The following is a 124,201-nucleotide window of genomic DNA, read 5'->3' on the forward strand; positions in this document are numbered from 1 at the left end:
ATATCCCAGGAGGGCACATAGTGCTATTAAGAGACTCTAAGTGATCCCACCGTTATGAATAAAGTTGGGATCAAAGGTTGGGTTGAAAGAGTGTATCAACGTGCCTTACAAAAATTATATTTCATATTACATTTTGTTAGGGCTCATTCTACGATGGAATGTGGCCCCCTGCAATTACAGATTTAACGAGCCAGGCTAACACCCATCCATCCACCTTGGACAGCAGCCAGCTATATTTTGCATTTAGACGACATGTTAAACCACCTCTCCATTCATTCATTTGAACACTTGACAGTTGGATATTTTGCATTTAGATTACAAGACATTTTGCATAGAGACTACTGACACCACCCATAAACAATTGACAATTGCTTACATTAACACAGACAAGCTGAACACAGACGGACCGACTCTCCAACAAAACACAGATTCAGATACAAAGACACCTCTGTAATGTTCTGGTACCTTTGGTACCCTTATTCCACTTTCCAATTCCGTGTATGCGTCCCACCATTCTCTTCTGGTAGGTGCGCATACACCTTTAAGACCGATGCTGTCATCACTGAGCGCCGCAGAGCGGCTATTTCAACCGCCGGCGTTCTCACTCACATCGTTCGTTCAACCTGCCGTGAAGCTCATATGCTTACAAGCGTACCTCGCTGTCGGAACCTCGCTGCTGATCCCTGTATCCCGCTACCGGATCACTCGCTCATACCGAACCACTCTACTACTGCTTGCTATTAGTGATAAGTACCCCGCAGGGGAATCCTCCATAACCTTCCTACCAAGCTTACACTATTTAGCTCTGCATACTAAGGACTATTACTATCATCTGCACTATTTAGATTGCTAGCTCTTGAGCCTACTAACATCTATCCTTGCACTGGGTTAGTCTCTCTTGTATGTCATCTGCTATCCTACCACCTACTACCATACATGATTGCTAACCTATCTGCATCCCACCTGCTACCATCTATACTCTCATGAACATTCCTCTCAAGTGTTTGTCTCCTGTTGTCTCCATTCAAACCTGTCTCTCTAGCTCATCATCACTATACTGCAATATACATATATCACTCTAGGAACATCTTATTGAGTGTGTATATTTGTATGCTGAATCAGACAGACCACTGTGATGAGTCTTGGGAGTTGGGATTGGTATTTCAACGTATCTCTGCATGACTACTGAGTGGAGTTTTTCTGCAGCTGCAAATCCATCTTGTTCAAAAAACGCAGGAGCGTTACAACCTCATATTGACACAAATGCATAGGGAAACCAAAGCCATTCATGTACAGTTTCTGTGAGACATGTTCTATTGTCAAATTGACCAGTAAATTGTAAACCAGTTAAAGCAGTTTTTCCCGCTCAAAACTTGCCTTAAATACGAGCTAAACTTGCAATAAAATCAGTTGTGACTGCGCTAAGTTTGAGTGCTATGTGTCGTCATAACTCCCGGCCGGGCAAGGAGGAATTCACTATCTAGGGGGGTTAGCAACTGAAGGGCTGTATATCATCGTGATTGCCTCCTGACGAGATTTGAGCTAACAATACTCTAGGTTGTACATTACATACTCCTGACCCCTGCACTATATACTCTATGTTGTACATTACATACTCCTGACCCCTGCACTATATACTTTATGTTGTACATTACATACTCCTGACCCCGGCACTATATACTCTATATTGTACATTACATACTCCTGACCCCTGCACTATATACTCTATGTTGTACATTACATACTCCTGACCCCTGCACTATATACTTTATGTTGTACATTACATACTCCTGACCCCTGCACTATATACTTTATGTTGTACATAATTCCGATACTGTATAGTCCTAACTTTTGTATCCTATTTAATAAGTTGTACATTACATAGGCCTTACTTCTTTTGCACCCATTTCCTACCAGCTGGACATTTTATATTTGATGATTCGATTGAAGCACAGACATTAACACATGCTGATAATAATGTGATAACATCCTCTAACTTTGGAACCTTAAACAGAAAGTGATATTTGGGGAGTAGTCAATAACCCAATGATGGGGGTCTTCAGAATCAGTCCAGTCTTTATCCTCACTCTCTGACCTCTGGTGGGGCTCAGCCCCGCTGTTATTCATTACTAAATAAGGAACTGCGGGACTTCTTGTGTTGGGAAGATAGCAATGAGTGATAGAGGGGGAGGGGACACTCGTCCTACAATCCCCTCATCACTGTCACTCCTATAAAAGACAGTTCTCGTTGTTTCCTCACTCTCTGACTAAGGTCCATGAAACAAGAAATGAACTGGTAGGAGATCAGAGGAACCATATACTAGTTACCTTGAACTGGTGGAAATGGTGGAATTGTAAGATCCTCAGAGACAAAGCTGTCTGATGTGGGCGGAGTCCTGGTTTAAGGGAACCAATCTGCTGATGTCTAGTAATAATCTTTTTATTTCTATTTTAGAACATGGACGGGAGATGAGGAAAACCTCAGAGGATTGTCTCACTTTGTCTCCAGACTGTAAAGTAGAAGATGAGGACATCACACAGTATAGTCCAGGAGAAAACCTGGCTACCTCAAATGTCCATCCGGGACCACACAGTGTAGATGGACCATCATATTCCTCTTATCCTGAGGAACCTCAGACTGTGAGGGAAAGTGCCGGACCATCGTATTCCTCTTATCCTGAGGAGCCTCAGACTGTGAGGGACGGTGCCGGACCATTGCATTCCTCTTATCCTGAGGAACCTCAGACTGTGAGGGACAGTGCCGGACCATCATATTTCTCTTATCCTGAGGAACCTCAGACTGTGAGGGACGGTGCCGGACCATCGTATTCCTCTTATCCTGAGGAACCTCAGACTGTGAGAGACGGTGCCGGACCATCGTATTCCTCTTATCCTGAGGAACCTCAGACTGTGAGGGACAGTGCTGGACCATCGTATTCCTCTTATCCTGAGGAACCTCAGACTGTGAGGGACAGTGCCGGACCATCTTATTCCTCTTATCCTGAGGAACGTCAGACTGTGAGGGACGGTGCCGTCCTTCCAACAAAGAGTTTTTCCTGTACTGAGTGTGGGAAGTGTTTCCATTTTAAATGCAATCTTGATGTGCACAAAATATCTTGCACAGGTGAAAAGCCATATTCCTGTCCTGAGTGTGGGAAATGTTTTTCAGACAGGTCCAGTCTTTACCCACATCGGAGATTACACACAGGGGAAAAGCCATATTCCTGTAATGAGTGCGGGAAATGTTTTTCACGAAAGTCCCATTTAATCATACATCAGAGATCTCACACGGGGGAGAAGCCATATTCCTGTCCGGAGTGCGGAAAATGTTTTTCAGCCAAGTCCGTTCTTTACAGACATCAGAGATCGCACACGGGGCAGGAGCCACTTACCTGTTCTGAGTGTGGGAAAAGTTTTTCACAGATGTCCAGTCTTGCCAGACATCAGAAGTCTCACATGGATGAAAAGACTTATTCCTGTCCTGAGTGTGGGAAATGTTTTCCAAGAAAAATATATTTTGTTATTCATCAGAGATGTCACACGGGGGAGAAGCCATATAACTGTCCTGAGTGTGGGAAATGCTTTTCACAGAAGTCCCATCTTTACACACATCAGCAACTGCACACGGGGCTGAAGCCATTTTCCTGTTCAGAGTGTGGGAAATGTTTTGTACTAAAATCAAACCTTGTTACACATCAGAGGTCTCACACAGGGGAGAAGCCGTATTCCTGTCCTGAGTGTGGGAAATGTTTTTCACAGAAGTCCAATCTTTACAGACATCAGAGATATCACACAGGGAAGAAATCACTTTCCTGTCCTGAGTGAGGGAATTGTTCCTCACTGAAGTCCTGCCTTCCTGTACATCAGGGATCCCACACAACCCTCGAGGTGTATAAGTACCTTGAATGTGGGAAATATCTTCTATATGAATGTGGCTGGACATCACAGCTCTCATGTGGGGAAGAAGCACACCCTGATATACACCTCAGATATACTCCATGGCTGATCTTCATCATGTAAGAAACACTTCATAAGGAGATCAGAGTTCACCAAAGACATGGATGAAGTGTTGTACCGTGTTGGCCATTGATGGCAGTAGAAAAAAGAACCGCTTGTAACTCCGACTAGGTGCTTCCTTTCACCAAACCGTGCTTCCTGCCCTCCAAACCGTTCTGAGCAGACTGAGAACTAATACCAGCCCCTTTTACCCCAAACATCGTACACAGACAAGATGTGAGGTAAAATCCAAAGGAATGACTGTTTATTAAAGCTCAGACACATACTTCATACTGTACACAGGAGGACATCCCCTCCTGATCATATTACCCTAACAATACAAACTGTAAACAAGAATATAATTAACATAACTAAGGAACAGCCAACATGAACTACGCTACTCCCCCTCTAGCAACTGATAACTTACAGTGATATACTTAACATGAGCTAATTAACTGGTCACTTAAACCAGCCTAGGTGGAGGGGACAATACTAGCAGACAGACAGAGACAATGGAACAATGGGAGAGATCTACTTACCATAAGCATGTTATAGCAGGAGGCCCCAGTGGTTTGAGCTGATTACATAACATCTACAGTCATTGCTGGTTTGAGGCATAGAGGCCCCAAATATGGATATGGAACCTCCAGTTCCCGGAGTCTGTGTGTTTTGGGGAGACATAAACTTGAATCAGAAACAAGACCACTCCACGGATCCCCCAGGCATACACCTTCCAAAGAGTAGTGTTCCCTTAGATGCCAGGGCCCATAGTCACTGGGTAAGAGGCTCGCTCCCAGTCCTCTCCAAAAGCCTCTGTCCTGGTTAGGTCTGTCACAGAGTCATTACTTTCATTTACATTTTGTGGTGTGAGCTTTCAGAAACATTTAGAGGTCTATTTAAGAATACAAAAATAGTTAAATGAGTGTGACCAACATTCGCCCAGCTGTGACAGGTTTTGGCAATATTTTATCTCATATGATCACTGGCTCCATCTCGTGGCCATAATGCTTTATTGCACTATTTTTACTGATGGAGGTATTTCAGAAAAAATACCGTAATATGGCCACTAGATGGAGCTGGCGATCATAGGAAATCACTGTGTTAATTAAAATACAGCCAGAATTTTTAACAGCTGAATAAATGTTTGTCACATTCGTCCAATGAATTTTCTGTAAATAAGGGAAAAAAACAAGGGTTGTTAGTGAAAGCAGCACAGATTACACACACTACACATTGTTAGGCACACAGTTAACCCTTTTATTGCCCCTAGATGTTAACCCCTTCCCAGTCTGTGTCATTAGTACAGTGACAGTGTATATTATTATTGATGTATTGGTGTCACTAGTGATGTCAGTGTCAGTTAATGCCCCTCCCAGTGAACGTCAGCTAGTGCCAAATTGTCTGCCAACCTATTACAGTCCCACTCTAAGTTGCTGATCACCACCATTACCAGTATAACCTCAAATTCCACCATAGTTTGTAGACAATAACTTTCACTTAAACCAATTAATATACACTTCATGGGATTTTTTTTTACCAAAGTCATGTAGCAGAATACAGTTGGACCTAAACGTATGCAGACATTTGAATTTTTTTTTTTTAATTGGATATATTTTATAATAGAAATATTGTTTTTTTTTTTCAAATGTTTATTTTTTTTGTTTCTTATTATAAAAAATAAACCCAGTTGTGATCAAAGGCCACAAAAAAGCTTTATTTGTGTGGAAAAAAATGATATAAATGTAATTTGTGTACAGTGTTGCATGACCACGCAATTACCAGGTTTAGTAGCACAGTGCTGAATAGCAAAAAAATGCTCTGGCCATGAAGGGGGTAAAACCTTCCAGAGCTTAAGTGGTTAAACCAACCATTCATTTAAAACTAAAAATGTGCATTTGGCCATTTGATGGCGCTAAGTATAATAGAAATTAGTTGATGAAAAGCAAATTTAAACCCGCGCTACACAGCGTGTTGATTTATATATGTGTAAAATTAAAAGTGTGAGTATGTGCAGCTGCTGCAAACACTAAGAAAATCTTAGGAAAATGATTTAAAACAAATTTATGCAGCGCTAGCATCAATATTATTAGTTAGGTGAGAAGTATAAGAATAATATACAATAAACTCAAATCTTGTATGCATAAAGTGCTAAGTGCTAAAAACTAATTATATCCAAGTGAACAATAAATAATAAATATCAAGTGCATAAAAAGTCCTTATACTTTGATCCAAATAAGGTGCTATAAGTTATTAAAAATATCCAAGTGAGTGATAGACAATAAATATTAAGTGCATAAAAAAAGTCCTTGTATGTGATCCAGGTAAGGTGCCAAAGTGCCAAGAAATCAAGGTGCTGCAAAGTGATAAGGTGCCCCTCTTGGTTCCCCACTCACCAAATTGCCAATGTAAAAATACCTTTGTACGTTATTTTACAGTAGCCAAGGATCTTTAAAAAACTTCTCCAATGTGTCCTCCAATAATGTATGGGTCCGCCTCCGCTTCCACCATTAAATAAAAAGACGGCCGTACATGGTGAAGTAAGTATATACTGTTTTATTTTCCAAAGAAGTCAATTGAATACTTACAAACGAAAAATGGTATATGGCATGTAATCGATACACTCGTGTGGTGCCGCTCTCGGCGTGCGTTCCACACACAGGAAGTTCCTGACCGGAAGTGACGTTCTGCTGGTCCGCAACCGGAAGTACGTCCTTCTGGTTGCGGACCAGACGGAACGTCACTTCCGGTCAGGAACTTCCTGTGTGTGGAACGCACGCCAAGAGCGGCGCCACACGAGTGTATCGATTACATGCCATATACCATTTTTCGTTTGTAAGTATTCAATTGACTTCTTTGGAAAATAAAACAGTATATACTTACTTCACCATGTACGGCCGTCTTTTTATTTAATGGTGGAAGCGGAGGCGGACCCATACATTATTGGAGGACACATTGGAGAAGTTTTTTAAAGATCCTGGGCTACTGTGAAATAACGTACAAAGGTCTTTTTACATTGGCAATTTGGTGAGTTGGGAACCAAGAGGGGCACCTTATCACTTTGCAGCACCTTGATTTCTTGGCACTTTGGCACCTTACCTGGATCACATACAAGGACTTTTTTTATGCACTTAATATTTATTGTCTATCACTCACTTGGATATTTTTAATAACTTATAGCACCTTATTTGGATGAAAGTATAAGGACTTTTTATGCACTTGATATTTATTATTTATTGTTCACTTGGATATAATTAGTTTTTAGCACTTAGCACTTTATGCATACAAGATTTGAGTTTATTGTATATTATTCTTATACTTCTCACCTAACTAATAATATTGATGCTAGCGCTGCATAAATTTGTTTTAAATCATAATAGAAATTATAGTCATCACCCGGGCTCGTCGACCTCCTGCTTCAGGGGGTGTGGCCAGATGGGCACCTTTCTACACATATGGTGGACTTGTCCTAAAGTGCGCCTCTTTAGGATGAGGGTACGCCTTTATTTTTTCAGGTACGACATTCAATATTACCAAAGATGGAAGTATTACCCTACTGATGTGTAGATTGTGTGGAGAGGAAGGGTCTATCTGTAAATAAATGGCACCGTCCCCTGGGATAAATTATGAAATATTTAAGTAACCAGGTTGGTAGGCGACTAATAAAGATGGAGGGAGGGAAGGGAAAGGAATGAGACAAGCAGGGGATAAGTCTTCCAAACACTGGTATTAATAGACAGGCACATTCAAATCCCCACATCCAAAGACCAAAAATTGATGAAAAAGGATAATACATGTTTATTGATTATACCAAACAACAATATATATCAAATCATATAAATAATACAATATCTGTTTAAAGTATATCTTGTGAATCTACCCGTTTCGCTGAACAGAGCTTCCTCAGGATCCAAGAAAATATTCTTATCAGATAAATCCATATAAAATCACAATATCTAAAACAAACAATAATAACAAACTATTAGGCATTTTTTGAATCCCCCTTTGTTTCTCTCTCTTCTGGTATATATACAGTATCTCACAAAAGTAAGTACACCCCTCACATTTTTGTAAATATTTTATTCTATCTTTTCATGTGACAACACTGATGAAATTACACTTTGCTACAATCTAAAGTAGTGAGCGTACAGCTTGTATAACAGTGTAAATTTGCTGTCCCCTCAAAATAACTCAACACACAGCCATTAATGTCTAAACCGCTGGCAACAAAAGTGAGTACACTTTTGGGTCCAAAGTGTCAATATTTTGTGTGGCCACCATTATTTTCCAGCACTGCCTTAACCCTCTTGGGCATGGAGGTTAACAGAGCTTCACAGGTTGCCACTGGAGTCCTCTTCCACTCCTCCATGACGATATCACAGAACTGGTGGATGTTAGAGACCTTGCACTCCTCCACCTTCCATTTGAGGATACCCCACAGATGCTCAATAGGGTTTAGGTCTGCAGACATGCTGGGCCAGTCCATCACCTTTACCCTCAGCTTCTTTAGCAAGGCAGTGGTCATCTTGGAGGTGTGTTTGGGGTCGTTATGATTTTGGAATACTGCCCTGCGGCCCAGTCTCCGAAGGGAGGGGATCATGCTCTGCTTCAGTATGTCACAGTACATGTTGGCATTCATGGGTCCCTCAATGAACTGTAGCTTCCCAGTGCCGGCAGCACTCATGCAGCCCAAGACCAAGACACTCCCACCACCATGCTTGACTTTAGGCAAGACAGACTTGTCTTTGTACTCCTCACCTGGTTGCCACCACACACGCCTGACACCATCTGAACCAAATAAGTTTATCATGGTCTCATCAGACCACAAGACATGGTTCCAGTAATCCATGTCCTCAGTCTGCTTGTCTTCAGCAAACTGTTTGCTGTCTTTCTTATGCATCGTCTTTAGAAAAGGATTCCTTCTTGGACGACAGCCATGCAGACCAATTTGATGCAGGGTGCGGCGTATGGTCTGAGCACTGAAAGGCTGACCCCCCACCCCTTCAACCTCTGCAACAATTGCTGGCGGCATTCATGCGTCTATTTCCCAAAGACAACCTCTGGATATGACGCTGAGCATGAGCACTCAACTTCTTTGGTTGACTATGGCGAAGCCTGTTCTCAGTGGAACCTGTCCTGTTAAACCTCTGTATGGTCTTCGCCACCGTGCTGCAGCTCAGTTTCAGGGTCTTGGCAATCTTCTTATAGCCTAGGCCATCTTTATGTAGAGCAGCAATTCTTTTTTTCAGCTCCTCAGAGAGTTCTTTGCCATGAGGTGCCATGTTGAACTTCCAGTGACCAGTATGAGAGAGTGAGAGCGATAACACCAAATTTAACACACCTGCTCACCATTCACACCTGAGACCTTGTAACACTAACGAGTCACATGACACCGGGGACAGAAAATGGCTATTTGGGCCCAATTTGGACACTGTCACTTAGGGGTGTACTCACTTTTGTTGCCAGTGGTTTAGACATTAATGGCTGTGTGTTGAGTTATTTTGGGGGGGACAGCAAATTTACACTGTTATACAAGCTGTACACTCACTACATTACATTGTAGCAAAGTGTCATTTCTTCAGTGTTGTCACATGAAAAGATAGAATAAAATATTTACAAAAATGTGAGGGGTGTACTCACTTTTGTGAGATACTATATATATACAGATGCATCTCATATATACAGTGTGCTGCTGTTTCTCCTTCCCAGCTCTTAGGCAGCTAAGAACGTATACTTTTTTCCCCTTTTTTTTTATAAGTGATCCCATTCCTCTGTTTTTTAGCTGCCTAAAAACTTGGGGAGGAGAAACAGCAGCACACTGATCTTCCCAGTGAACAGCTGTGCAGGGGGAGTTGTGTTAGGATAAGTCTGATCATTGGAGGAGAGCAGGCTGAGTTCCCAGCACAGCTAGAGAATGTGGCACAGCAGGCACATATCAGGAATATAAAATGTTGGGTGCTCTTTAAAACACCTAAACATATATATTGTGAAAGCAGAGGTCATGGAGAACAAAAGGGTGGAAGTTACATTTTATTTGTCACATGGTAATAACCCAATAGTTCATCAATGGTAACTTTCAGTAAAAAATACAATAAAGGTAATTTTAGAGTACATACAGTAATTGCAATTTATTACCCTTTTTTTGGGTAAAATATAAAAGATGAGGTTGTGCTGAGTGAATAGATACCCGACATGTCCAGCCTTATAATTCTGTGTGCTGATGAAATGATGACAAACTTTTGGTATCCAGAAATGTCACATAGATGGCGCTTTAAAAGCCTTTCCAGGTCCTGTGTGTAGAGGGAACCCTGAATAATGGATGTAGAATGATTGCTCTCACTCTGGCATGCATGGCATGTGATAGCATTTTATTGTGACATGTTCTCTTTAATGAGACATCAGGAGTCTATCTGCCCTCTACTGAAGAAAATTGAGAGCAGATCATTCTCCATTCACAGCTTCTCCAGCCACAGCGGTCAGGAATGATAGCACTGAACCCGGAAGTCACCTAATACACATCACTTCCGGGTTCATTCTAGCTAGTCTGGTCTTTCTGCCTTCTACCCAGTGGCACCCACCATGCCAACAGCTAATCACAGCTGTAGTGAGCCAGAGAAAAGAGATTGAGCACACATAGGAGGGGCAGTGGGGGTGGCATGTAAAGGAACCAATGCCCTCCATTTTCCTCCTGCAGCCGCTGCATGCTGGTAGGAGAGAGTACCTGGCTTTCAGTGGCTACAGGAGAAAAATAGAAAGCATTGGTTCCTCTATATGCAGGCCCCTGCTGTTCCTCCTATCTAGTTAAACACAATGTGACAGGGGAGCAGGAGGCTGGGTCACTATTGCGACCCCTGTGGTTACACCTATGCTTGCTGACATTGCTAGTATATGCAGACTTTAGAGGACAAACCATGCGTGTGAATTACAGTTTAGCTGCTGCTAGAAGGTGGCACACTGCTTTTCTTATATTGCTGCTTTAAACCATTTGTGAGCAGTGAAATATGTAGGCGAGGCTTTGTGTGGGTGTGGTCTGCATGTGGGCGGGAACACAGCCAGTCCACCCCCTGCACCCAACTTTTCTGCTAGCATGGCTCTCCCATATTTAAGGACTGGACTAACCACAGGTTCCCCCTAAGTATGCAGATCATTCCTCCTGGCCTCCACCCACTGACTTCTAGAAGTTTCTCTAAACTTCCAGAACCAGGGGGAGGCACCAGAGATGCCTATGTGAATCAGCCACAAAAAACAAAGAAGGGGAAGGTGCAAACCCTAGTGCATAGTCAGTAAACATGGAATTTATTAATATGAAAAGCAACCAATAAAATGCATACTTGAATAGGTGCAGAAGTATGCAGCATGTACATGGAAGGATGCACGAGGCAGAAAATCCAAGTGTTTCTGCGACCTCACATTAGCATGCTAACATATTATCTTCTTAAGAGCTGTGCTAACCAGCACAACCAAATACCTTGTGTTTAAATGCAGCAAAGCACACCGAAATCCGCCCACAACAAGCAGGAAGGGAGGCGCTGAAAGAAAAAAAAAACCTGATATATTAAATGTATATGTAGACGGAAGCTGTGGCAATCAGCGGAGGGATGTTACCAGCTCCAGATGGTTGGGCCCTGCAAGAATCATCAGCACTGGGACCCCTCTGTGCTCTGTCTCCCCATTACCAGTGTGAGAACCGGAAAGCTGTCAGCTGGCCATGGACCGGAAAACCGGAAGTGAATCCGCACTCCTGGTTTCGGGTGTGCTGCTGTGTTCTCTCCTGTTTTCCCCAGGGGCGATGGAAAAGCAGTAACTGGGGACACAAGGGCCAAATACCAGGGGGCCCTTGTTATAAAAGCACCAGCACTTGGAAGCCCCAGTGTACCGGCCGGAAACAGGAAGTAGCATAACACGTCGCTTCCGGTCCAACATAGTAACCACATGAGTATCCCCACAGCAGTGTGGCACAGACGGGAAAAAAAAGGATTTGTGAAAATAATAAAAATTGAAAATAAATTGAAAAAAATAAAAAATATAAAAATGAAAATAAAAATAATAAAAGTAAATTAATTGAGATGACAGTTTAAGTATACATGGAAGGAGAATAAATAGATACAAAAAATGAATAAAAGTACAATAAAAATAGTGTGTGTATTTACAATGGATGTACACACATCTGTACATGAATGATCCCCCATGTGTGTCCAGCACCAACGTATGTCTGTATGCAGTAAACACCGGGCATTATGGGGGCTTATTCTCAAATTTATGACACAATCCATCTAAAAACATTTCTAATATATTTGGTACTGATACTCATGAGACAGTTTGATAGAACACTTAGAATGACTGTGACCGACCCCATATAGACACCATGACCACAATATAGAATACATGTGGAAAATAACTTGAAAAAATCATTTTAAAAACTGCATTAAAAGGTAAATAAATTGCTACGACACATTCTGGTCCTGGTGACGGTAAGGTCTACACACATTTCGGTGTGCTTTGCTGCATTTAAACACGAGGTATTTGGTTGTGCTGGTTAGCACAGCTCTGAAGAAGGGGGTGTGCCCCCTGAAACACGTTAGTGTGCTTATGTGAGGACGCAGAAAAACTTGGATTTTCTACCTCATGTATCCTTCCATGTACATGCTGTATATTTCTGCACCTTTGTGAGTATGCATTTTATTGGTTGCTTTTTATATTAATAAATTCCGCTGTTACTCAGGTAATGCACTAGGGGTCTGTGCCTTCTGCTTCTTTGTTTTTGTAGTTTCACCATCCAAGGAGGGCTGCATCTACCGGGCATTGGACCATGTATGTGATGTGACATTGGTTGGCTTTCCCTCTGGTGAAGACCCCTGAGTGTTGGGAGTCTTCTCTGTGAGTCATCCAGCCTGACCTGCAGTAAACCCTGACCAAGATTCCGGGCTCACACTTACCATGAGTCAATAAATTTGCCTGTACCTAAACTGATAGCACACTAGAGGGGGGCTACACAGAAAATAAATAGGAGGGAGAGGTCTTCTAAGTGCAGTATAAAGACATATTTATTGTTCATATTGGAACACAATTGGCATTGCACATGTATAAGTAAGCTCTGCGCTCTTCATAAAAAAGCAAGTCGCTGTAATAAATGTGTCCGTCTCCATAAGAACCATGCTGGAATGCACCGCCCACCGGGCAGAAGTGACGTCACAATTGGAGGATTACTGGGCGTGGCTACATGTTTCAGAGCATGCACACTCCTTACTTGATCCTAGACTTGAAAGAGAACGTCACGTACTTCGAAATTCGTAGCCGCACCCTTTGAGAAGGGCTGTTGAAATGCATTACAGATGTGGCTTTACTATGTGTGTGGGCCAGCAGAGATGAGTGGTGGTGATCAGGGGTGGCTGGCGCAGGGAGAACAGCCGTATACACACTGACAGCCGCTGCACAGGGAGAACAGCTTTATACACACTGACAGCCGCTGGACAGAGAGAACAGCCGTATACACACTGACAGCCGCTGGACAGGGAGAACAGCCGTATACACACTGACAGCCGCTGCACAGGGAGAACAGCTTTATACACACTGACAGCCGCTGGACAGAGAGAACAGCCTTATACACACTGACAGCCGCTGGAAAGGGAGAACAGCCGTATACACACCGACAGCCTCTGGACAGGGAGAACAGCCGTATACACACCGACAGCCGCTGGACTGGGAGAACAGCCTTATACACACCGACAGTCGCTGGACTGGGAGAACAGCCGTATACACACTGACAGCCGCTGGACAGGGAGAACAGCCGTATACACACCGACAGCCGCTGGACAGGGAGAACAGCCGTATACACACCGACAGCCACTGGACAGGGAGAACAGCCGTATACACACTGACAGCTGCTGGACAGGGAGAACAGCCGTATACACACTGACAGCTGCTGGACAGGGAGAACAGCCGTATACACCGACAGCCGCTGGACAGGGAGAACAGCCGTATACACACTGACAGCCGCTGGACAGGGAGAACAGCCGTATACACACTGACAGCTGCTGGACAGGGAGAACAGCCGTATACACCGACAGCCGCTGGACAGGGAGAACAGCCGTATACACACTGACAGCCGCTGGACAGGGAGAACAGCCGTATACACCGACAGCCGCTGGACAGGGAGAACAGCCGTATACACACTGACAGCCGCTGGACAGGGAGAACAGCCGTATACACACTGACAGCCTCTGGACAGGGAGAACAGCCGTATACACACTGACAGCCACTGGACAGGGAGAACAGCCGTATACACACCGACAGCCGCTGGACAGGGAGAACAGCCGTATACACACTGACAGCCGCTGGACAGAGAGAACAGCCGTATACACACTGACAGCCGCTGGACAGGGAGAACAGCCGTATACACACCGACAGCCGCTGGACAGGGAGAACAGCCGTATACACACTGACAGCCTCTGGACAGAGAGAACAGCCGTATACACACTGACAGCCGCTGGACAGGGAGAACAGCCGTATACACACCGACAGCCGCTGGACAGGGAGAACAGCCGTATACACACTGACAGCCCCTGGAACAGAGAGAACAGCCGTATACACACTGACAGCCACTGGACAGGGAGAACAGGCGTACACACACTGACAGCCGCTGGACAGGGAGAACAGCCGTATACACCGACAGCCGCTGGACAGGGAGAACAGCCGTATACACACTGACAGCCCCTGGAACAGAGAGAACAGCAGTATACACACTGACAGCCGCTGGACAGGGAGAACAGCCGTATACACACTGACAGCCACTGGACAGAGAGAACAGCCGTATACACACTGACAGCCACTGGACAGGGAGAACAGCCGTATACACACTGACAGCCGCTGGATAGGGAGAACAGCCGTATACACACTGACAGCCACTGGACAGGGGGAGGGGATCACCGTATTGCCGGTGTTATGCTGATTGGTTCTTATGTGAGTGTATTTTATAAATAAAAGTAATACGGTTTTTTCATTATCATACTATTGTGGCTTTAGTTCTCTTTTAGGAAGATCCGTGCCATATATATGATGAGACGGAGCAGTCACATACTTGGAGGGAAATCAGAAGCTGGAGATCCAGTGGAATTCTGAGGCTCGGAGGAGGTTATACTCGGAGGCTGTGCTCGGCTCATCCATCCATTCCGGATCTTATGCTGTTTTATCCCAAATCCACTAATTTCAGGCATATTTATCTGGTGAGTGTAAGTCCTTCAATGGGTGGTGGGCTGCACTCCAGTATTCCAGTCACAGTGGTGACCACAAATATATGAAGATGGATTGGTGTATACGGAGAGTTACCAGTGGCGGAGCTAGACTTTTGAAACAGGGGTGGCAAAGGGGTGGCAAGGTATTATTTTGGGGGGTCAATATACATGCGTGTGTGTATATGTATGTATATATATATATACATACACACAAACACACACATATGCATATACACACACTTTTATAAATAAATGTAAACAAACATTCTAAGGTCTCTTTCACACGGTCTGCCTCCGCAGGCGGATCCGTGTTGCTCAGCAGGGATCGATCCGCGATCCCCGCTGAGCCAGGCGGATGACAGCTCCGTCTCCGCTTGCAGAGAGGAGAGGGAGGTGTCTGAGCCCCCGCTGCCCTCTATGGGGGATCGGAGGAGAGTGGACCGCTTGTCCGCTCTCATCAGATCCGCTCCGCTCCGATTACTGAACGGATGGAAAAATAGGGTTTCAATCCGTCCAGATTTCAGCACAGGATCGGATGCGGATGGCAGCGGGTGTCAGCGGAGATGTCTTCGCTGACACCCGCTGCCCCATAGAGCTGCATGGAGGATCCGATCAGATCCGCCTAAAAAACTGACAGGCGGATCTGATCGGACCGCCCGTGTGAAAGAGCCCTAAGCGGTATTAAAACATTTTTAATTAAATAAACAATTATCAAAGTAAACATTATTCTTTTAAGGCCACACACCGATCACAGGGCTCTGCTCTAAAGGGGGATCTATGGCATATATCCCACTTTACAGCAGGCTAGGGCAGGTCGCCCATAGATCCTCCTTTACAGCAGGCCAGGGTGAGGTGAGGTCCCCTATATAGATCCCCACTAGCAGCAGGCCAGGGTCCTCCCCCAGACAGTCCCTCTCAGTCTCCGCACCGACAGGATTGGGTTTGGGAGCTGAGCAGCCAGGGGCAGAAAGCAGCAGACACAGCGGATGCGGCCATGGCAGAAGCACTGCACGAGGGCGATTAGGGTGTGCCTAGGCACACCCGGCACACCCCGTGCGCACGCCTATGAGTAGGGCTGCACAATATTGCCCCCCATCAATGTAGGGACCAGCATGCCCCCCCCCCCCCATCAATTGACGATGTAGTAACCAGCATCCCAACCCATCAATGTAGTGAATTTGCATCGCATTCGGACACAACTCACACAGGAACCTTTTTTGGGTCTGCAGCAGAATCAGATCTCATGGGTGTTCACACCTATGCGATCCGATTCATGTCCAAACTGACAGTTCGCACTGCGATATGCCAACTGATCTGGGGGGGTCATTAACTTTGTATTGACAGCCCCAGTGTTTCGCATATGGCAGTGTGAACTGTCTTAGAGTTGAATGTGATGTGGGAACCCGCAGTGGATTTGCAGGGTTCCCGCATCGCATATGTGTGGATCGAGACTAATTGATTATGTTTTTGTAGGGGGGTAATTGCACTTTGTACAAAATGACTTTATTACCTCAGCTATGTACATGCTAATGAAACATTTAGTGCTGGTTCACACTGGTGCGATGGAAGACATTGCATGTGATTCGGGGGGCGCACTGCTATGCAAATCACATGCAATGTCTTTGCGATGCGAATTCAGCCATATAGATTGTATGGCTGAATTCGCATCGCATATGGACCAAAGTCATGCAGGACCCTTTTTTTGGTCTGCACCAACATCAGATTGCATGGGTGTTCACACCTAATGCGATCCGATTCCTGTCAGAATTGACAGTTCACACTGCGATATGCAAACTAATCTGGGGGTATCGTTACCTTTGTATTGACACTCCCAGCGATTCGCATATGGCAGTGTGAACTGTCTGTGAGTCGGGTGCAATGCGGGAACCCACAGTGGATTTTCAGGAGGAGTTATGGTTTCCTTTCCAAGTGTCGGTTCACATTGCACATTGGTGCGATGCGGTAACCCTGCAAATCCACTGCGGGTTCCCGCATTGCACCCGACTCGCAGACAGTTCACACTGCCATATGCGAATCGCTGGGAGTGTCAATACAAAGGTAACGATACCCCCAGATTAATTCACATATTGCAGTACAAACTGTCAGTTCAGGCAGAAATGGAATCGCATAAGTGTGAACACCTTCGCGATCTGATTCTGGGGCAGACCAAAAAAGGGTCTTGCATGACTTTGGTCCAAATGCAATGCAAATTCAGCCATGCAATCTGTACAATCTGTATGGCTGAATTTGCATTGCAAAGACATCGCATGTGATTTGCACAGCAGTGTGGTGCGAATCACATGCAATGTCTTCCATTGCACCAGTGTAAATCTAAGTGTCTGTAAAAAAAAAAGTTGAAGTCCTGGAAGCATTAGACATGTATTTACATCTCTGTTTTCAATCAAGAAATCAACTTCGAACACCACAATTCCTGCCAGTGACAAAAATGTTTTACACTGTCTGACCTGCTGCTGCTCTGGCTCAGTGCACACAGGTCAGGGTGGTTGGGGGATGGGTGGGTGGGTGGCTGGCTAGCTCCTCCGAGACCTCGTCCACAGTCTTCACTCTGCACTCTCTCTGTCTGCAGCATCCGACGATCTCCTGGCTGTCCCCCACGGCAGGGATTCTTCAGGAGGAGAGGTGGCCGGAGCGCCTGTCACTATTATCATCCCCACAGCTCCATTAAAGCACTCTGATCCCGGCCAGCACCTGACTCCTCTCCTATAGCCGCATCCACCGCCGGCAAGGATCCATTCTTCACTGCATTATTGGAGCACAGATGTCCTCCATTCTGCAGTGCGAGCTGTGTGGGCACCTCCAGGGACAGACTGCTGAGCCTCTTATGGGGCCCCCCCTCTGACGCCGCACGAATGGTCAGTCCGCCCCTGCACAGTACAGTCACAGAGAACTTGCTGCAAGGCGCCCTCTCGTTCAGCTAATGTTATGGGCATAAGCGAGCGCAAGCGGGGTGGCAACAGGGGTGGCAAGGATGTCGTCTGGGGTGTCAATTGCCACCCCAGCTAGCCCTCTGGCTCCGCCACTGAGAGTTACACATTATGTGGGCTGGATTGTGCTAATAAGGACACATTCTATCAGATTATCTTATATATTTGATAGAATAATTAATGGTGCGCTATATCCAACATTAAAATGTGTATTCCAATCAATACAAAAACAATTCCAAATATAAACAAAATATATATACAGAAATGGTGAAGAAAAGTCCCACGACACAACTGTGTCAATAGTGAGACCACCAACAGTGATGGTAACAAGTGAATGTGTCTTCTATACAATACAAATCAATGTATAAATGTAAATAAACAGTGTATAAGTCCCAACACAATTGTATCAATGGTGAAACCACCAGCAATGGTGAGGTGCTGACAGGTGATGGTTAATTCACTTTGTGAATTGAAGTTCCCTCCACCTGCTGGAAAGCCTCCTTACCGGACGGAATAGGGTAAGTGCTTTTCTATAGTGAAAATAAACAATCCTGGTGCCCAAACTGAACAAAGTGCTCCCCACCGTGCATTCACAAGAGCCCGTCAGGCCTCTTACCAGATCAAATGGGTATATCAAGCACTGCTCACTGCTCTCTGGTTCAACCGATATTGGCAGCCACAATGGATGTAGAAGTCATATGCCACTCCACTGTTCACAGTCGGGTAGGTTTCTGTGTTCAGATAGTACTCATGGCCACTTGTTATGGGTGATTATGAGGATCATTTCGCTCCAGCATTAACATGTAAAAGAATAACTGCCCATGGTGCATTACCCTTGATTTTGCTTTATTGAATAAAAATTGCACTTACATGTATGCGGAATAGACTTCACATAAAATTAGAAAGCGTTGAGGGATTCCTAGATGCCTGGGTCCGGCTGCAGCTCGGATCCTAAGCGACGTGGTGACGGCACGCCTCCTGCCTGACGCGTTTCCGCCGATTGGCTATCTTCAGAGAAAGGAGGTTCTCGCGCGCCGTCACTTCCGTCCTTTTATTCTAAAGGGAGCCGCGTCACTTCCGGTGTCTGCAGAGGAGGCGCCGGAAGTCTCTTACGGGTTCCTCGGCTTTAAATTATTAAATATATCTTAATATCCATAACAATAATCAAATCTGGAGGTGGTTTAGTGATATTTGAAACGGAAAGGTTCCTCTTCAATACTTTTAGTACATCGCAAGTGACTGTATATCCCCTCATTCTCGATCTCTCTACTGCTAAAATTCAACTATTTAATATTGGATGTACTTTAAACTCTCAATAGGGAGTACAGTCTATCCACATTTATAATTGGGATAAAATCTTACATAAATATCTCTATTTAAATGTCAACCTTGACACCGGAAGTGAAGGGTCCGATATTCCTATAACTAGGGATATGTTGACATATAGATATATTTTTAAAATCTAAAGCTAAAATACAACATAATACCTTTTAAAATATATATAAATGAATAAAACACCTCTATATAAAAATATATTCTGTAAAATAATAAAATTTTTTACCATACCAGATCTCTACATGTGGTCTGGATGTATGTATGTATAAAAAGTAACATGCTGGAAGGTGTGGAATTTAATACTAGCTATGTATTAACTGTTGTTAATATGAGAGTTGATATCCCAGTCTATGTTATGACCTCTAGGTCTGTAACATTTTAGCTCATAAATCCAAAAGGTCTCACGTCTCGAAATTGACCTTTGTAGGTTACTACCTCTCCAATGTGGGACGTGTTTTTCAATGACCGTGATTTTGAGTTTTTTTGGATCTTTGTTATGGCAAGTAGCATAATGCTGAGAGACACTATGTCCTGGGAATCCATTGTTGATATTTGTTAAATGTTCTCCAACACGAATGCCTGCTGTCCTAATAGTCCTACCTACGTACTGTAGGTTACATTCGCATTGTAGTAGGTATATTACACCTTTGGTATCACATGTTATGAACTCTCTGATGGGATATTCTTTTCCTGTAGTGGTGGAAGTAAATTTGTTGGTTCTCAGTGTAATTGCCTCTGTGCATATCCGGCACCTTTTGCAGGGATAAAAGCCCTTCATGTTTGGGAATATCTCCATCTTAATGGGTCTTTCGACTGGGTTTCTGGCTATTAATTCCTTCAGGTTAGTCGCCTTCCTGAAGATTATTTTAGGTTGGGTCGGTAAGACTTGCCCTAAGATTTTGTCCTCTTGTAGGACACCCCAGTACTTCCTAAAAATATAATTGAGCCACTTATAATTGCTGGAGAACTTAGTGGTGAATGCGTATTCAAAGTGAGGAGAAGTTGAAGTATTTTTACATTTTGGTTCCACTAAGTTCTTTTGCTCCATGGGCATGACATTTTCAATCTCTTTGTCCAGCTCCGAGGTGTCATACCCTTTTTCCACGAACCTCTGCTTCAGGGTCCCTACTTGTTGTTGGAAATCTTCTTGTGTAGTACAGTTCCTGCGGATCCTTCTAAATTGACTTCTAGGTACTGAGCCAAGCCATTTGGGATGGTGACAGCTGTCGGTAGCTATGAAACCGTTTCTATCAGTTAGTTTAAAGAAAGACTTGGTTGCAAAGCCCGAGTTTTTACGATAGATCACCAAATCAAGAAAGTTAATGGAGGTATTGCTGTATTGGTAGGTGAATCTAATACCCCAGTTGTTACAATTGAGGTTATCCATGAAATTTTTCAACGATATTTCATCTCCTTGCCATATCAGCAGTGTATCATCAATATACCTCCTCCAAATGACCAGTTCTTTCACACGATTGGTGAAAATGTTCCGGTCCTCCCAGAGAGCCATGAACAGGTTGGCTAAGCTGGGGGCAAATTTTGCCCCCATAGCCACACCTGTTCGCTGGCGATAAAAATTCTGGTTATAGTAAAAATAATTGTGATTCATCCCAAAGGTTAGAAGGTCCAAAATAAATTGTTTTTGTTTGAGCGGAATATCATGGTTCGCATCCAGGAATACGCTGACTGCTTCGTACCCCATCTCATGTGGTATGATGGTGTACAACGAGGTGACGTCCGCTGTAACTAGTAGAACGTCACCTTGAATCTCAACCTCTGTGATATCCTTAATGCATTGTGATGTGTCCTTAAGGAAAGCAGGTGTTTCCTGTACAAGAGGTTGTAAGAAATAGTCAACGTATTTTCCTATCCTCGAGGTTATTGATTCGATTCCGCTAACTATAGGCCTCCCGGGTGGGTTATTCAGACATTTGTGAACTTTCGGGAGGTAGTATATAGTCGGGATTCTCGGTGAGACAGGGACTAGAAATTCTTTTTCTTTCTCATTTAAAATTCCCATATCAAAACCTTTATGGATTAGTTTTTCCAGCTTCTTTTTATATACGGAGGTGGGATCACTTCTTAGGACTTCGTATGTGGTCTGATCTCCCACCAATCTATCCATTTCCTGGATGTAGTCATCCTTGTTTAATAACACAATCCCTCCACCCTTGTCAACCTAGTGATTAGACCAGCTGACAAGGGTGGAGGGATCGTGTTATTAAACAAGGATGACTACATCCAGGAAATGGATAGATTGGTGGGAGATCAGACCACATACGAAGTCCTAAGAAGTGATCCCACCTCCGTATATAAAAAGAAGCTGGAAAAACTAATCCATAAAGGTTTTGATATGGGAATTTTAAATGAGAAAGAAAAAGAATTTCTAGTCCCTGTCTCACCGAGAATCCCGACTATATACTACCTCCCGAAAGTTCACAAATGTCTGAATAACCCACCCGGGAGGCCTATAGTTAGCGGAATCGAATCAATAACCTCGAGGATAGGAAAATACGTTGACTATTTCTTACAACCTCTTGTACAGATAACACCTACTTTCCTTAAGGACACATCACAATGCATTAAGGATATCACAGAGGTTGAGATTCAAGGTGACGTTCTACTAGTTACAGCGGACGTCACCTCGTTGTACACCATCATACCACATGAGATGGGATACGAAGCAGTCAGCGTATTCCTGGATGCGAACCATGATATTCCGCTCAAACAAAAACAATTTATTTTGGACCTTCTAACCTTTGGGATGAATCACAATTATTTTTACTATAACCAGAATTTTTATCGCCAGCGAACAGGTGTGGCTATGGGGGCAAAATTTGCCCCCAGCTTAGCCAACCTGTTCATGGCTCTCTGGGAGGACCGGAACATTTTCACCAATCGTGTGAAAGAACTGGTCATTTGGAGGAGGTATATTGATGATACACTGCTGATATGGCAAGGAGATGAAATATCGTTGAAAAATTTCATGGATAACCTCAATTGTAACAACTGGGGTATTAGATTCACCTACCAATACAGCAATACCTCCATTAACTTTCTTGATTTGGTGATCTATCGTAAAAACTCGGGCTTTGCAACCAAGTCTTTCTTTAAACTAACTGATAGAAACGGTTTCATAGCTACCGACAGCTGTCACCATCCCAAATGGCTTGGCTCAGTACCTAGAAGTCAATTTAGAAGGATCCGCAGGAACTGTACTACACAAGAAGATTTCCAACAACAAGTAGGGACCCTGAAGCAGAGGTTCGTGGAAAAAGGGTATGACACCTCGGAGCTGGACAAAGAGATTGAAAATGTCATGCCCATGGAGCAAAAGAACTTAGTGGAACCAAAATGTAAAAATACTTCAACTTCTCCTCACTTTGAATACGCATTCACCACTAAGTTCTCCAGCAATTATAAGTGGCTCAATTATATTTTTAGGAAGTACTGGGGTGTCCTACAAGAGGACAAAATCTTAGGGCAAGTCTTACCGACCCAACCTAAAATAATCTTCAGGAAGGCGACTAACCTGAAGGAATTAATAGCCAGAAACCCAGTCGAAAGACCCATTAAGATGGAGATATTCCCAAACATGAAGGGCTTTTATCCCTGCAAAAGGTGCCGGATATGCACAGAGGCAATTACACTGAGAACCAACAAATTTACTTCCACCACTACAGGAAAAGAATATCCCATCAGAGAGTTCATAACATGTGATACCAAAGGTGTAATATACCTACTACAATGCGAATGTAACCTACAGTACGTAGGTAGGACTATTAGGACAGCAGGCATTCGTGTTGGAGAACATTTAACAAATATCAACAATGGATTCCCAGGACATAGTGTCTCTCAGCATTATGCTACTTGCCATAACAAAGATCCAAAAAAACTCAAAATCACGGTCATTGAAAAACACGTCCCACATTGGAGAGGTAGTAACCTACAAAGGTCAATTTCGAGACGTGAGACCTTTTGGATTTATGAGCTAAAATGTTACAGACCTAGAGGTCATAACATAGACTGGGATATCAACTCTCATATTAACAACAGTTAATACATAGCTAGTATTAAATTCCACACCTTCCAGCATGTTACTTTTTATACATACATACATCCAGACCACATGTAGAGATCTGGTATGGTAAAAAATTTTATTATTTTACAGAATATATTTTTATATAGAGGTGTTTTATTCATTTATATATATTTTAAAAGGTATTATGTTGTATTTTAGCTTTAGATTTTAAAAATATATCTATATGTCAACATATCCCTAGTTATAGGAATATCGGACCCTTCACTTCCGGTGTCAAGGTTGACATTTAAATAGAGATATTTATGTAAGATTTTATCCCAATTATAAATGTGGATAGACTGTATTCCCTATTGAGAGTTTAAAGTACATCCAATATTAAATAGTTGAATTTTAGCAGTAGAGAGATCGAGAATGAGGGGATATACAGTCACTTGCGATGTACTAAAAGTATTGAAGAGGAACCTTTCCGTTTCAAATATCACTAAACCACCTCCAGATTTGATTATTGTTATGGATATTAAGATATATTTAATAATTTAAAGCCGAGGAACCCGTAAGAGACTTCCGGTGCCTCCTCTGCAGACACCGGAAGTGACGCGGCTCCCTTTAGAATAAAAGGACGGAAGTGACGGCGCGCGAGAACCTCCTTTCTCTGAAGATAGCCAATCGGCGGAAACGCGTCAGGCAGGAGGCGTGCCGTCACCACGTCGCTTAGGATCCGAGCTGCAGCCGGACCCAGGCATCTAGGAATCCCTCAACGCTTTCTAATTTTATGTGAAGTCTATTCCGCATACATGTAAGTGCAATTTTTATTCAATAAAGCAAAATCAAGGGTAATGCACCATGGGCAGTTATTCTTTTACATGTTAATGCTGGAGCGAAATGATCCTCATAATCACCCATAACAAGTGGCCATGAGTACTATCTGAACACAGAAACCTACCCGACTGTGAACAGTGGAGTGGCATATGACTTCTACATCCATTGTGGCTGCCAATATCGATTGAACCTGAGAGCAGTGAGCAGTGCTTGATATACCCATTTGATCTGGTAAGAGGCCTGACGGGCTCTTGTGAATGCACGGCGGGGAGCACTTTGTTCGATTTGGGCACCAGGATTGTTTATTTTCACTATAGAAAAGCACTTACCCTATTCCGTCCGGTAAGGAGGCTTTCTAGCAGGTGGAGGGAACTTCAATTCACAAAGTGAATTAACCATCACCTGTCAGCACCTCACCATTGCTGGTGGTTTCACCATTGATACAATTGTGTTGGGACTTATACACTGTTTATTTACATTTATACATTGATTTGTATTGTATAGAAGACACATTCACTTGTTACCATCACTGTTGGTGGTCTCACTATTGACACAGTTGTGTCGTGGGACTTTTCTTCACCATTTCTGTATATATATTTTGTTTATATTTGGAATTGTTTTTGTATTGATTGGAATACACATTTTAATGTTGGATATAGCGCACCATTAATTATTCTATCACATATTTTTTCATCTGGTAGCAGCATATCACAGACCAGCGCACTTTACTCTTCATATCTTATATATTTATTCATCGAAGAGTGTCTAAGAATTCTGTGGATTCACATCCTATTATTTATTTATATCACATTGTATTAGAAATTCTTACATGAAATGTTCTTTTGGGTAAACTTTATTAGTGCCGTATGACATCAACGAAATCCTCATATATATATATATATATATATATATATATATATATATATATATATATACACACACACACACATATATACACACGTACACTGTATATATATTTTAAACTTGAGGGGTATTACGACGGCAGATTTCACGTTAGGATCTTAAATCTGGTTTTGATTTTCATTATTTATAGTTCAGTGGGGGTTTATATGATTTATATGAATACCGCATTGTGGCCACTAGAAGGAGCCAAGGAAGTCACTTTACGTAAGGAAATATGGCCAACATTCATCATGGCTGGGCGAATGCTGGTCACATTCGTTCAATTATTATTTTTAAAAATAGACCTCTAAGTGTTTGTGAAATCTTACACTACAAAATGTACTCAGCCAATGATAGGTAATGACTCAATTTTTATTTTTCTCCTGCTATCAATGGCCAACACGGGACAACACTTCATACATGTCTTTGGTGATCTCTGATCTCCTTATGAAGTGTTTCTTACATGATGAAGATCAGCCATGGAGTATATCTGAGGTGTATATCAGGGTGTGCTTCTTCCCCACATTTCCACCAACATTCATATAGAAGACATTTCCCGCACTCAAGGCACTAATACACTTTGAATGTTGTGCGGTATCCCTGATGAACAGGAAGACAGCACTTGAGTGAGTAACAATTCCTTCACTCGGCACAGGAAAGTGGCTTCTCCCTCGTGTGCAATCTCTGATGTCTGTAATGACTGGACTTGTCTGAAAAACATTTCCTGCATTCAGAACAGGAATACGGCTTCTCCCCTGTGTGTAATCTTTGGTGTGTGTGTAGATGGGACTTCCGTGAAAAACATTTCCCACACTCAGGACAAGAATATGGCTTCTCACCCGTGTGAGATCTCTGATGTGTGTAAAGTTGGGACTTTTCTGAAAAACATTTCCCACACTCAGGACAGGAATATGGCTTCTCCCCTGTGTGAGATCTCTGATGTGTTTGAAGATTATACTTCTGTGAAAAACATTTCCCGCACTCAGGACAGGAATATGGTTTTTCCCCTGTGTGAGATCTTTTATGCACATTAAGACCGGATTTAAAACGGAAACACTTCCCGCACTCAGTACAGGAAAACCTCTTATCTGTTGGAAGGACGGCACTGTCCCTCACAGTCTGAGGTTCCTCAGGATAAGAGGAATACGAAGGTCCGGCACCGTCCCTCACAGTCTGAGGTTCCTCAGGATAAGAGGAATACGATGGTCCAGCAATGTCCCTCACAGTCTGAGGTTCCTCAGGATAAGAGGAATACGATGGTCTGGCAATGTCCCTCACAGTCTGAGGTTCCTCAGGATAAGAGGAATACGATGGTCCAGCAATGTCCCTCACAGTCTGAGGTTCCTCAGGATAAGAGGAATACGATGGTCCATCTACACTGTGTGGTGCCGGATGGACATTTGAGGAAGCCGGGTTTTCTCCTGGACTATACTTTGTGATGTCCTCATCTTCTACTTTACAGTCTGGAGACAAAGTGAGACAATCCTCTGAGGTTTTCCTCATCTCCCGTCCATCTACTAAAATAGAAATACAAAGATTATTACTAGACATCAGCAGATTGGTTCCCCTAAACCAGGGCTCCGCCCACATCAGACAGCTTTGTCTCTGAGGATCTTACAATTCCCCCCTCAAGGTAACTAGTAAATGGGTCCTCTGATCTCCTACCAGTTCATTTCTTTATTCATGGACCTTAGTCAGAGAGTGAGGAAACAACGAGAACTGTATCTTCCTTACACAAGAAGTCCCGCACTTCCTTATTTAGTCCATGATTTAGTCATGAATAACAGTAGAAAGCATAGAAAAAAACACAGAGGGCGCGCAGGCCTAGCGCATAAACCTCAATACATGTTTTTATTGAATAAAATAGAGGTGAATGTACTCACAAACCACTGCTTGCGTCATGAACTGAAGCAAGTAGTGGTTTGGGAGTACATTCACCTCTATTTTAATAAATTAAAACCTGTATTGAGGATAATGCGCTAGGCCTGCGCGCCCTCTGTGTTCTTCTATGCTTTCTGCTCATTTAGACTTCCCAAGTCTTTGGAAGGCATCCAGGTGTGCATTATCCACAGGTCAAGATAAGAGTCTGATTACATGTTGGGACTTGTCGCACAGCGCAGGAGAGTGAACATAAATAACAGCGGGGCTGAGCCCCACCAGAGGTCAGAGAGTGAGGATGGGGGGAGAACAACCAAGACGAAGACTGGAATGATCCTGAAGATCTCCATCATTGGGTTACTGACTCCTCCCTCATTATCACTTTCTGTTTAAGGTTCCAAAGATTGAGGATGTTATCACATTATTATTAACATGTAAAAGGCTGTCCTCCTATCAAATCTGTACATTAAAAATGTCCAGCTGGTAGGCAATGGGTGTAAAATAGTATTATGCAATGTACAACTTATTATATAGGATACACAAATTAGGACTGTACGGTTCAAAATGATGTATTGTACAACATAGAGTATATAGTGCAGTGGTCAGGAGTATATAATGTACAACATAGAGTATATAGTGCAGGGGTCAGGAGTATGTATTGTACAACATAGAGTATATAGTGCAGGGGTATATAATGTACAACATAGAGTATATAGTGCAGGGGTCAGGAGTATATAATGTACAACATAGAGTATATAGTGCAGGGGTCAGAAGTATGTAATGTACAACATAGAGTATATAGTGCAGGGGTCAGGATTATGTAACGTACAACATAGAGTATATAGTGCAGGGGTCAGGACTCATAATATTGTTATTCAGTAATCAGTTAAAGCTTTAATGTCTACATGAGACAAGTTGCAGAGGTCCCACACCGCTGCCTCCCATCTCCTGAGACTGCACTCAGTGATTTGAGTCTGAGACTATACAGACATATCCCTCCACCCGGCATTCCCAATAGACAACAGAACAAGTACCCTGGGAGAATTGTTCTGTCAGAGATCTTACTAGACATTTTTTAGCCAGCTGAACCCCAGAATCTCCATAAATCCAGTCTAGAGACATAAATTGTGTCTGCAGCAGAGAAGGAAGATTATCCGAGAGAAATACAGGAATACAGAACTGATCTCACCCAGTCCCTTCCCTACTCTGGACCAATCAGTGAGCAGTATGGGTGGAGGAATGTATTTAGTGTTAATGACCCACCTGTGCTGATCTCTGTAGGAGTGTCCTCCTCTATAAATGTCCCCGTTATTCCATCCTCCTCCATAGACTGCTGATCATCCCTCACATACGTCTCTTCTTCTTCTGCTTCAACCTCAAATTCTATATCTATCAGATCTTCACCCTAATCCGAGAAAGGGATACAAAATAACAACTGTAAGACATAAGAATTTTATCTTGGGACATCACATTTAAAAAAATAAACACATCACCTCTATGAGTCCATGTTCTAGATGCCACCAACCTTGCAATGGTGAGGGATGGTGTGATCTTCCTGTGTGGAATCCCGGGAATACAGAGGACGGGGACATCTCTCTGGTGGGTTTCTGTAGCTGGATGACTCCGCCATGGTGTCCTGGTACAGATCTTTGTGTTCCTTTAGAAACTCTGACTCCTCCATCACCCCATCCTCATCATCCTCCTCTTTTATCTCTTCTTTAACCCCAACTTTAGAATCTCTCAGGTTTCCACTCTGAATATATAATAAAAATGACATCAATGGTAACAAGGCAGATAATGTACAGATCCTAATGATACTATCAGTGATTGTTCCTCATCTACCTGATGATGGTGAGGGATGGTGTGACCTTCCTGTGTGGAATCCCGGGAATACAGAGGACGGGGACATCTCTCTGGTGGGTTCCCATTACTGGATCCATCTGTAGGAAACACACACACTGACTGAATACATTGTTTCTATGTGTTTATCAGATGATGGGGGATCTAGGTGGATCCTCCGTACTGCTCTCTCCTTTACAATAAAGTCTCCTCTTACCCGGTGATGTGAGGGGCGGCTGATTCTCCATCATGACGTCCTTGTAGAGATCCTTGTGTCCTTCTAAGTACTCCCACTCCTCCATGGAGAAATAGACAGTGACATCCTGACACCTTATAGGAACCTGACACACACAATGATACAGTCACCATCCAGACACATCCCTTGTCTGTTACTGGATAATGTCCCAGAATTCCCAGCACCGCTCACCTCTCTTGTCAGCAGCTCCATCATCTTCTTGGTGACTTCTAGAATCTTCTGCATGTTGTGTCTCTCAGGTTTTAGGGAGTCACATGGAGGCACTGTGATGGTCATATGATCACCTGACTTCAGAGGAGGAAATCTCTGTATTGATAAACCAATAGAAATATCATGTTAGAATCCCAGAATCCTCCTCCCCTCATTGGTCAGGTCTGTGTTTTATTAATAGAGACAAGAGTCATGTCATGTGACCTCCCAGAATCCTCCTCCCCTCATTGGTCAGGTCTGTATTTTATTAATAGAGATAAGAGTGATGTCATGTGACCTCCCAGAATCCTCCTCACCTCTCCAGTCAGCAGGTAGATGATCTCCAGGGTGAGGTTTAGTATCTTCTCAGTCATGTGACTCTGGTCCTCCTCCATCCTCATTGGTGCCGTCATTTGATCTATACAGGTTTCCTTGTAGACGGATAAATGAAGGTAAGAATTATTTGGATGGTATTGGTCACACAATAATAGGATGGGGATGTGAGGGGGGTAATAGAAGGGTTGCTGTGTATTTAAGGACTACTGGCCCTATGGGAACACATTTAGTTTGGACTGTGTAGTATTTATTACAATTTTTCCAGAACTCTCTTGGCCTGCTGGATCACAAATTCCCTTTTCTCTGTTGGGTTTGTTTGGTTTCTGAAATGGTTTTGATTAGTATTAGATCTGCAGACAAGGATAAATATGATCCTTCCTCTGACTTGTTTGCTCTGAGGCAGTGCTGTGAGGTCAATGTTGGGTCAGCATGATGTCCAGGAAAAAGAACTTGCTGACTTTTGGGCCGGAGTTGCCGGCTATTTAGGATAATTGCCAGAACTCCAGCTGCAAGGCCCCAATCTCCAGCAGCCTGCTGACTGACAGGAGTGATGTCACTGTCACTCTCTTCAGTAGGAGAAGAAATAGGATTGGATAGCAGGAGCATGGTGCCGGTGGAGTAGAGAGCTGTGGGGGAGGAGTCTGTTCTTTTCCCTCCAATGGCAGCCAGTGTGGGTAGGAGGAGGACAGTGGGGGGGGGGGGGGATTTCTGTTCTCTTTGTTGCCAAGTATATTGTGGTATTAAGGACATTGTACAGAGTGGCAGTGGGTTCCTGGGGCTCTGAATTCCAGCAACGAGCACTACCAGACCCTGTGTCATGGGAAGGTTTTGAGTTGCAAACCCATTAGGTGATGCTGTGCAAACAGACCTCCTCATAGAACAAGTGTCCTTGTTTGTGCTATTTTGTGTCCTGCAACATACTCCTTCACCGGTGAGATGGTAATGTGAAGGCTTCCTTTACTTCCTGAAAGGAGTTCTTTAAGGAGGTCAGAAAAGTAATTGGAGGTGGGGTGGAAGGACCAACAGAGACCAACAGCCCCTATGAGCCATAAAGCCATTGACTCTGAGCGTTTCAGTCTAACTACCCCCTCAGAGTCCCCTACCAGCCCTTCAGCCCCACTAACCTCTCAGAGTTGTTCAGCCCTTTTACTTCCCAAGAGGTCCCAAAAGTCCTTCTGCTACACTTCCTCCTCAGGGGTCCCAGAGCCCTTCAGATGCAGTAAACCCTCAGAGGTCCCAGGGTCCTTTAATCCCCACTACCTCCTCAGAGACCCCTCAGTTCCTCTCCTTTCCTCAGAGCCCTCAGTATTTTCCTTTCTCTGACACCAATGATGGAACATATTCTTCATGGCAGGCTGGGGAATGTTTTCTTCCTCCTGACCAGCAATGTAAGGGGCTCCATACTCCTGCCCCCTGCACTCCATCGTTGTGTTGGCTGCATATTGTAATGATTGCCCATTGGCTGCCTGTGTAGTGTAATAATTGCCCTTTGTAGGCCATGTATGGTCAGGATGGTCATTGTCTTCTCTATTTATTGTCAGTGCTGTTTGTTTAGAGGACCAAATTACTAGAATTTATCTCCAAATATGAAGAGAATGGTCCGGCCCTTCACAGAGTTCACTGTGCCTGTAAAGCAATGGAAGCCTCTATAGCAGTAAATGGGAAATCCCAGTCCCAGATACTCCGGTCAATGGCAGGTTGGATACCGCTTAGATGTACCCAGAGAGGGCGCTCTCCTAACCTGGTGATATCTGACATGTTTAGATTGTAAAATGCCAATCTTTGCCCTGGAGGGCTATTGGCAGGTAAAGAGGTCCTAAATAACTTTTCTACCCCAACCCAGATTCCTTAACCATTTATAACCCAGAATAACTTAAAGATCTTCTATATCATCATACATCACTAAATCCACACAAAACTTTATTTATAATCATAAATAACGGGTAAAATGTTATTAAAATACTATAAAAATGCATAAAACAGATGAATCAAAAGCAAAAAATCAAAATTCAGTCCAGCGGGAACAATTGTATTGAGCTGAAAAATTAATTTTTATTCCCATCTGGACGTCTTTTTGATAAAATTGCCTCCCTCTCACTCCGGGTTCACTATTTCATCCCCCCAAAATCCAGTCCCTTTCAGACTCCTCTTGTGAACCTCATCATAGTGTCTCTGGAGGGGGCGCTGATCATTCCCGTGTAAAATCTTACAGAAATCTTCCCTAACCCCAACCTTTAATTATCATTTCATTCCCCCCACATACAATGTCTGGAGCCGCCATTTACTGACACCAATAACTCCCCTCGTGGTACAGACCCTAAATTCCCTCATTGTAATATACGGGATTATTCTACATTTCCACACTATATATGTGTGTATCATCATCTGCTGGAGATAAAAGACGTCACAGTGACTATGGAGGAAGAGGACGGACATGACGGGGGGGGGGGGGTTACTGGGTGTAAATAGAAAATAAGATCTTATTACCTCCTCTGCTGCCACTTCCAATAATATCTCCTATCTACTTCCTCCCAAATGTCCTGTTTGTACCTAACATAACTTCCTTTCTGGTATGACATCACTTCCTGTCTGTATTCCATAGAGACTTCCTGTCTGGGTAGAAGTGAGATCACCACCTTGTGGAGCTCAGAGGAACTGCAGCCCTGAGAAATGTCTGGTAGTGTGAACACGGCCTTGTGCTGTGTGTGTATGTACTGTATATCCTTATAGATGGGTCATCTCCACTCCCACCAAGGGGGATAGAAATATATTACTGTCTAGTCCAACCTTTCTCAACCAGGGTTCCTCCAAAGGTTTCTAGGGGTTCCTTGATCAATAAACAATGTCTATCTCTCAGTAACAACTGACATTGATTATCTGTAAGGGGGCAGTCTTCTCACTGATGACAATGTAAGAATGTTCTTCTCCCACTGACCACACCGATAAGAGAGTCCTTCTCTCATTATTTACCAATGTAAAGGACCACCATACAGATCACTGATATAAGGGAATCCTTCTCTCTATGGTCTCCAATATAAGGGACCACTGATATTAGGGGATCCTTCCCCCATTGGTCACCAATGTAAGGGACCACTGCATTGACCACTGATATAAGGGGATACTTCTTCCATTGGCCACCAATATAAAGGACCACTGCATTGACCACTGATATAAGGGAATCCTTCTCCCATTGGTCACCAATGTAAGGGACCACTGCATTGACCACTGATATAAGGGGATCCTTCTCCCATTGGTCACCAATGTAAGGCCCCACTGCATTGACCACTGATATAAGGGGATACTTCTCCCATTGGTCACCAATGTAAGGGACCACTGCATTGACCACTAATATAAGGGGATCCTTCTTTCAAAGGTCACCAATGTAAGGGACAACTACACTGACCACTGATATAAGGGGATCCTTCTTTCAAAGGTCACCAATGTAAGGGACCACTACACTGACCACTGATATAAGGAAATCCTTTGTTCAAAGGTCACCAATGTAAGGGACTACTACACTGACCACTGATATAAGGGGATCCTTCTTTCAAAGGTCACCAATGTAAGGGACCACTTCACTGACCACTGATATAAGGGGATCCTTCTTTCAAAGGTCACCAATGTAAGAGACTACTACACTGACCACTGATATAAGGGGATCCTTCTTTCAAAGGGCACCAATGTAAGGGACTACTACACTGACCACTGATATAAGGGGATCCTTCTTTCAAAGGTCACCAATGTAAGGGACTACTACACTGACCACTGATATAAGGGGATCCTTCTTTCAAAGGTCACCAATGTAAGGGACCACTTCACTGACCACTGATATAAGGGGATCCTTCTTTCAAAGGTCACCAACGTAAGGGACAACTACACTGACCACTAATATAAGGGGATCCTTCTTTCAAAGGTCACCAATGTAAGGGACTACTACACTGACCACTGATATAAGGGGGTCCTTCTAGAAGAAGTCACTGTAACAATAAAACAGCAGGAGGTAGACAGCAGTGTGTGAGGCTTCTAAGGAGTCGGGAATCTCCCAGCAGCATTGGTACACAGAGCGCCCTCCTGTGTGATAGAGTGCAACCCGGGAGCTGCAAGGCAGAGCGGGACTCCGGTCTGATCTGGTTTGACGCTTGTTATTATAGTTTTATGTGGGTGTCGCTATATTTTTCTAAACTTGTTCAGTTTGATGGTGTCACACTATGTGGATGTTTTTTTTTCTGGTCAAATCCCTGCTGCAGGATGTGAAACATCGGAAGCATACGAGCTCCAAGGAGGATCTGACAGCGGCAGGACTGATCCAGTCGGAGGGATATCTCTATGTCTGTCTGCCACACTGGAGAAAGTTTGGTAGGAGACATGGGGCAGTGTATGTCCATGTGAATGGTGGTGGGCTACACTTATTTCCATGTAGCGGTACCCCCATAAGAGCCAGAAGTATTACAGGTCCCATAGGTCTTTTCCATGAATTCCCCTGCAGCCAGGCACACAGTCACTCCTTTGGCCCAATGATCAATCTCAGGAATGCTTTTCTGATGATTTGTTCTGATAGAACTTGAGCTTGTATAGGAGGAGGAGGAGGTAAGTGTGGGGTTCTCCAGTAACTCTTAGTAACAATCTGAGGACACGAAGGGTGGATTTAATAAATAGACTGCGCGTGTTTCAAGTGCAGCTGCATTCATTTCCCCAGAACATAGTAAATGTGGTAAAGCTCTGCTGATTTCCATCATCCAATCATGTGCAAGCAAAGAAAAATGCAGCTTTTTATATTTTCCTTGCACCTGATTGGGTATTCTATACAAAGTGAAACTTTACCATATTTACATTTACCGAGGAAAATGAATCCAACTACACACAGTCTATTTCCCTTTAGTAAATCACCCCCTATACTGCCTTCTTTAGAACTATGACATAGACATGTGCAGAATGAAAAAAAGTGTTTTGATTCGGTATTTACATAAATTTGTTTAGTTAAATTTGTTTAATTTGTTCTCTAAATTTGTTTCATTTATTCAAATTCGAATCGATTCAAATTCAAATCAAATTCCATTTGAATTGCATTCAAATCAATTTCTATTCAAAATTGGTTTTATTCTATTTGATTCTATTGTATTGTTTATGCTATTCTTTTTATTTTATGTTCAATTCTTTTCTATTATATTCTATACAAATTTATTATATTTAAAATTCTAATTTCTGAAAACAGTTATATTGTTATATTCTTTCTATTCTATTATTTTCTATTGTTTATTCTTTTCTATTTTACTATTTGATTTTCTATTCTATTCTTGTCTATTGTATTCAAATTTATTCTTTTTGAAATTTGGATTTCAGAAGATAGCTATATTCTTACTATTTTATTCTATTCTATTTTTTATTCCATTATTTTACTTTATTTTCTATTCTATTTTATTCTGTTCTTTTGTTTTCTATTCTGTTTTGTTCTTTTTTTATTCTATTATTTTATTTTCTATTCTATCCCTTTATTTATTATTCTATTTTTTGATTCTTTTATTTTCTATTCTGTTCTGTTTTACTCTATCATATTCTATTCTTTAATAATCTATTCTATTCTTTTGTGTTCCTTTATTTTATTTTCCATTTTATTCTCTTCAGAAATTCGAATTTGATTAGAAAATTATTCAAACTCAAAATCTGTTTGAATTCAAAACTTTTTTCAATTCAATTCAAAGAGTATTTGAAGTTCGTTTGAAATTTAGTTTCGTTACTTTGGATTTTGGATAGTGAAGAGGAAGGCACGATCACTGAAGGATCTTTATTAATAAGCGTGAAGGCTGCATTGTCAGCTGCATGGATCTGGTAAGGGCACAGTTCACCTGGGGTGTAGAGCAGGCACTTACCACTGATCATAGGAGGTAGTTACTGCCACTTATTACACACGGGGGCACACTTGTATAAAGTACTCAAAACCCATACTTGAGTAAAAGTACAAGTGCTCGATCAAAAAGTGACTTGAGTAGAAGTACTAAAGTATTCAACATTTTTTGTACTTAAGTATTGCAAGTAGTTTTTTTTTTTAAATTTTGCTACTCAAGTACTGAAAGTAAAAGCACAAGTACTGTGTTATGTAGTTATTAAAGAAAGAAGTCAAAAGTTTGAACATCATATTGTTTTTTATTATTTCAAATGATTAACCTAAAGGACAATCACAATTCCTTTGGCTGTAACTTTTTGTAAACAAAAACAGATAAAGTATGTCCCTCCCTTTCCCCTCCTTCTCTTCCCTGCATGTTTTTTTTTTCTCCACAGTTTATTGGTGCGCAAAATCATATATAAACCAATGTGATATACAACAATATATTCCAATAATGAAATAAAGGAAGAGTGGATGAAATCAAAGTCAATAAAAAGTCCATAAATGCCATAATACCATATATATGTGACAAAACAAGATGAATATATTTTCAAAGGTGAAGGAATCAAACAGGTGCTATTCCAAATAATAGGTACAGACTCCTCCCACCACCTTGTGGATTTCCCCCTTACCTGGCGGATGAAGGTAAGTGCAAAATAATATCCAAATAGACTCTTCCAGTGAAACAAAACTGCAAAACTCTGTGCTCTCAACTTCCAGTGAAAAAAGCAAAATCAGCCTCTTACCAGAAATACGGTGTATGTACGCTTGTGACTCTCCTTGGTTGGGGGAGGTTCTCTTTCCCCTTAACAGCAGATATGTAGACCATTTTATTTATACATACAGTAGCATTTATTTTAGTATGCGCTGATTTACACATGACATTATACACATTTTTATGAACTTCATGAAACCTGCCATCTACTGTTCTGGCAGTGGTAATTTTTATAATTGTAACGAGTAACTATGCAGCACAAAAAAAAAATATCGGAGTAGAAGTATTGAAATCATCGAAAAAATGTAGTAAAGTAAAAGTGGAAGTAGGAGAAAAAAATTCTACTCTAGGAAAGTACAGATACCGCCTTTCGATACTTAAGTACAGTAGTGAAGTAGTTCTACTTAGTTACTATACGACAGTTTACGCCAGGGATCCTCAAACTACGGCCCTCCAGCTGTTGCAGAACTACAAATCCCATGAGGCATTGTAAAACTCTGACATTAACAGACATGACTAGGCATGATGTGAATTGTAGTTCCCGAACAACTGGAGGGCCATAGTCTGAAGACCCCTGGTTTACGCAGCGCTTTACAACTTGAGGGTAGACAGTACAAATACAGTACACTTTAATACAAAAGGAATCAGAGGGCCCTGCTCATTAGAGCTTACAAAGTAAGAGGGAGGGTGAAGAGATAAAAGAGGTAATGACTGTGGGGGATGGGCTGATGGAGAAAATAAATGTACCGTTGTTAGGTGGATGCTAGATAGATTTCTCTGAAGAGATGTGTTTTCAGGGATCATCTAAAAGTAGACAAAGTAGGAGATAGTCGGACAGATGGGGGTAGCATTCCACAGGATGGGAGAGGCTCGGGAGAAGTCCTGGAGGCGAGCATGGGAAGTGGTTACAAGGGAGCTAGAAAGCAGGAGGTCCTGGAAGGAACAAAGAGAACGAGTTGGTTGGTATTTTGAGACCAGATTAGTGATGTAGCTGGGCGCCAAGTTATGGATGGCTTTGTAAGTTATGGTTAGTAACTTGAATTTAATTTGTTGGTTGAGTGGCAGCCAATGGAGGGATTGGCAAAGGGGGGTAGCAGACACAAGAGTGGTTTGCAAGGTGGATGAGCCTGGCAGCAGCATTCATGATGGACTGAAGGGGGGGATAGTCTTTTTAAAGGTAAGCCAATGAGAAGGGAGTTGCAGTAATTGAGACGAGAGATGACCAGGGAGTGGATTAGAAGCTTGGTGGTATCATTGGTTAGGAAGGGACATATCTTGGAGATGTTGCGGAGGTTGAGACGGCAAGCTTTGGATAGTGACTGGATGTGTGGCCGTGGTTATAAATCTTCCTCTTTGGTGAATTTGAGCAAAGTGCTTTCACTAAGAATGAAATAGACTGAGCTCTTCAGGACACCGAGCACAATGTCCCCTTTACACACACAGCTACTGTACTTCTATAACACCAGGGGGGTGGTAACAGCACACAGTCTCTAGGATCTCTCACCCACTCAATGTCCTCAGATTGGTTTCCTCCCTCCGATATCATCCAGACACTTTCTCCCAGTGATAGCAGATCAGATCCTCAGACAAAAAGCCCCTCAGTCAGCTCCAGCAATCTTCATCAACTAGGCCCTCCAGCTAACCCAGCCAAGACCTCAATAATCAACAGGCACATGGCAGAATTGCTTAGGGGGCAACCAGCCCCCCCCCCCCAGGCTGTGATCTCCTTCTCAGGGGTAAGACAAGACTGTTCCAGATCTCAGAGTATTTATACACACTCCCAGCTGCCATCTGGGGTTACCAGATACCATCCCCAGGGATTGACCAGTGCTGCTTAAATATTCAGCTGCTAATTTGACTTTTCCAGCCCACTACCTTCCAGAATATTTCCAGCCACACCGGGGAAAACAGTCAATCCTGCAGCCAGTGATACACAGAACAGACCTAACGAATCCCATACAGCTACACAGATTACAGTGAGCCAAGAACTACATTTCCCTAAACCAGCGCCTGTCTAGGAGAGTGCGACATATGTCACATGTATGCTAATGGAGTAATAGGGATTTCTTCTCACTTAAACCCAGGTGGATAAAGACATTTCAGCACTGACACTATTTCTGTTTGGACTTGTTGAACTCTGGACATTTATAGACATCTTTCTCACAGCACAACATATATTTATCATATCATTTTTTTTTTGGACTTTACTCATTTGATTCTTCACAGAATTGTATATATATATATATACACACACACATACATACATATATACACAGAACATCTGGAAAGTACTCACAACTCTTCACTTTTTCCACACTTTGTTATGTTACAGCCTTATTCCAAAATGGATTAAATTCATTATTTTCCTCGAAATTCTACAAACAATCCCCCATAATGAAAAAATGAAAGACGTTTGTTTGAAATCTTTGCTAATTTATTAAAAATAAAAAAATCCCATGTACATAAGTATCACAGCCTTTGACATGACACTCAGAATTGAGCTCAGGTGCATCTTGTTTCCACTGATCACTTTGAGATGTTCCTACAACTTGATTGGAGTCCACCTGTGGTAAATTCAGTTGATTAGACATGATTTTGAAAAGCACACACCTGTTTATATAAGGTCCCACAGTTAACAGTGCATGTCAGAGCACAAACTAAGCCATGAAGTCCAGGGAATTGCCTGTAGACCTCGAAGACAGGATTGTATGGAGGCACAGATCGGGGGAAGGGTACAGAAACATTTCTGAAGCATTGAAAGTCATAATGAGCACAGTGGCCTCCATCATCTGTAAATGGAAGAAGTGTGGAGCCACCAGGAATCTTTCTAGAGTGGGCCAGCTGGCCAAACTGAGCGATCGGTGGAGGGGGGCCTTAGTCAGGGAGGTGACCAAGAACCCGATGGTCACTCTGACAGAGCTCCAGCATTTCTCTGTGAAGAGAGGAGAACTTTCCAGAAGAACAACCATCTCTGCAGCACTCCACCAATCAGGCCTATGTGGGTGTGGCCAGACGGAAGCCACTCCTCAGTAAAAAGGCACATGACAGCCCACCTGGAGTTTGCCAAAAAGGCACCTGAAGGACTCAGACAATGAGAAACAAAATTCTCTGCTCTGATGAAACAAAGATCGAACTCTTTGGGCTGAATGGCAAGCGTCATGTCTGGAGGAAACCAGGCACCGATCATCATCTGGCCAATACCATCCCTACTGTGAAGCATGGTGGTGGCATCATCATGCTGTTGGGATGTTTTTCAGCGGCAGGAAGTGGGAGACTAGTCAGGATGGAGGGAAAGATGAATGCAGCAATGTACAGAGACATCCTTGATGAAAACCTTCTCCAGAGCGCTCTGGACCTCAGACTGGGGAGAAGGTTCGTCTTCCAACAGGACAATGACCCTAAGTACACAGCCAAGATAACAAAGGAGTAGCTACAGGACAACTCTGTGAATGTCCATGAGTGGCCCAGCCAGAGCCCAGACTTGAACCCGATTGAACATCTCTGGAGAGATCTGAAAATGGCTGAGCACCGACCCTCCCCCATCCAACCTGATGGAGCCTGAGAGGTCCTGCAAAGAAGAATGGGAGAAACTGCCCAAAAATAGGAGTGCCAAGCTTGTAGCATCATACTCAGAAATACTGGAGGCTGTAATTGGTGCCAAAGGAGCTTCACCAAAGTATTGAGCAAAGGGTGTGAATACTTATTGTACATGGGATTTTTCCATCTTTTATTTTTAATAAATTTGCAAAGATTTCAAACAAACTTCTTTCACTTTGTCATTATGGGGGATTGTTTGTAGAATTTTGAGGAAAATAATGAATTTAATCCATTTTGGAATAAGGCTGTAATATAACAAAATGTGGAAGAAGTGAAGCTCTGTGAGTACTTTCCGGATGCTCTGTATATCTTTCTTTTGTGAAATAATTCATTTTTGATGATTTTTTTTTGATTGACTCGCACTATGAGACACATTAATTTTATTTTTTCACTGTATATGTTTGGGATTAGCTTGAATGTATTAACCCCTTCAATATCAGGCACTTTAACCCCCTTTCTGCCGAGGCCAATTTTCAGCTTTCAGCGCTGTCACACTTTGAGTGACAATTACTCATACAATGTACTCACATGACATTTGTAACATTGCTTAGAAAGCGGTATTATCTTGCAGTACTGCATTATTGCCACTAGATGGAGCTAAAGATCATTGGAAATCAACGTATGAAATACAAAGAACATCAAAATTTATGGCTGCGTGGGTCCTTGTCACATTCTTTTAACAATTTTTCCAAAAATAGACCCTTAAATCTCTACACCACAAAATGTACGCAGCCAATCAAAGGTAATGACTCCATTTTTATTTTTCTACTGCTATCAATGGCCAACACAGTACAACACTTCATCCATATCTTGGTGATTTCTGATCTCATTTTGAAGTTCTTACATGATGAAGATCAGCCATGGAGTATATCTGAGGTGTATATCAGGGTGTGCTTCTTCCCCACATGTCCACCAACATTCATATAGAAGACATTTCCCACACTCAAGGCACTAATACACCTCCAGGGTTGTGTGGGATCCCTGATGTACAGGATGGCAGAACTTCAGTGAGGAACATTTCCCTCACTCAGGAATGGAAATTGGCTTCTTCCACCATGTGCAATCTCTGATGTCTGTAAAGACTGGACTTATCTGAAAAACATTTCCCGCACACAGAACAGGAAAGTGGCTTCTCTCCCGTGTGAGATCTCTGATGTGTGTAAAGATGAGACTTTCGTGAAAAACATTTTCCACACTCAAGACAGGAATACGGCTTCTCCCCTGTGTGAGATCTTTGATGTGTAACAAGGTTTGATTTTTGTACAAAACATTTCCCACACTCAGAACAGGAATACGACTTTTTATCCATGTGAGATCTCTGATGCCTGTAAAGGTTAGACTTATCTGAAAAACATTTCCCACACTCAGGGCAGGAATACAGCTTCTCACCAGTGTGAGATCTCTGATGTGTGACAAGTTGTGCTTTTACTACAAAACATTTTAGGCACTCAGGACAGGAATACGGCTTCTCACCTTTGTGAAGTCTTTGATGGGTGTGATAAAAGGACTTGTCTGAAAATGATTTTCCACATTCAAAACAGGAATACAGTTTTTCCCCCGTGTGAAGCTTTTGATGTCTGACAAGTTGTGATTTTTGTACAAAATGTTTCCCACACTCAGGACAGCAATACGGCTTCTCTCCTGTGTGAGATCTTTTATGAACATTAAGATTAAATTTAGAACAAAAACATTTCCCGCACTCAGGGCAGGAAAACCTCTTATCTGTTGGAAGGACGGCTACGTCCCTCACAGTCTGAGGTTCCTCAGGATAAGAGGAATACGATGGTCCATCTACACTGTGTGGTGCCGGATGGACATTTGAGGTAGCCGGGTTTTCTCCTGGACTATACTGTGTGATGTCCTCATCTTCTACTTTATAGTCTGGAGACAAAGTGAGACAATCCTCTGAGGGTTTCCTCATCTCCCGTCCATGTACTAAAATAGAAGTAAAAAGATTATTACTAGACATCAGCAGATTGGTTCCCCTAAACCACATCAGGCAATTTTGTCTCTGAGGATCTTACAATTCCCCCCTCAAGGTAACTAGTAAATGGGTCCTCTGATCTCCTACCAGTTCATTTCTTTATTCATGGACCTTAGTCAGAGAGTGAGGAAACAATGAGAACTGTCTTTTATAGGAGTGACAGTGATGAGGGGATTATACGACGAGTGTCCCCACCCCCTCTCTCACCCATTGCCATCTTCCCAACACAAGAAGTACTGCACTTCTTTATTTAGAGGTGGCTCTCTAATTAGGCAAATTAGGAGGTCGCCTAAGGCTTTGTGCTTACAGGGGCCTCACGGTCACCTAATTTGCCTCCCATGTGTGTTTCTGGGGAGGACTGGCTGTAGGGAATGCTGGAGCCATGCGGCCACATGTCTTAACAAGAGCTTCCTTCCCCCGGGCTCCCCTTTCACTCACTGTGTATGGCTGCTTAAACACACTGCCCCGCCCACCACACACTCTGCCAATCAGAGGTTAGATCACAACAGGGCTATCCAATGAGGGCGCTGCTGGCATCTCCGTCCTAACCCACCACGTGTTCCTGGCTTCCTGTACTGTGTGTGCAGCGAGTACTCAGAGGAGCATGAAGATGGCGGGAGGAGAGCGGAGATGACACGGGTGGTGTGCTTAGGACCGCACACAGGTGAGCTGTGCCATTGCTGCTCATTATCATAGTGGCTCTGTACAGCATTGTCTATGGGAGCTGTATAGTGTGTGCTGGGGGCAGACTCAGTCTGTATTAGGACACACCTGAACTGTGGATATGGGGTGGGCACTTCAACTTACTGCTCTCTCATCTATTATCTATGTGGGCATGAAGAGTTCTGTACAGCTTGGGCCCCCATCCCCCACACCATTTACTTGTCACAGTGATGACAAAAAAATGTGAAAGCTCCACCTCATGTTAGGAGTTTCTGCAGGGAAAAGGACTCTCTACTCACCCCCACATGAAGGAAAGGCGAGTATAAGCACAGTGGGAGAGTCATGTCCGCACAGTCTCTGACCATTTCTTGTATCATGTCCGCACAGTCTCTGACCATCTCTTGTATCATATCCGCACAGTCTCTGACCATCTCTTGTATAATGGCCACTCAGTCTCTGACCATCTCTTGTATCATGTCCACACAGTCTCTGACCATCTCTTGTATCATGTCCGCACAGTCTCTGACCATCTCTTGTATCATGGCCACTCAGTCTCTGACCATCTCTTGTAACATGTCTACACAGTCTCTGACCATCTGCTGTATCATGTCCTCAGTCTCTGGGGGGGGGGGGGAGCTTACAAAGTCAAGAGCGGGAGCGCTGCCAGGACAGGGGTCACGGGAGGAGTCAGATGTGTGTGGACTGTGGAGAGGAGAATATAAGATAAAACCAGAGCCACCAAGCTGAAGCCCAAAGAGGACCATCTGACTGACCCTGCAAGTGCACCTGAGAGGAGGTCAGTGACAGCGCTGCCAGACCAGTCTGAGGGGGGGTCAGTGACAGCGCTGCCAGACCAGTCTGTGGGGGGATCAGTGACACTGCTGCCAGGCCAATCTGAGGGGAGGGAGGGTAAGTTACAGCGCTGCCAGGCCAGTCTGAGGGGGGGGGGTCAGTGACAGCGCTGCCAGGCCAGTATGAGGGGGGGTCAGTGACAACACTGCCAGGCCAGTGTGAGGGGGGGTCAGTGAGAGCACTGATAGGCCAGTCTGAGGGGGGGGTCAGTGACAGCGCTGCCAGGCCAGTCTGGGGGGGGGGGGGTCACTGATGTATGGAGGGAGTGAATACAGTAAGGTAGGGGAGCACTGATATAAAGTTTTCTCCTTATATCAGTAAACCCCCCCCTTACCTTAGTGCATTAACTCTGTGGAAGGTGGTCTGTGGTCACCAGAGCGCCCCCCCCCCCCCCCCACATCATAGTTCCCGTTGGAACTCTGCGGACCCTGATGTAAAGAGGAATGCTGTGCACTCTGATAAATCTGGTCACCAGAGCCCCCCCCCCTTTACACCAGAGTTCCCCTTTACAAGGAAGTCTGCAGAACTCCCCTTTACATGAAAGGTCCCCTTCCACTGTAAGGAGGAGTCCTGCTGACTCTGATGTAAGGGGGAACTCTGTACTGGGTTATAGTAACCTGACCTTCATGTAAATGGAGAAATATCATTTTTTTCATTTGCTGCTAGTTGCAGCCGCACACATTTTATTTATATTTGTGTGTGTCTAATATACTGTATATATAAATATACATACATACCGGATGTTTAATGATCTTTGATTAAAGAAGAAGAATTGGTTAGAGAAAATTCTAGAAACTGTGAATTCATAGTTCAAAGGATTTAAGGCTCCTAATGTATGCAATTTATACAGTTCATTTTTATCACTTGAATTATTTTTCCCATTATGGGTGTGAGTGGGGTCTCATATCCAAGTTTTGCCTCACAAAGCCTAGAGCCATCTCTGCTTATTTAGTCCATGATTTAGTCATGAATAACAGCGGGGCTGAGCCCCACCAGAGGTCAGAGAGTGAGGATGGGGGGAGAACAACCAAGATGAAGACTGGACTGATCCTGAAGACCACCATCATTGGGTTACTGACTCCTCCCTCATTATCACTTTCTGTTTAAGGTTCCAAAGTTTAAGGAAGTTATCAATTTATTATCACCATGTAAAAGTCTGTCCTCCAATCAGGTCATCAGAAATAAAATGTCCAGTTGGTAGGAAATGGGTGCAAAAGCAGTAAGGACTATGTAATGTACAAGCTATTACATAGAATACAAATGTTAGGACTATATAGTATCAGAATGATGAAATGTACAACATAGAGTATATAGTGCAGGGGTCAGGAGTATGTAATGTACAACATTAGGCTCCTTAGGCTGCGCAGGGAGTTCTTTACAGTAAGGGCTACAAGATTGTGGACCAAAAATGGTAGTTACTGTGGGGAGTATGGCTATATTTAAAAGACTCTTGGACGTACATCTCAAGGATCAGAGCATTCAGGGGTATGTGAGATGATTGCGTCCACACACACCTACACAGGATGAACTAGATGGACTATTGTCTTTATTCAAACTCAACTACTATGTAACTATGAATATATAACGCAGGGGTCAGGAGTATGTAATGTACAACATAGAGTATATAGTGCAGGGGTCAGGAGTATGTAATGTTATTGGTATTCAGTAATCAGTGGAAGCTTAAATGTTTACTTACTTCACACAAGTTGCAGAGGTCCCACACCGCTGCCTCCCATCTCCTGAGACTGCACTCAGTGACTTGGGTATGAGGCTATACAGACATATCCCTCCACCCGGCACAGCCAGCAAATAATCCTGGGAGAATTGTTCTGTCAGAAATCTTACTAGACCCGGGTATGGGGCAGAGCACTCAAAGTACATACCCCAGGTGCCTAGATCTAGCAACACATATGGTGACAATCAACATTTTGCTGCCAGCTGAACCAAAGAATCTCCATAAATTCAGTCTAGAGACATAAATTGTGTCTGCAGCACAGAGAAGGAAGATTATCCGAGAGAAATACAGGAATACAGGACAGGGAACACAGCTCAGGAAAGTGACCAGGGTATTACAGGCTGATATCACCCAGTCACCGCCCTACTCTGGACCAATCAGTGAGCAGTATGGGTAGAGGAATGTATTTAGTGTTAATGACCCACCTGTGCTGATCTCTGTAGGAGTGTCCTCCTCTATAAATGTCCCCGTTATTCCATCCTCCTCCATAGACTGCTGATCATCCCTCACATACGTCTCTTCTTCTTCTGCTTTAACCTCAAATTCTATATCGATTGGATCTCCACTCTAAACCAAGAAAATGAGAGAAAATATCATCCGAAAACTATAGGGTCACATAAAAAATCCACACATCATCTCCATGAGTCCATGTTCTAGATGCTCCATCCCACCAACCTTGTAACAGTGAGGGATGGTGTGACCTTCCTGTGTGGAATCCCGGGAATACAGAGGACGGGGACATCTCTCTGGTGGGTTCCTGGTATTAGGTGGCTCCATCATATCCTTGTGTCCTTCTGAAAACTCCTCCATCACTCCATACTCCTCATCTTTATACTCTTCTTTAACATCAATATTATAAACCCTGAGGATTCCATTCTTAATAGATAATAAAACATTAATTGTAACAAATATACTGTATATAAATCAGAACTACCAATAATTGACAATCATCTACCTGATGATGGTGAGGGATGGTGTGACCTTCCTGTGTGGAATCCCCGGAATACAGAGGACGGGGACATCTCTCTGGTGGGTTCCCATTACTGGATCCATCTGTAGGAAACACACACACTGACTGAATACATTGTTTCTATGTGTTTATCAGATGATGGGGGATCTAGGTGGACCCTCCGTACTGCTCTCTCCTTTACAATAAAGTCTCCTCTTACCCGGTGATGTGAGGGGCGGCTGATTCTCCATCATGACGTCCTTGTAGAGATCCTTGTGTCCTTCTAAATACTTCCACTCCTCCATGGAGAAATAGACAGTGACATCCTGACACCTTATAGGAACCTGACACACACAATGATACAGTCACCATCCAGACACATCCCTTGTCTGTTACTGGATAATGTCCCAGAATTCCCAGCACCGCTTACCTCTCCTCCATGATTTCTCTGGTGACTTCTAGAATCTTCTTTGTATTTCTCTATTCTATCCGGGAGGGAGGTGGAGGCAATGTGATGGTCATATGATCTCCAGACTTCACAGAAGGAAAACTCTAGGATATGAACACAAATAGTAAATCCAAATGATTTTCCCAGAATCCATACTTGCCAACTGTTCCATTTTTGCCGGGACAGTCCCTGCAAATAGGAGCCCGTCCCGGGTAATTTACATTGTCCCGGCAATGTACTTATTTACACTTTGCAATTTATTTATATTTACATTTTTGGTCACACCTGAGCACATTTGACACTTTAGAATTGCAGGGAATTGTGATGAGAATTTTAAACTTTAGGCAGAAGTAGTGCAGCTGAAAGGGAGAATTATTCCAACTCTGCTACTTTGGCCTCAAGTTTAAAATTCCCTTTTCAATTTCCTGTTATTCTCTCTTTATTGAGTAGACCCTATAATCTGATGACAAGTAGGCGGAGATAAATTATGTGGAGTGGGCGGAGCTTCAGGGAAGTGGGTGTGGTAAATAATTGATAGCTGTGCTGCAAAGTGTCCCTGGAAATTATTTTCAAATGTTGGCAACTATGAGAATCCTCCTCACCTCATCTTTCAGGTCTCCATTTTATTATAGCTCCACTGAGGTTTAATTTACCCACAGGACCCCCACACAGTGCAGGTTAAAACTTGTTGTAGGCATTTTGACTCCACTACATACAACGCAGGACCAACAGCCCCAACCACATCCTAAGAGCTTTAGAAAAAAAAGTCAGATGGAGGGACATTAGGAGGAGGAGCTGTGAGGTCAGTGTGATGTCATAGGACATATAGACTCTGAATGGATTGACATTTGGTTGGGGATATTTGAGGGGTCCTCTATATGAGGCTCCTATGCAAACCAAATTATTTTCCTGGGTGCGTCCTACCTCTCCTAAACTGAAGAGTGAACTTTGACCTTTACCAAACAGAAATCTGTCAGGAATCTTTGAAAGTAAGCTCCCATGTACATATCGGACAATTTTCTCCAGAGCTCCTAATGGTGGGGATGGATTTTGCTGCATGCTGGTACCAAGTTTCCACCCCCCAGGGTCACTGTAGGTGTGGAGAAAAGCTGTGTAAGAGGATATGGAGGAGAGATGAGGAGGAGATCCAGGAATCAGGATAAAGGTCAGGACAAGAAACAGACGAGCGCATCCAAGAGATGAAGCCGGGGTCACTACACAGAAAATCAATCCAAGGAAACAACAGGCAGGATGGGGAATAGCAAGAAGGAGCTCAGAGACAAATGAGAATATTGCTCAGCCAATGGGAGATTATCTCAGCATGACTAGAGATGTGCCGGTTTTCGGTAATTCGATATATCGCGGTATTGCATACCCACGGTATTGTTATTGTGGCATTTTTAAAATACCGAGTTTATCTGCTCCTCAAGTCTGACTTTAGAATTGATACATTTCAGTGAGCCGGATGACTCATTCACTCACTCCATAGAAACAGCTCTGGTAATATGATCCTAGAGTGAGAGACTTAGCTCCTCCCTGTAACCAATCAGACGGCTCCCTCCCAGCACACACCCACATGCTTCTTCCAGGGCTCAGACACAGACAGAAACACAAGTTTCTGCAGATAGAATAAGATAGATAGATAGATAGAATTAGATAGATAGAATTACATAGATCTAGATAGATATTATATATATATTTTTTTTTATATTTATATATAGATAGATAGATACACACACACACACGCATACATACATACATGGGCATAGCAGGATATTATATATATATACACACGCATAGCAGCCCACATTACATTATTATATAGTCATCAAGCAGTGTCTGGCCTACCTGGTGATGACTGGTCCTGGCGCTCAGCTCCGATCCAATGGCCTGGTCATTAAGGAGGCAAATCCTTGCGGTCCAGAAGTGGTTAAACCTACAGGAGGAGCGGTGTTTTTATCTATAAATGACTTTACTATTCCTTTAGGACTGGTTCACATGTATGCGGGTTGGTGGTTCACATGTATGCGGGTTGGTGGTTCACATGTATGCGGGTTGGTGGTTCACATGTATGCGGGTTGGTGGTTCACATGTATGCGGGTTGGGGGCCCACATTTGCACAGGCATAGCAGCCCATTGATGTGAATGGGCTTGGGCTGCTATGTCTGCGTTTGCGGCTGAAAAAAGATGAATGCAGAATTTAAAAAAATGCAGTGGCCATGAAATCCATCCTTCTTTTGCACCATGCGACTTACCTGCAGTTGCTGCACACACAAACTGTGTTTTTAAATGCTGGGGCCACGTATATAAAAAAAATCGCAGAAAGCTTGCCAGAGCAGCAACTGCAGGTTAGTCACATGGTGCAAAAGCAGGATGGATTTCAAGGCCACTGAATTTAAAAAAAAATGCTGCATGCACCTTTTTTCTGTGGAAAATGAGGGCATAGCAGCCCGTTCAAATCAATGGGCTGCTATGCCTGTGCAAATGTGAGCCGCCAACCCGCATACATGTGAACCGCCAACCCGCATACATGTGAACCGCCAACCCGCATACATGTGAACCGACAACCCGCATACATGTGAACCAGGCCTAAAGCAATAGTAAACTATAAAACACCGGTCCTCCTTCAGGTTTAACCACTTCTTGACCACAAGGATTTGCCCTCTTAATGACCAGGCCATCGGATCGGAGCCGAGCGCCAGGACCAGTCATCACCAGGTAGGCCAGACACTGCTTGATGACCTATTTTAGGCCTGGTTCACACAGTCTGTACTGACTGACTATATAATAATGTGCATAAGTGAACCAAAGCCCCTAAATTCAGCAATGAAATTCAAGTGAGGTAGAAATGTAATAATTTAAATTTAATAATTGAATACCGTGATAATACCGTGGCAAAACCTTAATCAATTAATCGCAGCATGAAAATCTGATACCGTCACAAGCCTAAGCATGACTTACATAATGAAGGAGATGAGGGGGAGGGGAGGTGACCATAGATACATGGAAATTCAGCTGGTTCAGCAGGGATCTGTCACATTTCCATCCATGTGTGGTCACTGCCGGATAAAAGTCACTCCATCAGCAGCTGCAGCCAATAGCTTCATCACTGATCTGTGTATTCTGAGAGAGGAGGAGCGCCCCCCATTGTCAGAATACAATAGTGCAGCGGGGAGGATTACCCCATCCCCCTCCAATATGTGGATGGGGGAATCAGTTTCGCTTTTTCACTCAGTCTGCAGGATGAATGATAAAACTGAACCATGTATGGCCAGTTTTGGAAGGAAGATATATTATTCATCAACTGATCCCCCTGAAGGGGTTAATCTACATATTACCTCCTCTGCCACCAGGTCCAGCAATGTCTCCTCTCTACGTTCTACGGAATGTTCTGTCTTTACCTGACATCACTTCCTGTCTGTATTCCATAGAGACTTCCTGTCTGGGTAGAAGTGAGATCACCACCTTGTGGAGCTCAGAGGAACTGCAGACCTGAGAAACATCTGGTAGTGTGAACACGGCCTTGTGCTGTGTGTGTATGTACTGTATATCCTTATAGATGGGTCATCTCCACTCCCACCAAGGGGGATAGAAATATATTACTGCTCGGGGGGAGACAATTTGCCACCTTTAATTTTGCAGTAAAATTGATTTGCAGATTTAGTCATGTAGAACATCTGCTATATGGATACATATAGTTTCTCTGCCTTTTGGCTAAGATCGGGTTTAGTATCTGTTCTTGTCAGTGATCCAGTGGGGGCGCTGTACTGTCGTCTGACCTGACCAAGGTTGGGTGCCAGCTATGCAAACCTGCTGGAGGGACGGGGGTTTGGAAGGTTAGTACTGACTGGAACAGAAACCGGAACATTTCCCCCAGGGAAAGCTGGAAGAGCCCATTATCTCCTGATTTGAACATTCTACTTTGTGTGGCCAGGGGCTGGGAAGGCAGAAGGTCTGCGTGGTCACCCTAGGGGTGCTCTTAGTAACAGTTGGGTGTGGGACCCCATGGTGTGAACAGATACATGGTCACAGCCACCAAATTTGCTTTCTTTCTGCACTGCGCCTCATGGGCTGGGCCTTTTGGCTAACGCCTGGAGCAATTTTTGTTACCAGGCCTCAGGGCCTGGCTAGTGCACTGAAATGCGTGGACACTTTTTTTTATTCTCTTTTTATTTTCTCCCACTGTCTGTCACTCTTTCCCTTTTGTGTGTGTTTTTCTCATGAATGAAGGGCGCGAGTCCTCAAGCTTGCCCTGACGTCTAAGGGAAGGATGTGTGGCCCTCAGGTTCTTTCCTTCCCTGTCCCTGGGGGGTCTCTCCTCGGGAAAGCCCCTCAACCAAGTATTCAGGGTCAGCTTTGGCTGGCCTAGAAGAATGGGGTCTGCCAGGCCTTTTGCCTAGGCAGGCCATGTAAACCCTTTGTCCCTGTCAGGAGCCTCGCACCACGAGGGATCAGGGGAAAGGTCCTACCCTTTCGGCGGGTGGACCAAAAGCACACTCTTAACAGCACATTTTAGTGTGTGATCACATGCACCTTTTTTATACACTTACAGGTTTTTTTCCATCTAGGTTTTTTGCACCACCGCAGACTTAAACAAAAAAAATCTGTTATATGGATACAAAGAACCCCAGCCGAGAGTAAAGGGTGGAAATGGCTCCTGATCCCCAGATTTGGGCAATTATGTCACCAATATAAATGGAAAAAACCCGCGCTATGTGTAACAACTCAAATACCTACAAAAATAACTTATACTGGACTGCTGCTGTAACAAAGGTAAGTATTCCCTTTATCACCTAGAAGAGCATTATGTGTCACAGCGCTGTCCTATTGTGTGTGCACATAAATTATCATAAATACACTAAAATATGTGGATACATTCATATATAAAGTGCTAGGGGGCTCAAAATAATATTCTCTGCAGATCTACTGCTTCCACTTTACACCTACTTCATTCATCATATGGGATTTATCAATAAATTAGGTAAACTGATCCATGTGCAAATTCATATACCACATAAATTGATTTGTGCTCAAGATGTTGTTCATTGCAGATCCACTGCTTCCACTTTGCATCTACTTCATTGATCGTATAATATTTGTTGCTATATTAAATAAACTAAATACCTGTGCAAATTCATGTAATCATACAATATTTTGTGCTCAATATAGTGTTCTCTGCAAGTCCACTGTTTCCACTTTGCATCTACTTCAACGAAGTTCTGTTGCTCCAAAAAAGTTCACAAATTAATAAAAAGTTGATAAGGTGTGAAAGTTCTCCGTGCTCCAAACTGTGCCAGCTGTAGTGTAGCCACGCCTTCTTCCACCTCTTACACACGTGATGGTGAGGGCGCCCCCTTAGTAGGGCTTCCCCACTCCCCAGAGCAATATGACTCCCAGCTTTTCAGCTACCAGAGTCACAAACATCCTTCACACTCTCCTCACCTCCGATGGTAAAGGAACTGGATCCTCCTCGCTCACTCCTGCAAGTCTGCTGCACTTTCTGTCAGTCTCCCTCCTAGACTCGGCTTCCTCCTCCGACCGCTGTTCCAGCAGGAGCTCCGCCTCTTCATACACACTCAGGGAGGAGAGGAATGGAAAGGATATACAGTACATACACACACAGCACAAGGCCGTGTTCACACTACCAGACGGTTCTCAGGGCTGCAGTTCCTCTGAGCTCCACAAGGTGGTGATCTCACTTCTACCCAGACAGGAAGTCTCTATGGAATACAGACAGGAAGTGATGTCGGGTACAGACAGGAAGTTCCGGGTGAGAGGTGAGTCGGGAAGCTGTAGAGAGAAGAGACGTTGTTGGAAGTGGCCATAGAGGAGGTAATAAGATCTTATTATCTATTTACACCCAGTAACCCCCCCGTCATGTCCGTCGTCTTCCTCCATAGTCACTGTGACCTCTTTTACCTCCAGCAAATGGTGATACACACATATATAGTGTGGAAATTTAGATTAACCCCTTCAGGGTCAGAACATTTCCACACTTAGGGGCCGTAACATTCTCTTCATTTTGGAGATGAGTCACCTTTCCCACCGATGACCTTTTCACCCTATGAGTCTTACTGATTATAACACTTTTATTAGTGTGGGGGGAGTGGCGGTGTATGGCAAGATACACAATGGGTCCAACAAAAAAAGCGCAGTGAGATCTATCTAGTAATAGAAGGTCCATACTTTGTGGTGAGTGCACATTCATGTGGTGTCACCTGGAAATGGTCACGTGTTTATCTGTTACTAATGGCACCAGCACCTGTTCCCCTACCTCTTGTTTTTCAAGCAACTGTTATTTGAATGGGACTTTTTGATACATGGAATATTAGTTATATTTTATAATCTTGATTCTCATTGTTGGCAGAGTGGTCTATATACACATTTACCTGGTAGAATAGAAAAATATAAAGAAGATTCCAGAAGTCCCCAGAGAGATCACGGAGGAGAGGTGAGCGGTGCTGGGAATTCTGGGACATTATCCAGTAACAGACAAGGGATGTGTCTGGATGGTGACTGTATCATTGTGTGTGTCAGGTTCCTATAAGGTGTCAGGATGTCACTGTCTATTTCTCCATGGAGGAGTGGGAGTATTTAGAAGGACACAAGGATCTCTACAAGGACGTCATGATGGAGAATCAGCCGCCCCTCACATCACCGGGTAAGAGGAGACTTTATTGTAAAGGAGAGAGCAGTACGGAGGATCCACCTAGATCCCCCATCATCTGATAAACACATAGAAACAATGTATTCAGTCAGTGTGTGTGTTTCCTACAGATGGATCCAGTAATGGGAACCCACCAGAGAGATGTCCTCGTCCTCTGTATTCCCGGGATTCCACACAGGAAGATCACACCATCCCCCACCATCATCAGGTAGATGAGAAACAATCACTGACAGTTATGATTTATACACAGCATGTTTGTTATAATGAATGTTTTATTATATATTCATAGTGGAAACCTCTGGGATGATAATATTGTTGTTAAAGAGGAGTATAAAGAGGAGGATGAGGAGTATGGAGTGATGGAGGAGTTTTCAGAAGGACACAAGGATATGATGGAGCCACCTAATACCAGGAACCCACCAGAGAGATGTCCCCGTCCTCTGTATTCCCGGGATTCCACACAGGAAGATCACACCATCCCTCACTGTTACAAGGTGGGTGGGACAGTCTCTAGAACATGGACTTGTGGAGACAATGTGTGGATTTTTATTTGAGCTTATATTTTACTAATTAAAATGTATTTTTTTGCTTTAGGGTGAAGATCTGATAGATATAAAAGTTGAGGTTAAAGCAGAAGAAGAAGAGAGGTATGTAAGGGATGATCAGCAGTCTATGGAGGAGGATGGAATAACGGGGACATTTATAGAGGAGGACACTCCTACAGAGATCAGCACAGGTGGGTCATTAACACTAAATACATTCCTCCACCCATACTGCTCACTGATTGGTCCAGAGTAGGGCGGGGACTGGGTGATATCAGCCTGTAATCCCCTGGTCACTTTCCTGAGATGTGTTTTTTGTCCTGTGTTCCTGTATTTCTCTCAGATAATCTTCCTTCTCTGTGCTGCAGATACAATTTATGTATCTAGACTGGATTTATGGAGATTCTGGGATTCAGCTGGCAGAAAAATGTTAATTTTTTGCATAGGCATTATTAGACCTAGGCACCTGGGGCATGTATCTTAAGTCTTCTGCCCAATGCCTGGATCTAAGCTAAATCTCTCCCGGGGTTCCTTGCTCTGTTATCTGCTGGCTGTGCCTGGTGGAGGGATATGTCTGTATAGTCTCACACCCAAGTCACTGAGTGCAGTCCCAGGAGATGAGAGGCAGCGGTGTGGGACCTCTGCAACTTGTCTCATGTAAACATTTAAGCTTCCACTGATTACTGAATAGCAATATTATGAGTCCTGACCCTTACATTGTATAATTTATATTGTACATTACATACTCCTGACCCCTGCACTATATACTCTATGTTGTACATTACATACTCCTGACCCCTGGACTAAATACTCTGTTGTACATTACATACTCCTGACCCCTGCACTATATACTCTATGTTGTACATTACATAGTCCTGACTTCTGCTCTCTCCCCTCTACCCACTGCTATATATACACATAATATGGATTCTCTTTTGTTACACCCATTTTCTACCAGCTGGACATTTTGGATGATTTGATTGGAGCACAGACTTTTACCTGTTGATAATAATGTGATAACATCCTCCAACTTTGGAACCTTAAACAGAATGTGATGATGAGGGAGGAGTCAGTAACCCAATGATGGCGGTCTTCAGGATCAGTCCAGTCTTTATCTTGGTTGTTCCCCCATCCTCACTCTCTGACCTCTGGTGGGGCTCAGCCCCACTATTATTCATGACTAAATCATGGACTAAATAAGGAAGTGTGGGACTTCTTGTGTTGGGAAGATGGCAATGAATGATAGAGGAGGAGGGGACACTCGTCCTATAATCCCCTCATCACTGTCACTCCTATAAAAGACAGTTCTCGTTGTTTCCTCACTCTCTGACTAAGGTCCATGAATAAAGAAATGAACTGGTAGGAGATCAGAGGACCCATTTACTAGTCACAGGCATTGGTAGATAGTGAGTAGGTGTCCCGCACATGACACATCAAGGCGTGGACTGGCGTAGGTCCGGACTGAGACTGCCATTTACTATCACACAGCAGGTCTTGATTTGATGTGTGGTTCATGGGACACCTAGTCACCCTCTACCATTTACTAGTTACCTTGAGGGTGGAATTGTAAGATCCTCAGAGACAAAGCTATCTGATGTGGGCGGAGTCCTGGTTTAGGGGAACCAATCTGCTGATGTCTAGTAATAATCTTTTTATTTCTATTTTAGTAGATGGACGGGAGATGAGGAAAACCTCAGAGGATTGTCTCACTTTGTCTCCAGACTGTAAAGTAGAAGATGAGGACATCACACAGTATAGTCCAGGAGAAAACCCGGCTATCTCAAATGTGCATCCGGCACCACACAGTGTAGATGGACCATCGTATTCCTCTTATCCTGAGGAACCTCAGACTGTGAGGGATAGTGCCGGACCATCGTATTCCTCTTATCCTGAGGAACCTCAGACTGTGAGGGAAAATGCCGGACCATCGTATTCCTCTTATCCTGAGGAACCTCAGACTGTGAGGGACAGTGCTGTCCTTCCAACAGATAAGAGGCTTTCCTGTACTGAGTGCGGGAAGTGTTTCCGTTTTAAATGCCGTCTTAATGCACATAAAAGATCTCACATGGTAGAGAAGCCGTATTCCTGTCCTGAGTGCGGGAAATGTTTCTGTTCTAAATATGGTCTTAATGTGCATAAAAGATCTCACACGGGGGAGAAGCCATATTCCTGTCCTGAGTGCGGGAAATGTTTTTCACGGAAGTCTCATCTTCACACACATCAGAGATCTCACACAGGGGAAAAAACATTTTCCTGTCCTGAGTGTGGGAAATGTTTTTCTAGGAAGTCGTTTCTTTACACACATCAGAGATCTCACACGTGGGAGAAGCCATATTCCTGTCCTGAGTGCGGGAAATGTTTTTCACTAAAGTCTAATCTTCACACACATCAGAGATCTCACACTGGGGAGAAGCCATTTTCCTGTCCTGAGTGCGGGAAATCGTTTTCACGGAAGTCCCTTGTTTACAAACATCAGATGTCTCACACGGGAGAGAAGCCGTATTCCTGTCCTGAGTGTGATAAATGTTTTTCAGTGAAGTTCAATCTTTACACACATCAGAGATTGCACACGAGAGAGAAGCCATATTCCTGTCCTGAGTGTAGGAAATGTTTTTCAGTGAGGTCCCATCTTAACAGACATCAGAGAACTCACACGGGGGAGAAGCCACTTTCCTGTCCTGAGTGAGGGAATTGTTCCTCAATGAAGTCCTGTCTTCCTGTACATCAGGGATCCCATACAACCCTCGAGGTGTATTAGTGCCTTGAGTGTGGGAAATGTCTTCTATATGAATGTTGGTGGACATGTGTGGAAGAAGCACACCCTGATATACACCTCAGATATACTCCATGGCTGATCTTCATCATGTAAGAAACAGTTGATAAGGAGATCAGAGATGACCAGAGACATGGATGAAGTATTGTACCGTGTTGGCTTTTCATTGGCTGAGTAAATTTTGGGGTGTAGAGTGGTAAGTAGAGCTGTGAAATGAAGGAATCACCTTCAGAATGTCTTGCTTGTCTGTGTGACGGTTACTGATAATGATATAGCGGGTTACAGAGCTAGAAGCTGTGAGATCCCATATATCTTTATCAGTAAACTTTACACAGACAAGACAGAAATTCTGAAGTTGATGTCCTTCATTTCAAAGCTCTACTTACCAGTGGTGACCCCGAAGTGTGTCTCTCTGTCTTCAGTCCATCCTTCTCCCATCCCCCAACAGGAGGGAAGGAGAACTCAGAGATAAACTAGGTGAGAACTTCTTTCCTTTGCTCCTGTGTGGGTTTGGGTGGCTTGGCGGAGTGCGGCACGAGAGGTAACACCGCTTGTCTTTATATTTCTACATATCTTATCTGGGTGGAGGTTATTGGTTGGAAAATATTTATACTGTTTGATTTTCTGTAAATAATTTCTGTTTTCCCTTTGAAGGGAGATATTATGTGTGGTTTGATGAAGGGATTGGCTCAATAGTTACCACTTCACTTACATGTTTAGTTTTATAAAATAGATGAACAAATATGATAAGCATTCATTCATCCATGACAAATGTTGGTCTTATTTTATTTCATTCAGTTATTTCCTATGATCATTGGGTCCATCTAGTGGCCATAATGTGGTATTGATCTATTTTTTCTGATTGAGGTATTTTGGAACTAATATCTCATTATGGCCACTAGTTGGAGCTGACGATTATAGGAAATCACTGTGTTTATTAGAATACGGCCAGAATTTGTCAAGGCTGGACACATGCTTGTCACATTCATCCAAAATATTTTTTGCATAGACCCCTTAGTTACCCGAGATCATACCTATGCATTTATGAGTACAGTACACATTGAAGGACATAAACAAAATAAAACCACAGGATTAAACCAACTATTGATTTAAAACCAAAAATTCCTTATTTGGCCTTAAGATAGTGCTAAGTATCATAGCAATTAGCGCCATCTAGTGTCCAAATGCAACATTTTCCATTTTATATCAATTAAAAATATTCAACCAGTTCAGCAAATCCCCTAATAACATTCATTGTTTCCCCAATCACACAGAAGGAATGCACATGCATTGTCACTGAGAGAATTGCTATGTAAATGTTCTAATATTTACCCCTAAATGTCAGGAGACGTTTATATAAAGATGGGAAGTATGGAGCAGATAAATGAATAGACCTCCTAGCAATGTTATTACCAGGCTGCAGCTAGGGGGAGCTCTAATGTGACCCCAGCAGAGTGATCCCATCTAGCTCTCATTAACCCTTTCACTGCCAGAGCTGTTTCTGCATTATTTTTGCACACATGGTAAAATGCAGATTTTGGGCCTGAATATTAGAAAAAACAAACAAACATATATTTTCTGAAAGCAGAGGCCCTGGAGAATAAAATGATGGTAATTGTTAAGGTGTTCCTTGTACACAAATGTCACCTTCATATCCGGGTTTATTTTCTCCTTTCCCCCATTTTCTATGGTGTGATCTTTTCTACAATACTTTGTTATAATAATGTAACACGTTGTGTATTGTATTGTACACAAATTATAACCGACTCCGCCTCCACATTCCAGACAAGTCATTTTCCTGACCAATTGGATTTCTTCCTTTACCATTTTATTCATTTTTTTGCACTCTTGTTGAAATTAAAGTTAGAATAAAAAATATATTGAACGAAAAAAATTGTGTGTGTCGTGCAATGATGACAAACTTCAGTATCCAGAAACGGCTGGTAGGTGACACTTCCGTATACAGCCCAAGGAAGTGACAAGGAGCCCCTAGGAACCTTTGGAGGAACCCTGGCTGAGAAAGGCTGAAATAGGCAGTTATATATAATTATTATTATACAGGATTTATAAAGCGCCAACAGTTTGCGCAGGCTCTACAATGTTAGGTCAAACAGTACAATTACAATAAAATTCAATACAGGAGGAATCGGAGGGTCCTGCTCTTTAGAGCTTACAATCTAGGAGGGAGGGTCAAGTGATACAAAAGGTGATAATTGTGGGGGATGGAGAAAATAAAAGTGCAGTTGTTAGCTGGGGGGGTAGAATAGGCTTCTCTAAAGAGATGAGTTTTCAAGGAACACCTAAAGGTGGATAGAGTAAGAGATAGTCAGACAGATTGGGGTAGAGAGTTCCACAGAATAGGAGAGACTCGGGAGCAGTCCCGGAGGTGGGAGGAGGTGACAAGGGAACTAGAAAGCAGAAAATATTGGGAGGATCGAAGAGGATGATTTGGTTGGCATATTGAGACCAGGTTAGTGGTGTAGCTGGGGACCGAGTTGTGGATGACTTTGTAAGTTACCATTAGTATTTTTAATTTAAATTTGTTGGGTGAGTGACAGCCAATGAAGGGATTGGCAGAGAGGGGTAGCAGATACTGAGTGGTTTGTAAGGTGGAGGAGTCTGGCAGCAAAATTCAGGAGGGACTGAAGGGGGGATAGCCTATGTAAAGGTAAGCCAATGAGGAGGGAGTTGCAGTGGTCGAGGCGAGAGATAACCAGGTAATAGGGATGGGCAAATGGTTTGGGACGGGCATAAGTTTGGCTTGAACATCGTTATTTATTTATTTATTTACAAAATATTGTTTTAAAGGAGCAGTGATTTTAATTAATGCTTAAAATGAAAAAAAAAAAATTAAGAAAAATTCCTTTAAATATAGTGCTTGTGTGGTCCCCTTAGTCTGCCTGTTACGTGGTGCATCTGTACTGTGTATAGAACCTGCTGCAGCAAAACTGACATTTATAAAGAAAAAAAAATATGACATTAAAATTGATTTTCCCAGCCATTGTTGGCAATGGAAATAAAAATAATAACAGTGTGGGGGTCCCCCTTCGGTCCATACCAGGCCCTTTGAAATCCCCACAATCATTCTCGGTGACTTCAACATCCCTGTTACTACAAACACTTCTGCTACTTCTAAATGTTTTAGTCTAATCTCCTCATTTGGCCTGAAGCAATGGATACACAATGGATAGAGGCTTCTACTCACTCTGGTGACAACACCCTCAGCTTGTATTCTCCCACCTATGCACTCCATGCAACCTCTCCAACAATCCTCTCCCTCTCTCTAAACACCACTAGGGATGGGCGAGCGGTTTGGAATGAGCATAACTTCAACCCAAAATGGCCCCTTCAGGTGTTTGCCAAACACCCGAATTTTCTGTGTGCTCTGCGTTTCTAATATTTATTTTACTATTTACATCCATGGCCCCATCCATACCAGGCCCAAAAAAGGATAAGGGTCTGGTATAAATTTTGAGGGGAAACCCCACAGCAATTCTTTTTAAAAAAATGGCGTATCTCCCCCCCCAAAATCCATACCGGACCCTTATCCAAGCACACAGCCTCGCAGGCCAGGACAGGGGTGAGGAAAAGCGAGTGCCCCCCAAACCATACCAGGCCACATTCCCTCAACATGGGGGGGTGCTTTGGGTTAGGGGGTCTGCAGGGGGCTAATCGGAATCTGGAAGCCCCCTTGAAAAAGGGGGCCCCCAGATCCTGGTCCTCATTTACCAAAAAAGTGTCAAAGATAAAGACATGAGCCAGTTTTTAACAGTTCCTTTATAAAAAAAAAATAAAATAAAAAAACAATGTCCCCTGATGTAGATCCATCATCAATCACACCGACCGCTGAGCCAAAAAAATACCCTCCGCCCACGACGAAGGCTGAAATGTCGAATGCCTGCTCCACCAGGTGACAGTTTTTAAATAGGTAAGGGGCAGAGCCACCTGGTAATGTCACCTGGTGGCCCTGCCCCTTATGATGTCATCAATCGAGCATGCACCAGTCAGTTACATCACAAAGGGGCGGGCCATTATATGATGTCACCACGTGGCCCTGCTCCTTAACTTTTTAAGAACTGTCAGACTGTCATTTCTTGAGGGTGGAGTATTTTTTTGGGGGGGTCCAGAGGTGCAGTGGGCGTCATGAATGACGATTAATCTACATCGGGGGACATTGTTTTTTTATTTTTTCTATAAAAGGAATTGTGAAAAATGGGCTCATAGCCTCATTTTACATTTACAATGTACCCCAAAAATCATTCACATAGGGGGGCGGGATCTGGGGGCCCCCTTGTTAAAGGTGGCTTCATGATTCTTGTAAGCCCCCTGCCTGCAGACCCCCACAACCACAGGCCAAGGTTGTGGGGAAGAGGCCCTTGTCCCCATCAACATAGGGACAAGGTGCTTTGGGGCGCACCCCCCCCATGTTGAGGGAATGTAGCCTGGTATGATTCAGGGGGGAACTCGATTGCCCCCCCCCCCTTTCCTTGCCTGCCAGGCTGCATGCTCAGATAAGGGTCAGGTATATATTTTAGGGGACCTCATGCCATTTGTTTTTTAAATTTTGGCATGGATTTCCCCTTAAAATTGATTCCAGACCCAAAAGGCCTGGTATGGATTTTGGGGGACCCAATGCCGATTTTTCCCATTTTTTTTTCTTGCCGGCAATTATTATTTTTTTTTTTTTTTACATTCTGCTGTCAGGAGGGAAGCCCACTGACAGCTCATGAGTCATTTGTTGTTAAGGACGCATCGGCCGGCTTCCCGGTCTCGCTTACTAACAACCTATTGACTGTGCGCTCGGCGGGATGTAAATAGTAAAAAAAATGAAAACACCGAGCGCACAGAAAATTCGGGTGATTGGTGAAGTTCTCCTCGGCCCAAACCGCTCGCCCATCCCTAGTCGTGTATAGAGAGAGGGAGAGGATTGTTGGAGAGGATACATGGAGGGCATCGGTGGGAGAATACAAGGCTGAGGGTGGTTTCACCAGAGTGAGTAGAAGCCTCTCTCCATTGTGTATCCATTTCTTCAGGCCAAATGAGGAGGTTAGACTGAGAAGTTTGGAAGTAGTAGAAGTGTTCGTAGTAACAGGGATGTTGAAGTCGCTGAGAATGATTGTGGGGATTTCAGAAGAGAGAAAGTAGGGCAGCCAGGCAGAGAAGTCATCAGGGAAAGTTAATACCGGTCCAGCGGGCCGATAGATCACATAAATTCTAGAGGAGATTGGAGAAAATAGACGTATACAGTGAGCTTCAAATGATGAGAGGGAGGAGAGTGGAGAACCTGGAAGGTGCTCTGTGAGGATAGGAGGATTCCACACTCCACCTCCCTTGTGTTCCCTAGGTCTAGATTTACACCTACTTCATTCATCTTATGGTGTTTATCAATAAATGAAGTAAACTGATCCATGTGAAAATTCATATTCAACATAAAGTGCTTTGTGCTCAAGATGCTGTTCTGTGTAGATCCAGTGATTCCACTTTACACCTACTTCATTATCTTATAATATTTTCTATGAAGTAAAAATCTGTGCAAATTCATGTAATCATACAATATTTTTTGCTCAATATAGTGTTCTCTGCAAATCCACTGCTTCCAGTTTGCATCTACTTCAATGAAGTTCTGTTGCTCCAAAAAAAGTCCACAAATGTATGAAAAGTTGATAAGGTGTGAAAGTTCTCCGTGCTCCAAACTGTGCCAGCTGTAGTGTAGCCACACCTTCTTCCACCTCTTACACACGTGATGGTGAGGGCGCCCCCTTAGTAGTGCTTCCCCACTCACCAGAGCAATATGACTCCCAGCTTTTCAGCTACCAGAGTCACAAACATCCTTCACACTCTCCTCACCTCCGATGGCAAAGGAACTGGATCCTCCTCGCTCACTCCTGCAAGTCTGCTGCGCTTTCTGTCAGTCTCCCTCCTAGACTCGGCTTCCCCCTCCGACCGCTGTTCCAGCAGGAGCTCCGCCTCTTCATACACACTCAGGGAGGAGAGAAAGGGGAAGGATATACAGTACATACACACACAGCACAAGGCCGTGTTCACACTACCAGACGGTTCTCAGGGCTGCAGTTCCTCTGAGCTCCACAAGGTGGTGATCTCACTTCTACCCAGACAGGAAGTCTCTATGGAATACAGACAGGAAGTCTATGGAATACAGACAGGAAGTGATGTTAGGTAAAGAGGACATTCCATAGAACGTAGAGGGAGACACTGCAGGATCTGGCGGCAGAGGAGGTAATAAGTAGATTAACCCCTTCAAGGGGATCAGTTGATGATTAATATATATTGCTTCCAAAGCTGACCATACATGGATGGAAATGTGACCGATCCCTGCTGAACCAGCTGAATTTCCATGTATCTATGGTCACCTCCCCTCCCCCTCATCTCCTTCATTATGTAAGACATGCTGAGATAATCTCCCATTGGCTGAGCAATATTCTCATTTGTCTCTAAACTCCTTCTTGCTATTCCTCGTCCTGCCTGTTGTTTCCTTGGATTGATTTTCTGTGTAGTGACCCCGGCTTCATCTCTTGGATGCGCTTGTCTGTTGCTTGTCCTGACCTTTATCCTGATTCCTGGATCTCCTCATCTCTCCTCCATATCCTCTTACACAGCTTTTCTCCACACCTGCAGTGACCCTGGGGGGTGGAAACTTGGCACCAGCATGCAGCAAAATCCATCTTCAATGTTAGGGGCTTTGGAGAAAATTGTCTGCTATTTACACTCCGTTCCTCCGCACGTCACCTGATCACATGAGAGATTACTTTCACAGAATCCTGACAGATTTCTGTATGGTAAAGGTCAAAGTTCACTCTTCATTTTAGGAGAAGTGGGAGGCACCCGGGAACAATGATTTGGTTTGCACAGGATCCTCATATAGAGGGCCCCTCAAATCTCCCCATCTAAATGTCCCTCCATCCAGAATCTATATGTCCTATGACATCACACTGACCTCACAGCTCCTCCCCCCAATGTCCATCCATCTGTCTTTTTTTTTCTCATGCTCTTAGGATGTGGGCGGACCCTTGGCATCCTCACTAGCAAAGCGGGACTGTCGGTCCTGCGTTGTATGTTATGATGTCAGAATGCCTGCAACAAGCTTTTACTCTGCGTAGTGTGGGGGTCCTGTGTGGGTAAATTATACCTCAGTCTGAGGTGGGGCTTTAATCAAATGGAAACCTGAATGGTGAGGTGAGGAGGATTCTGGGAATTTCATTTGATTTTACTATTTGTGTTCAGATCTAGAGTTTTCCTCCTGTGAAGTCTGGAGATCATATGACCATCACATTGCCTCCACCTCCCTTCCTGATAGAATAGGGAAATACAAAGAAGATTCTAGAAGTCACCAGAGAGATCATGGAGGAGAGGTGAGCGGTGCTGGGAATTCTGGGACATTATCCAGTAACAGACAAGGGATGTGTCTGGATGGTGACTGTATCATTGTGTGTGTCAGGTTCCTATAAGGTGTCAGGATGTCACTGTCTATTTCTCCATGGAGGAGTGGGAGTATTTAGAAGGACACAAGGATCTCTACAAGGACGTCATGATGGAGAATCAGCCGCCCCTCACATCACCGGGTAAGAGGAGACTTTATTGTAAAGGAGAGAGCAGTACGGAGGCTCCACCTAGATCCCCCATCATCTGATAAACACATAGAAACAATGTATTCAGTCAGTGTGTGTGTTTCCTACAGATGGATCCAGTTATGGGAACCCACCAGAGAGATGTCCCCGTCCTCTGTATTCCCGGGATTCCACACAGGAAGGTCACACCATCCCCCACCATCATCAGGTAGATGAGGAACAATCACTGATAGTATCATTAGGATCTGTACATTATCTGCATTGTTACCATTGATGTCATTTTTATTATATATTCAGAGTGGAAACCTGAGAGATTCTAAAGTTGAAGTTAAAGAAGAGATAAAAGAGGAGGATGATGAGGATGGGGTGATGAAGGAGTCAGAGTTTCTCAAAGAACACAAAGATCTGTACCAGGACACCATGGTGGAGTCATCCAGCTACAGAAACCCACCAGAGAGATGTCCCCGTCCTCTGTATTCCCGGGATTCCATACAGGAAGGTCACACCATCCCCCACCATCATCAGGTAGATGAGTGACAATTATTGGTAGTTCTGATTTATATACAGTTTATTTGTTACAATAAATGTTTTATTATATATTCAGAGAGGAAACCTCGGGGGTGATAATATTGATGTTAAAGAAGAGTATAAAGAGGAGGATGAGGAGTATGGAGTGATGGAGGAGTTTTCAGAAGGACCAAAGGATATGATGGAGCCACCTAATACCAGGAACCCACCAGAGAGATGTCCCCGTCCTCTGTATTCCCGGGATTCTACACAGGAAGGTCACACCATCCCTCACTGTTACAAGGTTGGTGAGACAGAGATTATAAAACACAGACTCATGGAGACAATGTGTGTATTTTTATGTGATGTCACAATCATAAAGCTTATATTTTACAGAGGATATTCTTTCATTTTCTTGATTTAGAGTGGAGATCCAATCGATATAGAATTTGAGGTTAAAGCAGAAGAAGAAGAGACGTATGTGAGGGATGATCAGCAGTCTATGAAGGAGGATGGAATAACGGGGACATTTATAGAGGAGGACACTCCTACAGAGATCAGCACAGGTGGGTCATTAACACTAAATACATTCTTCCACCCATACTGCTCACTGATTGGTCCAGAGTAGGGCGGGGACTGGGTGATATCAGCCTGTAATCCCCTGGTCACTTTCCTGAGCTGTGTTCCCCATCCTGTATTCCTGTATTTCTCTCGGATAATCTTCCTTCTCTGTGCTGCAGACACAATTTATGTCTCTAGACTGGATTTATGGAGATTCTGGGATTCGGCTGGCAAAAAAATGTGCATGATATAGGCACCTAGGTTATGAGTTTTGGGTCTTCTGCCCCATGCCTGAGTCTAATGTCTTGTTTCAAACAAATGAGGAGGAGATACTGTACACCATATGAATGTTCTATCTCCATTCCTCAATATAACGTCATGTTCCAAACAATAAAATTGTCATCATTTCAATAGCATTATTACTTAGTGATGTTTGGTTGGGTAAGGTTGTATCATTGATCCATTGTTTTTTTTTTTTTTTTTTTTTCAATTCTTTTATTTATATAAAAGACAACTTCCAGGCATAATAAACAGTAACATTCCTTATAGAACATATGCTGAGACAGTGCATTACAACACTGAAGACAATTCAGTCATAAGGTTGAGATCTACATCAGTCGTAGAATAAGAGGTGTTCTACAATTCCTCTAATGGGAGGAGTTATGCAGGACTAGAAAATACCCGGAGTTGTCTGTTCCAGTTTCGCATAACGTATAGAAGAAGAAGGAAGAAGTAAAGTGAATAAGTAGTGGAAAGAGAGAGGGAAGTAAAAGAAACCTAGAGAGAGGCAGAAAAGGATAAGTAGGTGCAATGAGGGGAGAAGGGGTAAGGAGGTGTGGAAGTGGGGGGGGGGGGGTGTAGGAGGGTTAGCATTGGTAAAGCTATGGCCCTACATCAGCAATACGTTCCACCAATATTTTAGAGCTCCCCCAAACTCAACATGAGGTCTCTTTAGTATTGCCACCCTTAATTAAAGAGCAGCCTTCATCAGAGAAGACAAATATATTCCATTGACCCCAGGTTTTGGTATATCGTTCGTGTTGGGGACGTGTCGAGAGAACAAGGTTTTCCATTCTATTCATTTCTTTGAGCCACATGCCAACAGTCAGGGCCTGTGTGTTTTTCCATTTAAGAGGGATGCACATTTTAGCAGCATTTAGAAGGTGACGAATGACAGAATTTTTATAGGTCTGGGCCGGGATGTTAGAAGCATGGAGAAGGAAGAGTGCAGGGTCATTGGGGAGCGGTCGGTTTATAAACCTCTGAGACATTTCATGTACTTTCTTCCAGAACTCCGGTAGTTTAGGACACGACCCAAAATCATGTAGGAGTGTCCCCCGGCCCTTCCTGGCATCTCCAGCACTGATCAGTGAGTGTGGGGAAGAATCTGCTCAACCTTGACGGCGTGCGGTACCACCTTGTTAGGAGTTTGAAGTTGGTTTCTTGTATTTACATGCAGATGGATGATGTAAATGTAAACAGAATGATGTGATTTTGTTGGTCTGGATTAAAGTTACAGTCTAAATCCCGTTCCCTCTTAGCTAAGAATGGGGGTTGGTAAGTCCCCTGGGGTGTGATCAGTAATGCATAGGTCATGGATAATACCTGTGTTAGTATTCTGTCTTGATAGCAATGTTCTTCGAAGGGTGTAAGTTGTGTGTTGCGTTCACTGGGAGGTGGCAATGAGTTTAAGAAATTATGGAGTTGCAATGCCCTCCAGAAATCTAGACGGTAGGGGTCCTGAGGAGTCCATGAGGTCTTTGAGTGCAGGCCAACTAGATGATGTTGAAAAATGGGAGGCTTGGAAATAGCCTGACTCCATCAAGGTACTGAATTTTTTATCTTGGTAGCCCGAGGTAAACTGGGGATTCCCCAGTATGGGTGTCAGTGGTGAGTGCGTCAGGAAAGTGGAAGTTGTATGAATAATTTAGAGCAGGTTCTTATCGTGTGACCTATGAGGGGATGGCGTCTTATGGAGTCTAGTAGTGAATGGTGGCACGATGAAGCTCTATGGAGGGGTATGTCACATTGGGCCTGTTCTAGTCTGGGCCAAAGCTTCGCTTCACCATGACGACACCAGTCTGAGTCTCCCCAATTGTGTAGTCTGACAGTACTTGCATAAGTCCGGAACTGCCAGTCCACCTAGTCGTTTAAGCAAGAGTAGTCTCCTACATAGCCTAGGTCGCTTATGTGCCCAGATAAAATCCACTAGTAGGGTGTCATCTTGTTTAAAGTAATGTGAAGAGATGAATATCGGAAGTGCTTGAAAGAGGTATAGGAACTTAGGGAGTATGCACATTTTAATAACGTTTCATCTTCCAAACCATGAATGGAGACCAGAATTCAATTTATCTTATAGAATGTGGACTTTGTTTAGGATGGGGAGAAAGTTTAGCGTGAAGATGGGTGAAACCACCCAAATTTTCACCCAATAGAGGGGAGGGTAAGTAGTAGGGGGCAGGTTGTGGTTGGAAAGAGCCAAGGGACGCCCCGGATGCCACGCCCCCCCCCCCCCCCCCAGCCTGGCAGCCTTCTTGAATAAATGAAAGGTATATAAGGTGTATCACTGCTCCCTATAGGACTGCTGAATTTTCACACTTTAAGGATTCCCTTGGGTTCCCCGTAGCAACTGCTTGCAGAACGTGCAGAAATCTTAACACTTTATGTTCTTAGCTCAGTCAATGATCAGTCTAGGGGTAGTTGTTTTTGTGTTTTTTTTTCATATTGGGATAGGAGAAGGGATGAGTGGGATACTTCAACTGTTGAACAATTCACAATTCAGAGGACCACTTGAATGAAGCTGAGGAAAATGTTCCTATTTGTGTTTCTCCTCAGGGTACTCCCCTAGTACCCCCTTTCTCTGTACTAGCTGACACCCGTCCACTGACTATAAACTCCGGAGTGGTCCCCTTCCTGGGCAGACCCCTGGGCAAGATCCTCTGTACTAACGATACAGTTTTTCCAGATTCTCGCAGTGCCCCAACTCCTCCAGTCAGCTCTCCTGGACCTCTGGGTTCAGCTCCTCTCCACTGGTTCACCAGGCCAACTGCCTGTGACCATCACCCACTGCTGCAGAAGAGGAGGCAGCCGTCACCCTGCTTCTGGGACTTTGCTTCCCACCAAAAGACCTCTACCTCATGTGCCGTTGGCTTTTTATACCCTGCCCCACAATTCACAGAGACAACCCATCTGTGCCAATCCCTGGGGCTATATCAAAAGCCTGTGTGTTATTGGCCAGGTTTCCTCCAGCATCCAATGTTCCTCCCCATTGGATTAGCTGGGGACACTCCCTTAGACCAGATGAATCACACACTGGGCACACTGAGCAGACCTAACTCACAGATCCTGCTCCCTGATAAGCAGAGTGCAATATAGAATTTACCTGCTGCCCCTCTGATAGGCAGACAGAGCCAAAACTATACTCACTCTCTAGCACCTGACTAGGAGGGTGCTACATCCACCCCCCACCAAACGAGCCATGTCCTCACTGGCTCTGGGGCAGCCTCCCCCCTACAAAAATTTCCTACAAAAATAAACGGAGTATACCACAAAACTGGGAAAGGGGGAAAAGGGAAATAACAAATGTACATATAATAAATTATGTAGAAAAATATAGATATGCTGTACAAATATTCACAAAACAACTTAATGCACCCCCCATCAAACAAAACTCTGCTTGAGTGGGTAACATGTCAACCTGACTAACTAGCTAACTATAACATTCACTTTTCACAAATGGAGGGCCTTGCCAGACCCAGACATCCTGCAAAGGAATAATTAAAGTTTAGCACTTCCAACATTTGCATATTAACAACATTCTACCTAATGTACTGAGAATGCCCTTTCCTCAGAGGCGACCTTCTCACCCAAGATCCCTAGCTACACATCCTGGCAGATATCACTTCCGGTAGGCTTGACTAGGCGTTCAGCTCCACTCCTGTACAGGTGACAACCAAACCCTGTCAAGCTAACTATCTACCTTCTAGCCACAATGAGTGACTGAAACAGACACAGTCCCTTTAGCACCCGGGCACTGACTCTTCTTTCATTTCAGCCATGCCCACAAGTTCTCGAAGACATGTGGAGTCCATCCGACTGATGGTCACAGTGTCCCTCACACCTGTAGCACCGAGGCTACATGTCTTCTTAAGGACAAGGTATTTGCTGGAGCCTGAGCAACCTGTCAGACTTGTGGGTGTTAACAGTCTCTTCAGGGGCCCCTGGTACTAGGGCACCCCCCACCGAAGAGACCTCAGGCCCGCTACCCGTTCTCCCTGGGTAGCAACCCAACAAAGTTCCATTACTGGCCCGTTGGCCCAATAGTATCTTCACAAGGCATCTTTGTAAAAAGAGTCTCTTTGCAAAGAATTCTCCTCTTCAGCCCTCTTCAACTACTCCACAGAGTGTTTTTTTAACTTGAGGTGGTACATGATCCTGGCCCGATGGCCCAAAGGATCTCCTTTTTAGCACAGTTATAGTATCACTAGAGTCCTCCTTTAGTAAGGGTCTCTTCTTTAAAGTTGGAGGGTTGGCCCTCTTTAGTGGAACCACTCAGCAGTGGTAATTGTAGATTTCCCAATCCCTTTTGCAAGGATAGAAGGGAAAGGGGTATTGGAAATAGGGCTTGGGCCCTAGCAACAAAGGTGAAACTTGAAACATCACTGTACACTTTACATTCGGGCTCTCCAGCCCCTCGTCTTCTGTAAGCAAGTAAGCAAACTGAGGCTAGCCAGCCTCACAAAACTCAGCATCCTGTGTCCTTAGCAATAGTAGTCAGGATGTGGGATTCACACAACTTTCCCCTCTTGAGTCTTTTACACGGATGGACCAAGCCTGACCAGATCCATGTGGGCGGTGAACCTCCACTCCGTCTATATAGATGGCCCGCCCAAAGTTCCAATAAGCCTTTACAGATTGGAAGGTTTTCCATAACTCCGGCTTTGACTGGATGCGGTGGGGTTTTGGGATATAAAGGAAGTCCCACACAGCCTCATCACACCAAGCCTCTCTCCTGGCCTCAATCTCCAACATGAGCTCTCTTGGAGCATAAGGATAATCCTATCCATATTCTAAGGCCACCTTCCTCTGTATCAGCCGTTGTAGTCTGGAGAACCTGGGGAGGGTTTGTCTGTTGCCTCTCCCAGGTGGGGAATACAGGGTCTCCTCCTTAATGATGAGAGACGCATAGGCCTCATTTTGTTCCTGAGCCCGGGCATAGGACCGAGGAGGGGATAGATCTGGGATCCGGTTAGAGTAGGCCTCACAGAACCCCAGATTCTTAGCACACTGTCCACGTATCACAGAATTTCTAGTCTCCTCATCAGGAACACTTGGATTGGCCGAACTGCTCCGTTCATTCAACCCCCCCCAGTCCCACTCGGTTTATTCCTCTGATTTCCAGACATCAATCCCCTCCTCCAAGGATCCGTAGCGATGCTGGATAATAGGAGACCCCACATCAATGACCCCGGCTTCTTCCTCGCTGCTCAGACTCACAGCCCTGGTCACCGCAGGCCATCGACTCCCCTTTGCCTTTGTTGGAGCAGACCTGGTGTCTGCCACTGCAGTCTTCTGTACATCAGGTGGCCGCTCCCCGGCCCTCACTACCTGCATGCACACAGCCTCGGAAGTACAGGTTTCTCTCATGTGGCACTCTGTAGCACTGGCAGATGTCACTGAGCCCAGTTCCATCAGCACCCTGAGCACTCCTCTTCCTCTGCCCACGAAGAGTCCCGATTCAGAGGCCAACAGAGCACGAGTGACCCCGGTCTCCCATGTCACATTCAGACTCCTGGGCTGTTTTTCACTCTTCTCCGCCCGCTGCAGCAGATTGCCACAGTGCCCGCACTGACCCCACACTTGCATCCGTATGGTAGCATTCAGACATTGACTACATACCAGGCCCAAATGCTCCACGCCTGGTCCGGTACACAACACCAGTCTGCAATCGGACACCAATCGCATCCCAGTGTCCCACAGGGTCGATGTCGGCATTCCGGTCTGCTCTGCAGGATCTCCGCCAACACGTGAGATAGCCTCGGCGCTCCGGCTCACTCCAGCACTCGCCATATTGCTTTTCCACACACGTGTCTCCCTCTCAGCTACACCCGAAGGCGGAAGTAATTTATAGGCTCCCTTCCTCTTTCCGGATTGGCTGATTCTCCGCCCACAACTCCAGATTAGCTGATTCTTTGGCGGTGGCTCCTCCTGCTAGGCAGATCTCTCCAGCACCCGCTTTCCCACGCAGTACAGTAACCTTTTCATTGCCGCTCCAACTCAGCTCAGCCAGCATGAAAGTCACTGTAAAGCAGATCGTGGTCTTCAATCCACACGCATCCGCCATCCTTGTCTGTACCTGGGCCTCAGTTGCACCTCCATCTCTCCAGGCCAACTGACCCCCCTTTGCTATTTAGGAGAATTGTCCCGCTGTCAGACATTGCATGGCCGACATTCTTCTTCATAGCATTTGTACCGACAACTCTCGCCATACTATCTTGGAAAAGTGTCCCGCTGTCTTTAGTTGCACAGTCAACATTTTTCTATATAGCACTGGCACAAACACGGCCCCCGTCACACCGATCCACGTGCCCTGGGCCGTCATTTGCTCCGTCCACACTTGCACCATTCACTGTTAAGCAGACACAGACCTTTTGTACAGCGTGATTCAACTCTCTTTCTCTAACTCTCCTGCACATTTCTTGAGAGAACAGATTACAGTCCCAACAAAAGTCCATCCGTTGCTGCTGGCAACCACCACTTTGAACTTCACTCTTCATCCCACTCTCCCTAACTCCTGTAGGATGAGTCCTAGGAATGAATAAACAGGAGGGAACGGGATAAGGCGCAGGCCAAGGAGATGTTGGGGGAGTGGGTGGAGTCAGTGAGATGTTGGGGGAGTGGGTGGAGTCAGTGAGATGTTGGGGGAGTGGGTGGAGTCAGTGAGATGTTGGGGGAGTGGGTGGAGTCAGTGAGATGTTGGGGGAGTGGGTGGAGTCAGTGAGATGTTGGGGGAGTGGGTGGAGTCAGTGGAGGTGGTGAATGGAAACATGCAGGAGTGACTATATATGAAGGTTACGATCGCTGTGTCTATGACTGTACAAAGCGGAAATATTGTGTACCGAATGGAATGGACTTTTCTTTCTTTATAATAAAACTTTTTCTGATTTAAAAGAAAAAAACACTCAGAAAAGATGAGTAGGGAAAATGTCAGTGGCCTCCACCTGTAAAACCATTCCTGTTTTGGAGGTCGTCTCATTGTTGCCCATCTAGTGCACCTTTTGGTAACAACCCCCTCTGCTACTTGACTGACCAGATGAGTTTCCCTGACTTGATGCTATACTCTGATTATAAAGTGCTGAGCAGTGTATATGAGTGTGGAAAACTCTTGGTAATTTTTCTTGTCTTCTGACAGACGGACTCTGTGGTGGGAATAGAAGGACATCGGAGGAAGATGTGACTACAGAAGATAATGACATGGCATCTTCTCCAGAAGTAAATCCCGTTCCTCATAATATACATGACAGACCTCACCATTGGAGGAGATCATTGGAATCTCCTGATACTTCACATAGTCCTCTAATATCTGACAGTGCCGACGGGTGCGGGAAAGCATCTCATCTCAGGGAATCTTCTTTATACCATGCAGGAGACAATTCATTCTCATGTTCAGAGTGCAGGAAATGTTTTAAACACAAAAAAAGCCTCAGACATCAGAGAAAACACACAGGTGACCTTCCCTATTCATGTTCAGAGTGCGGGAAATGTTTTAATGATAAAAGAAACCTTCTTAGCCATCAGAGAATACACACAGGTGAGCGTCCCTATTCTTGTTCAGAGTGCGGGAAATGTTTTAATGATAAAAGAAACCTTCTTAGCCATCAGAGAATACACACAGGTGACCTTCCCTATTCATGTTCAGAGTGTGGGAAATGTTTTAATGATAAAAGAAACCACCTTCTTAGCCATCAGAGAATACACACAGGTGAGCGTCCCTATTCTTGTTTAGAGTGCGGGAAATGTTTTAGCCAAAAAGGAAACCTTCTTAGACATAAGAGAATACACACAGGTGAGCTTCCCTATTTATGTTCAGAGTGCGGGAAATGTTTTAAACAGAAAAAAAACCTTCTTAGGCATCAAAGAATACACACAGGTGACCTTCCCTATTCATGTTCAGAGTGCGGGAAATGTTTCACTCAGAAAGGAAATCTTTTTAGCCATCAGAGAATACACACAGGTGAGCTTCCATATTCATGTTTAGAGTGCGGGAAATGTTTTATTTGTAAAGAAAACCTTCTTAGTCATCAGAGAATACACACAGTAGAGCATCCCTATTCATGTTCAGAGTGTGGGAAATGTTTTAATAATAAAAGAAACCTTCTTAGCCATCAGAGAATACACACAGGTGAGCGTTCCTATTCTTGTTCAGAGTGCGGGAAATGTTTTATTCGTAAAGGACACCTTCTTACCCATCACAGAATACACACAGGTGAGCATCCCTATTCATGTTCAGAGTGTGGGAAAAGTTTTAATGATAGAAGAAACCTTCTTAGGCATCAGAAAATACACACAGGTGAGCGTCCCTATTCATGTTCAGAGTGCCGGAAATGTTTTAATCATAAAGTAAGCCTTCTTAGACATCAGAGAAAACACACAGGTGAGCGTCCCTATTCATGTTCAGAGTGCGGGAAATGTTTCAATGAGAAAGGAACTCTTCTTTTGCATCAGAGAATACACACAGGTGAGCTTCCTTATTCATGTTCAGAGTGCGGGAAATGTTTTAATCGTAAAGGAAACCTTCTTCGCCATCAGAGAATCCACAGGGGGGAGCTTCCCTGTTAATGTTCAAAGTGCGGGAAATGTTTTAATAATAAAGGAACCCTTCTTAGCCATCAGAGAATCCATACAGTTGAGCCTCCTTATTCATGTTCAGAGTGTGGGAAATGTTTTAATAGTAAAGGAAACCTTCTTAGCCTTTAGAGAATACACATAGGTGAGCCTCTCTATTCATGTTAGAGTGCGGGAATTGTTTTGCGCTCAAATGTTTACCTGTTAGACACCAGAAAGTTCATAGAGGCGAGTGTTTCTATCCATGTGCAGAGTGTGGGAAATGTTTCACTAAGAAAGAACACCTACTTACACACAGGTGAGCGCCCTTTTTAATGTTACGAGTGCAGGAAATGTTTTCCAGTCAAAGGTTTATTTCGTAGAAACCAGAAAGTTCATATGGGCGAGCGTCCTATTTCATGTTCAGAGTGCGGGAAATATTTCACTCCTTATGTAAAAGAATTATCACTTATATTAGAGGCTCCGTTTTCATGTTCACGTACATGTACTGTGGCAGGGCAGCTGTTCGGTGCAGAATCACGTACCTGTACGTCATCTGCATTTCCAGGTCTGGGGCCAGAAGAGTTCCAGGAGTTCTTCTCTGTCCACAGTTCCCAAACCAAAAGGAGACATCCACCACATCTTCAATCTTAGGGCCCTAAATGTCCTCAGCTGGGCACAGGAGGCCCTAAATGTCCTCAGCTGGGCACAGGAGGCCCTAAATGTCCTCAGCTGGGCACAGGAGGCCCTATATGTCCTCTGCTGGGCACAGCAGGCCCTAAATGTCCTCAGCTGGGCACAGGAGGTCCTAAATGTCCTCAGCTGGGCACAGGAGGCCCTAAATGTCCTCAGCTGGGCACAGGAGGCCCTATATGTCCTCTGCTGGGCACAGCAGGCCCTAAATGTCCTCAGCTGGGCACAGGAGGCCCTAAATGTCCTCAGCATGGGCACAGGAGGCCCTAAATGTCCTCAGCATGGGCACAGGAGGCCCTATTTGTCCTCAGCTGGGCACAGGGGGCACTAAATGTCCTCAGCTGGGCACAGGAGGTCCTAAATGTCCTCAGCTGGGCACAGGAGGCCCTAAATGTCCTCAGCTGGGCACAGGAGTTCTGCATGCTATCTACCAGGTCATAGTCTCTTTATCAGGGAGACTTTTTTCTCTGACCACCCCACATACATGTACTGCGGTAGGGCGGCCGTTCAGCACAGAATCACGTACCTGTACATCATCTGCTTTTTTGGGTTTGTGGCGTGCATATGCGCCGCTGGCGCCCAGCTTCCCCTGGACACAGCAGAAGCCAATCAGTGGGTCCGGCGGATGTGGTGTCCGTTGGTACCCGGCAATCGTTCCTGAGTGAGGCAGAACAGTTGTCTGCCAATGTAAACAAGGTTAGTAGGGAAGATGGAGATCCTGTGTATCTGATAATGGAGGAAGGAGATATTGGCGCACAGAGATTATATATAGTCCAGCCAGCAATAAATATATAAAAATACCAATGATCAGGGTAGGGGTTGTCAGGACTATGGTAAGAAATGGGTATATTTTTCATATTGCATGTGAAGAATTATGAACTGCATGACCTCAGAGACAAAGTTCAATTTATGGCCTTCACTAGAAACTCAATAAAAGGCTCCGGTTTGTAGTTTCCATTGTTCGTTGTTGAAAAGTGGTAAGCCGTTGTTGACTAACCCTGGAGATAACGACTATATTCTCTGGTCTTGAAAAGAGAATATATTTGAAGAAGCCATAAAACATTGTGTCCTGGCCATGAGTTATTTTCCATACAATAGCAGATCCTAACAGGTTCCCCAAGGACAGCTCTATCATGGATTACCTAACTAACACACCATTGTTTCAACTATGGAAAAATAAACAACAGAGGAGCCATGGGAAGAAAGTTTTTGGTTCATTTTCTGGTAAATAACTTAGACCTATTCCAACTGTATTTTTAAATGAATTTAATATAATCATAAGCATCTACAACCTCCTTGTTCCATCATATACCAAGAGGGGATGTGGAAAGAGGGTTATATGGACAATCCTCCATTGAAGATTATATTATATCAGTTAGATAGTAGCTGATGATTAAATTAGATTATTTCATATTGTAGATCCCAGACCATGTCATGATTATATTATTTACTAGCATAATAATTCTCTAGTAGATAACCTTCTGATTGAATACATCACATGTGTCAAACAATTATAATCCCAGGTTATTGAGTATTAATTTAGATAATCTATAAGTAAGTCACTTATTCTTAATTAAGATATATATATATGGTATTAGTATGTATGCTCATTAAACGGCGTTACCAGGACTGAACCTTTTCAAAGAGATATTACAGAAATATCAGATGGCCAATGCCGGCACCATGAGAATATGGACAGAATCTCATTTTTTTTATTACTATAAATTAATGTAGTAACTTCTATCAAAGATTTTTGCTCCCTGACATACATGGTGGTTAGTAGAGGTATTGCATAATTACTCAACCAGTTAATGGTTATTGACCCCAACCAATGGGAAGAAGTTCCACCTTCTGGGTTCCACTCATTGTAATTTTTATGGCCTTTTTGTCCTATATAATATATCTAAAGGAACCCAGACGAGACATAGAGACACAAACATCCACCCATACACACTCATCATACTCCATCTTACTTCACCTTCATTCTATACCTGAAACTCTGAAAAACCTTAAGGACGCAAGCTCCTCCCTAACCAGCCACCATTTTGGGAAAGGCAGCCATCTTAGCACTCTGGTAAACGACCATTTTTAGCCAGAAGCCATTTTGGAGTGGTAATTATGCATTATTGATTCTTTGATTTTTGTTTCCTTGTATGCTATAATCGTATGCTCAGGATATTTAGATTACCTTCCCAGTTGTAACAACCATTGTAGATTTTTCTCTAAACATTATTTTAGTTTTCATTAAATTTTTCCATTCTTGGTTTAGCGACATATTAGCGAATTAGTCTCACGTTTTGCATAGTCTGTTCTCACTCCAACTGCAGCGGAGTGACTGTTGGCTACACAATTCGCAGACAACTTTGTCTGATATATAGAACTCTTGATATATGGTTTTTACTCCTTCTGGGGAAAAAGTAATCCTGTCCGTTGATTTGTATTGCTAAGCCAAACCGATTCAACTAGTGTTATCATTAAGTTTGTATTTTATGTGAGATTTAATTTTTGTGTCACCCATATCTATTTATTGTGAATACATGTCTTATGAATAAATATATATATATATATATATATTCTCTACTGTAGTCTGTGTTCACTAAGATTGGTATATGCTGTTAAAAAGAAATTAATCGATTAAAAAGAACTCATACTTCATTCAGAATAATATTCTGGAACGTATAACGCACAACAGGGGTACAGTAAGAAAAGTCTGAACCCAGGGTGTCAGAGGGGTCGGGAGACTTGTAGGGTCAGGACAACTAGGGGTACAGTAAGAAATGTCTGAACCCAGGATGTCAGAGGGGTCACAAGACTTGCAGGGTCAGGGCAATAATTGGGGTACTGTAAGAAATGTATGAACCCAGTGTGTCAGAGGGGTTGGGAAACTTGCAGGGTCAGGGCAAACTTTGAGGTATAGTAAGAAATGTCTGAACCCAGGGTGGCAGAGAGGTCTGGAGACTTGCAGGGTCAGGGCCACCATTGGGGTACAGTAAGAAATGTCTGAACCCAGGGTGACAAGAGGGTCAGGAGACTTGCAGGGTCAGGGCAACCATTGGGGTACTGTAAGAAATGTCTGAACCCAGGGTGTCAGGTCGGGAAACCTGCAGGGTCAGGGCCACCATTGGAATACAGTAAGAAATGTCTGAACCCATGGTTTCAGAGGGGTTGGAAGACGTGCAGGGTCAGGGCAACCATTGGGCTACAGTAAGAAATGTCTGAACCCAGGATTTTAGAGAAGTTGGAAGACGTGCAGGGTCAGGGCAACCATTGGGCTACAGTAAGAAATGTCTGAACCCAGGGTGTCAGAGGGGTTGGGAGACTTGCAGGGTCAGGGCAGCCATTGGGGTACAGTAAGAAATGTCCAAACCCAGAGTGTCAGAAAGGTTGAGAGACTTGCAGGGTCAGGGCCACCATTGGAATACAGTAAGAAATGTCTGAACCCAGAGTGTCAGAGAGGTCAAGGGACTTGCAGGGTCAGGGCAACCATTGGGTTACAGTAAGAAATGTCTGAACCCAGTGTATCAGAGGGGTCAGGGGACTTGCAGAGTCAGGGCAACCATTGGGGTACAGTAAGAAATGTCTGAACCCAGGGTGTCAGAGGGGTCAGGAGACTTGCAGGGTTAGGACAACTATTGGGGTACAGTAAGAAATGTCTAAACCCAGGGTTTCAGAGGGGTCGGGAGACTTGCAGGGTCAGGGCCACCATTGGGGTACAGTAAGAAATGTCTGAACCCAGTGTGTCAGAGGGTCGGGAGACTTGCAGGGTTAGGGCCATCATTGTGGTACAGTAAGAAATGTCTGAACCCAGTGTGTCAGAGGGGTAGGAAGATTTGCAGGGTCAGGGCAACCATAGGGGTACACTATCTTTAAGTTGCCTTCACTGGGGTAGATTTACATGGGCAATGATGTCACTGTGACAGACCTAGCTGGGACATGGGCTCTTACCCAATGACTATGGGCCCTGGCATTTACATGAACACTGCTTTTTGGAAGGTGTATGCCTGGGGGATTGGTGGAGTGGTCTTGTTTCTGATTCATGTTCATGTCTCCCCAAAACACACAGACTCTGGGAACTGGAGGTTCCATGTTTGAGGCCTCTATGCCTCAAACTAGCAATTACTTTAGATGGTAATGTAATCCACTCAAACCACTGGGGTACCCTGCCATAATGTAATGTGGGGGGAAGAAGTTGGAAACGGCGCTACCTGGAGTATGTGCAAAATGTGAATGGGATAGAGGAAAAAGTGCTTAGTGCATAATATATAGTGCAGATATAAAAATGTGCAGATATTATACCTGTGAAAGATTCCAAATCACTGGCTGAATATAGGTGATAGCAAACTTCAGCCACAAATCGAGTAAAAATAAGTATAAATATAAATGTATAAGTGGCAAGGTATGGTATAAATTAATAGTGTAGTAAAATAATTCCCAATAGATAGATAGTGGAAATCGATAATTGATATGGTGGTCAGTAGTAGTAAAAGCAGTGAAAATACTATTGCGTACCTTTTGTATGATGTTCCTCCAATATGACCACTAGAGGTCGCACTTACCCTGTAGCCAGATAATATTCATGGAAAACATATAGGGTATGAAAAAAACTCTCAGACCTGTCCCCAATCCGTCCTTACGGACTGATGGATCCCATCTGAGTGCAAAGGAGAAAAACGAACCTCTTAGTGTGGCATACAATAGGGAGTTTGCAAAAGGCTAGTAGTAACTCACGCTTTAGCAACGGATGCAGCAGATCGTGTCAGACAGGTGCAGACAGCGCTGGAGAAGCTTCCGCGTTCCACCCTCGGCGAGCTGCGGACCGGAAGTGACGTTGACATTAGGTTCCGCCCTACGCACGTTTCGTCATTGGGCGTCTACGGGAGCTGCCATAATGTGTTTATTGTAAGTAGGTCTCCTTTTATAGTCTGTTGCCTACTAGTCTGAGGAGGAGGGAGATCACTGTTTGTATTGTTAATTGTGCTAATTAACACACCTATTGTCTGCTAGCAAACTATTGGGGGTGTGTTTACACTTGTAATAATGTGTATTGTACTTCGTGAGCTCGATGCCGGCAAGTCTGACCTGGAATAAGATCCCCGATTTATCCAGGTTGCTAATTAGCTTAATTGTTTTAGTGTTAGTTATATTTCTGTATAAATGAATATAGTGAAAAAACTATCAGCGCAAGACTAAGTGAAATTCAAATGTGTATAAATGTGCTAGAATAAATCAATATATAAATCCGGCTGCATACACAAATTGTGTCCACACCTCACAACAAAAACATAAAAAACAAAAAACGTGCTGCGCCAGAAGTGCACAAAAATAATAAGTGATTAATGAATCAACAAGTGTTATCAACAAAATATGGTGTCCATCATATGTGCTCTGATGAAACATAAATGTTCATATAAAGTGCTCCAAAGTAATGATTAGTATATCCAGGTGATGACAGGACAGCCTCAATCCCTTGTGAATCAAGCAGGAACCACCAGTGTGTGAACTCCCTCCACCAGTAAGATTGGCCTCTCACCTTGATACCAGACCCAAACGGGCCAGCATGAGCATATCAGGGGATAAACAGACTATCACAGGTAACCTCTCCAGCCTTCACCTCCGGGGGTCGCCAGGACATAAAATAAAGATAAAGCAAAAATCTAGTGCTCTCTGAATGTAAATAATGAGCTTTTATTAAGCATAAAGGGGTAACTCACATTTGTTGGGCACTCAGCCGTGCCTGCTGTTATGGCATTCAGTGTTAGAGAGTAGCACCCGAGCGATCGGCGTCAGGCCTACCGAAGAAGCCAAATGGAGCCCACGCTCCAGGCGTAACGCGTATAGGGAGGCGGAGCCTGCGTGCCTGACGCCGATCGCTCGGGTGCTACTCTCTAACACTGAATGCCATAACAGCAGGCACGGCTGAGTGCCCAACAAATGTGAGTTACCCCTTTATGCTTAATAAAAGCTCATTATTTACATTCAGAGAGCACTAGATCTTTGCTTTATCTTTATTTTATGTCCTGGCGACCCCCGGAGGTGAAGGCTGGAGAGGTTACCTGTGATAGTCTGTTTATCCCCTGATATGCTCATGCTGGCCCGTTTGGGTCTGGTATCAAGGTGAGAGGCCAATCTTACTGGTGGAGGGAGTTCACACACTGGTGGTTCCTGCTTGATTCACAAGGGATTGAGGCTGTCCTGTCATCACCTGGATATACTAATCATTACTTTGGAGCACTTTATATGAACATTTATGTTTCATCAGAGCACATATGATGGACACCATATTTTGTTGATAACACTTGTTGATTCATTAATCACTTATTATTTTTGTGCACTTCTGGCGCAGCACGTTTTTTGATTTTTATATTTCTGTATAAAGTTGTGTTTGCATATGATAATGTGATCAGCCTCACCTGAGTGTGTAGTGTATAAAAAGCCTGTATTCTTGTTCAATAAACAGTTCCAGTTTTGCAGCTAAACGAGTCCCATCTAAATCTTGGTTGCAATATGCGGCTGTAATATCTGATATCTATATCAGATATTGATATTATACATGGTGTAATATATGATGGGGGGGGGGGGGTGATAGAAGGAGACACAGGCTAGTTGCTACCTCTTCTTCCTTATCCGATGCCAACAATGGCTGTGCATCGCAAACGTCTTGTGATGGATCGGAAAATAATTCCAGTGACTCAATCGGAGGGTATGTGGTGGTGGTGTTTGTGGTGGTGTCTTTGGGGGTGCACACAGCAGAGAGTGAAGAGGGTGCAGATAGAGAGGATGAGGAGGGTGCAGAAGAGGAAGGCTGAGTGAGCCACTCAACCAAGTCTGGTGCGTCCTTTGACGTAATTGCAGGGTCAGGGCAACCATTGGGTTACAGTAAGAAATGTCTGAACCCAGTGTATCAGAGGGGTCAGGGGACTTGCAGAGTCAGGGCAACCATTGGGGTACAGTAAGAAATGTCTGAACCCAGGGTGTCAGAGGGGTCAGGAGACTTGCAGGGTTAGGACAACTATTGGGGTACAGTAAGAAATGTCTAAACCCAGGGTTTCAGAGGGGTCGGGAGACTTGCAGGGTCAGGGCCACCATTGGGGTACAGTAAGAAATGTCTGAACCCAGTGTGTCAGAGGGTCGGGAGACTTGCAGGGTTAGGGCCATCATTGTGGTACAGTAAGAAATGTCTGAACCCAGTGTGTCAGAGGGGTAGGAAGATTTGCAGGGTCAGGGCAACCATAGGGGTACACTATCTTTAAGTTGCCTTCACTGGGGTAGATTTACATGGGCAATGATGTCACTGTGACAGACCTAGCTGGGACATGGGCTCTTACCCAATGACTATGGGCCCTGGCATTTACATGAACACTGCTTTTTGGAAGGTGTATGCCTGGGGGATTGGTGGAGTGGTCTTGTTTCTGATTCATGTTCATGTCTCCCCAAAACACACAGACTCTGGGAACTGGAGGTTCCATGTTTGAGGCCTCTATGCCTCAAACTAGCAATTACTTTAGATGGTAATGTAATCCACTCAAACCACTGGGGTACCCTGCCATAATGTAATGTGGGGGGAAGAAGTTGGAAACGGCGCTACCTGGAGTATGTGCAAAATGTGAATGGGATAGAGGAAAAAGTGCTTAGTGCATAATATATAGTGCAGATATAAAAATGTGCAGATATTATACCTGTGAAAGATTCCAAATCACTGGCTGAATATAGGTGATAGCAAACTTCAGCCACAAATCGAGTAAAAATAAGTATAAATATAAATGTATAAGTGGCAAGGTATGGTATAAATTAATAGTGTAGTAAAATAATTCCCAATAGATAGATAGTGGAAATCGATAATTGATATGGTGGTCAGTAGTAGTAAAAGCAGTGAAAATACTATTGCGTACCTTTTGTATGATGTTCCTCCAATATGACCACTAGAGGTCGCACTTACCCTGTAGCCAGATAATATTCATGGAAAACATATAGGGTATGAAAAAAACTCTCAGACCTGTCCCCAATCCGTCCTTACGGACTGATGGATCCCATCTGAGTGCAAAGGAGAAAAACGAACCTCTTAGTGTGGCATACAATAGGGAGTTTGCAAAAGGCTAGTAGTAACTCACGCTTTAGCAACGGATGCAGCAGATCGTGTCAGACAGGTGCAGACAGCGCTGGAGAAGCTTCCGCGTTCCACCCTCGGCGAGCTGCGGACCGGAAGTGACGTTGACATTAGGTTCCGCCCTACGCACGTTTCGTCATTGGGCGTCTACGGGAGCTGCCATAATGTGTTTATTGTAAGTAGGTCTCCTTTTATAGTCTGTTGCCTACTAGTCTGAGGAGGAGGGAGATCACTGTTTGTATTGTTAATTGTGCTAATTAACACACCTATTGTCTGCTAGCAAACTATTGGGGGTGTGTTTACACTTGTAATAATGTGTATTGTACTTCGTGAGCTCGATGCCGGCAAGTCTGACCTGGAATAAGATCCCCGATTTATCCAGGTTGCTAATTAGCTTAATTGTTTTAGTGTTAGTTATATTTCTGTATAAATGAATATAGTGAAAAAACTATCAGCGCAAGACTAAGTGAAATTCAAATGTGTATAAATGTGCTAGAATAAATCAATATATAAATCCGGCTGCATACACAAATTGTGTCCACACCTCACAACAAAAACATAAAAAACAAAAAACGTGCTGCGCCAGAAGTGCACAAAAATAATAAGTGATTAATGAATCAACAAGTGTTATCAACAAAATATGGTGTCCATCATATGTGCTCTGATGAAACATAAATGTTCATATAAAGTGCTCCAAAGTAATGATTAGTATATCCAGGTGATGACAGGACAGCCTCAATCCCTTGTGAATCAAGCAGGAACCACCAGTGTGTGAACTCCCTCCACCAGTAAGATTGGCCTCTCACCTTGATACCAGACCCAAACGGGCCAGCATGAGCATATCAGGGGATAAACAGACTATCACAGGTAACCTCTCCAGCCTTCACCTCCGGGGGTCGCCAGGACATAAAATAAAGATAAAGCAAAAATCTAGTGCTCTCTGAATGTAAATAATGAGCTTTTATTAAGCATAAAGGGGTAACTCACATTTGTTGGGCACTCAGCCGTGCCTGCTGTTATGGCATTCAGTGTTAGAGAGTAGCACCCGAGCGATCGGCGTCAGGCCTACCGAAGAAGCCAAATGGAGCCCACGCTCCAGGCGTAACGCGTATAGGGAGGCGGAGCCTGCGTGCCTGACGCCGATCGCTCGGGTGCTACTCTCTAACACTGAATGCCATAACAGCAGGCACGGCTGAGTGCCCAACAAATGTGAGTTACCCCTTTATGCTTAATAAAAGCTCATTATTTACATTCAGAGAGCACTAGATCTTTGCTTTATCTTTATTTTATGTCCTGGCGACCCCCGGAGGTGAAGGCTGGAGAGGTTACCTGTGATAGTCTGTTTATCCCCTGATATGCTCATGCTGGCCCGTTTGGGTCTAGTATCAAGGTGAGAGGCCAATCTTACTGGTGGAGGGAGTTCACACACTGGTGGTTCCTGCTTGATTCACAAGGGATTGAGGCTGTCCTGTCATCACCTGGATATACTAATCATTACTTTGGAGCACTTTATATGAACATTTATGTTTCATCAGAGCACATATGATGGACACCATATTTTGTTGATAACACTTGTTGATTCATTAATCACTTATTATTTTTGTGCACTTCTGGCGCAGCACGTTTTTTGATTTTTATATTTCTGTATAAAGTTGTGTTTGCATATGATAATGTGATCAGCCTCACCTGAGTGTGTAGTGTATAAAAAGCCTGTATTCTTGTTCAATAAACAGTTCCAGTTTTGCAGCTAAACGAGTCCCATCTAAATCTTGGTTGCAATATGCGGCTGTAATATCTGATATCTATATCAGATATTGATATTATACATGGTGTAATATATGATGGGGGGGGGGGGTGATAGAAGGAGACACAGGCTAGTTGCTACCTCTTCTTCCTTATCCGATGCCAACAATGGCTGTGCATCGCAAACGTCTTGTGATGGATCGGAAAATAATTCCAGTGACTCAATCGGAGGGTATGTGGTGGTGGTGTTTGTGGTGGTGTCTTTGGGGGTGCACACAGCAGAGAGTGAAGAGGGTGCAGATAGAGAGGATGAGGAGGGTGCAGAAGAGGAAGGCTGAGTGAGCCACTCAACCAAGTCTGGTGCGTCCTTTGACGTAATTGCACGCGGCAGTTGAAACTTCACACTTTGATTCCGGGCCTACTGCTCCTGCCCTACCCCTACCACCCCTGCGTAAGTGTCTGCCTCTTCCTCTGCCTGTCATGTTTTTTAATTACCCTGTGACAAAAGTCTCTAGAGAATCGCAGTATATCTGGAAAAAGGTATATAACACCCCGCTTCAATCTGTGGTATTAGGTGGCCACAGGTTTATCACACCAGTTCTACAAATAATTGACCAGTAACTGTTGTCACTGTGTGTAGCACAGTTAACACAGCAAAAGAGGCCAAATTTTTGCAAGACTAAAATACAATCTTAGAAAAGTATACTGTTAAATAACCCTTCACTTCAAACTGTGGTATTGGGGGGGCCACAGTTTTATCACACCAGTTCTACAAATAATTGGTCAGTAACTGTTGTCACTGTGTGTAGCACAGTTAACACAGCAAAAGAGGCCACATTTTTGCAGGACTAAAATACACTCTTATAAAAGTACCCTGTTAAATAACACCCCAAATCAATATGTGGTATTGGGGGGCCACTGGTCTATCACGCCAGTTGTTCAAAAAATTGGCCAGGGAGTTTGGCACTGTGTATATCAGAGTTAACACAGCAAAAGAGGCAATATTGTTGCAGGACACAAATACACTTATGAAAGTATACTCAGATAACACCCCACTTCAATATGTGGTATTGGGGGGCCACTGGTTTATCACACCAGTTGTTCAAAAAATTGGCCAGTGAGTTTGGCACTGTTTGTAGTATTGCTGCAGCAACGCTCAGTCACCACACCTGTTACAATGCTGCACAGTGCACAATAATACTACTAATCCACTATAATATGCTTTCTACAAAGTATATTATACTGTGGATTAGCCCCCTCCCCCCACCCCCTATATCAGGGGTACTCAAATGTAAACTTGAAAGGTCCACTCACAAATTTTCCATTCAGTCCGAGGTCTGGAAAAGTGACCGTCAAATTCCAAATACAGAACGCCAACAAAAAAAGGCATTCCCCAAAACTTGCCCCCATCCAATGCACAGCGACCAGCGTGCGTGCCCCCATTAATGCAGAGCGACCATTGTGGGTGCCCCCATTAATGCAGAGCAACCAGTGTGCGTGCCCCCATTAATGCAGATTGACCAGTGTGCGTGCCCCCATTAATGCAGAGTGACCATTGTGCGTGCCCCCATTAATGCAGATTGACCAGTGTGCGTGACTCCATTAATGCAGAGCGACCAGTGTGCGTGCCCCCATTAATGCAGATCGACCAGTGTGCGTGCCCCCATTAATGCAGAGCAACCAGTGTGCGTGCCCCCATTAATGCAGATTGACCAGTGTGCGTGCCCCCATTAATGCAGATTGACCAGTGTGCGTGCCCCCATTAATGCAGAGCGACCAGTGTGCGTCCCCCCATTAATGCAGATTGACCAGTGTGCGTGCCCCCATTAATGCAGAGCGACCAGTGTGCGTGCCCCGATTAATGCAGAGCGACCAGTGTGCGTGCCCCCATTAATGCAGAGCGACCAGTGGCCCATGCCCCCATTAATGCAGAGTGACCAGTGTGCCCCCATTAATGAAGAGTGACCAGTGCGGATTAGAGCACCGCATGACTTTAAAAAGTCAAGTCATCAGTGGGGGGGGGGGGCAGAATGGAGAGGATCTGAGTGGCTGTGTCTTACACTGGCAGCGCTGCATGATTACAAAAAGCCAAGTTCTTCTGCTTACCCGGCGGAGAGGATGTCCTACAAAGTCCCGCCTTCTGGACACCGGCTCCTATGATAGACGTCACCAGTGTTATGTCTTTCATTGTTAAGAGCCGGCCCAGGAGGCGGGACATTGTAGGACATCCTCTACGCCGAGTAAGCAGAAGAACTTGGCTTTTTGTAATCATGCAGCGCTGCCAGTGTAAGACACAGCCACTCCAATCCTCCCTATCCTCTCCATTCTGCCCCCGCTGATGACAGAAGGAAGCAGACCGCTTCGGCGGTCCAGATTTAAGTCCGTGTGGGTCCGGAGGCGGCCCGGAGTCCGCCTATTGAGGACCCCGGCCCTATATAGTGCACTGCACAGCAATACCAAAAAAATTGCAGCCCTTTAAATTACTTTTGTGGACATTAACAGAGCGATTTGTGTGACTGCTGCCAATCTCTAACTGCCCCTAAAGCACCGACTGGATACCTGCCCCTAACCTGAAAAGATACTAGTACCATCAGGGTATCAGTACCAATAGAGCGCCTTCTATATAGGATCGCAGGTCTCTATGGTCATTTCACAAGCCACGCCCCCCCCCACACAGTTAGAATCACTCGCCTAGGTACTCATTTAACCCCTTTAATCACCCACAGGGTTAACCCCTTCCCTGCCAGTGCCATTAGTACAGTGACAGTGCATATTTTTAGCACTGACTACTGTAGTAAAGAAAAAAAAAAAAACAATAAAAATTACAATCTTTCCCATAGTTAGTAGACGCAAAAACGTTTGTGCAAACCAATTAAAATACGTTTATTGCAATTTTTTTTTTTTTAACTAAAAATATGTAGCAGAAAACAAATTGGCCTAAAATGTTAAACAAAATCAGATTTTTTTAAAAAATGTTTTTTTTTTGGAAATGTTATATAGCAGTGGGCAATCATTACATTATAGGGGGCAAGAGATGGACAATTATGGCAATGCATGAGGCAACAGGTGATCATTCATGGCAATACAAGAGGCAATAGACGGGCAATACACAAGGCAACAAGTGGGCAATCATGACAATCCATGGCTTATCATGAGGACCTAACGGGAAATGCTTTATTCTTTTTGTGTTCTACTTATAAATATGTATATAGATCTAACCTACTGGATGGAAAAAGATCACTGTAACATGCATTAACCTACAGCAGCCAATCAGGATTTATCTTCCATTGGTGAACCTTTTTTATTGGTTGCTTCATGTTGATCCTTTTTGATTTATTAAAGTAGCCGGCTTTTTATTGGTCCAACCAATGTATGATTATTAATACATTTGACACATTTGTTAATTCTATTATAAAAGATTTAAGCTTTATTTTATTCATATCATTTACTGTGTGGTAATCGCTTATTCTGATCTTGTCCAATAAAAACGCTTCGTACAATATTCTGTGCCAAGTCTTCTTTTTTACCAATGATTAGATGATCGGTGATTGGAATGTGATCAGTTCATAGAGAGTCATCCATTGGGGTTTTATTAGTGAGATGGAGAGTGGAGAAGGCACCACATTGACAGCCATTGGAGGTCCTTTCTAAAGCCCTAAACTTTTTGGCAACCTGTCTATGACATTTGTCTTCCAAACTCTATCTCACTGAGCTAAGGTCAGAAGAGTTCCAGGAGTTCTTCTCTGTCCACAGCATATAAGTGCGATAACGGGCGAAATTCTCGTAGCAGCTTTGGGCCTAGCCGGTTTGACACACATCCCTTGCCTGGTGCATGTGCTGAATTTGGTGGTGCAGAGGTTCCTTAGAAATTACCCCGATATGTCAGAGCTGCTGCAGAAAGTGCGGGCCGTCTGTGCGCACTTTCGGCATTCTCACCCTGCTGCTGCTCGCCTGTCAGCGCTGCAGCGTAACCTCGGCCTTCCCGCTCACCGCCTCATATGTGACGTGCCCACAAGGTGGAACTCCACCTTGCACATGCTGGCCAGACTGTGCGAGCAGCAGCAGGCCATAGTGGAGTTTCAGCTGCAGCACACGCGCATGAGTCACTCTGCGGAAAAGCACCACTTCACCACCAATAACTGGGCCTCCATGCGAGACCGGTGTGCCTTGTTGCGCTGTAACATATGCAGACTAGGCCGCAATGTAATATTCTTTCCCTAAATGGGTGTTTATTGAATAGCGGAATAGAACAACAGTATCCAATGGGTGTATCTCACTGTAACATATGCAGACTAAGCCGCAATGTAATATTTTTTCCCTAAATGGGTGTTTATTGAATAGCGGAATAGAACAACAGTATACAACGGGTGTATCTCACACGTACAGATACAGACTATGCCGCAATTTAATATTTTTCCCCTAAATGGGTGTTTATTGAATAGCGGACTAGAACAACAGTATACAGCGGGTGTATCTCACATGCACAGATACAGACTAGGCCGCAATTTAATATTTTTTCTCTAAATGGGTGTTTATTGAATAGCGGACTAGAACAACAGTATACAATGAGTGTATCTCACATGTACAGATACAGACTAGGCCGCAATTTAATATCATTCTGTCCCCTAAATGTTTTTTTTATTGCAATGCGCATTACAACAGTATGCAATGGGTGTATCTCACTGTAACATATGCGGACAGGGCCGCAATAAACTCATTTGTCCCCTAAATAGTTTTTTTTATTGCAAGGCACAATACAACAGTATGCAATGGGTGTATCTCACTGTAAAACCTGCAGACAGGGCCGCAATAAACTTTTTTTGCCCCTAAATATGTTTTTTGTTTTTTTTTTATTGCAAGGGGCAATACAACAGTATGCAATGGGTGTATCTCACTTTAACATATGCAGACAGGGCCTCAATTAACTTTTTTTGCCCCTAAATAGTTGTTTTTTATTGCAAGGTGCAATACAACAGTATGCAATGGGTGTATGTCACTGTAACGTATGAATGAAAAACTGAAAAATAATTGTCCCCTTAATTGGTGCTTGTTGAATAGCAGATTTGAAATGCAGTGTCTGTCTAAACGCTGTAAGTCACAGTAAAATACAGTATGAAGGAAAAAAGTTTTTTTTCTTTTTAAAATGCAGATTAAGCAGACACATATGCACTGAGCTTGCAGGAAATGCCCGCTACACGCCGCACGCCTAACAGGTTGGATACTGTTGTTGTTCTATTCCCGCTATTGAATAAAAAAAAAAAAAAAGATTTGAATGAAAAAAACTGAAAAATAATTTTTTTACCCTAAATACTGAAAAATAATTATTTCCCCCTCACATTGGTGCTTTTTGAAGAGCAGGTTAGAAAAGCAATGTCTGTCTAAAGACTGTATGTCAAAGCAAAATATGAAGGAAAAAATGTTTTTTCTTTTTAAAATGCAGATTAAGCACACACATATAAACTGAGGTTGCATGAAATGTGCAGCACCGCACGCCGCCCACCTAACACACTGATAAAAGTTTTTTTTTTCTCCTTTCTCCTCCTCACTTGGCTCAGGTCAGGGCATAAAGATTGTGCACTGCACCCCCACACAATACAATCAATGTAGATCGCTGTCTGATTAAAGCAGATTGTTCCTATCCTATGTTTTCCCTACAAGCAATCTCTCCAGCCTGGCCCTACAGTAAACTCCTATCTCTCCCTCCGGGCAAAAAGATCGTGCACTGCACCCCCACACAATACAATCAATGTAGATCGCTGTATGATAAAGCAGATCAGTGGCATCTGGTGCTCAAAATTTTTGGGGGGCGCAAAAAGAAAAATGTAATAGGTATTGATTTGCGGTAAAAAATTGTGTGACTTTGACGTCACACAAGTGTGAAAGGGGCCTTCAGTAATCAAGGAACAGTGCCTTGAAAAAGTATCCATAGTCACCCCTTGAAATAATCCACATTTTGTCATGTTATCTTCCAACCAAAAACGTAAATGTATTTTATGTGATAGACCGGCACAAAATTGTGAACTGGAAGGAAAAGGGAAGAAAAATGACAATTGGATTGCTTTCAACATTTAATTAACAAAATTCACAAACCTGAAACAAGAAAACCAAACCACAAAAAGTCACCAGGTACTATTTGAAAAGAAATTTTGCTCTTCTTTCCTTTTGGCATGCAAATTTTTCTATCACCTTCTGGTTGAAATCTGTAATTTCTGTCACCAGTCTCTTTTCCATTGACAGCATGGCCAATGCATTCAACCTCTCCTGGGTCATGGTGTTCCTCAGAAAAGTTTTTATTCTTTTCAGAGTTGAGAAGCACCTCTCAGCCTCTGCTGTGGTCATGGGTGTGGTGATGAGAATCTTCAGGAGAGTGACAGTCTCTCCAAAGATTTCTTTAAGATTGTTCTCCACAAGCAGCTGGAATAAGTCCACAGCACCATGGCAGGTTCGAAATTCCTCCTTGGAGTAGATGAGACTAAGCTCTGTTCTTAACTTACTCCCATCGAGTACAGGATAGGTCTTCACAGTTGTGCTCAGTGCCTCCTTTGGAAATTCCCTTGCATACTGTTTAAACTTGTTCGCTTGAAGCAGGGTGGCACTAACCAGGTGGTTTGTGAAGGAGAACCGCTCCATGGTGTGTAGGAGGATGGTATCACAGACCTATCGAGAATGATAAAAAAACAAGATTAGGTACTGGTGACAAAATGAAGAAGAAAAGTTATGTTTGTATTCAATTTAGAAAAAAGGTACCACATCCCTGGGGATGTCTATATCATAGAACTCTCCTTGACACTGTGGTATCTATCCTTGGAGCTCCACCCCTGGTGTTTTCCCTCCACATCCGCTGGGGAGGCGTCCCCCTGGGAGGCGTTCCCGCCCTGGTGTGGTTAATTAGGATCTATTCATGGTGGCCCTTTTGGAGTGCATATGGTTGTTCCACACTTGCATGCTTCCCCTGGTTTATGTATTTATATTACTGTATTAATGACTGTTGTTGTATCATACAGGCTTATTAAGGCATATCCTGTGCATAAGGTGTTCCACACCCCTGAAGAAGCGGACCCTTTGTGCCCGCGAAACATCTGATGCCCCTCATTGGACCGCAATTTATTTTCCACATTGCCTTATGCCTATATGTCGCTTTTACAGCTTTTTCTGTTATATATGTCATTCTCTACATGATTATTTTTTTGTATAATCTACCCTGTTTTGATTATGCATCAATAAATATTTTATGTTTTATATATTCTAGTTATTTAATTTTCTACCTGGTACCCTTAAAATCCCACCAGCCCTCCACATTTTTTTCTCACTGTTTCTTTTCTTTTGTTCCTTCCCATTCTTTCTATTCTATTTATTTTTACTTTCCCCGCTTGCCTTCCCTCTTTTCCCCTTTTTTCCTATTCTCTTGTCTTTTCCACCTCCCCTTCTCCCATCCCCTTTTCTCTTCACTTTTCTACCCTCCCATTCACTTTTTCTTGCTCATGCTTTTCTTCTCCCTGTTTTCTTCCCTGTTCTATTTTCTTCCTTTCTTTTCCCTATCCAGGGCAGAGCCTTTACACCTTGGGCCCCGCTGTGGATGAATCTTGGGATTACTGGTGACAAAATGTCAATGTCATGCGTTAGCTCTCTGAGCATCAGAAATGCATGAAGCTTAACATATGTACTCAGAATGTCTTGGGCATTTGTATGGGATGCTGAGAAATTATGATTTCAAAAAGCACTTGTTAGAATGTTCAGTTTTAAGTTATTATAAAGGAAGATCATTTTCAGTGTTTTTGAATCCAGAATTTCTCAGAACTCCATACACATGAACAGGACATTCTAAGTACATTTTTAGAAGTTGTATGCATTTCTGATGGTCTGGGAGCTATGAAGGCTGTTATACCAATGTTGTCCACTAGAGGAAAAAACAAACAACAAATTCTTATAGATCACATCATTTTTATTGTAAGAAAAATATTTTTCTTTCCAATCTTCATATCAAAAAGAGGGAGCTATCAAAAAAAACCAAATACTTTCTACAAATAAAAACTAACCTCGGTTGCAATAAGTTTATGGGCTTCTGGATTAAGCGAGCACCACCTCTTCGGTTGAGAACCACCTTCACTGATTTGGCCAACCAAGTAATGGAGAGAATCTCTGAAAAATGTAGAAGAAGTAATAATAATTGAAACAACAACAACAACAACAACAACAAGGAATAGGATAAATAAAGCTGCTACCTGATCTTCTGTATGCTCTGCTGGAACTGCTGGATGCTCCCCTTAATGCGGACCGAATCTATGTCCTTCCGCTGGAGTTTGGCATAGAGGAAGTCCACATGTAGCATGATGTTGTGGAAAAGGGTCAGAAAAAATCTAAAATCCTGATCCTCCAGCAGCATGGCAAAGCCTCTTGCCTCTCTGGTGGTAGTTAGGTCAAAGTCACCTGAATCCTGTATCGTTTTAAAACAGCGAACGAGGTCCTCTCTGTGCTCAAACACTGTATTGACGGCACGGCTGTGGAAGTTCCATCTGACGCTGCTTGATGTTGGTAGTCTATGGGCAACTACTTTATCAAGAACATCTGTGCACTTAGGTGATCTTGAAAAAAAGCTGGTAAGCCCTCCAAGGTTAGAAAAAAAATGTCTTACTTTGGATATGCGAGAAGTGGCCTGCTGAATTATTAGATTAAGCTGATGTGCATAGCAGTGGATGTAATGGGCATTTGGGTAAACATCCTGTATCTTCCTCTGAACACCTGCAGTGGCACCCCTCATCACACTAGCTCCATCATAGGCTTGGCAGATGAGTTTACTCTTCTGATCCTCTGGAAGGATGACAGCAAGACGCTCTTGTAGTGCTGTAGCAATGGAATCAGCTGTAGTTGAATGCAGAGAAATAAACTCAAAAAACCTCTCTTGTATGTTGCTTTTGGCATCAATGTAGCGCAGCACAAGCACAAGTTGGCACTGTGTGGCAATATCAGTGGTCTCGTCGGCCTGGATTGACAGAAAATCGCTGTTTCGTGCTTCTTGGATAATGTGTTCTTTCACAACAGACAACATACAGTCCAATAGCTCGTTCTGCACGGTTTTCGAAGTTCCCTTAAACACAGTGGCGTTCTCGAGGTGCTCTTTCAAAACTCCATCAAAAGAAGCAACAAAATCGACCAAGCCACGGAATATCCCAGGATTATCTGAAGTCTCACTCTCGTCATGCAAAGCCAGTTCAAATGCACCACAGAATTTCACACAGTCTATAATTCTAGACAGGATGTGTCGATTTTTGGAGACTTCCTCATTGTGCCTTCTAATGTCACTCCCATAGCCTTCATCTAGCTGTTCAGCAATGCTATGCCTCCCAAAAAACTGGAGCCTCATAGCATTGTCATGATGGCTTCGGCTACTTTCATGCTGCTTGCACTTTTCAGTGAGATGCTTTAAGTCGCAAACCCCTGTTGTTGTCCACAACGTTTCAGTTCCAGGACTTTGAAACAGCAAACAGGGAAAACAATAGAAGGCATTGCTAACATCACATCCAGCTAGCCAACTCCGTCTCTCATAACAAGTGGTGGAAAAGCACCGAGTGTAAGCTCGACCACGATCACTTGACTGTTGCTTAATTTCCAAGTTGGGCCGATCTGGTCCAAGCTCCTTTATCTTCATTTTCTCTTCATCTGAACGCCTTGTGAAGGGGTTTTGTTTTAAAGATAAAACTGAATTTTCTTTCATGGTTAACAAATTTGCCTCGCTTCCACAATGATCAGTACCTAGGAGTCAAATGACAATATGGGAATGTTTAGAAGAGAGATCGGTATGGCACTGCTCTATACAAGTGTCTATTTCATCAAGAGTTATGATAGTAAGGCTAGGAGGTTTGAAGGCGTTTTGCACGCCACCCTGAAGCCTCGTACACACAATGAGAATATCCAACCAATGAACCTTATCATTTTTTTTGACTACTTAATGATTTTTACAGTAGTCATTATACAGTGACATGTTGTACTGCCAACATCAGGAGAAGTGGTATTGCTGTGTAAACAAAAGCAAGACAAAGGTTCAGCAGCACATGGAAACTGATAGAGATTGTTGATAATATAAACATTACTCCTGGTGACAACCGAGGATTCCCTCCCACTTCCTGATTGGCTTTGAGGCAGGAATCAAAGAGAAATCTCCCCAATTGGACACAGATCACAAAAAATATCTTACGGGGGTAATAATTATCCCCTACCCTAAAAAAAAACTACCTTAAGCTCTCCTTTAACCACACCTCAAGAAATGTCATTGAGTCATTGCTGGAGTGTATGTAGAGAGGAAGGAGCTGCAAAGAGGCTACATGAGATCAGCAGGATAAAAGGATGAATCAAAAAATAATAATAATAAATATATATATATATTAAATACAATGTGTACATCTAACCACTCTATCTAGAATATATATATATATATATATATATATATATATATATATATATATATATATATATATATATAGGTTACATATATACATAAGATACTTTATACACAGAATTGGGGGGGGGGTGTGATTGGAGGTTTCTCATCATGCCATGTCAAAGATATAGATACCGAATACACATAGGATATTGAAAATATGATCATCCTCATCATTGTATTATACACCCATTGTCATCATCATCTCTATATAGTACACCCTTCATCATCATCCTCATCATTGTATTATACACCCATCATCATTATCTCATATAGCGCCTTGTGGGTATATACATTATGCATGGCTGTGTGCAGCCTGACATTACAATACATTGTGCTGCATGCTATTAAAACACACGGGGGGATTGCTCGCCGCTCAGCATTCCAGCAGGTCCATTCCGGCGTTGTATGTAGGAGTAAAAACGCACACATACCTATATATGTACATCTATACATGCATTCACAAATGTAAAAGATCAGTGCTGAGGATGCGGTAACCCTTAGCAACCAAAGCCCTAGCATCCAGTGCTGATGATGCAGTAACCCATAGCAACCAAAGCCCTAGTACCCAGTTCTGAGGATGTACAAGGCACTGAGGCAGCGGCTTCAATCACTTACCTGCTCTCCTGGGCTGGCTGACTCGACTGTGACTCTGTGAGACGTCTTGACCACGCGCTGCTCCTCCTCGCTCTGACAGGCGGGAACTGGGACGCATGCACCGCCCCCACGACGACATCAGCCGGGATGTCCTGAATGATTGGTCCAGGCTGGAGTCTGGACCAATCACAGGACTACAAGTGTAGAAGTGGGGAGTGTCGGGCGCATTGCTCTGCACCCCGATGACACCCAGAAGGCCGCCAATCGGCAACTCTGCTGTCAGCACGTGGGATGCCAAACCCTTCCCCCACCATAGCCAGCAATAGGTCTGGTGCCCCTAGTGGGCTTTAAATGGTATTTTTTTTTCTTTGAAGATGCTGGTTGGGGGGGGGGCGCCCCTGCGCCCCCTATCACTTGGCCGCCACTGGCTAAGAACGTTGTATTCTGTGGCTGAAGGTACATTAGGCATTCACAGGATACAGAAGTAAGTGTCGCCCATTCCAGGCCCTAAAAATGAGCCCACATGCGTTTACCTGACAGCTAAGAACGTTGTATTCTGTGGCCGGTGGTACATTAGGCATTGACAGGAAAAATAATTGTCGGCCATGAAAGGCCCCAAAAATTAGACATTCAATGGACATGAAATGCCTTTTATGCCGCTGCATTTACCGAAGACAAGGACCATGAATTGTTGTGGGTGAATAGCGGTCTGGCGGACATTTGTGGCCTGTCATGAGGAATTTTAATCAAACATGGTCTACTGGTCACATGTGTTTGAATTCCTATGAGATCCATGCCTCATTCATTTTTATAAATGTGAGGTAGTCAACACTGTCATGAGCTAGGCGAGTGCGCTTATCGGTCATGATCCCCCCTGCTGCGCTGAATGTCCTTTCGGACAGGACACTGGACAGGGGGGCAAGCCAACAGTTCCATTGCAAATTGTGCAAGCTCTGGCCAGAGGTCAAGCCTGCCCACCCAGTAGTCCAGGGGTTCATCACTCCTCAGAGCATCCACATTGGCCGTTAACCAGATGTAGTCGGACACCTGTCGATCTAGGTGTTCCCTGATGCTGGATCCGGAGTACAGCTGTTGATGGGTCGGCTGAAAGAATGATCTCATATCTAAAGTGACCCAACACATCTTCAAAATGCCCTCTTCTTGCAGCCGCTGTTGGGTTGGTACCCGGAACGGTTTCTCTGTGAGTGGAAATTCCTCTGACAGCAAATGCAAAATCAGGATGCAGCATTTCTCGAAGCAAGGCCTGGAAGTGCTGCGTTCTGATCGCCCTCTGTGATGGTGGAAACATTTCCGTCATTTTTTGTTTGTACCGGGGGTCTAAGTACGTTGCCACCCAGTACTGGTCCTTGCCCTTTATGCTTTTTATACGGGGGTCCCCCCTTAAAACACTGGAGCATGAAGGCCCCCATTTGCACTAAACTGGAATCGGTTTAGTGGCCTGGCTCCAGCTCATCATCCAGGATAATGTCATCCTTGTTCTCCTCCCCCATCCACGGACAACACCAGGGATCCCAGAAAGGTTTAAAGCATGCTCTTCTTGCTCCTCCTCATCCGCCCCGGCACCTTCCTCCTCTGACTCCTCTTCAGACTCCTGTTGTTGACTTGTCTCAGATGGAGTAGCACCCCCTGGGATTTCATCCAACATTGCAACTTCCTCATCTTCCTGCTCTTGCTCCTCGATGGCTTGATCAATGACACGACACAATGCACGCTCCAGAAAGAAGTCGTAAGGTACGATATCACTGATCAGTTTGGTGATCTCATTGAATGGCCGCAGGAGTCTGCATGCGTCGCACATGAGCAGCCACTGGCACGGTGAAAAAAACCCAAGCTCCCCAGAACCTGTCCTGCCGCAGAGTTCGTACAGGTAGTCGTTAACTGCACGTTTCTGCTGGAGCAGCCTATCAAACATATGCAATGTTGAGTTCCATCATGTCAGGCAGTCACAAATAAGACGTCTGAAGGGCAGGTTGTGTCGCCGCTGAATGTCAGCAAGGCGAGCCATGGCTGTGTAATATCTTCTGAAATGGCCCAAGATTTTCCTGGCCTGCCGCAAGACGTCCTGGACCCCAGGGTATTTGGCAACGAATCGCTGCATGACCAAGTTCAGGACTTGTGCCATGCATGGCATGTGTGTAATTTTGCCTTGTTTCAGCACGCTCAGCAGATTGGCACCGTTGTCGCACACCACTTTACCAACTGTCAAATTGAGCGGTGTCAGCCACTGATCTGCCTGTGAACGCAAAGCTGAAAGTAGTGCAGGACCAGTGTGGCTCTTGGCTTCCAGGCACAACAGACGCAGCACAGCATGGCAACGTCTCACCTTGCATGTGGAATAGGTTCTGGGGATCTTGGGAGGAGTCAGCCAAGGAGGAGAGGGAGGATGGAGAAGGGGGAGGAGAAGAAGAGGCAGGCCTGCATGCAATCCGTGGCGGTAAAACCAAATCTACACGGGTGCCACGGGTTACATGCTTGACGGCCGTCAGAAGGTTTACCCAGTGGGCAGTAAAAGTTATATAGCTTCCCTGCCCGTGTTTGCTACACCATGTGTCTGTGGTCAGATGTATCTTGGCACTGACACTGTGTGCCAGAGATACTGTATATTCACTTGCCGCTGAATATGGCCATACAGCTCTGGAATGCCCTTCTGCGAGAAATATTTCCTTCCTGGGACCTTCCATTGTTGTGTTCCAATGGCCACAAATTTCCACCAGTTGATATGGCAGTAGTTGGCGGGCTATCAGATCTGACAAGCCAGCAGTCAACCGTTGAGCAAGAGGGTTATCCGGCGTCATCATTTTTTTTTAAGCTCCAACATTTGGGCCACGGAAGCCTGCCTTTTTCCAGAACAACGTGAGGACGGCATGATGGAAGGTGGAGTGGAGGACAATTGTGAGGAGAGAGGAGAAGGAGAAGAGGCTGGACGGTGAGAGCCTGGAGTGTGGCTTTGTGGGTTCTGGTGGCGTTGCTCCCACTGGGCTCATGATGGGTATCCAGGTGCCTTCTTAAGGCAGTCGTCCCTAGGTGAGTGTTGGGCTTACCGCGACTTATGTGTTGACTGCAAAGGCTGCAGATGGCAGCACTATTGTCAGCAGCAGACACATTAAAAAAATCCAACACTGCAGAGCAATGTGCCGGCGTCTTGGGAGCGCCAGATGTGACTGTACATGGTTGATGGCTCACTCCCGATACATTAGCAGTCTGCTTTGTCCCTCCTGTGCAATGTACTTTCCGCCTGCTTCTCCTCCCTATCTGCTGGTCCATCTCTCCCTCTGAACTCCCCTCCTCTTCCTTTCTTGTGGGCACCCACGTGACGTCCATAGACAATTCATCATCGACGTCACATTCCCCACCACTAACATTTGAGATCTTGGAGTAGGCAGCAACAGCGGGGACCAACCTCTTTGGGCTAATCTGGGTACAGTCATCAGACTGCTGAGTGGCGGCTGTTGCTACCTCCTCTTCCTGATTCGATGCCAAGAATGGCTGCGCATCGCAAATGTCTTGTGATGGATCAGAAAATAATTCCAGTGACTCAAGCGGAAGGTATATGGTGGTGGTGGTGTCTTTGGTGGCGCACACAGCAGAGAGTGAAGAGGGTGCAGATAGAGAGGATGAGGAGGGTGCAGAAGAGGAAAGCTGAGTGAGCCACTCAACCAAGTCTGGTGCGTCCTTTGACGTAATTGAACGCACCTTCTGAAACTTCACACTTTTCCGGCCTACTGCTTCTGCCCTACCCCTACCACCCCTGCGTAAGGGCCTGCCTCTTCCTCTGCCTGTCATTTTAAATTACCCTGTGACAAAAGTCTCTAGAGAAGCGCAGTGTATGTGGAAAAAGATATATAAAGATATATAAATACCCCAATATTTGCTACTTTGTGTAAACATAGAGTTTGCCTTGTTTATATGTCTGTATTCTTGGTCCTGTCCCCTCAGCCGCAGCTTTATGTCAATGACAGTATACGCTCACCGGACAGATCCTCCCCCCGGCGCACATAGGGGCGTTCTTTCGCCCCATCACCGGTCACCTGATCCCGCCGCGGGCGGAGATTCAGACCCGGATACTGTGCGTCGGCGTGCCCGGAACGCACGCCGCGGCCAACCTATGTGTGGGCGGCGTCTGTGCGCTCCGGACACGGGGGACCTCCATTGGTCCACACACGCCCTGGGAGGAGACTAGACGTAGGCTCCGGCGCATGCGCCGGCGTACTTAATGGCGGACCGCGCTCTACTCAGAGCGCGCCGCCATTACTCACACATACAGACCTACACAGGTAAGTTATTCTCTTTTTTTGGATATCTTGAATCACTCTCATGATACCCGCATTTGCCATAGAACTTTTGCCAACATTCATTCTAACACCTTGGCACTTTTCGAGACTTCTACTAATACTATCTTCCCCTCACTTGGCGATTCTTATCCCTGGCTATATACTGCTCTCACATTCCTCCCCACCACCCAGTTTTTCTTTTCCTTTTCTTTCTTTTTCCTCATGAACTGTAGGACTCACGTTGGGAAATGAGGCCTTTCCTACCCTTGCATTTACTTCCTACCCACTTACCTTCTGATATTCCTTACGATTTCATGTTTGACATATTTCATGTCAACAGGGATGCAGGGCTGGATACGTCCCAGCACTACAAATCCAACGGGGGAAACACACATTCATTCTACTACTATTTTACAGGTAGTCATTACCAACAATATCCTTTCTTATTTCCCCTTCTGTTTTCTATTATAGACATACTTCATTTAATTTTCCCTCTATTTCTTTTCACAACCATCTAGATGACCTGTGTGTTCTTGACCTTACTTTGGAGATCCTCGTGGGATTTTCTGTTCGTGGAGCTCTCCTCTTACTGTCATTTGCCAAACCACTGTGTATTTGGCTTATAATCATTTAAATCTCCCTTGGAAGCCTATACAATATTAACAAATTGCTCTGAGCCTATCTTGTATAGACCCAGTTCAACCAGCATATACTTCTTGCGGCCATAGACAATTGAAGGCCTTTTTCTCATCCACCAAGGCCCATCCCTCTGGTCTCACGTCCTGGATTCCACAGAGGTCTTACATATCTGGTACGTAATCATAGAGGCATTTTTGCCCCCCCCTTTTTCACATCTAAATACGACAAACACTGTGTATAATGAATTATGTGATATATTGTTTCTAACATTGTTGAATACATGTGAAATCTAATTTTATACTTATCATTTGTATCATACTCATTGTTACCTTTTATGCTCCTAGTCTGAGTTCTGGTGTTCTTTGGACTATCGAGAAAGGCAATGGGACCGAAACGCGTCTAGTCCGATCCAGACACCTCAGACCCTCTTGGTTCCAAGATGTATCTATGACCTTGTTTTTATCCGATACTTTATGTATGATTATGTATGTTTTATCTTTGTAATACGTGTAATAAAATTTATACACTTCCATACTCAAGTCCTGATTCTTGCCGTTGAAAGTCCCAATCCTCAGGGGTTATTTTTGTTCCATATACATTAGGGATGTTGGCAAGATTCCAGGTTTAAAACACAGAATCCGAATTTATCTTCTCTGATAAAGTGCATATGTGTCACAGTCACAGCTTTTATTTACACAATCATACAGTATATTGCTATTCCTTCACCACTTGGCACTTTCATTCACTGTCACTTTTCCTTCACAGTGATGTTTGTTCGCTATTATTGGTCACTATACAGAATTGACTGCTAATTCCTTTAATTCTCTATCTTGACTCTTTATCTATCACTCAGTTTTTATTTATAACATCTGGCATATGGTCAAGCGCATAGGTTCTTTTTATTCTCACTCCTGCATATAAATACCCCGCTTCAATCTGTGGTATTGGGGGGGCCACTGGTTTATCACACCAGTTCTACAAAGAATTGGCCAGTAACTGTTGTCACTGTGTGTAGCACAGTTAACGCAGCAAAAGAGGCAATATTTTTGCAGGACACAAATACACTGTTCTAAAAGTATATTGTTAGATAACACCCGCTTCAATCTATGGTTTAGGGGGGGTCACTGGTCTATTGTGCCAGTTATAATACTTGTCACTCTTTGTAGTTGTAGTATCGCTGCAGAAACGCTCACCACACCAGTCACAATGCTGCACAGTGCACAATACAAATCCACTATAATATGCTTTCTATATTAGAATAAAGAATTCTCCTCACCTCTCTGGTCAGATCTGTGTTTTATTAATAGAGATAAGAGTAATATCATGTGACAAGCGAGAGAAAGCAAGGTGGCAGCATGGGGTCTGGGTAAAGAGTGGGGGACAGAAGCATCGAATAAGGGTTGTGAGGAGTTGAGATCTGCAATGTTGAATAAGGGAATGAGGAGTGGGGGACAACAATGTTAGATGGGGGGTGAGGAGCGGGGAACAGCAGTGTTAGATGGGGGGGTGAGGAGCGGGGAACAGCGGTGTTAGATGGGGGGTGAGGAGTGGGGTACAGCAGTGTTAGACGGGGGAGGGGTGAGGAGCGGGGTATAGCAGTGTTAGATGGGGGGGTGAGGAGCGGGGGACAGTGGTGTCAGATGGGGGGGTGAGGAGCGGGGGACAGTGGTGTCAGATGGGGGGGTGAGGAGCGGGGGACAGTGGTGTAGATGGGGGCAGGTAGCCATGTCTGGTATCTTCTGACACATGCAGAGTATAGATGGCACAGACACAGTGGGGTTCCCGGTCATCCAGTATATACAGATCTGGGGGCCCAGTTGGTGTTGGGGCAGAGGACGGGATTAATGTAGTAACGAGGGAGGAAAGCTGCTGAATATTTCCAGAGGTGAGTGTCGGGGTCACCCTAAGCTCTGCCTCTTCCCCAGATAGATTATGAGTACCTCGGCTCTGCCTGGTGAGGGCGCTACAGGAGAGCTGGAGGAAGTTTTGCTGCTCATCCTACTTATGTGATTTCACCGGGGGACTCCAATCTGATTCTCAGTGTTATACATTTCTCTGTTTCTGTTCCTCCAGCATAAAAACGGAAGGAGGACATTTTCTTTATGTAATTAAAGATTATAAATAGAAAATAATATTTTATTACCTCCTCTGCTGCCACTTCCAGCTACGTCTCCTCTTTACTTTCTCCCGACTTGCCTCTGAAATTCCTTTCTATATCTGACATCACTTCCTCTGTGGACCTACATCACTTCCTGTCAGTGTCACTTCCTGTCTTTACCTCATCACTTCCTGTCAGTATCTTACATCACTTCCTGTCTGTGAGTTCCATCTGAGAGAAGTCAGGTCACCACCTTGTGGACCATATTGGGATTGATTGATTGATTGTAGTCGTTTTTGTTCCTCGCAGCAAAACAGTTGAGTTCTCTCGGTGATGTTTTGGTTATTTGCTCTAACAGGTAACTTTTCAGGAGTGGCCTTCAGGGTGTTTCCCTTTATCTTCTTGCGAACAGTATCAGTATTTCTTGCTAGAAAACTACTTAGAACCCCCAAACATTATACATTTTTTTTTAGCGGAGACCCAAGAGAAAGAAATGGGGAAAGTTGCAATTTTTTATGTCACACGGTATTTGCGCAGCATTTTGCAAACTCAATTTTTTAGGGGGAAAATTAATTTTAATTCATTAAAAAAACACAATACCCCTAATCTCAATTTTTTTGTATAATGTGAAAGATGATGTTATTCCGAGTAAATAGATACCCAACATGTCATGCTTTAAAATTGCGCACACTCGTAGACAAATTACGGTACTTAAAAATCTCCATAGGTGACCTTTAAAAGGCCTTCGCAGGTGACCTGTTTAGAGTTACACAGAAGATCTAGCGCTAGAATATTTGCTCTCGCTCTCATGTTCACCTCATATGTGTGGTGCGAATACTGTTTACATATGCATGCGCAGCTAACTTATGTGTTCGCTTCTACGTGCGAGCACGGAGGGACAGGGGCTCTTTACATTTTTTTTTCTTATTTTTTTTTTGTTACTTTTTATCTTTACTCTGTCCCTTTTTTTTCCATCACTTTTATTCCTAATACAAGGAATGTAAACATCCCTTGTAATAGAAATAAGGATGACAGGTCCTCTTTATGGAGACATCTGGGTGTCAAAAAGACCCCAAATCTCTTCTTTAACTTTAAAAGCAAAAGATAAAAAAAAAGATTTACTTCTAGCCTGGATCAGAACTGACGTCATGATGTCCTCCAAGGCCATGGGGGGTGATCAAAGAGTATCTACACTTTGATCGTCTATGGGAGCAGCCAGCCAAACCATCCGATCATTTCTTAGGCAAACCGACGAAAACGGTAAGCCCAAACACCGGTGAGCGGCAGGAGAAGGGAGTATGTCCCTTCCCGCTGCTTCAGAAAGCTCATAAGCTGCTCAGAATGGTTTCATGAGAAAGCCTGAAAAAACGATTCCGGGGTTATGGCATATAGCTTCGGCCATAACCCCAGTAAACCACAATTGCGGTCAGCAAGTATCAGTTCGTTGTTCCCGAAAAAATGCGTATTCAGGTTGGGGGGGGGGAGCCTGTAGATGAAAACTAACTGTGCAGATTTGAATAAAGGTGAATAATTCCTATCCTACAGGTGAAGTCCATTTATGTACCTCCCAGAACCTAGCCCAAAAAACCCTCTGAGATGGCGTCCTCCCCATCCTGCCTTGTTGCTAGGTTGTAGCTAAGATAATCCCTGCCATTACTGCTTACCCTCACTATTACGAGAGGGAGGTCTCTACGATGCAAATCCTGCAACTGTGTGATCCAACTTCCTTTTCGTAGAAGCTCTGAGCTCAGAGCTGCTGTGACTTAGGAGATAGCAAACTGCGCTTGAACTTGAATCATAGATGGCCCCCAGTTTTTTTCCAACTGACGAGGCCCTTTCTCCTCCGATTGACCAGAGTACGCCCCCCCAAAGTCTAAAGGACAGTAAACTGACTCATTGTTTAGAAGGTTTGGAGACCCCCTGATCTAGGAGAACACTTCTATGAGCTCCAGAAATCTCATGCAGAAGCAAAAAGTTGGGTGATCCTTGGACTGAAGAGCCTGGGAACAGAGAGTTTTAAGATTCTCTTGGGGAAGAAAAACTCTTGCTTGAGCTGTGTTTAGAATGAGACTCAGATATTCTAAGTGATGAGTTGGTTCCAGTACTGAGTTCTGAAGGTTCAGGACCAGTTGAACCTTCGCAATGTCAGGACAGTTCCAGCTATGCTGTCAGCCAGAACCTAAGCTAATGGAGGTGTTCCAGATATCCCACAATGGGGATACCCTGGGAGCACAGCAAGGCTAGCCCTGGGGGCAAGCGCCTTGGTGAACACTCAAAGTGCAGAAGAGATGATGAACCAGAGAAGCTGAAGGGCCACAGCAAAGGGGAAGAATTGCTTGTGGGCCAGAAAAACAGGAACATTCAAGTATCCATCCTTGATGTCCACAGAGTTTAGAAAGTCTCAATGTTTATACAGTATAAATATTGGCAGGAAGTGTTAGATAAGCAAAATTCTGTATATGATATTGTGCTGATATTGTGCTGACTCTGGATCCCTATTTCTTCTGGGGTAAGTATATTCTCCACAATGGATCATGACCGGGTAGAGGCTATTACGAGATCACTTTTTATGCAGTAGCCCGTAAGCTGATAGCCTCATGTTGGGTTTCACCCAGTCCTCCAACCCTCGGAGACTGGATCCGGGAAATGGATAAACTAATGTTTGAGAAATACACTTAAGCTCAATGTAATGCCTCCCGGAATTTTGAAAAATAGTTGAAAAAAATGGAAGGATGCATCACGTTCCAATTTTTAATTTTAATCCTAACTCTAATGTATAATAAAGGTTGGGTATGTTCTCTCTTATTGGTCGAGAGGGATAGGTCAGGGACAGCCTGGTTTTCAGTGCCATGTGACCTGGACTGTCCACAGAATTGTCTCACAATGACACGATGTTGTGTTGTTGGGGACTGGAATGGAACTGGGCAAATGGAACTGTCTAGAACAGTGGTCTCCAAACTAGGGCCTAGGGGCCAAATTCCCTTTGCTCGCTTTTATCTGGCCCTTGGAACAGAAATCCTCCCAATGACACCAACAATGGGGCGCTGCTTTTCATTAACTGAGAATTGCGCGGTGGCGTGACGTTGTACCCAAATAAAATTGATGTCCTTTTTATCCCAAAAATAGAGCTTTCTTTTGGTTGTATTTGATCACCTCTGTGGTTTTAATTTTTTGTGCTATAAACAAAAAAAAGACTGATTTAAAAAATATATATATATATATATATTTTTCATTTCTGCCATAAAACATCCAATAAAAAAAAAATCGAATTTACTGACAGACTCAATGGCAGCCTACGTGTGGGTTAGTCCCGCCTCCTCCTTCCTCATAGGACTCTACCCCAATACATTTTTGCTCCGGTCCAGAGGCCGTGTTCCTTTTTTGTCCTCCTCCTAAATGGATTATGGTAAATTCTTACCTCATGAAAATTCCCCGATTCAGGCCTGGCGGTCTGCACGATGGATCCTGTTGGTGTTCCCCTCCCCTCGCTATTAGCGGGGTAGGACGCGGGCGTGGAATCTGGTGCCATGAAGAGCTTACAAGCCTGGCCATTGGCAGGCAAGTGGCAATATGGCCAATCGTCCCAGCTATTAGTGGGAGGCCCATTTATACGCCCTGACAAGCGTGCAGCTGCGGTGTCCTTTGTTGTTCCCAGGTCTGGTCGTGGATTGGTAACATTGTTCTCGTTTATGGCAGCAGTTTATTTTGTATTGTCTTGCACTGTGTGTATTTCCTATTTTGTTTCCGTGGGGTCTAGCTCCGCTATGAGACTTGCGGCGTTCCATTCTGCGTCTTTCTCGTCCGCTCTGCTGCTTACTTTTTCCGATCCTCGATCTGAATCGAGGCTTGGTTCATGCATTTGCAGTACGGGCAAAATGTGCACAAGCGCTGACGGATGGCGAGGCTTACGGTGCAGGCGCCGGGGGGCGGTGACGTCATTCTGGCGGCAGATTTAAATAGCTATCCTTGGGTTGCTTTGCGGTTCATTGATGGCTTCCCGTGCTCTGCGGCTGTCTTCTAAGGGTTAGTGCTGCCTATGCTGGGATGAGAAGCCTGTGTGCTCCCCTTTCTTCATGTATCTAATACCTTGGTCTTTAGTAGCCCACCTTAGGAGTATGGATGTTTCACCGTCCCCTGGTGGCCAGCCCTTACACTACAGGTAAGATTGGCTTTTTTCCTCTCCCTGTATGGTTTGGGCTTTCCCTGTTCTATTTACCCTTCACTTTCTCTTAAGCCCTTCTAGGTCTGAAAGGCTACACACGGCCCATGAAGATAAAGACCCTCCTAGGTCACAACACCGGCATTCATCTTCAAGTTCTAGGCACCATAGTTCATCTTCCAGGCGTCATGGTGAAGATTATTCAAGTAGTAAAACAAAACCTCCTCCGCTCAAGTGCTGTCTGATGGAGTAGAAAGAGGTGCACTACAAACTCAGATGTAAAAAGAGCTGTTTGTTGTTTCTTCTTTTTTGTCTTTTCTACCAGTAGTCATGGTGAAGATTCCAGAGTTGCATCAGGACACCGCCAGGAGATCCTGCTGGGGATGTGGATCGCAGGTCCCTGATGGCAAATCGCTTTGTGAGCCCTGTTATGCCCGTGCCGCAAGTGAAAGAGAGGATAGCAGCCAGCAGATGGAGTCTCTGGTTAGGCGGGTGGTTCAGGAATCCTTAAAGAATTTGAATCCTGGCTGAACCAGCACCCCCTGCAGGCACTCCTGTTGGGGACAATCCCTAAATCCCTGGTCCTTCCCAGCAGAGTCACTCCTCATCTAATTCCTCGGATAGTGAGGTAGAAGCGGATGACTCCAGTGTGGGCTTTGATTTTGCCCTTGTTCCCACCTAGTTAAAGCTGTTAAAGAAGCATTGAAGTGGGAGGAACCAGTAGAGTCGCCTTCCCAACAGAGGAGGTATTTTAAGCACCTCAAGAAGGAACGCCCTTACTTTCCCTTTTTGGGTGAGCTTGGCGAGATTATTACAGAGGAATGGGGTTGAACCAAGGGCCGCAGGATGTGTAAGCTGCACAAGAGCGTGGCGTGATCACACGTTTTTTTTGGCCGGCTCTTCCTTATTTCCCTGCTTGCAGTATGGATTGACTCCGGGAGTGACTGCCCACTACGTGGGCGGGCCTCCCGGAAGTGACGTGGCATGCGGTGGAACGCATACACCCGTACTTCCAGGTTTCAGATCCCAGTCGGCGTGCGGGTCAAATGACAGCACGGCCGACAGGGTAGTGTCTGCCATATATCATCCAGCGCTCTCTGCCGCCCTATATCGTGGCATAAAAGGAAACATTATCATATATACCATACACAAGAGAGGAGCCTGATGACAGCACAACGTTTTTTAAAGGCCAGTATACACCACATATGGACATTTATTGTACATCTGTATACACCTATGTAGATATGATTGAAGGCACAGCTACAACACTACTGAAAATTGCGTTTATATAGTGGTATTCCCATGACCCTTATGGGGTCTTTCACTATAAGTACACATTGGTATCATGTGATCTTTTGTTCTCTTTGAAGGTTAGGAGGAAAATACATACCCGTTTTGGTTGTGCATTAAATATATGTTTTATTTATGTTTTATGCATTTACCTTTTGTATGTGTGTTTTTTTCCAAATTTAGTGTTTTTAAGCTGTTCTATTTAAATGCTGCTGCGACAGCCTGGTATGTCATTTGGGGAGTGGGTGGACGATGCTGTTCCTGTGGGGCACACCTTCCATGCCCCGCCCACCGACCTTTGGCCCCCTCCTTGGGACTGGACAGGAAGGGGTGGAGCCAGCTTCCATTTAGCCCCCCGGCAGCCCAGTGTGGGGTCCAGCAGCATTTCTTGGCTCTGAGGATGGCTTGCCCTCGAAACGTGTCGGCCTAGCCACAGAAGTTTTCATGCGGTACACAGCATGCCATCCAGCATTGTGCAGTCCCCTGGCTTTCTTGGAGATCCTATGTCGAATATGTTGATATATGCAATAATCACACCCGTTTTGTGAGTATAATGTATACTTTTTACTATTTTAATAAATATTTTTAGTGGTAATGCACTAGATCGGTGCGCCCCTTTCTTTTTTGTTGTTGTTTTCCAATTGGTTTTCGGACACCCTTGATCATGAGGGGGCTGCAAGATCATTAGTCATACCCATCCAAGTCTGTTGGAAGTATTCCTCTTCCCCCCATCATATTTCACTCGAGCGCAGGAGAATTGTTCTACATTTTGGAGTGGACTGTGGAACAGAGTTCGTCACATTGGGTGAGAGACATCCAGCTTAAAGTATCTGTTAGACTTCTAGACTGAGTCGGGGCGGGACTGCAGAGCTGTTTTAGCAGAAGGCCCTATTAATTCTAACGGTCGTCACAGGACACTGTAGCTCCGCATAGTGCGTGGTGGATCAGAAGGCCTTACCCCTCCTCCCCAGTGTTAGATTGACTGTTAACTGTGGAATACAGAAATCTATTTTCTTCTTCTCCTGTTTGGATTACAATTACTGAATATTACTGTGGGGATTACAGTTAATCAATCACCTTTACTGTGGATTAAAAATACTTTCTTTGGATTGGCTGGCTGGACTATATATAAAAACTCTGTGCGCCAATATCTCCTTCCTCCATTACACCCGATCTCCATCTTCCCAACTAACAGAACGGCAATCTGCCTTGTCTACATTGGCAGACAACTGTTCTGCCTCTCTTGTTAACGATTTCCGGGTGCCGACGGACACCGTGTCCACTGGACCCACTGATTGGTCCCCACTGTGTCCAGTGGGAGCCTGGGTGCCAGCGGTGCGTGTGCATGCCACAGACCCAGAAACGCAGATGAGTACATGATTCTGCGCGGAATGGCCGCCCTACCGCAGTACATGTACGTAGGTTGGTCAAAGAAAAATGTTTCACTGCTAAAGAGAAAGGTTATGACCTGGTGGATTACATGCGGAACTCCTGGGCCCAGCTTAGGACCTTAAGATTGAAGATGTGGTGGATGTCTCCTTTTGGTTGGGAACTGTGGGCAGAGTAGAACTCCTGGAACTCTTCTGGCCTTAGCTCAGTGAGATAGAGTTTGGAAGACTAATGTCATAGACAGGTTGCCAAAAAGTTTAGGGCTTTAGAAAGGGCCTCCAATGGCTGTCAATGTGGTGCCTTCTCCACTCTCCATCTCACTAATAAAACCCCAATGGATGACTCTCTATGAACTGATCACATTCCAATCACCGATCATCTAATCATTGGTAAAAAAGAAGACTCGGCACAGAATATTGTACGAAGAGTTTTTATTGGACAAGATCAGAATAAGCGATTACCACACAGTAATGATATGAATAAAATAAAGCTTAAATATTTTATAATAGAATTAACAAATGTGTCAAATGTATTAATAATCATACATTGGTTGGACCAATAAAAAGCCGGCTACTTCAATAAATCAGAAATGAGCAACAACATGAAGCAAACAATAAAAAAGGTTCACCAGTGAAAGATAAATCCTGATTGGCTGCTGTGGGTTAATGCATGTTACAGTGATCTTTTTCCATCCAGTAGGTTAGATCTATATACATATTTATAAGTAGAACACAAAAAGAATAAAGCATTTCCCGTTAGGTCCTTATGCAGTTGCATAATAGGCCATGTCTTGTCATGGTTTCCCGCCTGTTGCCTCATGTGGGGAGGGATCGGTAAAGGTAGACAGTTGAGTCATGATTTTACCACCCCCTTAAGCTTAAATGGCAGCTGGATGGGGTTGTACACATGGCACTGCAATTTGTGGCTGCTGCAAACCTCGCACCTCCCGGTCACATTGGGCAATGGTATTCAACTGAATGGGGTTGTGTCGCAACAGCTCCGATGCATTCAGTTGCGACGTACTGGCGTGGGTTTTACAGGGTTAACATAAAGGCTCCCAGCTGCCTGCCAACCCCACAGCGGGTCAGAGGGCGATGCGGGTGTAAACCAACCCCGAGTGGACTGTGGTGGTTCCACATTTGTTTATGGACTAAACAGTTCCATCCGTTACAATCCAGCGTCCATTTCCCGTAGTACCAGCAGGGGGTGCACTCTGATGTTTTATTAGATTTCCTTTATTTTTACACGTTCCCGCACTCTGAACATGATATAGGACGCTCGCCAGTATGAACTTTCTGGTTTCTAAGAAATAAAGACATTTCCCGCACTCGTAACATTAAAAAGGCAGCTCACCTGTGTGTAAGTAGATGTTCTTGCTTAGTTAAACATTTCCCGTACTCTGCACAAGATTAGAGACCTATATTTGCCTGCATGAACTTTCTGGTGTCTAACAAGTAAACATTTGAACACAAAACATTTCCCGCACTCTGAACATGAATAGGGAGACTCAACTGTGTGTATTCTCTGATGGTTAAGGTTTCCTTTATGATTAAAACATTTCCCTCAATCTGAACATTAACAGGAAAGCTTACCCCTGTGTATTTTCTGATGTCTAAGAAGGCTTCTTTTTTGATTAAAACATTTCCCGCACTCTGAACATGAATAGGGACGCTCACCTGTGTGTATTCCCTGATGCCTAATAAGGTTTCCTTTCTCATTAAAACATTTCCCGCACTCTGAACATGAATAGGGACGCTCACCTGTGTGTATTCTCTGATGGCTAAGAAGGGTTCCTTTATTATTAAAACATTTCCCGCACTCTGAACATGAATAGGGAAGCTCATCTGTGTGTATTCTCTGATGGCTAAGAAGGGTTCCTTTATTATTAAAACATTTCCCGCACTCTGAACATGAATAGGGACGCTCACCTGTGTGTATTTTCTGATGCCTAAGAAGGTGTCTTTTCTCATTAAAACATTTCCCACACTCTGTACATGAATAGGGACGCTCACCTGTGTGTTTTCTCTGATGGCTAAGAAAGCTTCTTTTCTCAGTAAAACATTTCCCGCACTCTGAACATGAATAGGGACGCTCACCTGTGTGTATTCTCTGATGGTTAAGAAGGCTTACTTTATGATTAAAACTTTTCCCGCACTCTGAACATGAATAGGGACGCTCACCTGTGTGTATTCTCTGGTGCTGAAGAAGGTATGCTTTTTGACTAAAACATTTCCCGCACTCTGAACATGAATAGGGACGCTCTACTGTGTGTATTCTCTGGTGCTGAAGAAGGTTACCTTTGTGACTAAAACATTTCCCACACTCTGAACATGAATAGGGACGCTCCCCTGTGTGAATTATCTGGTGCCTAAGAAGGTTTCCTTTGGAACTAAAACATTTCCCACACTCTGAACATGACAATGAATTCTTTCCTGTATGGTATAAAGAAGATTGCCTGAGATGAGATGGTTTCCCGCACCCGTCAGCACTGTCAGATATTAGAGGACTATGTGAAGTATCAGGAGATTCCAATGATCTCCTCCAATGGTGAGGTCTGTCATGTATATTATGAGGAACGGGATTTACTTCTGGAGAAGATGCCATGTCATTATCTTCTGTAGTCACATCTTCCTCCGATGTCCTTCTATTCCCACCACAGAGTCCGTCTGTCAGAAGACAAGAAAAATTACCAAGAGTTTTCCACACTCATATTTACTGCTCAACACTTTATAATCAGAGTATAGCATCAAGTCAGGGAAACTCCTGCTGGGATATTCATCTGGTCAGTCAAGTAGCAGAGGGGGTTGTTACCAACAGGTGCACTAGATGGGCAACAATGAGACAACCTCCAAAACAGGAATGGACACTGACTCCACCCACTCCCCCAACATCTCCTTGGCCTGCGTCTTATCCCGTTCCCTCCTGTTTATTGATTCTTAGGAATCATCTTTTTTTTTTATTATTATTATTTTTATTGATTTTTAAACATAGAAGTAAAAATAACACAAAAAACCAGACAAGAAACAAACAAGGCAACCAAAACAACTCCCCATCCCCCCCCAACCTCAGTGCAATGCTCATGTACTACAATACTTATAGGAAAATGCAAAAGGAGAACCTCCCAGGAGAACCTCAACGCGGCAGTGTCTCCCCCACACAGACTCTCACCCAGGTCCATACCCCAACCTCCCCCGCCCTCTCACCTCTGCTAGGCATAGACTTCATTTGTTACCTCCCTAAGTATCAGAGGACCTCAACTCACCCCTCTAAGGTGACCGTCACCTTCACCGGTGGTGGACCACAATCACCTCCGAGAAGAGTAGATGGCCTCTCAGTCCAACCCTGCCATATAACACATCCTCTATTCAGGTATGTGGCTCTGTAAAATGGCCGCATCGTGTTCACTGGTCACTTCCAATACTCCACCGATGGCGCTTCGCTCTTCCTCCAATGTAGAAGAATAGCCTTGCCCGCATAGAACAGAGTAACCGACAATAAAATTCTTTGTGCTCCAAGCGGTGCCATTTCCTCCACCAAACCCAGCAAACACACTGTCAGCATCAAAGGTGCCCTCAATGTGGTCCTAGGACTAATCTTTGAAGTGGTAATTCTTGTGGACCAAGGCCAGGGGTATCCAACCACATGCCCCACAACTTTTCAAATTTACCCGGACATCCACGTCTTTTAAAGATGTAGCACCCTCCTAGTCAGGTGCTAGAAAGGGAGTATAGTTTTGGTTCTGTCTGCCTATCAAAGGAGCAGCAGGTAAATTCTATATTGCACTCTGCTTATCAGGGAGCAGGATCTGTGAGTTAGGTCTGCTCAGTGTGCCCAGTGTGTGATTCATCTGGTCTAAGGGAGTGTCCCCAGCTGATCCAATGGGGAGGCACATTGGATGCTGGAGAAAACCTGGCCAATGGCTCACAGGCTTTTGATACAGGCCCAGAGATTGGCACAGATGGGTTGTCTCGGTGCATTGTGGGGCAGGGTATAAAAAGCCACGGGCACATGAGGTAGAAGGGGAAGGGTGGGGATCCTTTTTTTTTTGCTATCTCTTAGTAAATTGAGGCCTCTCTCTGGGGGATTTCCCCCTTCTCTTTCACTCTCTCATATTCTTTGCTTGCCTGACTTTCCTTTCTTCCTCTCTCATACCATCTTTGCCTCCCCTCTTTTTATCTCCATTCTCTTCATACCCCTGCCCCCCCCTTTGCCCCCTATTACTTACCCTCCCCTACCTCTTCCTAACCTCACTTCCCAACCTTCTCCTCGCCCTTCTTAACACATGGATAACATCAGGATCCTCTCAAACAATGCTAAGGGACTTAACGTCCCGGAAAAGAGGAAAATTTTGTTGAACAATTTAAACAATCTAAAATTGATATCACCTTTGTACAGGAGACCCACTTCAGGGATGACAAGCTTCCACTATTTAAGAACTGTTTTTTCCCCTTGGCCTACCACTCTACTTACCCGGAGGCTAAATCAAAAAGAGCCTCTATCATTTTTTCTAGTACGGTACCATGGACACTGCGCGCATATTCTAATAGACCCCAATGGCTGATTTCTGTTTCTGAAGGGCGATGTTGGTGACGTCAGAGTGACTTTGACCACCAATTATGCTCCCAACAGCCAGCAGGATGAGTTCATTACTAGAGGTATGGAGAAGCTCCTGGAGTTCTCTGAGGGTCAACTAATTGTTGGGGGAGATTTTAATATCCCTCCGATTCCTTCGGAGGGTACATCTCTGGGATCCTCCTCTATCCCCCCCCCCTGGCGTCCGCAAACGTATTGCAAAGTTAGATGTTTGGTGCCTGATGCATCCCAGAGAACGAGACTATTATTTCTATTCCTCACCTCACCAACTATACTCTCGTATAGACTATTTCTTGATGCCGCATTGTCAATTACACACGATCCCGTGACTCTTTAATAGGCTCTATTACATGGTCCGACCATGCCCCTGTTATACTTTCTTACGCACTAATTGACTTTCGAAGGTCAATAACCCGAATGTGGAGACTAAATGAAAGCCTACTCCAAGATGAGACTGTTTTGACAGATGTAGAGAATTAAACCATTTCTTTCAGACTAACACCATTGCAAATATTGACCCTGGAATCATTTGGGAGGCACACAAGGCAGTGATTTGTGGGGTGCTCATAAAGCATGGCTCCTGGATCAAAAAACAGCATACAGCACAACTAGACTCCTTACTCCAAGCTTTACATGCATTGGAGTCTCATCACAAACACGCTCTGTCACTCTCCTCAGAGGTAGAACCTATGACTCTATGTAGGCAAATTAATGACCTTTCTATTACAAAGCTTAGGCAGCCATGCAAATTTGTCGTAAAATGTCATATGAGTCGGGAAATAAGTGTGGCAGACTATTGGCTAGATCCCTCCGAGAAGAAACCTATTATCTCCCACACAGGTCAAAAAGCCATGTTACCTAGACATATCACACAAGAATTTAAATCCTTCTATGCCTCGCTCTATAACTTACGAACCCCAACCCCCAACAGACCCAAATAGAGGAATATCTGCTCTCTTTCTGGATGCCCTGGTTGTCCCAACACTGACAGTAAATCCCTAGAGGATCCCATCACCTTGGCTGAACTAAAACAGGCCATAGGTGGTTCCAAAGTGGGGAAGGCCACGAGACCGGATGGGTTTACCATACAATATTATAAAACACTCTTTCTGTCACTTGGACAGTTTATGACTGGCATGTTTAATACATGGGGCTCTGGGACATATATCCCCAAGGAGACTTTACAAGCTCACATTTCAGTCATCCCTAAAGAGGGAAAAGATCTCACCTCCTGTGGTAGCTACCGACAGATTTCCTTGCTAAATGTCGATCTTAAACTGTTCACCATAATCCTAGCAACTATGATCCAACAACATCTGACGCAACTGATCCATTTGAATCAAGTTGGATTTGTGCCTACATGTGAGGCAAGGAATAACACAACCATGGTCCTCAACCTCCTCCATGTAGCCACCAAGACCCGCACTCCCCGTGTCCTCCTAAGCACAGACACCGAGAAGGCCTTTGATTGAGTAAATCGGCATTTTATGTTTGCAGTACTTCGACATGTTGGCATTGTCAACACCATGCTAAATTGGATCTCACAGATCTACTCTGTCCCTGCCGCCCAGGTTAAGGCAAATGGTGTCTTATCAGACTACTTCACAATTAGGAATGGGACAAGACAGGGGTGCCCTCTGTCACCCTTACTCTTCGCATTATCACTAGAATCCTTTTTATGTAGAATACGCCTCCGCCCGGTTATCTCAGGCATGACTGTTGGGGTGACCCAGCAGAAAATATCAGCGTATCCAGACGACATGTTATTTTCCCTCATAAATCCCATAATTTCTCTACCGAATCTTCTTCACAAGTTTGAGGTATATGGCACTCTGTCCAATCTAAATATCAACTTTACTAAGTCTGAAGCTATGGGAGTAGGCTTATCAAACCCCCTCCTCCACCAACTGCGAATGCATTTTAAGCTACTCAGCGCTGAAATACCTGGGCACTCTCATTCCACCCAAATTTTCACACATCTTCACGTTCGACTTTCTCCCCCTCCTAAAGAAAGTCCACATTCTATAAGATAAATCAAAATCTGGTCTCCATTCATGGTTTGGGAGATGCAAAATTATTAAAATGTGCATACTCCCTAAGTTCCTATACCTCTTTCAAGCACTTCCGATATTCATCCCTTCGCATTACTTTAAACAAGATGACACCCTACTAGTGGATTTTATCTGGGCACATAAGCGACCTGGGCTATGTAGGAGACTACTCTTGCTTCCTAAATGACTAGGTGGACTGGCAGTGCTGGACTTATGCAAGTACTATCAGGCTACACAATTGGGGAGACTCAGACTGGTGTCATCATGGTGAAGCGAAGCTTTGGCCCAGACTAGAACAGGCCCAATGCGACATACCCCTCCATAGAGCTCCATTGTGCCACCATTCACTACCAGACTCCATAAGACGCCATCCCCTCATAGGTTACATGATAAGAACCTGCTCTAAATTATTCACACAACTTTCACTTTCCCCGACGCACTCACCACTGACACCCATACTGGGGAATCCCCAGTTTACCCCGGGCTACCAAGATAAAACTTTCAGGACCTTGATGGAGTCAGGCTATTTCCAAGCCTCCCATTTTTCAACATCATCTAGTTGGCCTGCACTCAAAGACCTCATGGACTCCTCGGGACCTTACTGTCTAGATTTCTGGAGGGCATCGCAACTCCATAATTTCTTAAACTCATTGCCACCTCCCAGTGAACGCAACACACAACTTACACCCTTCAAAGAACATTGCTCTCAAGACAGAATACTAACACAGGTATTACCCATGACCTATGCATTACTGATCACACCCCAGGGGACTTACCAACCCCCATTCTTAGCTAAGAGGGAACGAGCTTTAGACTGTAACTTTAATCCAGACCAACAAAAATCACATCATTCCATTTACATTTACATCATCCATCTGCATGTAAATACAACAAACCAACTTCAAACTCCTAACAAGGTGGTACCACACGCCGTCAAGGTTGAGCAGATTCTTCCCCACACTCACTGATCAGTGCTGGAGATGCCAGGAAGGGCCGGGGGACACTCCTACATGATTTTTGGTCGTGTCCTAAACTAGCGGAGTTCTGGAAGACAGTACATGAAATGTCTCAGAGGTTTATAAACCGACCGCTCCCCAATGACCCTGCTCTCTTCCTTCTCCATGCCTCTAACATCCCGGCCCAGACCTATAAAAATCCTGTCATTTGTCACCTTCTAAATGCTGCTAAAATGTGCATCCCTCTTAAATGGAAAAACCCACAGGCCCTGACTGTTGGCATGTGGCTCAAAGAAATAAATAGAATGGAAAACCTTGTTCTCTCGACACGTCCCCAACACGAACCATATACCAAAACCTGGGGTCAATGGAATATATTTGTCCTCTCTAATGAAGGCTGCTCTTTAATTAAGGGTGGCAATACTAAAGAGCCCTCATGTTGAGTTTGGGGGAGCTCTAAAATATTGGTGGAAAGTATTGCTGATGTAGGGCCATAGTTTTACCAATGCTAACCTTCCTACACCCTCCCCCCCCCTCCACACCTCCTTACCCCTTCCCCCCTCATCCCACCTACTTATCCTCTTCTGCCTCTCTCTAGGTTTCTTCTACTTCCCTCTCTCTTTCCACTACTTATTCACTTTACTCCTTCCTTCTTCTTCTATACGTTATGCGAAACTGGAACAGATAACTCCGGGTACTTTCTAGTCCAGCATAACTCCTCCCATTAGAGGAATTGTAGAACACCTCTTATTCTACCACCGATGTAGATCTCAACCTTATGACTGAATTGTCTTCAATGTTGTAATACACTGTCTCAGCATATGTTCTATAAGGAATGTTACTGTTTATTACGCCTGGAAGTTGTCTTTTATATAAATAAAAGAATTGAAAAAAAAAAAAAAAGAGATCTGACATGGATCAATGATACAACCTTACCCAACCAAACATCACTGAGTAATAATGCTATTGAAATTATGACAATTTTATTGTTTGGAATATGACGTTATATTGAGGATTGGAGATGGGCCTTTCATATGGTGTACAGTATCTCCTCCTCATTTGTTTGGGAAAGAAAGGGGATTCCCCTGGGATTGGGACTTTTTAGGCAACAATTGATAAATATTCAACAAGTAATAAATGTTATAAATGTTTTAATGAAGAAGGTACAAAAAAAAAAGAAACATTTGAACAAGCAAATATATACATAAAAACAATTGCAAGCGCAGGTGTATGTGCAATATAACCAGAGAAACTCAACCAAAGGACCAGAAGATCCGACGCGTTTCGGGGTTCTTGAGACCCCTTCGTCAGGGATAACGCTAATGTCCTATATGGTTGGTTTACACATGAGTTTAGAGCTTGCAGGTTAAAAACAGGAAGAAAGCTGCGATCCAAATGCCGCCGTATGCCTGAAAGGTTTTTTTCTTTTTTAAGCTGTTATACAGCAATCATGAGATGGAGGTGCGATCCATTGCTGGGAGAAGGGTGTCCATGCAGGTCTCTGATCCTCTGTTAGTTCAAAGTATGGACAGGCTCATGTCTGACCTATCCCGCTAAGCCAAGCTACTCTTGGACTCCGGCTGCCTTGAATCAGGAGTTTTTGAGGATCACAAGTCTATCCCTCCTTCCCCCACCTCCATCTCATGATTGCTGTATAACAGCTTAAAAAAGAAAAAAACCTTTCAGGCATACGGCGGCATTTGGATCGCAGCTTTCTTCCTGTTTTTAACCTGCAAGCTCTAAACTCATGTGTAAACCAACCATATAGGACATTAGCGTTATCCCTGACGAAGGGGTCTCAAGAACCCCGAAACGCGTCGGATCTTCTGGTCCTTTGGTTGAGTTTCTCTGGTTATATTGCACATACACCTGCGCTTGCAATTGTTTTTATGTATATATTTGCTTGTTCAAATGTTTCTTTTTTTTTTTGTACCTTCTTCATTAAAACATTTATAACATTTATTACTTGTTGAATATTTATCAATTGTTGCCTAAAAAGTCCCAATCCCAGGGGAATCCCCTTTCTTTCCTATACTTGTCGGGATGTGGCACACCCATTGAGGTTCTCAGCAGGAACACACCTTGTATTCCTCATTTGTTTGGAACATGATATTATATTGAGGGATGGAGATAGAACATTCATATGTTGTACAGTATCTCCTCCTCATTTCTTGGGAACGGGGTGTTCTATTGAGGATTGGAGATGGACCTTTCATGTGGTATACAGTGTCTCCTCATTTGTTTGGAACAAGACATTAGACCCAGGCATGGGGCAGAAGACCCAAAACTCATAACCTAGCTGCCTATATCATGCACATTATTTTTGCCAGCAGAATCCCAGAATCCCCATAAATCCAGTCTAGATACAAAAATTGTGTCTGCAGCACAGAGAAGGAAGATTATCCGAGAGAAATACAGGAATACAGGACGGGGAACACAGCTCAGGAAAGTGACCAGAGGATTACAGGCTAATATCACCCAGTCCCCGCCCTACTCTGGACCAATCAGTGAGCAGTATGGGTGGAGGAATGTATTTAGTGTTAATGAATCACCTGTGCTGATCTCTGTAGGAGTGTCCTCCTCTATAAATGTCCCCGTTATTCCATTCTCCTCCATAGACTGCTGATCATCCCTCACATACCTCTCTTCTTCTTCTGCTTTCACCTCACATTCTATATCGATTGGATCTCCACTCTAAACCAAGAAAATGAAAGAATATCATCTGTAAAATATAAGCTTTATTAATGTGACATCACATAAAAATCCACACATTGTCTCCATGAGTCTGTGTTTTATAATCTCTGTCTCACCAACCTTGTAACAGTGAGGGATGGTGTGACCTTCCTGTGTGGAATCCCGGGAATACAGAGGACGGGGACATCTCTCTGGGGGGTTCCTGGTATTAGGTGGCTCCATCATATCCTTGTGTCCTTCTGAAAACTCTTCCATCACTCCATACTCCTCATCCTCCTCTTTATACTCTTCTTTAACATCAATATTATCATTCCTGAGGTTTCCACTCTGAATATAGAATAAAACATTCATTGTAACAAATATACTGTATATAAATCAGAACTACCAATCATTGTCACTCATCTACCTGATGATGGTGAGGGATGGTGTGACCTTCCTGTGTGGAATCCCGGGAATACAGAGGACGGGGACATCTCTCTGGTGGGTTCCCATTACTGGATCCATCTGTAGGAAACACACACACTGACTGAATACATTGTTTCTATGTGTTTATCAGATGATGGGGGATCTAGGTGGATCCTCCGTACAGCTCTCTCCTTTACAATAAAGTCTCCTCTTACCCGGTGATGTGAGGGGCGGCTGATTCTCCATCATGACGTCGTTGTAGAGATCCTTGTGTCCTTCTAAATACTCCCACTCCTCCATGGAGAAATAGACAGTGACATCCTGACACCTTATAGGAACCTGACACACACAATGTTACAGTCACCATCCAGACACATCCCTTGTCTATTACTGGATAATCTCCCAGAATTCCCAGCACCGTTCACCTCTCCTGTCAGCAGCTCCATCATCTTCTTGGTGACTTCTAGAATCTTCTCCATGTTGTGTCTCTCAGGTTTTAGGGAGTCACATGGAGGCACTGTGATGGTCATATGATCACCTGACTTCAGAAGAGGAAATCTCTGTATTGAGGAACCAATAGGAATATCATGTTAGAGTCCCAGAATCCTCCTCACCTCTCCGGTCAGGTCTGTGTTTTATTAATAGAGATAAGAGTGATGTCATGTGACCTCCCAGAATCCTCCTCACCTCTCCGGTCAGCAGGTAGATGATCTCCAGGGTGAGGTTTAGTATCTTCTCAGTCATGTGACTCCTGTCCTCCTCCGTCCTCATTGGTGCTGTCATGTCTGAAGGTTTCCCTGTAGACAGATAATATTGATAACAGAGAATTATCTGGATTGGTATTGGATGTACAATAATCGGATGAGGATACCAGGAGGTAATATGAAGGTCGGTGTGGATTTTAGCTCTATGGTCCCAGTAAGAAAATATTTAATCTGGACAGTTTAGTGTTTTCTATTATTCTTGGGGTCTGGGATTCTCATAAAATTTGGCCATCTGGATCACAAGTTACATTCTTTATGTTGGGTGTAAGATGAGAATCAGGATAAAGGTCAGGGCAAGCAACAGACGAGCGCATCCAAGAGATGAAGCCGGGGTCACTACACAGAAAATCAATCCAAGGAAACAACAGGCAGGACGAGGAATAGCAAGAAGGAGCTCAGAGACAAATGAGAATATTGCTCAGCCAATGGGAGATTATCTCTCAGCATGACTTACATAATGAAGGAGATGAGGGGGAGGGGAGGAAGTCACTTAAGGTGACCATAGATACATGGAAATTCAGCTGGTTCAGCAGGGATCAGTCACATTTCCATCCATGTTTGGTCACTGCCGGATAAAAGTCACTCCATCAGTGGCTGCAGCCAATAGCTTCATCACTGATCTGTGTATTCTGAGGAGGAGCGCCCCCCCATTGTCAGAATACAATAGTGCAGTGGAGAGGATTCCTCCATCCTCCTCCAATGTGTAGATGGACCCAGGAATTGGTTCCGTTTTTTTACTCACTGGCTGAATGATAAAACGGAACCATGTATGGCCAGCTTTGGAAGCAAGATATATTATTCATAAACTGATCCCCCTGAAGGGGTTAATCTACATATTACCTGCTTTGCCGCTTGATCCAGCAGTGTCTTCTCTCTCCATCCTACCAAATGGAATGTCCTGTCTGTATCTGACATCACTTCCTGTCTGTATTTCATAGAGACTTCCTGTCTGGGTAGAAGTGAGATCACCACCTTGTGGAGCTCAGTGGAACTGCAGCCCTGAGAAACGTCTGGTAGTGTGAACACGGCCTTGTGCTGTGTGTGTATGTACTGTATATCCTTCCCCTTTCTCTCCTCCCTGAGTGTGTATGACAGGGTTCGTACGGTCCTTGAAAACCTGGAAAAGTTTTGAAATTTGGAGGTGACACTTTCCAGGCCTGGAAAGGTCATGGAAAATTAGGATTCCACAAAGGTTTTGGAAAAGTCATGGAAATGTAACTGGGGAGGAGCGGGGAGCGGATGCTTAATTTAAGACTTTAGTGTAATTTTATTTTATTCAGTAATGTGTTTGTGCCACATACGATTTGTCTTCCGGGTCTGCGGTATGCCCGTGCGCACAGCAGCCGAGGAGATGAACGTGCACCAATCACTGGCAGCGGGGAGGGCCGGCCGCGGTTTGCCTGGATGTGACTGGCCAACAGCAGCAAGCCAATCACAGGCAGCGGAAGCATCACTGGAGGGCGGGCCGGGCGCATGAACGTGATGATGACCCGGAAGGGGGCAGTAACCGTTTTGGTTACCGCACCCCCGTGTCATCACGTTCATGTGGCCGGCCCGCCCTCCAGCGACGCTTCCGCTGCCTGTGATTGGTTTGCTGCTGCTGGCCAGTCACATCCAGGCAAACCGCGGCCGGCCCTCCCCGCTGCCAGTGATTGGTGCACGTTCATCTCCTCGGCTGCTGCTGGCCAGTGACCGACAGTAGGGCAAACTGCGGACCCGGAAGGACACCTACTGTACCAGTCCTATACGGGAATGTTAAAAAATAAATGTAAATAAATTATTAAGCATCCAATCCTGAGTCGCCTTTCTGTGAGAACTCTTTTCTGCCTGTTTGTGGGACTGTTAGGTTCGGCCTTAGTAGTAAGCACTGCATTTTCTCCAGCTGCACCTTCATGACTGCCTGAACAGTTTTATTTCGGCAAGCAGGAACACCACTGTTCTTTCTCCAAGAGTAAGTGCCGCATTTGTGCACCATCAGATCTGTGCCATCCATACCAGTCCGCCTGCACCTCATAACTGTGGCTTGGGCCTAAAAGATTACTGTGCTGCATTTTGTGCATCTGACTGTCTGTGCCATCCATACCAGTCCGCCTGCACCTCATAACTGTGGCTTGGGCCTAAAAGATTACTGTGCTGTATTTTATGCATCTGACTGTCTGTGCCATCCATACCAGTCCGCCTGAACCTCATGACTGTGGCTTGGGCCTAAAAAGATTAAGTGCTGCATTTTGTGCCATCCATACCAGTCCGTTCACAGTGTTACAGCAATGCCAGGGAAATGCAGCTTTAAAAATGTATGGCTTCATGATGAAAGTATGAGAGGTGGCTGGAGAAAGATCAGGACCCGGGACGTGCTAAATGTACAGTGTGTCGTAAAACGTTTGACATTTCGAACATGGGAGAGGCAGCGCTGTCTAGCCACGCTAAAGGTGCAAAGCACCAGTCTGCAGCTGCGTGCTCGACAGCTTCCAATCCGATCGCTGGCTTTTTCACCCGTGCGCCTGAAGTGACACCGGCTCACGGCTTCCACCTCATCTACTGTAAAACAAGGGACCATTTTGAGTCACGCTGTATCCAGAAACGAAACTCTAACAGCAGAGGTACTGTGGGCTCTAAAGGTGGCTAATTCACACTATTCATACAAGTCTTGTGAAGACACAGGCAAGCTTTTCCAGACTATGTTCCCAGACAGCAAGATAGCGGCCACGCTTTGCATGCGGCGAACGTAAGTGCTCATATTTATGCACTTTTGGACTGGCTCCTTTTTTTAAGAAACTGACTTTGACAGATGTATTGAAGCAAAGCGTCTATGTTATGCTTTTTCATGAAAGTCTCAATCACTATTTACAGTCTAAACAGTTAGACATGCATGTCAGGCTGTGGAATGGTTCCGAGGTGAAAACTAAATACATCGGCTCAGAGTTCATGGGCCATTCATCAGCTCAAGACATTGCTGAAAAAATGAATAACTTGCTCTCAGAGATCGGAATCAAGAATCTTGTCCAGATCTCAATGGACGGACCGCACGTCAACTGGAAAGTATTCGAAATACTCCAGAAGCAAGTACAGGAAGATGCTGGAAAGTCCCTAATTAACATTGGTTCATGCGGGTTGCGTTCAGAGATGGATGTAAAGCCACCGGATGGGAAGTTGAACACGGGCTCTCTAGCTTGTATTGGCTGTTCCATGATTGCCCTGCACGTCACGAGGATTTTATGACAGCAACCGGTTGTAAAACTCCCATGCTTAA

General features: G+C 44.1%; 2 protein-coding genes across 2 annotated transcripts; one reads left to right on the forward strand and one right to left on the reverse strand.

Moving 5' to 3' along the window:
• Nucleotides 1-3,006: 3,006 nt before the first annotated feature.
• On the forward strand, nucleotides 3,007-3,999 carry LOC309543786 (uncharacterized protein; the record flags this gene model as incomplete). Its single annotated transcript, XM_082276223.1, has 1 exon — nucleotides 3,007-3,999. A coding segment is annotated over one exon (819 nt), but the record flags the coding sequence as incomplete, so codon positions are not given.
• Nucleotides 4,000-25,910: 21,911 nt separating this feature from the next.
• On the reverse strand, nucleotides 25,911-113,990 carry LOC309543787 (uncharacterized protein; the record flags this gene model as incomplete). The annotated part of the gene is given in 14 exon segments (XM_082276224.1): nucleotides 25,911-26,579; nucleotides 41,014-41,894; nucleotides 45,619-45,760; nucleotides 45,869-46,069; nucleotides 46,149-46,246; nucleotides 46,363-46,486; nucleotides 46,573-46,694; nucleotides 91,084-91,246; nucleotides 92,626-92,728; nucleotides 92,812-94,339; nucleotides 110,916-111,051; nucleotides 111,055-111,063; nucleotides 111,067-111,976; nucleotides 113,959-113,990. Coding segments are annotated over 14 exon segments (5,118 nt in total).
• Nucleotides 113,991-124,201: the final 10,211 nt, after the last annotated feature.

Source organism: Pelophylax lessonae (genome assembly GCF_965119305.1).
Source record: "Pelophylax lessonae genome assembly, contig: HAP1_SCAFFOLD_350, whole genome shotgun sequence".
NCBI lineage: Eukaryota > Metazoa > Chordata > Amphibia > Anura > Ranidae > Pelophylax > Pelophylax lessonae.